The following is a 142475-nucleotide window of genomic DNA, read 5'->3' as shown; positions in this document are numbered from 1 at the left end:
CCACAAGTTTGCTTCAATAAAAAACCCTAACCCTTACCAAATCAAATTTTGTATTACCACCAATCATATCTAACATTAATCAGTAACAAAACTACATGCGAAAAAACACATAAAAACCACATTACATATAGTTCTATCACAACAGTCACCCCTAATCCCTCAACAATCATATATATCACACAATTTTCACTAGTGCAGCTATGAAACGATGATTTAAGCGTCATATTAACACATAAAAATCTGAATCAACGATTAAGCGTCATGTTATCATATAAAAACTGCAAAACAAAGAGTATAAACTTACAAATTTACGAAATGGTGTAGCGACGCTGAATAATCTGTCAATTGGACGTTTGTTCTTCAGATTCTTCCTAATTGTGACGGAGTCTTCGATGATTATGCTCTTATTGCCCTAATTTTGAGCAGATGACGAATATATGATCGATTATTATGTTCTTAATGCCCTAATTTCGATTACACGATGAATGGTAAGATTGAGATGGCGAATTTTGGAGATTCTGGTGTGTTGGATATGAACTGGGATGATGAAGTTTGTAGATTTTTGGAGTATCGGACGTGAACTGAATAAAAAAGAGGATTTAATTGCTGTTTGAAGTCCAGTAAGATGAGAAGTGATAGCTGATTTAATTTTTGTTATGTATTTAAAAAATTGCCCCCTGTTCACATTGGTTCTCGCGGTTCTCGCAATAAGGGTGGTTCTCGCATGAACCCTACCCTATATATATATATATATATATATATAGGGGATCGCTAAAATGAAAACCACCTCTAGTTGTAAGAACCATAGGAACCACTTTCTAGCCTTTAGATCAACAAGATGAATGGATGAGATTAAAAGTAAGAAAAATTAATATTAAATACATTTTCTCTTATTATGTCTTTAATTTTTTAATCCAAAAGAGTAGTTTAGTAAAATAACACTTTTTGTCTTTTTCTCTTTATTATTTTTTAATTACTTTTTTGTTTTTATTAAATTACTTTTTTGTTTTATTATATTACTTTTTATTTTTTTAAAAGATTTTTTTATTAAAAACAATTTTAAATTCAGATTTTTTGACAAACACAAATTAATTTTGCGCGACGGTTTTCTACACGCCGTTTTTACGTCCGGCTTTTTTACGCGTCGTTTTTCTGACGCGCCGTTTTTAACGCCGTTTTTTACCGCGCCGTTTTTAACGCCGTTTATTACCGCGCCGTTTTTTACGCGCCGTTTTTTTAACGCACCGTTTTTTTGCCCGACTTTTCCACGCGCCGTTTTTACGCCCGGCTTTTTCACGCGTCGTTTTTTCAACGCGCCGTTTTTAGGTTAACTTTTTTTACGTTTTACGTGCCGGTTTTTTACGTTAACGTTTTTTTACGTTTTACGCGCCGGTTTTTTACGTTAACGTTTTTTACGTTTTACGCGCCGGTTTTTTACGTTAACGTTTTTTTTACGTTTTACGCGCCGGTTTTTTACGTTAACATTTTTTACGTTTTTACGTTTTACGCGCCGGTTTTTTACGTTTTACGTAAAACTTTTTACGTTTTACCTAAAGCTTTTTACGTTAACGTTTTTTTACGTTGTACGCGCCGGTTTTTTACGTTAACGTTTTTTACGTTTTACGCGCCGGTTTTTTACGTTAACATTTTTTACGTTTTTACGTTTTACGCGCCGGTTTTTTACGTTTTACGAAAAACTTTTTATGTTTTACGAAAAACTTTTTACGTTTTACGATTTACATTAAACTTTTTACGTGTTACGTAAAACTTTTTACGTTTTACGTTTAATATTTTTTTTACAAAAACTTTTTGACGCAACACGAACGCACTCAGAAAACGCAAACTCGGTAGGTGTCTCAGACAGATTGTTATCGTCATCGACTAGGGAAAAAAATATAAAAAACCAACAACATTAAAACAAAGTGTATCTCGAAAAAAACGCGGTTTGGCTCAGATTTTCCGGTTATCCGAAAAGGCTGCGAAGTGGGGTTGCAGGTTCAAAAACCTACCCTCCGTCGTCCTTGCCGCGCCATCGTCATCAAAATCTACGTTTTTTTTTTCATCATCGCCACCGTATCAAAAAACCATCAGATTCAAACACATCAAACCCACATAGTTGTACTGTTCAAAATCACCATAGAATCAAGAACACAGATCAAATCCCCACCATTTTTCATAGAGAGAGAAACACATATCAACTGCCAAAAAATCAAAACCCTATCATCAAAAATTCAAAAAAGCACCAGCAAGCCATTTTTTAACAGGTCAAACCCTAACAACTGCCATAAAATTTCAAAATCAGCCCAAAAAACACACAAACCCACGGAATCAAGCAAACAAACCCACCACTCACCACTCCATTTCGCCATCAACACCCCCCCCCCCATCAACACCGCCGTCGGCAACCAAAAACACCACCGTCACCATCAACACCCCTCCCCCCAACTGTCAACCACCACCTCCTGCAACCACAAGTCTAATCGGATAATTAACTCATTCAAACGGATCTGAAAAAGACGAAGGTGAAGAAAAGAAACAATATAAAATGGACTCACCCGAGTTGGATGATGTTGAAACCACCGGAGCCGCACCTCCGGAGCTCGTCTCTGGAAAATAAGTTACCGGAAATACAGGGAACATCATCGCTGAATAATCAGTTACCGGAAAAGAGGGATGAGGTGGTTGTAGGGTGAGGTTGTCGGTAAAACGGGGAGAAGGAAGATGGTGGTGTGTGACGGAGAAGTCGCCGGTGAACGGAAAGGAGGGAGCTCGGTGGGTTTTTGTGGGGGTTTGTCGGAGATGCTGGGCGCCGGAGTACCGGCTGACATATTGCCGGTGAGATCAACTTATGAGAAAGGAGATGGTGGTGAAGCTTCTTTTACACAGGAGAGAGGATGGGTTTTTATAAAGGAGAGATAATAATGGTTTGAAGAGAGAAAATATGGAGAGATTTTAAATCTCTGACATCATTAATGGAAGAGAGAGATGAGGATTTGATGTTTTGGGTAAATGACCAATATACCCTTTCTGTTGGCATATTCTGATTGGTTGAAAGTGGTTCTCGCGGTTCTTACAACTGGGATTAGTTCTTATTTTAGCGGCTCCCTATATATATATATATATATATATGTTTTGTTTCTGTTATACAAACTCGGGGTCTATAATCTAGTTATATATCTATGTGTACATTTAGGGTTCAACAAAAACAAAATATAACATACTAAGGAGTACAATCCTTCTGTATTTATATTTTTATCTAGAGTAAATTACATTTTTAACCCCTGTGGTTATATCATTTTTACTATATTAGTCTAAAATAAGAATTTTTAACATATATGCCTCCATGGTCTCTATAACTAACCATTTTGGCCCCCATGATCTCTAGACTTAGGAGCCAAAATGGTTAGTTATAGAAACCATGGGGGCAGATATGTTAAAAATTCTTATTTTGGACTAATATAGTAAAAGTGATATAACCACAGGGGCCAAAAACGTAATTTACTCTTTTATCTAATAACAAAGTAAAATATATCTTAATCTTTATATAGTATAGATTATACTAGGTTATAACCCCGTGTATTACACGGGTTGAATAAATAAATTTTATATACTAAATAATAAAACAATATATCTTTAAAAACCTTCTTTATTGCACAAGTTGAATAAATATAATTTGTATATTAAATAATAAAAAGTTATATCTATAAGAACAATATTGTATAGGTTGAATAAATGTAATTTTATATACAAAATAAAAAAGTTATATATTTAAAACCATGTGTATTACACGAGTTGAATAAATGTAATATTGTTTACCAAATAATAAAATAATGCATCTTTAAAAAACCCCATTTATTACACGGGTTGAATAAATGTAATTTTATATACCTAATAATAAAAAAATACATCTTTAAAAATATGCGTATTACACGGTTTGAATAAATGTAATTTTCTGTACTAAATAATAAAAAATATATATCCTTAAAAAATCTCGTGTATTGTACGAATTGAATAAATCTAATTTCATACATCAAATAATAAAATTACGATTTTCGCCCATTGATTATATCACTTTTACCCTTTTAGCCCAAAAAAGAATTTTTTTAACATCTAAGACCCTAACATCTTTTTTTCTAACCTTTTTGGCCCCTAACGTCTTTTTTAACCCTTTTGGCCCCTAACATTTAATGGATGAGGTTAGTGTTAGGCCAAAAGGGTTAGAAAAGAAGACGTTAGGGGCTCAGATGTTAAAAAATTGTTTTTTGGGCTAAAAGGGTAAAAGTGATATAACTACATGGGCCAAAATCGTAATTTTCTCTAAAGAATTTTTTTAACCTCTAAGCCCTCAACGTCTTTTTTTCTAACATTTTTGGCCCCTAACGTCTTTCTTTTAACCCTTTTGGCCCCTAACATTTAATGAATGAGGTTATTGTTAGGGGCCAAAAGGGTTAGAAAAGAAGATGTTGGAGGCTCAGATGTTAAAAAAATTATTGGGCTAAAAGGGTAAAAGTGATATATAACTTTAAAATAATAATTATCTATAAGAGATAATTTGTATAAGTAAATATTAAATGATTACTAATAATTAAATAAATATTATGTTTTCTAATACCATGAAAACATAATATTTATTATTTATATCCGCATATAATTTGTGTAGATCATGGTATTAGAGCCGCAAAGATTTAATAGAAATAAATATTAGGTTACAAATTATAGTAAATAAATATTGCTTTTTCTAATAATTTTAATTATAAAAGATTAAAATAAAATAATAATTATCTATAAAAGATGCCCTAATATGATGACAAGTGTCCCAAAAGTGGTTTCTTTTATTATATAGTATAGATATAGATAGTATAGATGTAGAGTCATCAATTTTTTTTACTGTTTCTTTTATATTGGCAAATAAACATTCAACTAATAATTAACTATTTCTTTAGGATTTAAGCAGCAACAATTATGTTATACCATCTTTAATAATTATTTCCAAATTTAACGGAACATATATTATAATTATGTTTTAGGTCTTCAATGTGGTCACATAGAGATTATTATAACCTTAATAAGGATAATATATATTGCGTCATTATGTAAATACTCCAACAATAACCAGAAGCCAAATACATATACAATAGAAAGTTTACTTGTCTAAGAAGTGATTTTCACCATCCATTAAGTTAATCAAGGGCTAAGATTAAATCAGGGAAATTGAAAGAAAGAAAAGAGGTGCGTGAGTTTGTTCAAGGGCATTCTAGTCAATCCAAGCCAATAGTTTCTCTCTCCTCTAATTCCCCCCCATTTTTTAAACGTTAATAACTCTTTCACACGACATTATTTTTTTATAAAAATTGCACCAAAAAAACGAGCGTTTTTTTATCTTTAAAACGAGTATACTATTGCTATATTTAAAAAAAAAATTTTAACCCAGTTGTGTAAAACGCAATAAAAAAACCACCAGTTACGTAAAACGCAATGAAAAAAACCCTAAAAATGACATTTTTCTAAAACGCAATGCACCAAAAACACAAAAAAATGACTTATTTGTAAAACGCAATGGCTAGAAAACACAAAGAAATGTCTTATTTCTAAAACGCAATGGACTGAAAACATATAAAAAAGCGTTTTACCTAAAACGCAATGCACAAAAAACACAAAGAAATGTCTTATTTGTAAAACGCAATGTCCAGAAAACACAAAGAAATGTTTTATTTGTAAAACGCAATGGCCAGAAAACACTTAAAAATGTCTCATTTCTAAAACGCAATGACCTAAAAAAACAAAAGAAAGTGTTCTCTGTAAAACGTAATGGACTGAAAACACCTAAAAATGTGTTTTACCTAAAACGCAATGACTAAAAACACTTCAAAAATGTGTTTTACCTAAAACGCAATGACTAAAGATACTTAAAAATGTGTTTTTTTCTAAAACGCAATAGCCAGAAAACACATAAAACTCTCTTATTTCTAAAACGCACTAGACACATAAAACTGTTTGTGAACTGTTTTTGAATTGTCTGTGAACTGTCTGAATTGTCTACGAATTACTGTCTTCGAAATGAGCCAATTTCTGGAAAATTAGTTTTTCTGATGTGTTTTTACTACAGCAATTTAATCGAAAAAAAAATTTCCACCCCAGCCAGGGGCTCTGCCCCTTGGACCCCGCCAGGGGCTGCCGCCCCCGGACCCCGCCAAGATCGTAAAACGCAATGACTAAATAAAAACCCAGATCGTGAAAATGAAATTAAAGAATTTCTTACATGGATCGAAGCCGGTTTCTTCATCAATTGACGAAATTTGAATGATAGAACACCTATCAGCGATTAAATCGAACAAATCAAGTAATTATCTTCAAAATCACCAGAAAAAACGAGATTTTGAATGAAATTAAACTGGGTTTTCTTCGAAAAAAACTGAAGAACACGTTGATCGGGTGGTTGAATCATTGATTGATGACGAAAATCACACTATAATGTAGTGATTATTGAGATAGTAAGTGAAGAAAAGGTTGGAGATGATGGGTTTTGAAAATGGTGGGTTTTGAAGTAACTGGGGAGAAGAAGGAAGAAGAAATGATAAGATTGATTAAAATATCATTTCTCTTTATTTTAAAATTTGTCACATGTCATAATCCTATGACTTCTTATCCTTCCTAGCTAAAATTAACTTTCTATTTGATCTTTTCCCGTAAAACATATTTAACTTATGTTAGGCGCAACAATAAATATAATCGGTTTTTTTTATTTACATACTGTCACATATTAGCTTGCGTGTAACTAACACGTGAATCCAATTAAAAAAACAACTAATGATATGCACGTTACAATAAGTGTACTAATAGAATATAAAGAAAACATGAAGTAGAACATACAATATTAAAAAAAGACAATAAATAAATAAAGTAAATATATACCTAATAGATTTGGCCTTTTGTTTTTTTTTTTTTTTTTCATAACTTAAATTGTTCTATCATATCGTCGTCTTTTACTTTATAAGAAAAATCTTTTTTGACCGCACAAATATGGCATTGTTCAAAAATTCCGGGCCCATTCGATTGCGTAAATCCGTCTTGATAATCTTCAATTTTGAAAAACATCTTTCAACGATTGCGGTTGAAACCGGTAAAACCAAGGCTAACTTCGCTACCTGATAAACCAAAGGACAAGAACTATGTGTTCCCATTTCAACCATAAGATGCGCAAGATCACTTATTTATATTATATGGGCTTTATTAGTTATTACAATTTGGGCTTAATTATCATAAAACTAATTATTTGTCTTTGTTACTAAACAGGTTTTGGGCTTAATGAATAATATCAAGTCTCATAATTTTCTCTTAGAGGTATCCTCGTATATGTTTTTGGGTATGCTATGTATAAAACCGGAAAAAAAATTACAGTACGAATACGAATACGAGGTTGAGCCGTAGCCCGTGCCACGGCTCATTCTACATTGCTTCTGCCCCTGACATGAACCAACAACAAAATATAACATAGAAGTAAGTGTACTAGTGCCTAGTGGATTACAAATACATCATGACCCTTTTCTTTGAACAACAAAGTGTAACATAGAAGTGAGACATTATTCGATTAAAGTATTGTATGTAATCCTAAAACTTTTCCAACAAATTGGTTTAAATGATCACAAGCTCAAGTTCTTTAGGAAAGGTTGCTCACATGCTCAAGGCATGTGTATTGGAAGTGGTGAAAAGAATTTCTATAAATACGTAATTTATATGTAAATTTGTTTTACGAGTCACTCAAACCATGTATAGATGGTGATGAAACAATGGTTAACCGGGCATGGTTAATTCACTGGTCTCGTCAAGAAGGGTTAATCCCTTCCTCTCGAGGGTCGTTGGCTGAATCACCGATGGGTTGATCTCCTGCACAAGGAAACAAACCGTGACTCGCAACAAGGAGGATGGGGTGGGGGTGCTCCTTGTTACCACTCTCCGGCGTGAGAATCAGTAGTCTGCTTGGGAAGCAAAGTATGATAGTAGTAGTAGTGAGAGAGTTGTGAAGAGATACCTCAAACCTGGTTTGGGGTTGGTATTTATAGCCGAGGAGTGAAGGAGGAGGTGGATGGACAGACTGACGGCATGCTGCACCTTTGCAGGTGTGTCAGACATGTCGGCCGGGGAGGTAACGCCACGTCAGTCTGTTGCTTATGTAGTCCTGACAGGCGGCTGCCATTGGTGCTACTTGCTCTGTGGTGTCAGTCCCACTTGATGAGTAGACAGGGTGCGGTGCAAGCCGCATCGCTGTTTGCGGTAACTGTAGGTGTTCCTGCGTCTCACTCTTTGATCAAGAAATACGCGAGATGCGGTGCCAGGCCGCATCGTCGTCTGTGGTGACTGTTGCTGTTATCCAGCTTCTCTGTATTGATAGAAGTGTTCACTGGATGTGGTGCCAGGCCGAATCGCTGTGAATACTTCCGTTTTCATACACCAGATGCGGTACCAGCCGCATCGCTATACCGTTCTCATATTCCAGGTAAGTCCTCCTCCATCATTATACAGATTGGATTCAACCACTGTGTCGATGCGTTCCCGCACGGACACAAGTAGGTTGTTAGCTAGTGGGGGTTTTGATAAGGGTAATGGTCACTCGCGGTCGATGCTGACGCGAGATCTGGGACCATACCCCTTCAAGTCCCTCCAGTCTAGTGTTGCTGCCATATGCAAGTTGCATGTGGGAGGAGTACTGGACTATGGTGTTTCGAAGGTAGTTTGGAGTTTGGAGAAGATCCTAGGCCATGTAGATGGTCTTTGCTCTTTGTAAATCAAGTTGGAGATCTGGAAGGGTCATTTGATGCCTCTTCCGTACCGGTGAGAATATTTCGTTTGATGCGAAATTCTCAGCCTCGGGTTGGGTGCCACATGTTGGTGTGTCGAACCAACCTTGAGACCTTGCTGGGGGTGTGCACAAACTTCGAACCAATCTCTGAGATGGTGGTTGAAGATGTGCACAAACTTCGAACCAACCTTTGAGGTGGTGAATGAAGAAGAGAGTGTTCTTCTGCAATAATTGGACATCTAATGATGATCCCTTTTGTGGGGTGTTCATGTTCTTCCAATTAGCTCTCTGGTAACCGGACGTCCTTTGCGGTTACCTCGTTGCTTGACATTGTTGGCCATGGTTGGGTGAACAATGTTGGATACTTGCGTCATTGTTGGCCATGTTTGGTCGAACAATCTGAATCTGGATAATGGTCAAATAAACATGGTCATAGGCATGGTAATGCCCACCATTGTTTATTCTATCCGTCTTACAAGTAGGGTAACAAAGTCATAAGCAGACTTGTTACCGCTGTTCGGCCGCTTGTTGTTCGACAAGATCTCGTATGAACATTGGGGATCTCGTCCGCATCTCTTCCTTAGCCACCTTCCTTCACGCTCCAATACCGAGGAGTTTTCCTTGAAGTAGCTTCGCTCATCTATGTGATGACTTAGTTGTGGCTCTTCCGTAGCAACCATTTGCGGAGTTATGCGTGTGTCCGCAGTGACTCATGAGTGTCTGCGGTCTTGTCACCCCATACTCGCTTGGAACGGGTGTGTTGCGCGGATGTGGCTCTTGAAGGATCAGGAGTCAGGGTTGTTGATGTGCGTGCGCGTACATTCCCTTCCTTCTTCTTGTTGAAGAAGTTGTTTATGCACCCTTTGTGGTTGTGAAACGGACAGGAAAGATTTGAAGCTTGAAGAGAATGAAGGCAATGCGGTTTACCTGTTTCTGAGATGCGGTTCAGTCCAAAGAACAACGCTGGTTCTGAGTATCTGACACACCTGTACGGGCTCGTGTGTGTTATCTCCGCATATTCCACGTGTGCTCGTGGGTATGTGCGGACTTGTTTATACCCCCTTAACCATGGAAAGATATAATTTTTTGCCCACACGCGCGTGGTAACTGTCAGCGGAAACGTCGCTTGACACGTGGTGCCGCATAATTCGCTCTTTTTGGACGTGATGATTCAGTTTTCATGCTGCATTTATTGCGATGAGTATATAAGGGGAAACCGTTCGTGGTTTCCCCTCACTTGTTCAAAATTTCAAAAATTCCGGTGAGAGAAAAAGTTTCCTCTGTCTTCTCCGATAAGATTTTCTGAAATTCCGGTGAGGTAGTTTGAGTTTTAAGTACTCATTTTCTTCTATATTTCTGATGGCTGAACCATCAAATCCACACAATGTGGAGGGTGAAAACCCTAAACAGCCGTTAGTGGCGGCTGATGAAGACGAAGACGATGACGGTGGTGTCCCTGGTGGTGGGTTACCGGTGCTGAAGTGGACGAAGGGTGGTTTTAAGACCTTGATGACCACCGTACATATAGCGTCGGATTGGGATGCCACCTACCCACAAGAGGGTGATACTGGTGCCGATGCTCCGGCCGGCTATATCACCATGTGGGCTGATTTTTTCACCGAGGGCAACCTTCGATTGCCGGTGACGGTGTTCGTTGCTGAGGTGTTAGAATACTATCATCTTCATATTTCCCAACTAAGTCCATTTGGGATGTTCCGGATTAGGAACTTTGAGTACACCTTTCGTGCCCATGGTTTGGACATTACCGTTGAGAATTTTCGGCGGTTTTACCAGTTGACGGTGAACACCGAATTTTTTTTCTTTTAATCAACGACATGGGAGTTTGAAGTTGATGACACTTCCCAAGGGTGTCTCGAAGTGGAAGACGAAGTTTTTTTACGTCAAAGCCTGTGCGGTCTACGCCCATATGACTTTCCGGAACGTAAATGTGGGTGTTACCAATGAGGATATTCCTGTTGCCACTGCGAAGACTGTGGAATGGTTCTCTAGGCTGCGGCCTATTGAACTCAAGAAGTTAGACAACAACCAGTTGTGGGTGTTGCGGATGATGCTTTCCAGGCCGGATAGGAAGGCAAGGCCCGTTCTGCGTGAAAAGAGTGGTGGTAAGCTTGTTACTCTTTATCGTTTTCCTTGCTTCATTATCCTTTTAGTAATGTGTATGTGTTGTATCAGAGGGTGCGGTCGGTCTGTAGAGGATGTTTGAGCCCGATTTTGAGGGCAAAGTTGAGCTGATTCCGTGTGATGTACGGGAAGGTTTTAATTTGGAGATTGTTGGCAACTTCCGCGTTCCCACACGTGATGTGATGAATGCACCCGTGCAAGAAGGCGAAGGTATTTTCTAAGTTGCTCTTGTTTTCAAAGTTCTCCTTTGTAATTTGTTTGCTTAATTGTTTCAATGCAGGTATCCTTGGGGATCTGGGGAAGTTTGAAAAGCCTATCCCTAAGAAACATGTGGAGAAGAAGCAAGTGAAGAAAACCGCGCGGGGTCGCGGTAAGGAGAAAACTGAGGGTTCAGCCGCCCCTCCTTTGGTGTCACAGGCCGCAGGTACCTATCGTTCTTGTTACCGCAGATATACCGCATAACTTTGCAAGTGTTTTGTATGCACAACTTGTTTATTGATAGTTATTGCTTTCTTTGTATTGCAGAACCACAAGATGCAGGATTCTCTTTCTTTGATGCTCCCTTGTCTCCCTCGTATACACAGCTGCGGATGCGGGGGTACCAAAGGAACCTGCGGCACCTTTTGTTAATGTGGTTCCTGATCCAACCGTGCAGGCGGAGAGGACCGTGGAGAAGGTCGTGACCCAGATTTTTTATACCGTTGATTCCTCCAATAATCTGATCTCCCCAAATGATGGTGATAATTTGGATCTACGTTTTTCTGATGCTGGGAAGCAGAAATCGGATGCTGAGCCGCAGAAATCTCCTGCTGGTGAGAAGGTTACTGGTTCTTCTTCCGGTGGCGCGGGTTATGATGGGTCTCCTATTCAGCCTGTGGAGTCTGAATTGGAGTATTATTACCGCACTTACACCCCAGATCGGAGCACGAGTTATCATCGACCCCCTTGGACTATTATGCAGGGGGATGATATTTCTAATGATCCTTCTGCATGCAAGGAGATTCTGGGTGGTCTGGGCACCCCATTTGAAACTGATCGTGCCCGTTCCGCACCCTGTGAACTGCGCATCAACCAACTTTTCACCATGTTAGTGGGAAGTTCCATAGTGGCGAATGCCATTCTGGAAGATTACAAGGTGCTAGGCCGCAAGGAGGAGGAAGCTGCTCGCTTGCGGGCCGAAGCGGAAGAGTTGGTGAAGGCTGCTCGTGCGGGTGCGGAGTAGCTTGAAAGGGATAAGGCTGCTTTTGAGAAGCAGAAACAGACCGCAGAGTGGGCTGCAACTGCTGAGCTGAAACAGGTTCGTACTCTTGCTAAGTTACTTTCTGATGAACGCAAGACCTGGAAAGAATCTTGGGCTAAACAGAATGAAAATCTGTTTCGTGCTCGCCAGGAGTTGGCCAATCTTAGGGCGGCAAACGCTGCTTTGGCCAAAGAGAAGGCTGTGGTCGAGGCGGCTGCAGGCAGGGCTAAGGAGGATGAGGCCCGGACCGCTAAGGCTCTTGAAGAGGGCAAGAAAGCAGGGGCTCGTTTTGCTAATGCCCTTGATGAAGCGAATGCTGACCGTGCTCGCTTAAACCAGACTGTTGTGAACCTTCAAGTATGATTTGTCTTTCTTATATTATCTTTCCTTCTGCATTTTGAGAATGTTTACTAATTTCGTGCAAACTATTTCTTGCTTTTGAAAGGCTGAGGTTCAGACTCGCGAGGTCAAGGTTGCAGACCTCACGGCCCGCGTGACTGTTGCTGAAAAGTGGGCTAATGAGGTTGTCGAAGCCAAAGATGCTCTGACCTCTTCGTTTAACTACCTTGAGGCTGACCGCGAGTGGATGCGGAGTCGCGGTATTGCACATGTAAGTATTCCGTGCCTTTGTATCAAATGTTTAGCACGTGATGACCTTATTATTCTTGTGTTGCAGATTGTTGAGTCTATCATGGATGCTCCTGAAACCGCAACTGGTTTAGACTTGGTCAAGCAGCGTGCCCGCGATGCTGGTTTTAAAGTTGGTTATAGCCGCTATATCGGTCATATAAACGTCATGTCTAAAGGCGGTTATACTGAAGAACGGTCCGGGTTTCGTGACGTGGACATCGAAGCTTTTCTTGAGGCGGCCGTTGCATCCTTTTATGACACGTCTCTCTTTTGTGTGGAGAAGCTTGATGAATGCTTGGAGGCCGCGGATTATGTAGACCGGTTGCGGATGTTATATGCCGACGCGGAAGAGGAAAATACCGCTGGTGGCGGCCAAGATGGCGCGGGTACCAGTGGTACAAAATAGGACTTAGGTTGGCCTGTGTGCCCCTTTTTTGTTATCCTCTTGTACATGTTGGAACTTTATGTAAATCCATTGTGCACCGCGTGGTTGCCTGAATTTTTTGAATATAAAGTTTGTTGCTCAATTTGTACAAGCGTTTTTACTTCTTGCATGTTTTAACGTGTGTATGCGGGACTCTACCCATTGTGAATGGGGTTGAGTATACTCCATACTGTTGTCGTATGAGTATGCATCAATTCCATTGTTTGCCTTATTAGGGTTCAGGAATTGTGTAAGTTTTGTAAAAACTTGTCTATCTGGCCGGATAGACGCTTAATATTCTGCCTTTTGCTGGCCTACTACAATATTTGTGTGTGGTTAACACTTTGTGTGGGTATCGCGAATGAAGATTTTGCCAATATGTTTTTGTGGATATCGCAAAGTGGAACACGCATTTGTAATAGTAGTAACAAACAATATTGCATTGAATTGCTCGTTTATTTATTTGCAAATGGCCTGTGGCCCGATAGGTTACATGAAAATGTAAAAAACATGGCTTACATGTAGCAGCGTCTAAGCTGTTGTGCATTCCATGTACGTGCGATAGGTTCGCCTTCTAACGTTTGTAACTTATACGATCGTTTGCCCAAGACCTCATTGATGAGGTAGGGTCCTTCCCACTTGGGGGCAAGTTTTCCTGGGCGTTCAGTGTTAGATGATTCGTTGTCGCGGAGGACGTAGTCTCCCGGGTTGAAAGTACAAACGCGGACGCGTGAGTTGTATGACTTTTCAAGTTTGGATTTGTACTTGGCCTCGTTGATGGCAGCGTTTTCACGCCTTTCTTCCAAGAGGTCTAAGTCAATCCTGCGTTCCATACTGTTGTCTATTTTTTCAATAGCCAACATTCTGGGTGAAGGGAGGCCTACTTCCGCGGGGATCACCGCTTCTGAGTCATAAACTAGGCTGAAAGGTGTCTCCCCATTGCTCGTTTTTGGGCTTGTGCGGTGAGCCCATAAGATGCTTGGGAGTTCATCGACCCAGCCACGTCTGGCTGTTCCCAACCTTGCTTTGATGCCTTCGACTAGACTTTTGCTGATACTCTCAACCTGGCCATTTCCTTGCGGATGTGCCACAGATGAGAATATGTGTTCAATGTGTAGTTCTTTTAGCCATTTTTGAAATTCGTCGGTAGCAAAGTTGGTGCCGTTATCGGTAACGATGCACATTGGTAGACCGAAACGGCAGATGATGTGTTCCCAAATGAATTTCCTTGTTATCATAGCAGTGGTTGAGGCGAGCGGTTTCGCCTCTACCCATTATGTGAAGTAATCAACCGCTACTATGATAAATTTGACCGCACCTGGTGCGTCTGGGAAGGGTCCGACCACGTCGATTGCCCATTTCTGAAAGGGCCATGCGGTGGTGACCGGGACCAAGTTGTTCTTGGGGCGCAAAGTTTTTGGAGCATGTCGTTGACATTTAATACATTTGCGCAACTCTTTGACGGCGTCTAGGTGCATGCCGGGCCAGTAATACCCAGCATTCATGATTTTGGCCACTACCATGCGTGGTCCTGCGTGTATGCCACACATTCCCTCGTGTATCTCTCTGATGAGGTATGTGGCATCCTGGGGGTTGATGTCACACCCCCAAAATCCACCTGCCGTGTACCACCGCTTGGAGGCGTGACTTGACCAGGATCAAGCCACCAATCATATTGAACATGTAAATTTATCAAGTAAAGTAAATGCAAACCAACCATTCAACACGATAGGTGTTCAAAAACATAATCATAGTATCAATTGTAGCGGAAGCATAAGTATGAAAACCCAAAATATATCATAGTTCAAATGTTTAAATGTTTTAACATGACATCCACGATCCATGCTCCACAACAACCTGCTCCTCCCTGTGCAAGCTCCATATATCTAACGACCTGCAAGGCATGCAGCAGAGAGTCAACAACTAGTTGAGCGAGTTCACAGAAAGTAAGTTCGTAACAGTAATACGTATGTTCACTTGGTGGGGGCTTCCCACGTATATATGTTCTATTAATGGGGGTTTCCCATGATTATATTTATTACTGATGGGGGCTTCCCATGTTTATACTTACTAGACTATTGGCGACCATGTGTTCTTCTTAATCCGAGAACAGGAATACGTACAAGGACACGTAGGATTTACGTGAGTGCCCTTCCCCGTGGACAGTGGTACGTGTGGGGTTTATGTAGGATTTACGTAAGTGTCCTTCCGACCCGGAAGACAGTAGTAGATATTAGTTTACGTAGGTTTTACGTAAGTGTCCTCCCGACCCGGGAGACAAATGTAGATACTAGTTTACGTAGGATTTACGTAAGTGTCCTGACTAACCTGAGGACGATGGTCTATAGTCTAGCAATAGTGTAAGTACGAGTAATTATCAAATTCAATTCTTCCAACCCAATTCCCACCCGGGAATCCCATGCCTTGGCTGTGTGAACTCACCTTGGTTTGCTCGGTATGCTAGGTTATGCACTCACAAGAAATCACTCAAGTCCTATTGTATGCACGTGTAATAAATCAGTTCATGTTCGTATTAATACGCAGGTAATCTATATCATAAAGCGTTTGACAGTTAACATCATGTATCACATACGATAGAATTCTTGGTTAATACGAACAAGGTTATTCCGTAACACAATTAACAGGGTCGTCGAGTTTAACAAGATCAACGTGCTTAACAAGATAACATGTTTTCGCAGAACTAAAACACCAATCATGGTTACCACTTAGCACCGTTAGCATATGTAAACTCAACAATACTAGTTAATTAACCGAGTTAACAAACAGTTAGAGTTAACAACTTAGCAACTTATCAATGATTTACCTGTTTAACAAAGTTACATACTTAACCGGATTACATGCATGAGATAACAGAGTTAACAATTTATAGAACTGTCATATAACTGTGTTTGCTAAATGAACAAGGTTAGACATGTATACATTAAACATCGGACAAGATATGGCCAAGCATCAAAATTCGGACCATGGGGACATGGGGTCAAAAGTCGGACCAATTGAGACAAGGGGGGGTTAAACATCAGACAGGATGTGGGGGGTCACAAGGTCGGACAAGAGGTCCCCCCTAAAACTCGGACCCTTGACTTGATCTTTGCTAAAACTCGGATAACACATGTGCATAATACAAGTCGGACAACAACAACACCCAAAACAAAAGTCAGACATTGAACCATTACATTAAAACTCGGATACATAGCCATCATAAAGATCGGACCCTTTATTTACCATTCAAAAGTCGGACATCTTTGTTTTTTCCAATAAAACTCGGACTTGATCCCTTTACTTTCAAAAATTCGGACAACATGTACATTACAGTCGGACTATAACATGTGTAAATAAAAGTCGGACTCTCTTTATGTTCTTCATAAAGTTCGGACCTGATTTCTTATGTAAAGGTCGGACAGGACAGGAAAAACATGCTTAAAACTCAGACTACATCATTCATTCACAAAGCTCAGACACTTACATTAGGGTTACGAAACTCTGACAATAAACAATACGTGAATTCCAATCATTGCACATAATCAAAAGAATCAAATCAGTTACGTTTCATACATTCAACAGTTTCTTGGTTTCTACGATCCAAAACCCTAAATCATACTTCTCAATGCAGAATCAATTAAATCTTCAGTTTGACAAAACAATCATCTAAATCAAGGACCTTAATCATCTAGTAATGATTACACAATCATTAACATTCTTTCCCAGTAAATCAGAATCAATTAACAAAGAATAGCATATGATGAACTAGGGTTTTCATGAAACACACAATCAAGAATAAAAACAACAATCAATCATTAACAATTTACCTTGGATGATTCTAGAGAGAATGTGGAAACAAAAGTGTTATGTCTTGCCAATGATTTGGTGATGATTGCCAGAGAATGTGAACTACGTGCTTGGATTTTTGTGTGTGGTTTAGTGAAGGATTAGGGTTAAGTATAATTAAATTTTCACTAATTACTCTATGCACCCTGAATTATTATATTTTACACAAGCACACCATCTCACAACAATTTCACAATTTCACCACCAAGTTCACATATTTGTTAAATCTTTCAATATTTAACAAACAACCCTGCACAATCACACAATACAGTTCATTGCATCCAAGCGTATACAATTCCATAGCAACTAATTGTGCAAATAAACAACTAAAACAACTAAACAATAAATGAACGTGCAATAAATGCGAAATAGAACTCTTGGAAATTCGAGTTGTCACATTATCCCCAACTTAAAAGAAATTTCGTCCCGAAATTTGGTACGCACTCACTGAGGAAGCTAGGTAAGCTGTATTGTTCACTGGTTTTCCTGGGGTGTCACAGTTGACGCATCGTAGGAGTGGCCCTAGGTATGATTTACGGTATAAGATACCGTCTCCCATTTGATAATGGCACGCTTTGTATTGTAACTTGCGTGCCTCTGACTTGCTTTCGGGAGTCACACCTGATTGCAAATATGCAATAATTGGTGTCATCCAAGATGTTGTGCCGTATTGGATGACATTGACCTGGCGCAGGGGTACCGAAGGATTCTGCAGAATTTCGATGCGTATCTCCTTTGCCAGGTGTTGGAAGCTGGTGGATGCAAGTTTTGATATTGCATCTGCGGATTTGTTTTCACTTCTGTTGATATGTCGGATATTGAATGAAGTGAACTTTGATGTTAGTTGCAGCGCTTGCTCGAGGTAGAGGATCATGATATCCCCCTTTGCGGCATAGTCGCCGCGTATCTGCCCTGCAACTAACAAAGAGTCGACGTGTGCTTCCAAATGTTGCACGCCGAGTTTGACTGCTAAACGTAGTCCTGCCAGTAAAGCCTCATATTCTGCCTCGTTATTTGTGCTTTTGAAATCGAGGCGGATTGCATATGTAAATTCTTTGCCATCAGGGTTGACGAGTCACAGACCTGCGCCTGCACCTTCCTCGTTGGAGGCACCATCAGTAAAAAGTGCCCAAGTTTCCGAGGAAGATGGTGTTGGTGTAGGATTTTGTGCTTCTTCGCATTCTTGGACGCGATTGGTCGGTACCTCGGCGACGAAATCAGCTAAGACTTAGCCTTTAATCGCGGGGCACGGTTTATAGTTTAGCGTGTGTGCGCCCAGCTCGATTGCCCATTTCGCTAATCTCCCAGAAATGTTAGGTTTGGATAGGATCGGGCCGATCCTGTAATTGGTTAGCACCGTGATGACATGGTTTGCGAAGTAGCGTCGCAACCGTCTTGAAGCGTGTACTAGTGCTAATACCAATTTCTCTATTATTGAATATCTTGTCTCTGGGTCGTTGAGCATCTTGCTGATGTAATAAATGGGACAAGGCGTGGCCCAACGTAACCTTTTGTTCTGGGTATCTCGCGTTGAGAACCCATTTTTCTGGTTGGTTGTTGGGGGTAGGCCTTGCTATCTTGGTCGGACGTATTTCGTCCGACGTCATGACGTCTCTGCGTGCGTAGATTATCGAGACTCCCGTTTCGGTTGGGAAACCGACAGCAAAGTGGGGTACGGACGTAATTATATTGAAATCACCTTGGAATTCTCTCCCAAGGAGCACGTCATATCTGGAGGTATGAGGTAAAACCATAAAGTTTACCTCTTCTGTTCTTGTGTGCCTTCCGCTGGTGAGACGCACAGGAATAGTGATCTGCCTAGGGGAAAGACAGTTTCCCCTGCGAACCCGGCCAACGGGTAATCCACTGCTTGCAACCGATCCTTGTCCTCCTGATCGAACTGGGTGAAGCATTGCTCATAGATTATATCAGAAGTATTGCCCGGGTCGATGAATAGACGCTCGGTGGCGTAATGAGCCAGTTGGCCTGTAATAACGACGACGCGCCTGTCGCGCAGTCTGCCTCGGACTTTTGGAAAGACGACTTGCTCTTCTTTCCAGTCATTGTCCGGTCGTCTCGCCGCTTTGTGCGGCCTTCCTTTGCCTCCGTTAATCATGTGGGTTGAGGCCACATACATGGTCCTCTTCCCTGAGGAGGTGCCTTCGCCATGAGGGGTGATGCGCTTGGTGGGTTTCTGCCCACCTAGCAAAAGATGTTGCAGTTTGCCCTCTTTTAAGGTTCGCTCAATCTCCAGCCGGAGACTGATGCAGTTGTTTGTTGTGTGGCTCGAGTCCTTGTGGTACTCACAATAGAGAGTGAGATCTTGATTTTTCTTAGACTTCATTGGTTGGGCCGTTCGCAAGAGCTGTGCGTCCGTAAGAAGGACTTCGCTTGGCGACGCAGTGATCTCGGTCCAGTTGCGGTCTCGAGAATCTTTCTTTGGCGCCCGGTTGTCCCGTTGGGCGTTATGGTTCCTTGGGTCAAACGGGTTGGTCCGCGGGAAGTATGGTTTGGAAATGCTGTCGCGATTTTCAACGTCTCGGTTGCGTTTATTGTTACGCTTGGACCTTGGTGGGAGGTTTCGGCTTGGGGCTGTGCCTTTGCCATATGCGGTTCAAGAGACGGCTGCGTCTGGGCGTATGTCTTGACTGCGGCCATGAAATCTTCCCATTTTTTAGGCAAGCCCTCCTTGCCAGAGATGGTCATAACCATCTGCTTGTCCCTGACGGCCTTGATGAAGTGGTTCCGTGCCATTTGGTCTGCCACGTCACCTATCTCTAGGCACTCTTTATTGTATCGGACGACGAATGCTTCGAGAGATTCGTCGTCCTTGCGCCAGATATTCATGACGTCTATCGAATCACGTTCGTGACGTCGTTGCTGGCTGAAATGAGCGAGGAACTTTGCATGTAAGTCCTCGAATGAGGCCAGTGATCCCACTGGCAAAGAATCGAACCAAGCCCTGGCCAGACCCGTGAGGGTCTGGGGGAAAAAATTACACCAAGTGGGTTCATCCCACTGGCCGTTGCACCCTGTGTAACACCTCGAAATTTTGCGTCCAATAATGTATTGACACGTGTCGTAGGTTTACACGTGGTGTTAAATACTAAATAAGGACTAAAGTTGACAAACATTGAAAGTATGCAAATTCGAGGGTTAAAAAATGTCAACAAGCGATAAATATACTGTATGGTAACCCTAAATGATGCTCGTACCTCCAAACGAATGAATCATGGATCGTACGGAACGAATCGTGGAAGAAAGTGAGGAATTACAAACTTCAGGGGCCAAATGTGTCAACATGTTTAAGTTCCGTTTTGTAACGGTAATTTATACTCACTATAATGCGCGATTTAAATTTCGCGAAGTTCCGTTTTAAAACGAGAAAGTTATGATCGAATTCGTTAAAAAGGGTTAAAAGCGTCGAACTTTGAAAGTTAGGACTTTTCGGGTAATAATGAATTAACCAAGGATTAATAAGTTGGGTAAAAGTTCTGAGGCCCTTAATCGTAAATAAACGAGGCCCAAAACGCAAAGTTACCCCTTCGAAACCGAAAGGCCAGGGCAATAATTACAAAAGATTTGAAAATCTTGAAAATAAGGCTTCAGGCGGGCCGCGTTAAGGTATTGAGGGATCTTACGCGGGTCGCGAGCCATGTATAGATCCGGGCTCTGACAATAGGATTCAGGCGACTCGCGTAAAGGTAGGCTGACCTCTTACGCGGGCCGCGTCAGCCCTCCAGGTACAGAAAACGTGGACAGGAGCACTGTTGAGTGTTTTAACCGACCTTAGAGGCAATAATGAGAGCATGGGCGCCCCCTAAACGACCCCTAGCACTCAGGGACACTTGGTGATCATCCAAGAACACTTGTAGCACTTGTTGTCATGATCTAATTCATCCAAGATTGCTATAAAAGGCCATTCATGTTGTAACAATTGTTCACACCTCATTTCTTCACTCCTGGAGCTTTCTGAAGCACAAGAGCCCTCTCTAAGCATCCCTGGTCATTCACTAAAACTTCAGTAAGTGTGCTTGATCTTTCTTAATTAAGTTTTGCTTAGTTATAGCCCAAAAGTCAATCCGTCGTAATTAACGATTGACTTTACGATAAATCACAAATGGTCCAGTGGTTTGTCGAATCAAAGGTAGTTATATGTTGGTAATTATGTGGGTATTAAACCCCTAAAAGGGCACCCTCTGATTCCCATTCTAACTAGTCCGAATGTCGAGTCAAACTTGCTTAGAAAAAGTCAACAGAATGCTAAATTGCGATTTTATGCATAATCAGTAATGTAGATGGCGTGTAACCTGTTTTAACACTCATATAACATGATAATATTAACTAGTCTAAGCTTGTTTGATCCGACCATTTACTGTTTTGACCCGGTTCGGAACTGAAAGTCGCAAAACTTTGACTTTTGCTTTGACCTCAGTTCTGACCCGTTATGGTATGATTTAGATATGCCTTAGGACTCTCTTAGGACCAGGTTACATGATGGTATAACCCTCTGTGACCGGTTCATTGTTTGTCCGAGTCTTTAGCACATTTCCGTTAAACGCCTAAAAGTTGACCATAACGAGAATTTTGGACATGTGAAGGGACAATAACCTTAGTTACTGATTTCTAAGCATGTCCCTAAAATTTCACATCAATCCGAGGTCTAGAATAGGAGTTATACTAAATAGCGCAATTACGGAAACTTTAGTAATTAAACGGCACAATTAGCATAAAGCCTATCTAAACCCAAACTTCGACACCAAACCTTTTACACACTGATGTAAAATAATATTTTGAGATTTTTAAAGATTTTTAATCATTTTTAACCTGCTCATAACCTGCGGTTATGGCATCGGTTCGGTAAATACCGAATATACCCTTTTTGGACATAACTTGAGTTCTACAAGGTATTTTGACCCGATTCCAGTTGCTGCTGATTTTAAATAATAAATAGAGTATTTTGGACTTTATAAACTGTTTGGAAAACTCAGATTTCCTGTAGAACTCAGAAACCTCATTTAAAATGACCAAAATACCCCTATGGGGCGTATATTGGAATTAAACTCATTACGGGCATTATGGAAGGTATCCTACTGATACCACAACCTCTTTAGAGCATGTTAACTTAGGAAACCTGTGTAGGACTCTTACGGTTACCCGTTACGCCTTTTGCGCGCACGGTTCGGTTTATGTAACTAGTTTACATAAACTAGCCGAAACGGGTCAAACCTTATCGTTTATACTTCAAACTCCAAAGTGTGGTTATTATGCCCATATAAAACAAGTCTTCAAACTCGTTGGGTCCAACCCACATTCCATTCCCGGTTTTCGCCTTTCACGCGATTAAACCGTAATTATCCTTTTGAAACTGACCGGTCTAACCTAAGGCTAAATTAAAGACCCGTTAGGATCCTAATAGGTTGTTATAAACCTTCGTTCCAGAATAGGAGACCAGTAAAAGATACTTGCATTTGTTTGATTGAGGTTATTACTTGCTCAGGTAAATACTTTTAACTTATTTTCCGTTATACGGGCTTGGGTTACGGTATTTAAAATACTGCTTGGTCGGGCAATTGACCCCAACTCATTAGTAGCTGGGTATTATCAATGTGACCCGTTTAAAAATTGGTTTTGTTGGCTTTACGCCTTTGGGAGCTTAATGACCATGTCCCGGATATCCTTGGCATCATTTTACGAAATGGCCACGACCTCGACACGCGTGTGTAGGCGTACACCCGGCAATGTGTCTATATTAATTAAAAGTATGACCGTTGGTTTTCCCGCCACGGCTTTATGCTTTGTGGCGTGTCTATTAACCTTAAACCCGGCACGACCCGGGCGACCGAACGCATAGTGAACATGTAATTCTTTTACAAGATTTAATTGATAAATTATCCCAAGTTATAAAGAGTTTGTGCCTTGTGCATTCAAATCAGTTTTATTAAACATTTTACAAAAGTGTCGGTTGAATGTATTTACCAGTGTAAACTGACGTATTTTCCTCAAAAAGATTAAATGCAGGTTCTGTACGAAATAGGCTGGCCACTCCTTAAGCATCATTAGTGTCTCGCAAGCTTGGGATGCCATATCTGTTGAACAATATTTATATTTTCATTTTGATCCCATGTGGATTAATTTCAACTACTTGTGATACTTGGATATTACATTTGATGGTTGAAATATAATCTATCTTTATGCTTCCGCTGTGCATTTAAATATTGTGGTTTGACTATATTGTTGCCAACTACGTCACGGTAATCCCCCACCGGGCCCACCGGTGAAACACGTGGAAATCGGGGTGTGACACCCTGCACCCATGAAAATGTTCATGTGGTCGTCTGGGTCGGACGAACCATTGTGTTTTCCAACATTGAATGGGAATTTTTTTGTGGTGACATGGGCGTGAGCAATTCGCGGGGCGAATTTTGAGTTTTCGGCCGCAGCTTTCGGCCTGTAGGGCTGGTTCTCAGGGCGCTTTGCAGCCCTAAGGTATGTGCAGCCCTAAGCTTTCGGCCTGTAGGGCTGGTTCTCAGGGCGCTTGTGCGGACATCACAGTAAGATGATCCGCGGTCTTCACGTCTGCTTCTCGAGGCTGGACGTGAGGGTACCCTGCCTTCGTATTGTAAAATACGACCCGCAGGGTGTGCGGCGCCGGGGTAGGCCCAGCTTGTACTTGCGCTTCCGCACAAGCGCGGTTATATGTTGCGGCCAGGAGGGCTGCCTGCTGGTCATACCAGGCATGAGGGTCCATGTCTGGTGGGATCACAGATGCGTACTGTGAAAGGTCATGTCCGAACATAAGGGATGGACCCCTTTGCGTCGACGTGCCAATGTGTCCAAGGTGTGAGGTTGAGGGATTAACCCCTACCGGCCCTGGATTTGCGGGGTTTTGGTTATCCCCAGCATTGTTTTGGTGATCAGTCATGATTTTTTGAGAGGGAGAAGGATGGCTGAAAAAGTGCTAAGAGTAGCGGTGGGCGCCAATGATGAAACAATGGTTAACCGGGCAGGGTTAACTCTCTGGTCTCGTCAAGAAGGTTAATCCCTTCCTCTCGAGAATTGCTGGCTGGATCACCGGTGGGTTGATCTCCTACACAAGGAAACAAACCGTGACTCGCAACAAGGAGGATGGGGTGGGGGGTGCTCCTTGTTACCACTCTCCGGCGTGAGAATCAGTAGTCTGCTTGGGAAGCAAAGTATGATAGTAGTAGTAGTGAGAGAGTTGTGAAGAGATACCTCAAACCTGGTTTGGGGTTGGTATTTATAGCCGAGGAGTGAAGGAGGAGGTGGATGGATAGACTGACGGCATGCTGCACCTTTGCAGGTGTGTCAGACATGTCAGCCGGGGAGGTGACGCCACGTCAGTCTGTTGCTTACGTAGTCCTGACAGGCGGCTGCTATTGGTGCTACTTGCTCTGTGGTGTCAGTCCCACTTGATGAGTAGACAGGGTGCGGTGCAAGCCGCATCGCTGTTTGCGGTAACTGTAGGTGTTCCCGCGTCTCACTCTTTGATCAAGAAATACGCGAGATGCGGTGCCAGGCCGCATCGTCGTCTGTGGTGACTGTTGCTGTTATCCAGCTTCTCTGTATTGATAGAAGTGTTCACTGGATGCGGTGCCAGGCCGCATCGTTGTGAATACTTCCGTTTTCATACACCAGATGCGATGCCAGCCGCATCGCTATACCGTTCTCATATTCCAGGTAAGTCCTCCTCCATCATTGGACAGATTGGATTCAACCACTGTGTCGATGCGTTCCCGCACGGACACAAGTAGGTTGTTAGCTAGTGAGGGTTTTGATAAGGGTAATGGTCACTCGCGGTCGATGCTGACGCGAGATCTGGGACCATACCCCTTCAGATGATAAAGTTTGAACTCCCTATGAATGAGCGGGACCCATTATTTGGACCCGTGAAAATGGGAGCAGTTAAAAAGGAATCAATCATCTAACTTCATCAAACAACTTTCTGTCTTTAGTAATAGGATAACATGATTACTAAGAACGAATTGTCATATTGACAATCCTGAAATAAGTGAAAAAAAAAAAAGAAATTACATGTAGATCAACAAGTGATGTGAGGGTATTTGACTCGGTTTTTAACATGTTTAATTATGTAATTTTAGAGGTTTATTCATATAAAACCAGTTTTCTTTGAGGATAGATTGAATTACAGGCACCTAAAACTTAAAGGACGTCTTTCAGGATGTATACAAGAGTTAGGAAGCACATGGAAAATACAAGAATCAAATATATGAGGGAACGAAAGAAAGCAGGGACGTAAATTACGCCCATGACTAATAAATGGGGCGTAAATTATGAGCATGTGACATCAATGTTAAATACATGTATACACATGTACACATGCTCATATTATTAGGCTGGAGGGTATGGAGGCGCCACCCTCGCCACGGCACACTCTATAGCACCCCTCAGCGCTATACACCCACACCCATCATTTTAAGAAGGGGCGTCATTGATGGGGCTCCATCATGGTAACGAGCTCGAAGGGCTTTATCAGGTGAGGCCCATGTAAATTCACCCAATGAAATCTTTTTATTTTTTTTTATTTTTATTAATAGGGGGTTCCATTCACACCATGCAAGTTAAAGAGGGGTGTGATAAAGCCCCAAGGGTGACATGACGCTGACGTGAAGCTGAGGTGGACTGATAAAGCCCCTTGGGGGCTCCAACCACACCCTATAGCCTTATATCTACTTATTAACAACAAATATTATAGTTATAAAAAAAAAGTAAAGAATGCTAAAAGATGAACAAAATGAGGATGACTAATATAGGTCACCTTGCATACAACAGACATACTTATTCAAAACTTAAGATACATCCAATTTATGATCAAGAGATTTTATTTAAACTGAGTTTTAATCACTTTAAAATTAACACATTTTCATAAAGCCTGTAAACAAATTTTCTTTAAGCTATATTAAATTTCTACCAAAGATTTAAGGTTTACAAAAGATCTGCCAAGATTACGAATAACCATCTTTACCTTACTAGTGGCGGACTCATAAAATATTTTCTGAGGATGCGAACGAAGGGTTCAGCCAAACTTTCAAGCGGTGCGATCAAGATTTTTATCTATAAAATACACTAAATTTTTTTAAAGGGGGTGCCCACTCACCCTCTCCCCTATTAGGTCCGCCCCTGCTTACTAGATATTAGTTATGGATAGGTGCCAAAAATAACTAGGGTGAAGCTTCTTTTAACCGGCAGAAAGTTTATTTCTCACTAACTAGCAAGTAACTAGTTAGGAGGACAAAGAAAATTATAGAAAAAGAATTAGATTTTGTAACCAATTCTCTCATACAATGCTAACTCTTTTTTCTTTCTATTAGTGAACCACAAATACAAAAGAAGAATAATGGAATCAATAATGTTCTCCCTTGTTTTGTTGATGTTTCCAAACATTGTCCGATTCTTCCAAAAAGGAGATAATAACTACCAAAGTTTAGTAAGATTAGTAGAGCTTATCATTATATTGTTGATGCGAAGTTGTTAGCATCACCATAGAAATAGTAATTTTTTTTAACCAACCTCCGATGCAAGATTAAAACAGAAATATTGCTGAAAAGTAAGCATGTAACATAAAGAGAGTAATAGTTGTGAAAAAGTGAAATGACTTGATTTGGGTGATGTCACATGTATATAATATATATATAGTAGATACTAGGTTATAACCCGTGGTACCCACGGGTCGCTCTATTTTTAAGGATACTAATATTTTATTAATTTTATTAAAACGGTTTTTTTATAAAATTTGTGAGGATATATATTCAATAATTCAATGTTAATCGTACATAAAAATATATTAAATTAATTATATAGTTTATCTTAAGAAAAGCTCTACTAACTAAGAAATAACATTGATCAACTCATTTAAGGCTGAATGTGATGTTTTGGATAGAAATGCCCTTTCAAATTTCAATTAAAAGGATTTCTGACTTAAGTTGTTGAACGCCTATTAATAGACCATGGCCATGAGCAGCCAGCAGTCGTCATCACTTCTTCATGCAAGTCATGAAAAAAAAATTCTGCAACAAACCTTCAAAAATTGTTAGACATGCAACAATATTCAATAAAACACTAACCAAAATGCAATTTCAATTTCCAAATGCACAATATCATAAATACGGTACCTTATCAAAAGTAAGAATGCTAGTTTTGGCAGGAAAACGCAACTCTAGAGGTCCTCATGGAGTGACAAAGGGTCTCAAAATCATTACCTAATATTGTTACCATGTTATGGAAAGTAAATTATATTTCTTAATTTATTTTTTGGTAATGGTTTATAAAAAATAACTATAATTACAAAAAGTACCGAAATTTCTACACTTAATATGAAAATTATAGTTCAATAGCGTGTATTTTTAAAAAGGGAAATTGAAAACTAATCAAAATTGCTATCATTATTATTTTCTTATTTAAGTAGATTGAAACATTTTACAAAACAATTGAATATGTATGTATTTATTGATTAAATGATTGAAACTCATTAATTATATTGACCGTAAAAGTCTTGAATCTTTTAAAAGTTATAGAAACAACCTTCAAATTTGCAAATTTAAAAAAATAAGTTGAATTAAAATTTTAGTTTTTAGAATGACATTCAAACTTCCGAAGTTAAAACATATTATACAAATTAATCAACAATTAATGCGGCTATAATTCTTTAGTACCTTATAGCCTTGAAAATCCTCGTCCTATACATAATAGAATCTCATGTAAATATGACTTCTAGAATGTATAAACATGATTTTAATATTTTAAATACGTAAGTTGAGATCCTGAAAACCAAACTATAATGATTCAAATTACATAGTAGATTGAAATGAGGCAACTTAAAACTCTGTTTTCGCTAAGTTAATGAATAAGAATCAAATACAACAACATATTACGAATAAGAATACAATATGAAAGTACCAAAAGAATATCTTACCCATGTAATGTGATATTGGAACACTAAGAGCTAGCAAATAACAATTTTAGCAATCAATATATTTTACCATCTTATCTATTCATCATTTATTTATAAAACAATAAAAACTAACGCATATTCTCGACAGGTCACCCAACTCGACCCATTTGTATCCGTACTAAAAGTTACCCATTTAATCTATTACGCAACCAACCATACCCATTCAATTACCTACTTTACGCTTTACTACCCACTTTCTAGATAACACATTATACGAATCGACCCATTTTGAGTAAAATTCTACCTACCGGAGGCAGAGGAGCACCAATTGATGCAAAACCAACCAAATATAAACAAATGAGAACTTCATAAGAAGTGAATTAGTCCGTAAGTAGCTAATGATTAGCTATAAATAAGTAGATCTATGTACCTAATTGAGTGATACTACTTATGTGCCCACATAATCCAACACGAGCTGATGGAATTGCACCAAATACAACAGGAGCACACTAACATTTATCATTTCCTAACTTAAATAACCAATTAGGATACAAAAAATATCTTATATTACTTAACTGATAAACCACATAACATTAAAAATGTCATTGAAGAATTTAAAGAAGAGATCTAAGAATACGAACCTCATAGCTCTTTTTTTTATCGGTGCGGCTAACGCTCGATTTGTCTTCAACAGAGACAAAGGTTTATTTTTTCTGGTGCGTCTAACACTCGATTTGTTTTCAACCGAGACAAAGGTGTGCTTGAGGTGCTAACGAAGTACTTTAGGGAATAAAGATTCGTATATAAGTGGGTACATACTACATCCATCAATATAATATGGCATCACGAATGCCCAGTTCTTGAATTTCTTGGAAAATAATTGTCAACTTAGAAACATATTAATTAGCGGGTTTACCACGTCATACAATGAGCGAGAAAGTGAAAATTAAGTGGTCTCATTGATTGACATGTGGCATAAAAAACTTTATAAATGCCATTAAGTTCAGGAAATGCAATTTTTAACCACTTAACTTTTTATAAACTTTGTAAATGCCACTTTGACCCTCTCAAGAGTTTTTGCCTTGACGATATTAATTCGAGTTAGTCGGGTCGCGTATAATACGTTATGATTGTACGATATAAATTCGATTTATGTTACGTTTTGATCCAAACGCAATGCAACTATAGGATATATTGAGTTCAATCGGATACGTCAAAACGTGCGTTTTCATATGGTTAACACATCACATAACGCTTGGACTAATCCTTTCGATATAAATTAATATAATTTAAATGATTTATTTATTTTATTAAACTAAAGTAGTTAAGGATAAAACCTATTTCAAAAATGTTTATAAGGGGTAAACAAAAATATTAGTCAATGTTTATTGGTTCTATACTTTTATTTTCGTGTTCAATTCTCAACTCAAATACGGTAATCACTATATTTACATGACATTTACAAGAACCATCACCGCAATCACCTCATCCATCGTATATTGAGTATATCCGTTAAATTTTTTTAAAGATATTACTACACAAAATTACATTTATGCAACTCGTGTAATACACGTGGTTTTTAAAAAATATAACTTTTTTATTATGTAGTATATAAATTAGATTTATTCAATCCATATAATACATAGGGTTTGTAAAGATATAACTTTTTATTGTTTGGTGTATAAAATTACATGTGGTCAACCCGTATAACACGAGGTTTTAAAAATGTAACTTTTTTCATTATTTAATATATAAAATTAAATTTACTCAACCCGTACAATACAGGGGGTTCTCAAAGATATAACTTTTTTATTATTTAATATATAAAATTACATTTATTCAACTCGTGTAATACACGGGGTTCTAACCATATATTCGAATACATTATCAAATTCCATACCATAAGATTTGTAAGTATAATAAAAAGAAAGTACAAAACCCAGTCATATTAACAGTAGCTATAGAGTATATATTAGTTCATAATTAGAAACTTTTAAATCATTTATCCAATTGTATCAAAAATTGGTTTTAAAACGGGCTCAATGAACTGCTAGTGCCCATAGCCTATATTGTAATTCCAACTTTTCAAACTTCTATATCTTACATATTCCTTCTTTTCAACTTTCAACCAACAATTTTTTCAAGCTATAAATTTTTAATGAGCACGTAAAGAGTAAAATGGCTTTATCTTTAAAAAAGAAACTTACATCTAGGGTAGAATTGCACACCAACAGTAAACCTTCCTATCTTGCTCACCAGGAGATATATATATTATATATAGGTTATTCCCCGTGAATATTCACGGGTTAAAACATCTAAATTACGTATACAACAAATGTAAAATAAAAAGACTACATGTTCCATATTTATGTTGGAGCATATAATGTTCCATTATTTATTTAATGTTCTATATTTGGAGCTAATGTGTATAGAAAATCATGAGCTTGAAAGAATGATGGTTGACTAAAATAATTTTTTTTATTAGCCTTGCACTGGGATATAACTGCTTTTATGGCGTCGGATTTGTACTATCTGACACTAATAATCTTGCTACTGGGCTAGATCTCAACAAAACGACAAACAAACCATAATCAAATGGCCTAATAAAACAAAATCGAATCAAATACAACCTTAATAACCAAGTACAAATGTTCAATTCCGATATAAACATAATACAATAATCTAGTAAACCTAACCGGAACTTTGAAGATTGAAAAATGTCTAGTCGCATACCTTTTTGAATAAAACTTGATCTGCTCTTCTTGGAGTCTAAACTGGATGAACAATTTAGGGCTGAATGTTCTATATAGATATGTTCTAGGTAGGTCAGTGGTGAAAGGATATCTATACTGACTTTGTAAAAATAAAGGTAACAATAATTAAGGCATCAGTTGTAAAAAACTGTCAGCTACAAAAGGCGCAAAAGCAATAAGTCGGCAAGTCAAAGAGCTTGGAATACACTCACATGATCGAAACTGTAGCACTATAGCATGAGTATAATCTTTGCTGTTAGGATAGAAATTTAACCCTGAAAGTTAAAATAACTAAAAAATAATTTGAACCTCTGGAACATCCAAAGTTGGCATAAGATACTTAATACAAGTGGGATAAAGACCGAAAGTCCATTGCTCTATACGCGCCTTTAGATCTGTGGGGTCCGGAAAATGTTCACTTTCCACATTTCTATACCATTCACATAATGAGTGATAACCTGGGAACAAAATGTACAGAAACGAATTATTTTTATTTATTTTTTATTTTTTGACACAGAAACATGACAGAAACCCAACATGTAATTTGCAGGTTTGAGTTTGGTCTGAACGGGTTCATGCCAATTTTAGGCTGAACCCGAGAACACGTTTAGCTAATTAAATAGGTAGTAATTGGTAGACCTGCCAGTTCGTAGGTTGACCAGTTAAAGTGAAACAGAATGTGTTTTATGTACGCTATATTGTGTAAGAATTTAGAAGATAAGAGACAGATGAGCATCTCATTTTGTAGTTTAAATGTAATTATTGTATATATGTTTATAATTTTTGTTGTAAAATTGTAATTTTAAAGTATTAACAATTAAAACAAAGAACAAATCTTGCCTGATGTTGCCAAAAGATTATGCCTAATGCAGGTTTCAACAGCAAGTTCCATCAACAACATGAGAACTAAAGCTGAAACCAAGTGGACTGAAACATGTAGAACTATAACTTTTTTTTTCTTGAAAACTTTGGAGGGTACAAATAATACTGCAGCCACCAACAGTATCAAAGCACCCACAAAAGATGCATATGATTCACCAACCATGTACATAAAAGTTTCCCAAATCGCGCTAAAAAAGTTTTTTATGTGACCAGAAAATGTATCATCTTGTAGGATATGATCTAGTTTGCACTGTTTAAAAATAAAGAAAATAATAATAATAATAATAATAATAATAATAATAATAATAATAATAATAATAATAATAATATTAATAATAATTAGAACTATTTTCTGAAAGAAAAAGAGGGAAATTCAAAAGGTACGTACCAGTGGGAACATTGAAAAGGTTAAGATGAAGTATATGAAACCACCAATAATATCGAACTGCCAGTTTTTCTTTCGGAACTTCAATATATTACCCAGAGCAATCTGCATACCACAAATTTACTTATGAATGGGTCAGTTCGGATTGTGATTATCTGTAACGGGTCAATGGGTCAAGTAAAAGGTTAACTAAAAAGAAATGAGTCGAAAGACCTACAAACTTACCTCAATCATCTTTCATAATTTAGATTATTACTGACTTTGTGTAGTTTTATTAACACATAATTGATTCACTGAGTGTGTATAAATAAATTTAAATAAATTATGGATTACCCAGTCTAACCCGACCCGTTTTGACATACACAAAAATTCACCCATTTTGCCAATTTACTTAGCATTGAAATTCCTCGAAGCATTTAGTACTGGACTAAAAAATATCATGAAGCTGAAATACCAACTAACTGTTTGAACCATCTGAAGTACCTGAAAGTTGGAGGGGTTCAATTGTTATCTGATTACATTTAGTACTCGACTAAAAATCGCATTTAAATGTTTGAATCTGATTACAAAACACCATAAAAATTAACTATGAAGAACAAAGAATAACAAACACTTTTTAATAGACTAAAATCAATGGAAACCAAAAATCAACATATACTATTTAAAAAAAAGGAAAAGAAATGCATACCTGTCAACTGAGCTGGCTCCAGATCAACTGGTCGCAACCCTAGCCGTAATTACTGGATGCGACGGCTGGGGCATTCCGTCCCAGTTTCCACCTGTAACGAAAAACCATACCAAGAACGATAGTAAGAATCAGATACTAATCAAAATTGTTCAAAATCCCCGTAACCAAGCAACCAAGATCAATCAAACATAAAAAACGGAAACATAAATAAAAAACAAAAGGAGTCTAACCAATTAACAAAAATATTAAAATACAATAGATAAACACCGAAAGATGAGAAAAATTGTATCTTGATGTAAAATAGGTACATTGATGTCTGCAAGTAGAGAAGAATTATAACAAAACATTAGTTTGAGATTAAACACAAACCAAAGTAGACTCATTCACAATAAAGAGGATTACTTTTATCTTTCAGCCTTATACACCCCAATCTATCCTCTTCTTTTGACTTGTTCTGCTTTTCTTTCATTAAATTTTATTTTGTTTCTTTTATTATTATTATCATTATTATCAATTGCTCAAAATCACATATATGGGTGCACAAAACTGACAGATCCTTTGCCGGAAAATTGAAGTTCACGTTTACCTTAAATCTCAAATATATTTATTATTAGTAAAACAAATTTTGATGAAACTTTATCCCTAAAGTAACTTCGATCTCCATAAACATTTGAATTAATAATGAAGATGAATATCGCAAAATCAAACAATCAAAAAATGGGAATACAAAACATATATTGTAAAAAGTTAGAAACTTTTAGACAAAAGGTTCCATGTCAACCCAAATATAATCTGTTTGACTTGTATCAAAATTACCCATTTTAAGGCTAATGCAAAATTGCACATCACCCTTATTTGTTGATGAAGCCATCCAAACACATCTAACTGCAATAGTTGCTTTTAAATATTCCATATTTCTCGTGGCGACCAACTCTTCAGTGGTACCTGAGCAAGTCAACATCATATCATCATCATTTTCCACAGTATTTTATCCAGACATATAAAACTATGCAGTTTTCACTTTAAACCCTTAAAACATATACTAAATTGGCCAAATGGTTACCTCATAAAATCCCACTTAATCATAAATTCCTAATTGTGACAATTTTTGTTTCACCTGTTTTAGATAAGTTGTATTGTATCGTTTTTAACCATTTTCCCCAAATCGTTTTATGTCAAAAACCCTAGAAATCGATTTATGCCAGAAACCCTAGAAATCGATCAATTGATTTATGCCAGAAACCCTAGAAATCGATCAGTAACAAAAAAAAAAAAACTGTGAGATAAACAAAAGACCTCGACATACCTGGCTGTGCTTGGAATTGGGCTGAAAAACAACAATCTTGATTGATAGGTAACAGAGATCTGGATAACAGGGAAGCAGTGAGAACAGAGGCCAAGTGAAATCAAATTAGGGTTAAGAGGAAGAAGGAAATCTGATAAATAGAAAGACTTAGATCGAGTTCTAGTACCTTAGATCGAGTGTATGATTGTCGATAGGTGAGATTTTGTGGAACTGAGGAGGGATCTTGGCGGTGGCGATAGGAGGCAGAGAGAGCTGCAACTATGTTTCTTTAGGGTTGTGAAAGAAGAATGAGAAAAAATGAAATATAAAGGATCCATTATCTGTCATGCTTGACCCATATTCCGACCTGAATTATTCCGGATCCCGCGTCCAAAAAAAAGTGGACGGGATTTTCCCGCCAAAAAGCAAAATTTAAAGGCCTCCTAGCTTGACACATCAGCAAAAATTAACACATTTATTATATATAATAGATAATAGATTGTTACTTGTTACTATTACAATTGTAATAGTAGTGTAGTGTATTGATGTTGACATCTTTAATCTAATTAATGGCTACATAGACATGCACTTCACAGAACTTGTCATACAGATGAAACATTGTGGGTTAAATCTGACCCGAATGACTGAATTTGATACCATATCTTTTCGGTATTAATTTTTTTGTTCAAATAAACTTAAACAAATGACTAAAAAAACTTTGTTCATAATTTATTTACAACCCTAATAAAATTAAAATCAAACTAACAAGAAAATCAGGAAAAAAAACTATCCATATCCATGCAATGTTCATATTTTTTTAAAAGAAATGGCACCGACTATCCTTATCCACACGTAAACAAGAAGAAACTATTCACTAAGGTGTTGTTTGTTTTTTCTGAGGTAAACGTCTGCAGTCTGCAGTCTGCAGACCGCATCTGCAGACATCTACTGCTGAAGAGGTGGAGCAAATCTCTGCAGTCTGCAAGAAGAAGACTGTTTGTTTTTTAACTTCTGCAAGCTTAATTTCAAACAAACAACACCTAATTTCAAACAAACAACACCTTAATTTCAAACAAAGAGCACCTAATTTCAAACAAAGAGCACCTAATTTCAAACAAACAGTACCTCAATTTCAAACAAACAACACCATAATTTCAAACAAACAGCACCTATACAAAAATTAACTATACAAATCAACAAGAACACGGACCTTAAGCTGGAGAAGATGGAGGTGTCGGCTATGGAGAATCGACGGAAGGTGGGGTCGCCGGAGGAAGAGAATCGACGGAAGGTGGGGTCGCCGGAGGAAGAGAATCGACGGAAGAGGGAGATCGCCAGAGGAAGAGAATCGACGGAAGGTCGGGTCGACGGAGATGTGGGGTGGCGGAGGAGGTGGAGGTGTCGGCTGGCTAGAGAAGATGGAGGTGTCGCTGTGGAAAAGAATGATACTAGGGTTTTTGAGATGTGTTTTGAAAGAGCAGAGGCTTAGAAGAGATTTGAAGATGTAATGTCAGGTGTGCGAGGAAGAGGTTTAGAAGAGGTTTTTTATGAAATCACTTCCAAAAAATAAACACGTTGCAGACTCAAACGTATGCGTGTGGTCTGCGTGGGGCACACATAAGAGGTTTGAAAGTGCTTTTCACAAAAAACAAACACCCCCTAAATATCCAAGTGATATCTAACATGCACACGTAAACAAAGAGAAACAGGACACTAAATTTCCTAAGTGAGATCTAGAATTTGGTCAAAATAATTGCAAAAAAAATAAAAAATGAGATAAATACCTTCAATATCAATATCTAATCTTCTAACATAAAAAATAAAAGACTCCAAATTGCAAAAATAAAAGACTCCAAATAATGACACATGTCATTTTCTCCTTCAACTTATTAAATATTAATAATATTATTAGTATATTTAATAAGGAAAAAAGGTATTGAACTAATTTAAAATCTTATCGTCTTACTATATTTAATAAGTTAATATTAAATTAGAATTAATTTAAGTATTAATAATATTGAAAACTAAACTATATATTCTATATATTAACACGTTAACAATAAAAATAACATTATTAGCATATATCTAATATCTAATAAATTATTAATATCTCTTGAATTAATATGAATATCTTATATCTGATTGTTTTTACTTTCAACGTTGGTCCCCCGTACTTTTCATCTTTCGCAAGTTTTCTTTTACATTTCATTCTAAATTTTGTGAGTTTACACGTCGCAACATGCCATTGAGATTAAACACAAAAGGCTAGTGTTTAATTCACTCAATGTTGGCTCTGATACCAACCTGTCACACCCCGATATTTCCACGTATTACCGGTGGGCCCGGTGAGGAGTACCGTGACGTAATTGATATCATCATAGTCAAATAACACAATTTAATGCACAGCGGAAGCAAAAGATAAATTTATTACAATCCGATAAAGAGTAATATCAAGTATTACAAAAACGGTTGTAAAAGATCCACCGGCGGATCGAAATTAAAATGAAACACTGTTCAACAGACTTTAGACATCTAGAACTTGCAAGATTCCCTATTAACGCCCTAAGCTCCCAGCCAATTACGTACAGTACCTGTCACTTAACCTTTTTGAAAAATGCGTCAGTTTACACTGGTAAATACAATTAACTAACTCTTTTGAAAATGATTAAGAAAATTGATTTGGAATGCACAAGGCACAAAAATTCTTTTATAACTTGGGACAATTATATTAATAACAATCTTGTATCAGATTTACATGTTTGTCCAACATTTAGGGCCGGTGATTAAACAAACCGATCAAGATTAATCGACACACCACAAATATACTCTCACAAGAAGACACCCTTACGAGTGAGTATATCTTTTACATATGCAACAGGAGGTGTTATGCCTATATCTTGTGCTTAAGTTGTGGTCATTCACTTTTTAAATGAGCCAAGGATATCCAGGACACGGTCATTAACCCCTAATGATATTTGTTATCAAGCAATACTGATTAAAACGGGATTATGCAATTTAATCATCTCCGATTAAAAGGTTTCTACACCCGACCAAGCGGTATTTTTATAATACCATATCCCAATCCCGTATAAGGGAAAATAAGTTAAAAGTATTTACCTGAGCTTAAAATGCAATTTATACTCAGCCGTATATTCTAATCAGCAAGCACAAGTACTTCTACTGGGGCTCTCAATCTGGAACGAAGGTTTTATTAACCTATTAGATTCCTAACGGGTCTTATTTAAGTTGAAACTTAGACCGGTTAGTTTTAAGGAAAGGTTTACGGTTCAAAACGCAAGATTAAGCTCAGACCGGATTAGAATGTGATTTAGACCTGACAAGTTTGGAGACTTGTATAATATGGGTAAAACAAATACATGCTGGATTTTGAAGTGAAAATGATAAGGTTTGACCCGTTTCAGTTAATTTATGCAAACTAGTTACATAAACCCTACTGAACACGAAAAATGCATAACGGGTAACCAAAAGAGTCATATACAGGTTTCACAAGTTAATATGCCTTAAATATGTTGTGATATCAGTAGGATATCTTCCATTATGCCCAAAACGAATTTAAATTCAAATTATGCCCCGTAGAGGTATTTTGGTCATTTTAAAACTTATAAAAGAGATTAAATATTAATCTGGGATCCAGGTCTGATATAATCAGTAAAAATACTTAATTTAATAAGTTATATCAGTAGGGTATTGCTTATATGTGAAATTTATTAATTATAACCAAACTATGCACCGAAGGGGCATTTTGGTAATTTCACATAAGCTTTAAAGGTCAAAATTGGAATTCTGAGTTTAAAACTTTTGCTTACTGTTTAATTATGAAAATTTACTTTAAACATCAGTAGGTATCAAACCTTATATGTTAAAAATAGTTTTAACTTATACTATGCGTTAAAAACGCGTAAAAAGGCGATTTTAGGCGATTTCCGGGTTTTATAAGAAAAGCTGATATTTTTAACATTCCAGAAAGCTTAAAATGTTTTATTTATCATATAAAATCAGTAGCAAAAAGTTTGGTATCAAAATGTTATGCAAAACTCATTTTATAGGCCAAAAGGGCAAAATCGACAATTACCGAATCAAAGCTATAACCCTATGTTATGCTCAGCCTAAAAATAAATAAAAATCTTCAAAAATCCCAAAATATTATTTTACATCAGTAGGTAAAAAGTTTGGTATCAAAAATTGGGTTTAGATAGGCTTTATGCTAATTACGCCGTTTAATTGATAAAAAGCTTTCTAATTACGCTATTGAGCATAACTCCTAATCTAGACCTCAAACTGATGTGAAAATTTAAGGACATGTTTATAATTCAGTAACCAAGGTTATTTTCTTTTCATATTTTCAAAATTCTTGTTTTAAGGTCAAAAGGGCATAACGGTCAACATTTAGGCATATAACGAAAACATGCAATGAACTAGGATTTCTAAGGATCCAAGTTGTATAACCTCAGAGGGTTATACTAACCTATAACATGGTCCTAAAGGAATCCTAAGGCATGTCTAAACTAAGCTAAATCGGGTCAGAACTGAAAGTCAAAGCAAAAGTCTATTTTTGCGACTTTCGGTTCCGAACCGAGCCTATACTCAAAATCGTCGGGTTGAACATGCTTAAACATGTTCTTATATTAATTACCAAGTTATTTCAGTGTTAAAACATGTTCCATAACTTCAGTATTATTAGTTATGAATTTATTTGAAAAAAAAACGGACTCGTTTGACTTTTTATTAAGAAGTTTGACCCGACAATTGACTGAGTAAACGTGGTAATTAGGAGGTGCCCTTTTGAGGATTTAACACCTACCTAATTACGGTCATGTAGCCATGTTCGTTGCGAACAATCGCTCAACCGTTTAAAAGTGAAAGCGTTTATCGAAAACGCTTGACTTTTCGGCTATAAACGCTAAACAATTAAACTAAGCACGAAAGGACACTTACAAGAGGTCCAATGGACAGAAGGAGGTTCTCAAGAAGCTCAAGATCCTCCAAGAATTCAGAGAGTAAGCAGAAATGATATGAGGTGCAAAGGAAAGCCAAGATCAAATGGGTTTTGTTGGATCTGAGTTTCCTTTTGATTGTATTTTTGTTTGTAAAATAAGATGGAGATGAATGAGTGTGCAGCGGAAATTAAGATGAACACAAACTTTGTATACAATCAAATGAGAGTAATACTTTTAATCAAACATCTTTACACAAAGAACCGAATGATTGAATTTATTTCAATTACGATTACAATGATGATGAATTAATGCAAACCCCCCCTCAGCCCGAGCTCAGTAGTTTGTTCGTGCAAAGAAGACGAATGATGTGAAGAGCTAATAGAACGGTACAAAGTACTGTACTATTTATAAGCACTTGCAAACTACTGAGGATCTTTAGCTGACATCACCATGAAAGTGACATCTAACCTCCTAACAAACTCTAACCTCTGATCTATACAGACACTGCTTCTATTGAACTACTGCTAATACATTTTATTACAAACAGACTTTAGAACTACTGCTGCAACCTTCTACTGCTGTGAACCCAGCAGCACTTATCCGGATCAGCAGTGCTTGACTCAAGGCAGTAGATTGAATCAGCAGGACTTGAGTCTTCATCAGATCTTTAATTGAGCAGCAGTTATTGGTCAGCAGTTAGTAAGATCAGCAGATAGGAGGTCATCAGTTGTTGTAATCACTTTCAAGGGGAGAGATATGTATATCAGCATCTGCTTATTCTGAATCCACTGAGCTGATCCAGTTTTGGCTTTACATTGTCTGTTCCTCTGATAGGGTTCAATCCCAACAGGTTTATATAGGTTTTTGAGAACCGTTAGGATCGTTTCTTGATAAACGAGCCTTGATCTGGACCGTACACATCATACCCCCTGATTTTTAATACTATGGGTGCCCAAAAATGGCTCATAGAATGAAGAAACCCATGTGCGAAAACCAGAAACCAGGCTGCTGATTGATAAAAGTTGTTTTGCAGCTCTGATGGACTTACATGGCCCGCGTAAGAATCAAAGAGAGCTTACGCGGCCCGCCTACTACTCAGATCAGCAACAGAAGTTTTTAAAATGGCAGAATTGGTCCCTGTGTGCACATAAGGTCATTTTTGGCATGTTTGAGGCCCGTTAAGCCATTTTCAAGGCTCTACAATGATGCCTATACATAGGGAACATAAAACATGCTTGAAACATGCCGGATGTCGGTTCGTTTGGTCGTACGGTCACGTTGTTCGACTAATTACGACGAAACACGAACGGACGCTAAAAACGATCCAAATTACGCGACGAAAGGAATTTTATCATGCCAAACGCTAAAATAAAATATTTTAATGCTTACATAAATTTTTGGATGTCCGGATATATTCAGAACGTAAGATATGCGCGAAAATGCAAACTTATGCACTTTTTGACACTTTTAGTCCCTGCTGATCAAATAAGTTTATTTTTGCGCACCAAACACCTCTAAGCCTATTTCTAAGCTATATAAAGGATATTTAGGGCATGTTTAACTTATGATCATATACCGGAAGGTTCGATACCATACGAATCGGTATACTTTTGCAGTTTGACGCAAATAGTCCTTTTAATGCGCAAACTTGCGCATATCATCGTTTAATAGAATCGAAGCCTTATCTAATCCATATTAGGCATTCTTGGGATTATTATTAACCATCACGATGCTTCGGGTTCACAAAAAGGTCATTCAGAGGTATAATTAAACATATTGACACTTTTAACCCCTTAAACTTGTAAAGTTGCGCGTAACGTCACTTAAAGGCATAAAAACCTTAGATGACCAATATTAGGCATTCCCGAGAGTATAATCATATATCATGAAGCTCACAGTTTGTTAAAAGGTCACTCAGAGGTAAGAATTAACATGTTGACGCTTTTAACCCTTTATTACGCAAACTTTCAATTAATTACACAAACGGCTACACTCGATCAACAAGTGGCTCATTTGTGAATATAAATACCGTACGAGGTTATTCAAAAACTTATTTTAGGTATGTTAACACTTCCAGTCCTTTCATAATCAAAGTTTTTCGATTTTTCGAAAAATTAGTTCCTTAAATTCAATATTTGACTTCATTAGGGTTTATTACACGTGTCAATACATCATTGGACGTGATTTTACGAGGTGTTACAATTTTTTAAGACAGGTTGTGTAAATTTTATAAGTAATGTAATTTACTATTAAGAAAAAAGTAAACTTAAATGTTGTAAAAATGGTAATATATATTTGAGTAAACTTCAATTTTCATCCCTATAGTTTGTTGATTTTTACACTACTAGTCCAATGGTTTAAAATTTGCATTTATCATCCAATAGTTTGTATATTCTAACACTTCTAATCCATCACTTAATTAAATGATAACCCTGGCTTCTAGTCCTCCACCCTATTTGATGGCTGTTAGAGTGGTCGAGTAGAAATGTTAGAATATGCAAAATATTGGATGATAAATGTAATTTTTAAATTATTGGACTAATAGTTTTAAAATTAGCAAACTGCAGGGACAAAATCGAAGTTTACTCTATATATTTTTAAATGTTCTTTTTATTAATTAACTAGTATTAAGCCCCTGCGTTGCAGCGGTTGTCGTAAAACGGTGTCAGGTAGTATCAATGCTATACCATTATTAGCGATCACCAACACCGAAAAACTCGTAAAAACAAAATAAATAAAATTGGGAAAAAAACAAAGCCGAGCGAAAAGCAGACGTAAAATCTTTGAATTACACATGCTCGTTGCAGAGAAATTTAATCGAAACGTAAAACATAGAAAAAATAACTAAGTTAATCCAGGACCCGTGCGTTGCGACGAACGTGTCAAACGGAGAAAAATAGATGTGTTTTGACGGGCCAAACGGGAAAAATATACGAAAAATGTTGACCCCACACGCACGTTGTGGTGCGTTAACTCACAAAATTTTGAACGAAACGAAAAGCTTGGGAATGATGAAAAGTATGGTGGAACAAAATTGAAAATTAAAAAGAGTTGGGGTTAAATTGAAGAAGATGAAAAGCTTTAGATTAATAAGTAAAAAAAACAAAGGGTCTAAATTGCAAAAATATAAAAGTTTTGGGTAATATTATTAATAAGTAAAAAACAAAGGGTCTAAAACAAAGGATATTAATAATTTATTAGATATTAGATTTAGATATTTATAATATTATTAATTGGATTTATTAATATTAAAATAAAGATAAGGATAAAGATAAAGATAAGTGATATTTATATATATTGGTTATTAGTATTAAAAGAAATATATTAATTAAATAAATGTAAATAAAATTTATGTGGTTGAAGGAGAGAATGCCATGTGGCATTATTTGTAGTCTTTTATTAATATTTAGATTAGATAAAAGTTTTTAAACACCCATTTTCTGAATAGCATAAAAACCTTAAAATTTAATAATAAAAAAATGAATAGCAAGTAAAAAAACTTAAAATTTAATAAGAAAAAAATAAAAAAAAAATATTACAAAATAAGAATCGAAGATTCGAGGTGTGTTTTTGCCGTTTTGGTATATCCAGAAAGATCTTGTTGACCAGATTTTCACACCCGCTTCCGTATTACCCGCCCTCTACAAGATCTTTGCTTCCCTCATCAAACTTTTTTCTCCCACAATCCATTCTAATCATTTTTCTAATTGGGTTTTCTTTCTTTAGCATTAAATCATCCATTTGGGGAAAAATTCGAACTTGAATGTCTGTGAATTAAGGTAACTGTTTTTTCAATTCAAGTTTGTTACTTTACATCAAAATCTGTACATATTGAATTTCAAATAGATATCAACATCTTTGCAAATTGTAGTAATGTTATTATGTTTGGAACAAGTTTAAAATCGTTATGACTTTTGGAGTTGCACACCACCTGTTTGATATTTTGTTTCATAGAAAGCGTAGAATGTGGATTAAGAGTAGATGATGCTAATCAAGTTGTGTTTTTTATGGTATAAGTTTTTGAAGGTGGGAGAAAAAGATGAAGAGGGGGTTTGATGAGAAGAATATTGACCAAATGTTTCCAAGAATTCATGTAAATGATACCGAAAAAGGCGGCCCACGCGCGCCTCCGAGGAACAAGATGGCTTTATATGAACAACTTAGTATACCTTCACAGAGGTTTAGTAGTGAGGTATGACTCCTTGATCGCAATTCGATTTCCTACTACGCCCATACCGATTACAATCGTCTTCGGGCTGATTGGCAACTTCTGAATGGATAAGTGTTGAACCAGTAGGAGGTCTCAATCATTAAGTGCTGAACCAGTAAGAGGTCTAGACCATTAAGAGCCAGTATAATGCTTAACCATTCAGAGGCAAATGTCTAACCAATTCAGATAAAAGGTCTTAACCATTTAGGGGTTGTTTGGCAACATCTGAATGGTTAAGTGCTGAACCAGTAAGAGGAGGTCTGAACCATTAAGTGCTGAACCAGTAAGAGGTCTGAACGACTGAACCATTAAGAGCCTGTATAATGCTTAACCGTTCAGAGGCAAATGTCTGACCAATTCAGATTAGAGGTCTTAACCATTTAGACTCTGTATAAATCTTAACCATTCAGAGGCAAGTGTCTGAACCATTCAGACATCTGCTCGTGAAACAAACAGTCTAAACCGTTAAGTGCTGAACCAGTAAGAGGTCTGAACCATTAAGAGCCTCATTAAGAGGTAAACAAACAGCCCCTTAGACTCGGTATATTGCTTAACCATTCAGAGGCAAATGTCTGAACCATTTAGGTATCTGCTCGCTAAACAAACAGTCTGAACCATTTAAGTGCTGAACTAGTAAGAGGTTTGAGCTATTAACAGCTCATTAAGAGCTTAAACAAACAACCGTTAATAGTTAAAACTAACCACATAGCGTGTAAATTGTGTTTTAAATGGCTAAATGTAGGTGATTTAGATGAGTTGTTATCATATAAGTTTTGCAATGATCTTATTCTTATGGATATAGGGGGGTGTGAGTGAAAGGGGTTCATTTTTTCCACATCAGCAAACACCTACAATGCACGCCGCCGATGAAACTAACAATCGGCATTCTGAATTAAACACACAACTCGTGAACCAAGTGCAGAAACAGAAACAAGAACACGAAGACCTTAGGGTCCCGATCTCTGTTCAACAATCTGGAATAAATCTTGATCATAGTGGGAATCATCAACGCAAAGATAACGAAACACTCTCTCCCTACAATTTACCTTTTTCAGATTGTTTAACAAATGCTAAAAAAACTAGCGAAAGAAATAAGATACAATTGAATGAAGCTAATGGTGCTTCAAGTTTTGATCATGGAAATGTTTCAAATACTAATGGAAATTTACGGGATCGTGTAGTTGACTCTGTTGATCATATTAGGGCTGTCGGGAGAAGTTATAATGATCATACGAATGGTGACGATGCTTCTGAGAATTCAATGGTAGATTCGATATCCGGTGTTTCTCCTGATGATGTTGTGGGAATTATTGGTCAGAAGCTTTTTTGGAAGACAAGAAGAGATATTATCAAGTAAGTGATTATCGTTCTAACTGTACATTTAATATACACATATATGTATAGGGTAAGGCTCCTAAGAGAAACACATGCTTATTGAGAACCGTGAGAACCATTCTTAGACCACACATTTCCTCTAAAGACCATGTGTAGTGGTTAAGAAAAATAATGCCCCCACCATGGGGCATTATCCGACACGTGGCAGTCCAGTCAGCATGGGGCGTTATTGCAAAAGTGGCGTAGTGGGAATAATGCCCAAATAATGCCCCTTCCAATCATTAAACAAAAAAAAAAAAAAAAAAAAAACCAAACTAAATTCTCATTGGCCAGTCAAAACCAAGTCAACCCATCACAAACCAAAAGTGGCGTTTTTATAAACACGCCTAACCCATTTTTTTTGAAAAATAATGCCCCATAATGCCCCATGTAATGGGGTGGGGGGCGTTTTTTTTGGATTTTTTTCAAAAATAATGCCCCACTACGGATGGTCTAAGCCCAAAATTTAAAAAAAAAATTACTTCTAATCGCACGTTTTTAAGAGTTTTTTTTTTTGGTATATTTACATATGTGTATATTGTCAATTTTTAATTATACACATGTGTATATTGTCAATTTTTAATTATACATATATGTATATTGTCAATTTTAAACTATGCATATGTGTATAGTGTATTATGAAACATATATGTACGATACTTATTCTTCAACTTTAAACATGTATTTATACATATGTACACTAGAAAAAAATGTTTGGAACCATAATCTTCCTTTATATACATATATGTACATTATCAAACATAGATGTGCAATACTTATGTTTCACTTTTAAATATGTATATACATATATGTATAGTTAAAGTTTGACAATATACACGTGTGTATATATCCAAAAAAATCTGACAGAAAAAAAAAACTGTGATTTTTCCAAAAAAAAAATTGCATATTTTTTTTTGCATTTTTGCTTAGGAAAAACGTGTGGTCCGTAATTGTTCTCAAGGTTCTGAATTACCCTAGTAATTCTCACATGATCCTAACCCTATATGTATATATCCATATATACACGTATGTATGTAATCACGCTTGCTACAAAGAGTAAGGGGCTGTTTGTTTACCTCCTAATGAGGCTCTTAATAGTTCAGACCTCTTACTGGTTCAGCACTTTATGGTTCAGACTGTTTATTTCGTGAGCAGATGTCTGAATGGTTCAGACATTTGTCTCTGAATGGTTAAGTATTAAATAGAGTCTGAATGGTTAAGACCTCTAATCTGAATTGGTCAGACATTTGCCTCTGAAGGTTAAGCATTATACTGACTCTTAATGGTTCAGACCTCTTACTGGTTCAGCACTTAATGATTCAGACCTCTTACTGGTTATTGGTTAACCATTCAGAAGTTGCCAAACAGCCCCTAACTGTTGTTATTCTCATGTGTTTTGTATTGTTTGCAGTCAACAAAGAGTGTTTGCTGTTCAAGTGTTTGAGCTGCATAGATTAATAAAGGTAAACTATTTTTATACTATATTGGAAGGAGAATCTGTTTATCCAAACACTAATTACTTAAAATTAGTGACTTGACCCGCTCACTTTATGGTTCACCAGGTTCAAAGGCTAATAGCGGGATCACCCGACGTAATGATCGAAACCGATGCGTTTATCGGAAACCCGTCTAAAGTTTCTCAAATTAATAAGGTTCCTCTGGATTATGCACGGAAATCGTCTACAAATGTACCTAAAGTCAAAGATTACCATGAGAAGTCAAACCATGATAATCGGGAATTCTCGGCTGAGAATGCTGTTGAGAAGGCCGCTCTTTCTTCGGTCCAAAAGAGCAACGGGTCCACTTTAAAAAGGTACCCGTTACCACCACCCGACCCGACAATGGGTCAATTGAGTCAGCAGCCCGGTCAACAATGGCTTATCCCGGTGATGTCACCGTCTGAAGGACTTATCTACAAGCCGTACCCTGCACCTGGATACATGACCCCAGGTCCAGGACCTCCTCCTGGTAAGGCCTTTCTGATAACGGGTTGGGCTAGGCCAGGTTGGGTTGGCCCACAAACGCTTTTTCGTCTGCTTTTTTTATAAAGTAGAGTAAAATGCCATTTTCGTCCCTGAGATTTGGTCACTTTTGCGACTTTCGTCGAAAGGTTGGTTTTTTCGCAGCTGGATCCAAAAGGTTTGAAATCTTGCCATTTTCATGCGACTCGTTAACTCCATTCATTTTTTAACGTCAAGTCAGGGGTATTTATGTCATTTAATCTTACCATTTTTGATATAAATAAACAAAACAAATAGCTAAAATGATGAAAATACCCCTAACTTAACGTGGAGTTAACAAGTCTGATGAAAATGACAAAATTTCAAAACTTTTGGATCCAGATTCGGAAAAACAAACTTCTGGACGAAAATCGCGAAAGTGGCCAAACCTCAGGGACGAAAATGGCATTTTACTCTATAAATTATTAATGTGTTATTTACGAGTACAAAAGCATATTACTATAATATATCCAAATTCCTTCTTATTGATAACAGGTCATAACTTTGTAAACCATGGGGTTCCACCGCCAGCACAGCCTCATTACCAATGGCCCACCGGGTTCCCACCGCTGGTATATCCGCCCTCGCACGGCTACTTCCCTCCTTACGGCACGACAACGATGAACCCATCCAGTGGCGAAGAAGTGAACCCAAACCCATTCAACATGCGGTATCAGAGCTCATGTAATGTTCCAACTGTGGTCAACTTTCAAGAGTCAAACAATGAGGTACAAATCAGTACTGCAAGTTGTCCGAGTGAGAGGACAAACACTCGTGACGCTCTTTCTCTTTTCCCTACATACCATCCAGCCGAAGGGCCCGCAGAACCTACTCGTGCTATAAGAGCTGTACCTCGTAAGGCCAGGTTGGCAACGGAGTCTGCAGCCTGGATTTTTCGGTGTATACAAGAAGAGAGAAAGCAGCAGGATTCGGTTTAGATTGTGTGTGCATGTGGTGGTACATGTGTTGTGTTTTTGTGGGTAAGTTATGCATACATATACATGTGAAAGATTAATCTTCACATAAGGCCATTATAGCTGCTGTGTTAAATGAGTGAATGGATGTTATGTGTTGTTTTATCAATGTTTCAGATTTATTAAAGAAGTTATTATGATTAAGAAATTACCGAGAAATGATTATCTCATGTATTTTATGTACCAAAAATAGTAAACAAAATACTTTTAGTTGGCATAAAAAAAAACTATATATTCCATACACATTCTTAAATGAAACTTCCTCTATTTCTAATATCTTCTAATAAGAATTTTCCAATTAACAAAATAGTTGGCTCATTTAACTTTTCTTGTTACATTATAAATGTCATTACTACTTTACATAAATATTAATTTGGCAAAAGGCTATTCACGCCTGCGATTGCGTGATTGCAGACAACGATTGTGATCGGCTCGTCAACAATTCCAGAAGAAAACCCACCGCTCGAATGCCACTATGATAAAACCCTTGGCTCGCTCATTATATTTTGTCACGAACGAAACTTCAACCAGCGAAAATTATTCTTTATATGTTAGCAAGGAATACATAAATTAGGAACATAAAGAGACCTAAACATACATTACATTTTGTGTCAAAAAATAATATCCTTTCTATATAAAACAAACACATGAGCCCATCACATGACACAAGAAGAATATTAGCTACATCATCAGCAGAAGATACAACAGGCATATGTTTAAATACATGAGTTCAATTCAATACCTACAACATGAAGAATAAACCAAAACAAAAACAGTTAACTCAAATTCATCATATAATAATAATAATAATAATAATAATAATAATAATAATAATAATAATAATAATTACCAAGTCAAACCAAATATCAATTTCTTTACAAAAGTCATCATCCATCCATCACCCCTCTCAACTCAACTCAACTGCACTTCCCCCTCTTCTTTATCCGCCGAAAAAAACCAACATACCAGAACCATCATCAAAAACGACTCTTATTCGCTCATGAAACACAACACATATCACACGTTTGTAGCAGCATCGAAACTACCACCACCCATCGTGTTCGTCCTCTTTCTGTCTCTCCAATTCTCCCCCCAAACTTTCGCTTCCGCCACAGCCCGTTCCCGATCAAGGTCCCGGTTCCTAGCCCGACTCGTATTCGCCGGACTATTCTTTTGAGAATCCGCGTCATCCACCAACCCCCACTTCCGACCCGACCCGCCACCTGCATTACTACTTTCACCGTCGACATCAGAACGAGTGTTTATTCTTTGGTAATCGGGGGAGTTTTTGTAAGTGGAAGGGGACCCGTGTGGGCGTGGCTCGCGCATGGAGTCTTCGAGGCTGTCGAGACCACCGTCGCTAGGGTTTCTGCGGTCTGCTCGGTTCCTGGGCGTGCCTGACCCGCTGCCTCGGCTGGCTCGCTCGGCTCGGGCTGCTTCCGGGTCGTAGGGTTGTGAGGCTAAGTAGGTTAAAGCGGTCACGACGTCACCTATTAGAGGCCGTGTGGCGGCTTGTTCTTGTAAACACATTGCTGCTACCGCAAGTGCTTGGTAAAGCCCTCGTACTGGATAACGACCTTGCAATAATGGATCGGCCATTTTCGGGAATTTTCGCCTGTCTTTGAAAAGTGGCCGGGCCTACAAATTGCATAAAATCGTGAAATACAGACTCAAAAGAATACCAAATACCGAGTTGTAGCTAGGGGTGTGAATTTCTGACATGACCCGAAAACCCGACACGAACCTAACAAGAAATTCACAGGTTTGAGATTAGTCTAAACGGGTTCGGGTCAGTTTCAGGTTAAACATGTGAACCCGTTTAGCTAAACGGGTCAGGTTTGGTCAAGCCGGTGCGGGTCAACCTGGTGGGTTAGCGGGATGACTTGTTTAACCCATTTCAATTATATTATATTTTTTACAATATATTTTGTCATAAATTAAATTGGGTGTGTATTTTATGCCATAATTATAACTAAAAAGAGAAATTAACATAAGATTTTATAATTTAAATGTAATTGTATCATACACATTTATGTTTTTTAGTAAATTTTGATTTTAATATATTAATAATTTGTGGAAAAAAATAAAAAAAAAATCAGGTTAACGGGTCGTGTTCGGGTCAACCTGTGAATATTCGGGTTGTATTCGGGTTTATAGGGATGACAAAATTTTCGGATTTGGGTCGTGTTCGGGTAGAACATGCCAACCCGTGAACACGACCCGTTTAACACCCCTAGTTTTAGCCAATATCAAATGCATTAGTAACTTACCCAAGCAACAAGATTATGTTCTCCAGGAGCACGGGTATTATCAATGGCTTTGCGTCCCGTAATAAGTTCAAGAAAAACGACACCAAAACTGTAGACATCGGACTTCAAAGTGAGTTGACCGGTCATGGCGTATTCAGGAGCACAGTAGCCGTATGTACCCATAACTCTGGTGGAAACGTGTGTTTTATCACCTACGGGTCCCAGTTTTGCAAGCCCGAAATCAGAGAGTTTAGGGTGGTATCCTTCGCCGAGAAGAATGTTGGATGATTTTAAGTCTCGGTATATGACCGGAGGGTTTGCTTTGTCGTGTAAATATTCCAAACCCTTGGCTGCACCTGCGGCTATTTTCATCCTTGTGTTCCAGTCCAACGGTTCTTTATCTGGTGCAAGATCTGGAAAGAAAAAAAGAAGCACCCTTATTGTACGTTCTAAGTAGACTGTAGATGTGGTAGTTTTAGCCCGTTTTCATATAAATGGGTCGATCCAGGTTATGCTTTAAGTGAACGGGTCAGATCAAGAAACTTAGATAAAAGGAAACAGGTTGAACGTCTGCTAAAATTACAAGTTTTGTCCTTTATCTTTATACCACTTTTCAGGCGGTGTCCTTTTTAACGAATGTTGACAGGCGGTGTCCTTTACTAGGTATTTTGTTGCAAGTTTAGTCCTTTACACCCAACCCAGTTAAAAAACCCTATTAATTGTTGACAGGCGGTGTCCTTTACTAGGTATTTTGTTGCAAGTTTAGTCCTTTACCTAGGTATTTTGTTGCAAGTTTAGTCCTTTACACCCAACAATTAACAGGGTTATTTAACTGGGTTGGGTGTAAAGGACTAAACTTGCAACAAAATATCTAGTAAAGGACACCGCCTGTCAACATTCGTTAAAAAGGACACCGCCTGAAAAGTGGTACAAAGATAAAGGACAAAACTTGTAATTTTTCCTATAACTAAAAGGTGAAAGAGAAAACTATCCTCCTAACATGGAGCCAGGTCACATATATCTAACACAAATAATGATGTGGACAGATTTAAATAGATGAGGAAATAAATCTGACCGTGTAAATGGTCCTCGAGTGATCCCAAAGGCATAAACTCGTAAACAAGAAGGCGTTGGTCTCCATCTGCACAGTATCCTATTAAATTGACTAGATTCGGGTGATGTAAGAGGCTTAGCATCAAAACCTCCACCAAAAACTCTCTATTCCCTTGAAGACCGTTTCTATCAAGTTGCTTAACTGCAACTACCTGCAAAGATCTTAGGTTTAGAATGCCAACTAAGGCTGATACTAGATATATAGGGGTGTTTGGATAAGAGTTTTCAAATTAACTTTCAAAAGGCACATGAGTAGGGCTGCAAACGAACTGAACGAACACGAACATGAACTGGACCTTGTTCGTGTTCGTTTGTTAAGAAATATACGTGTTCACATTCATGAACACTTACCGAATAAAATTTTATGTTCGTGTTCGTTTGTTAAGGAAATGAACGTGTTCGTGTTTGTTTGTGTTTGTTTGCTAATTTTAGGCAACGAACAAAAACGAACGTTGATGAACACAAACTAATGTTCATGAACACAAATGGAAACAAACGAACACAAACAAGCGCTCATGAATAGAATATATAATACACTGGCACTTATTAACACGTATTTTCGGAATTTTGAAGTATTTCAATAAAATATAAAAACTAAAAGCACTAATGAACCATCGAACATAAACGAACACATAACCGAACGTTCATGAACATAAATGAACAAACGCAGACTCTGTTCATGTTCGTTCATTTAACTAAACGAACGAAATTTCTTGTTCGTGTTCGTTTGTTTAATAAACAAACGAACACAAACGAACTTCCCGCCGAACGGTTCACGAACAGTTCGCTGAACGTTTTGTTCATTTGCAGCTCTAGGCACATCCAAACACCCACGCTAAGTAGGAATTTAGCACAATAGTGTATTATTATCAAGCTGACAAATTATCTAGCATTATCAATGTCAACATTAAAGAATGTGACAATACCTGTCCCGTGCTTTCCAAACGACCTTTGTAGACGCGCCCAAAACCACCTTCTCCTAGCAAAGATTCAGGCCTAAAATTATTGGTTGCAGCAGCAAGCTCACGAAACGTAAACGTCTGCGCTGCAATGTTTGCAGGCTGTCCATCTTTTGCAACCGTCTGGTCTTTCTTAGGATCCAAACTAACACGAGATTTCGATTTTCCTACACGAATAACAAAATCCGAAACAAACATAAACTTATCTTAAGTCTTAACTATCAAAAATTTTTAAACCAGATCTTCAAAAACCATTCTTGAACCACCACATTATCTCAAACCAATCATGTGAATCAAGAATCTTGAAAACTCAATAGATCAGACTAGAACTTGAGCCCACTAACAAACCCAACAAAAAAGATCAAAACTTGATGATGTTAAACAGTTAAAAGGGTCAAATTACCTGAACTAACCCTACTAACATGATGAGATTGATGAGCAGCTGAACCCTCTTTCACACTATCATTCTTCACCACTTCTTTCACACCATTTCCATCTTTCTTTGATGACCCAAAGCATGGGAAACACCCACCCATACCAAACCCACAAATTATCAGATGGGTTTTTACACAATTTTATATATATATATATATAATTATATATAATTACACCCCTTTTACTATCTTTTAATATACATACAAAATTGTACAACAAAGATACACAATCTTGACCTAAAGGGGCCAAAATCGGAGACCCACACTCTGTTTTCTTCCAATTAATGAAAGAATGGAAGCCATTAGCAAACAACAGTAAGAAGAAAGCAGATCAACATCAACAAATGAAATAAAGAAATATAATAGTAATAAGAATCTTGAGAGTTGAAATTACATGGTTGAAGTGAAAAAAGATTGGATTTTTATGAAGGGGTTAATAGATAATTAGGTGAAGTAGAGTATTGGGTGTAATCTTGTGGGTATTTTGCATCTCTTTTTGTCACTAGCAGATTACGGGTCGGGTCAACAGTAGCGGCTCCGGTGGGTTTTGTGTTGGGTGGTCTGGTGGGTGGGTCCCTTGTTATGGTATGTGGTTTCACACCATACTTTCTATCTTTTTTGGTTTCACATAGGGACTATGAGCATTTGATACCGGAGGTATTGATACCAAACCAATATCGTACCGGTATTGAATTGTATTGGGTATATTTGGTAGTGATACTGGTACCTGTTTTTCTTGTTTTTCTGTACCGGTACGGTACCAGTATTTACGGGTAATATACTGTTATAGATACCCATTTTTTCCGTTTTTCGATACCGGTATTTTTGGTACTGAACGGGTACCGTGCTCATACCTATTCACATATCTGAGTTTAATCTTTTTAATGATTTTGGGATTTAGGTTTTATTATATTTTTGTGTGGAAGTTTAGTCAAGTGTGAGATAATCCACTAGACAAGTTGTGCAAGAGGTTAAAATGAGTTTACTTCTTGATGTTCTTTTTATTAGTTTTATAAGTGATTAATGTGTTATGTGGGATTATAATACTATCATGATTGTCTTGGTTTATATGAGGTTGTTGATAATGTAAAAAAGAATTGTAAATAAGAGGACTTAAATCCTTGATAAGTTGGAAACATTTTCTGTCACTTTCGACACTTTCAACATATATAATTTGTGTCACTTGGTTTGATTTTAAGCTAGAATTGTTTTTTAATTAGGTGAGAAATAGATTGAGCCAAGCTCGAGCTCATCTAAGCTCAAATTTGGCTCGTTTAATTTATGAGAATTCGACTCATTTTGAGCTCTATTTCTAAAGCTCGGCTCGTGGTAGTTTTTAAAGTTTGGCTTGTTTATTATTTATTAATGAACTAATGTATATTTATATATATAATTTTATATATAACAATATAGAGTATTTTGTTACTTTTATCATAATTTTATACATACTAAAAATTATTATATAGATACATATATTTAATAAAAACAATTCTGACATTAATATCGTTTGGTCTACTGGTGTTCAATAAGTTAATCTCATTAATAAACGTGCTTATGTTTAGGCTTGAGCCCGACCCCATTTAAATTCAGCTAGATTTAGTGTTTAGCGAGTCGATCTCGAGTAAGTTCAGTGGCAAACCCATGATTTTCTTTCATGAGGGGAGGAAATTTTTATGAGATCGTTTATCTCTCACTTTAAAATTTTTTTTTTTTGGTCCGGGATGTGGCAAATTGATTCGAGTCCGACTCGAATCAGTTTAACTACGTATTAAGTTATGTCCTATTAACAAATCACATCTTAAGTGATATAAGGTTATCATGACCCGCAAAAAATAGACATATGTTTTTTTTCTAGCATGCAATACAATTTTTGCCGTGTCTATTTTGCTATAGCTTATGATAATCCAACAACACAAAAAGGTTAAAAAGTTAGAAATCTATTATAAGCAGGGTCATCTTATTTTTACACATTTATATCTTATTTTTATACTTTTTTTTACTCATATCTTTTTATATATATATAGGTAGGGAAAAGATCAAATAAAAAGTTAATTTTCACTAGAAAAGATAGGAAGCCATAGGATTATGACATGTGGCAAATTTTAAAATAAAGAGAAAGGGTATTTTAGTCAATCCAACTCCTTCTTCTTTCTTTTTCAAAACCCAGTAAATTCAAAAACCCACCATTTTCAAAACCCACTATCTTCAACTATTTCTTCACTTTCTATCTCAATAATCACTACAATATAGTGCGATTTTCATCACCAGTCAATGATTCAGAACCCGATCAACGTGTTCTTTAGCTTTTTTTGAAGAAAACCCAGTTTAATTTCATAAAAAAATCTCGTTTTTTCCGGTGATTTTGGAGATAATCACTCGATTCGTTTGATTCGAGCGTCGATAAGTGTTTCTATCATTCAAAATTTGTCAATTGATGAAGAAATCGGCTTCGATCCATGTAAGAAATTCTTTAATTTCATTTTCATGATCTGGGTTTTTGAGTTAGTCATTGTGTTTTACGATCTTTGCGAGGGTTCGGGGGCGGCAGCCCCCGGTAGCGGGGTCCCAAGGGCGGCAGCCCCTGGCGGGGTCCAAGGGGCAGAGCCCCTGGCTTTTTTTTCGATTAAATTGTTGTACTAAAAACGCATCAGAAAAATTAATTTTCCATAAATTGGCTCATTTAGGTAAAACACATTTTTTAGGTGTTTTCAGTCCATTGCGTTTTAGAATGAGTCATTTTTAAGTGTTTTCTGGCCATTGCGTTTTACATATAAGACATTTCTTTGTGTTTTTGGTGCATTGTGTTTTAGGTAAAACACTTTTTTATGTGTTTTCAGTCCATTGCGTTTTAGAAAACAGACATTTTAAGTGTATTCTGGCCATTGCGTTTTACAAATAAGTCATTTCTTTGTGTTTTTGGTGCATTGCGTTTTAGGTAAAACACATTTTTATGTGTTTTTGGCCATTGCGTTTTACAAATAAGACATTTCTGTGTGTTTTCTGGCTATTGCGTTTTACAAATAAGTCATTTCTTTGTGTTTTTGGTGCATTGCGTTTTAGAAAAATGTCATTTTTAGGTTTTTTTTTCATCGCGTTTTACGTAACTGGTGGTTTTTCTATTGCGTTTTACGCAACTGGGTTTTAAATTTTTTTTTTAAAATATAGCAATAGTATACTCGTTTTAAAGATAAAAAAACGCTCGTTTTTTTGGTGCAATTTTTATAAAAAAATAATGTCGTATGAAAGAGTTATTAACGTTTAAAAAATGGGGGGAAATTGGAGGAGAGAGAAACTATTGGCTTGGATTGACTAGAATGCCCTTGAAAAAACTCACGCGCCTCTTTTCTTCCTTTCAATTTCCCTGATTTAATCTTAGCCCTTGATTAACTTAATGGATGGTCAAGATCACTTCCTATTCTTCCTAGCCAAATAAACTTCCTATTGTATCTCCACCCTATTTAGGTACAGAGAGATATAGGAGAGGGGTGTGAGAATATTAACACCCATTAGGTATGAGTTTTCATTTTGAGTAGTATGTTATTTTGATTATATGATCCTTGGGATTTTATTTAGTTAAGGTACCATGTGGCATGTAACCGTTAGTTTATTCTCCATTGGGTTTTTTAAGGCCCATTCTATACACACCCCCCTTCTTCCTGATTACACTCCCCTTGTGAGAGGAAAACTGTCGGTCCCACGCAGGCCCCACCTGTAAATATGTGAGAGGAGGGGGGTGAAAAAGTAAATAGGGGGGTGTAGAAAGTAGCACCCTTTTTTAATTATGATGTAACAAATGATGATACGGATGACTAGATTATTATTTTAATAACTTTGTTTGCCTAACTCTACCATCTTTCCTGCCTCTCAGGGGCGGAACCAGAGGGGGTCAAGAGGGTCCGTTGACCCTCCGATCATCGGAACTTTTTGAATTTTTATTTATAAATTTTGAGTTTTTAAAGAACAAACTTAGAGATGGACCCCCTAATTTGAACTGGTATAGAATATAAGCTTATGATGACCCCCTAACTAAATCGTTCTGGTTTCGCCACTGCTGCCTCTCTATTTTTCGATTAAACGGACACACACTTTGATTTACACACTAGTTGCAATCCATGCACATAAACACGCTTAGCACACGCATTTCACTTTTTCTAATGATTTGAACATTTAAACAGCACAAACCATTTTTATTAGGATATTTAAAGTTGTATAAGGTGTACAAGTCTTATTTACACACATCATAATCAACACGTATAAATACGTACATTGCAAACATACAAGCATATTTTCAAATAAATCAAACGTATATATCACATCAATGAACATTTTTTTTTCAAACAACTTAATTTTAATAACTCGACTAACAAAAAAAACTGATTGAAGAAAGAGAAAAAACGACACCGCTATAACTTGGTCATAAATCCAATACGAAATTGAAAGAACATCAATACCTTTACTTACGATGTTTGTTCCGGTTAGAAGACGATCTAACAATACTCACCGTGACAATATATTAAACACATAAATTTATATACACAACTCAATTTACAAATACATTACATACCCGATTCAATTTATAAATATATGCATCTTAACCTGCGTGCACACTTTCACACACAAAATCTATTTATATTAAAGTTTAGGATAAATCTTTTAGCTATATTTTTAGTGGAGGATGCATTGAGGCAACCACACATACTATGATTCTTGCCCTATCAATCCACCACTAACATGCACGAAAATGAAACGCAATATGAGAGAGCCACTTATATGCCAATGTGCATACAACCATAAAAGATGTTTAAAAGGACATTTAATTCCAAAATGTACATACAACCATAAAAGATGTTTAAAAAGACATTTAATACCGAAATGTCGTATAACTTAATTGACTACTATCATTATACAACGAACATTTACATAGTAAACGCCTAACTAGGCCGTTTTAGTGTACAAATTTGGTGGCCTGAATTTATAGAAACGTGCACATACTTTTTATTCCTGGAAGGGTGAGGGGAATTCAAACACACACCATTTGTAATGTGAACAATGTAGAGTAAGGTTGTCACGTCAATTTTGCCATCATCTAGAAGTTAAGACTAATGGTGACAAGAGTATGCTCCCATGAAAATTTAATACCGAGAAAGACATTATAGTTAATACAAATGATTAAATACCGAGAAAGACATTGTAGTTAGGGTGAAGGGTATGGTTCAATCACTTTAGGGTGTTTGAGTTATTCCCTACCCAATAATAGCATGTCATGTCAAGTCCCCATTCACTCCCCATTTTTACACTCAATCAGAGGGTATGGTTCAGTCACTTTAGGGTGTTTGAGTTATAATGGGTAACGATCAAAAATTATATCACTGTTTCATCAATCATCATCGGTGGCTATATATACACCGAAATATGCTATCACCATACCCCGAATCATCATCACCGAATCAACGGCAATCATTCACCGATCGGCGAATGGCATACCCCGATCATTTCACCAAACCATACCGGGTGCCCTTAATACTAATGATAGGAGTCCTTGAAGGGTCATCTTGATAGTTAAGGAAAGTGCTTAGAAATCGAAAAATAAGGGTTTAAATTATTAGTTTAGGGTGCATTAATCCTAGAAGATTTAGAAATTATTGTTAAAAAAAGAAATACAAATGACAGAAAATGTGAGAAAGGTGGAAGTATTCAAAGAGTGACATACGTTCGGTGGAACCATGGGAAAAGGGCAAATGTGTTAAAAGGAAAAAAAAAGTGCAAATGTGTTAAAAGGAAAAAAAAAAGTTGCACATGCTTCTCACATGCCAAAAATACAGCACATGTAAGTTCCCTCATTATTTTCAAACGTTCGTAACTTTTTGTACATCATTTAAAAAAATATATGTTATAAAATGGAACGTTTTTTTATATTTAATACGAGTATATTATTGTTATACTTTTGAAAAAAGTTTTGGAAAACCAGTTGCGTAAAACACAATAGACAACACACTAAAAACACAATGAAGAACAGAATAAAAATATCATGGACAACATAACCAAAACACAATGAACAATAGATTAAAATACAATGGACAACAAATTAAAAACACCATAAACAATAGACTAAAAACAATGAACAACATACTAAAAACACCATGGACATTTATATTAAAAACACAATGAATAACAGACTAAAAACATTAGGACAACAGACAAAACTAGGGATGGGCATGGTACCGAACAGGTACCGGTACCAAAAAAGGGAAAAATTGGTACCGATACCGAATATACCCGGTACGGTACCGGGATATATACCGGTAAATCAAGGAAAATACCAGCACTGATACCGAAAAATGCGTCTCATTTGAAATAAGAGAAAAATACATAAAGGAAAGAAGAGGAAACATCTGAAGACCCATATGTTCGGGAACTACAAAGATGTGTACTTTCTACTCGATTTCACCACCTTCGCATTCTTATCCGTTCTACAAGTTCTAACACTACAATTTTATCCGTTGTAACCTCGGGTGCCCGGTCTTCTCTGGCAGTGCAGATTGTTTCGACTGTTGCACTATGGGAGACAAACGTGTTAGTTAAGTAGTGACACAAAATCTGTTTTAAGAAACCTATGTTGAATACAAATCTTCAGCCCAACCGTTAATATCAATTTATTCATTCTTGTAGCCAAAAAGACTACTAGAAGACCTTATTAAAAAACAAAGTTAGAAGGCACCCTCTATTGAAGATCGTGGTTTGAATCATTTCCCCTATATGTAATGTTTATTTCAGAGTTTTCGTATTTATATTCATTTTGTATTACCGTATTTGCCACTACTTATTTTCCATGTTAATTACAAAAGTATCGTTATTATCACATGATCTATTTTTGAGTAAACTGCAATTTTACCCCCTGGGGTTTAGGGTGATTGGCACCCTTACCCCCCTAACCTAACGAAATAATTGCAATTTTACCCCCCACCGTTTGCTGTTATGCCGCAACCTTACCCCCCGGCTTCAAATTTGTTGACTGATATGTTGACTATAACTTGAAATGACTATAATGCCCTTTCATATTACCCCTTGTGTTTTTATGCACTCTGTGATATTACCCCCTGCCACCGCCATTCACCACCACAACCACCACTGCCACCAACATAATTCATAATTGCATGATTAAACAGTGTAATTATGTCACCAATCTTCATACATATGTTAAATTTTAGAAATTAGTATAAGAATATAACCTTCAGTGTTGCTTGCTGCTGCATTTTCGGTGCTGCTTTCTCATTAAATTTCTCTTCAAGCTTCTGAAATTGATGAAATGTGAAATAAGATTCAAGAAATTGAATGAATAGCAGTTTTTGAATGAATAGCAGTTTCATTAAGAAAGACATGAATATAAATTGTTGTCTGTTTTCTTCGTGCGGCTCTTTCCTCTGTTCGCAAGGTTTTCTTCTGAAACCGCCAAATTTTTTACTCATATACCTTTTTTTAACTGAAGGGGTTACCACAGGTTGCTTGTTCTCCCCATTTTTAACCCGTGCCACCATATTCACATGAGTTTTACAATGGAGTCAACATAAGTACTGTATATTTGAATACCTTTAAAGGTGTTATTGTAGGCGTTGCACAACGTTTGGGTGTGGAATGAGCAATGAGAGCGGGTTTCGTACTATCAATCGAGTTTACTTTGCATGATTCTTTAACATATATAACACCACCACTACTTCCGTCACCGGAAACCTGCAACTCCGGTCATCTTCTCCAACGACTGCCACCACTGCCACCTCTGCCACCTTCAGCCACCACCACAACCACCACTGCCACCTCCAGCCAAACCGAAGCTGCTTCATATCACTTTTCTTTTAATAAAATAACAGGACAGAAGCAATTTGCTCTAATTTCTTATAATCAATCAAGAAACATAAAGATTCAATCTTTATACAATAAAACGATCAAGAAGGCTCACATGGGCTTACTGGGTACAAGATTGGATTCACAGATCAAATCTTTACAATATATCTCCAAATGGGTGCCTCAAAAATCTCATCAGAAGTTACATTTGAATCACTAAAGCTGTTATTTAAGAGTAAAAAACTGAAGGTGACAAGAAAGACACCTGAATATTTGAATCACTGCTTCATATCACTTTTCTTTTATCATTCGCTCATTCATTCTCTTCCAATTCCACGGTTGCCATAAAAAATAACAAATAGTAATAATAACCGTATTATTAATACCTGACGACATTCTCGAAGACGCAACCTGTGATAACAGAAACTGCGGCAATAGGTCAATCTCATCAGAAGAACAGAGTGCATTATCCAGAATATGGCTATCCAGTGGTGAAATTAGAAATCAGAACAAGCTGAAGATGAAATCGGAAATTTAGAATACTGTTATTCAGTGAAAAAGATAAAGATGAGATTAGAAATTAGAGCAAATTGAATCAGAAATCACCAACACCCGTTTGCAGGTTTCCGGTTTGGTTAAAAGAAATTAGAGCAAATTGCTTCTGTCCTGTTATTTTATTAAAAGAAAAGTGGTATGAAGCAGCTTCGGTTTGGCTGGAGGTGGCAGTGGTGGTTGTGGTGGTGGCTAGAGGTGGCAGTGGTGGCAGTCGTTGGAGAAGATGACCGGAGTTGCAGGTTTCTAGTGACGGAAGTAGTGGTGGTGTTATATATGAAAGGGATATTAAGTTGTGGTGGTGGCTGGAGGTGGCAGTGGTGGTTGTGGTGGTGAATGGCGGTTGCAGTGGTGACAGGGGGTAATATCACAGAGTGCACAAAAACACAGGGGAGTAATATGAAAGGGCATTATAGTCATTTCAAGTTATAGTCAACAGATTAGTCAACAAATTTGAGGCCGGGGGGTAAGGTTGCAACATAACAGCAAACAGTGGAGGGTAAAATTGCAATTATTTTCTTAGAGGGGGGGAGGGGGGTAAGAGTGTCAATCACCCCTAACCACATGGTGTAAAATTACAGTTTACTCTCTATTTTTATATAAAAAGTAATCCATATCCTGCAACAACTGATTCTATTAAGAGAGCACCGGTGGATAAGGTGTGTAAATTTTAAGATCAGTAGCAATTCATAAAGTTCATATTAATAAGTTAAAACAATTGCTTTCTTAAGACGTATTTACTTTTTAGCACTACAATTTGAATTAGAAGTAAAACACTAATAAGATAAAAAAAAAATAATTGCTTTCTTAAAACGTATTTACTTTTAGCACTACAACTTGAAAAGTTTGTAGATAAACTAATTTATTGAAATGTGGTGATTCAAACTAGTGTTTTATTAGAAGTAAAACACTATTAAGATTAAATGGTTGCTTTATTAAAACGTATTTATTTTTTAATATAAGATAATATTATTTGACATGCATTCGGTGTATGGTTCTAATTATCTGTACTTGTTACGACTAAATAACATGTTAGGTCTGGTAGGTATGGTTCGGAAACTATACCAAATTCATTTACTTATTATTATTTTATGAGTTAAATGCTTGGTTGGTCCCTGTGGTTTTCAAAAATTGCAGACTTGGTCCTAGTGGTTTACTAATTACACGCGTGGTCCCAAAACTTGTCAAAAATGAACTCGGTTGGTCCCCAGCCCTAACATCAGTTAAATTTCTCAGTTAACTATGTGTGAAATGACTATATTACACTTGAACAATTAAAAACCTAAAACTAATAATTAAAAAATTAAAAAAAAACAGTATATATATAAAACCTGGACATCATCTTCATCACCATCATCATCTTCATCACGCTCTTCGTCTAGAAGATCCTGGCAAAACCCATCCAGTTAGCCGACCAAGTCATCAAATCCGCCGACAAAGCCTGCACCAACAAACAAGACTGCTCCGAACTCAAATCCAAAACCGAAAAGTTGCGAACGAGCCGATTTTGTGCTTAATTTGGGAACAGATTGCAATTTTGTATACAGGGACGGTAGATGATCGACCAGATGCTGCTGCGTCACTCGTGTCGCTCGCACGTATTCATAGAACAGGGGGATTTAGAAGGGGATACAGGGTTAACAACCTGAGTCTTACCTTGGTTAATGGCCAGAAGTGCATCATCGAACGAGACCGAGTCACCAACCACCGTCTGAACATCCGCAGACATCGATCCGACATCCATAGGCGTCGTAGCACTCGGTGGTTCTTGTGAGACCTCTGAGCCACCAGCAATTGGCTTCTCCACAGGGTTAGACTTCGCCACATCTGGAATTACTGTGTTGACGCTCAAATTAGAGAGGGGGCTTCTACCTTTAACAGCTTTCGACTGCTTGTGGGAACTCTTACTACTGGGAATCGTAGCTTCAGAGGGGTAATTCGCAGCCAGAGAGCTTGGGCAGTTGGGTTATTCTTCCAGATGGTGATGAAGATGATGTCCAGGTTTTATATATATACTGTTTTTTTAATTTTTTAATTATTAGTTTTAGGTTTTTAATTGTTCAAGGGTAATATAGTCATTTCACACATAGTTAACTGAGAAATTTAACTGATGTTAGAGCTGGGGACCAACCGAGTTCATTTTTGACAAGTTTTGGGACCACGCGTATAATTAGTAAACCATTAGGACCAAGTCTGCAATTTTTGAAAAACACAGGGACCAACCAAGCATTTAACTCTTATTTTATTCTTTTGAAACTTATATCATAACTTTAAAATTGGACAAATAGTTAATAATAATAATAATAATAATAATAATAATAATAATAATGTTATGAATATATTTATTATTAATGTGGTTATCAACACCAAAAATAGATTAACTTTCTCTCCAAGTTTTGTACACCTATATATACCACTATTGTAATCATATCTATCAATGAAAATATCAGTCTCTTTCTCCCTACATCTCTTTCTCTTATGGTTTGCTATTAGGTTAGTAGGTCGTTGGTTCACAACACGTTATCAGCACGAAAGTGCTCGTTTCAAAAACCCCTTCTACATTTATTCAATCATTCGATTCCCTTTTTCCTTTTTATATGAGTTATGTTCAGATTAGATGTAATCAGAAAATAACCATATGTGTTATGTGAGCAACTCGAATGGAGATGATTAGAAGCATGTGGATCTTAGATCTGAGTTTCGTCTGTTCAGGTAATAAATCGAACTTTGCTTGATTTGATTTATACATAATACACACATCATTCCATAGTTGTTTATTTGAATATGTATCTGGTGAGCTTTAGATTTGGTTTCTCCACCCACTAAGGTTAGTTTAATCAAAATTGAAACAACAATAAAGAATAAGAAACAATGGATGATTTCCCTATAGTTCTTTTCTCCTACATCCATACTTGGAGAAGAATGCAACAATTTAACCCATAGAAATATATATGATGCTATATTTTATTATTTTAATGATCATTACAAAAGACGTTTTTGGTGGATTATTAATTAAAGAAAATAATAACACTTTCTAAAGTAAACAAAAATGTTATTTAGTAACTAAATAAAGCAATTCTTTTGGTGATACGAACTAAATAATAAACATTAGTATTTTCATATTTCAATGCTTTTAATATCTACCCGAAGATGATAAACTATTTTCTATGTTTATTTGTGACAAATTCTTATTTAGAAAAAAAAATGAGTGATTTATAAACGAAGTTGCATATTAATATTCATTTATTAAGTTTTCACTTATAATTTTAGTTATCAATATTAGGATTCATACCTTTATTTAATTCTATCTTTCTCAGTAAAGCAGAATAGCCTAAAAGGTATTGCCTCGTTGACATTAGCCCAACTGCTTTATATAGACTTTATTAGTTTAACCTACATATTTATATGATTATTTTTGTTTTATTTGTAGTTTAAATATAATCATTCTCATGTATCAGTCAGTGAACTTATGTTATTATGGATTTGAATATTATTCATTCATAACAATTTACTCTTAAAGAAATACTCATTAGACGTTTAACTATAATATGTTCTATCTATAACTATGAGTATGTGTTATTAATAGACCATCGCTATCAACAACTTTTGATATATTTGGAATGCGTGGAGAATTATATTTTACTTTGTTAGATTAAGTACGTATAGCCTTTAATTTTTAATAGGTTGCCTGTTCATAAATTTATCAAAACTTATAATAGATATACATGTATAAACGAGTAGAAAACTGTATGTTATTTGCAACTAGTTTATATTTTGTACTCACAGTTTATATTGTATTTTCTACTCTAAGGTTAATATAACCATATGAACTTTATCATAAGATTCGTTTGTTTGTTTTACTTGTTTAAACGTGCACACATGTTAGAACATGCCTTGATACACATCCCTTGATATTGAATACGAACAAGTATGAATAACTATTGAAAATCAAAATGATTTTGACATGTAACTTTCTTTAAATTCTAAATTTTTAAGCATTTTGTTTAACTGAGAAATAAGGTTTGCTTTTGTCTGATGAGAAGTTAGAACTTTAGGTCAATTATTGATATGAGATTTGATTGCATGTGTATCAATATGTTGTGTGAAAAAAATGAGTTAAGATTCACGTATAAATTCTGTATATGCATACATGCATATATATTACTATGATATATGATTTCATTGTCTTTCGTTATATATTAGTTTTGTCCTTGATGGAACAACAATGTTTTGAAAGTCACATACTTGATTCCGGTAAAATAGAGATTGTGCGTAAATTATATATATTTGGTTATTAATGAATAGAATATCTTATCTCATAAAGTCTTAATATAACTTGTTTAATACAATGACGTCTTATAATGTCGTGAATCATTTTACTTTGTGTACACCTTCTATTCTATATGTTATGTTTATTATATAGATAGTATTTAATGAAACAATTAAACCAAAGTTGTGGTTTACTATCAATCTCATGTAAGAGCATAGATATGCTTCAACATGACACACGAAGTGTCTTACTCCTTGATGCCCATTCAAGTTATAAAGGTTGTAAGATATTAGACCAATAAATCTTACATGACGTGGACGTTGAAATACTTCTAAGTGATGTTATGTGAAAAGAAGTTTATTTACAAAAAGAACTTGATAAGATTTTTTTTCATTTGTCATGCCTGAGATACGCTCCTAAAGTAGCAATATCGTTAAAACCATGAAAGGCTTGATATGATTTTATATCTATATGGCTGGCTGAGAAAATAATGAAAAACCATTAAACTTGTTTGGTTTTACTCCGATCCATGATAGGAATATATATTGACCATTGTGATCGTTGACATAATTGAGAAAATTGTAATGATGGTCATACTAAAATAAGATCGACCATAAGAAATGCAAATTATGTAAATAATGAGATTGAACACCACAAGTGGCAAATAAAGAGTGTGATTATAACATTAGGGTTTGAAATTTAAAGACATAATATATTCTCTCATATCTTACGTGCAAGTAATACATATACGATCATAGACCAAACATTTATGGGTTATGGTTATTTAGTTAATTGGCATGACCGGTCAGACCACACCGTGTCAATGATGTGAATTTTATTGAAGAACTGGAAGATTTTTCAAGTTAATAATTAGCATGCAATGTTTGCTCTTAAGGGAAGTTAATTATTTGTCAACTAAAATAGGGTAGGAATCCCTAAATAAAATTTGGAAATGATAAAAGGATATGAATATCCTATCATTTTACCATTTAGTATTTTAAATCGATGCATCGTCTAAATGGTTATCATGTACACAACTTGAAGTTTGCATTATTTGTATTAGCTACGAAGATAGCAAGCATGTTATTCCGCATTGGCATATTTGTTTTGGTGAATTTAATTCCCAAGTGATAAATGATTATTGGAATAAATGTTGAACTTTCTATATATTTATACACGAATTGCTTTTGTTGAAGACGGTAACCAAACGTTTACGATTGATTGCAAAGCCAATAATCATGAGAGCAAAAGTTATGTTTAAATTTGAGTTGATTATACATATGCGATAACATTAATTCACATCAAGCCAACATGTTGTAATAGTTTCTCCCCATTATAGTTGGTTTTGGTCAGAAACCAAAAATGTCCCTTCTAAGATTTTGGTTGTGCGGTATATATTGAAATTGATCCACCACTAGGCACAAAGATGGGACCTTAAAATGTGGTTGGGAATATATGATAACGAATAGAGTCTTTCACAAGATATTTATTTATGACTCATTTAATTGATATCCATCTCAATGGATTAACATTTCCAACATCAAGGGGAGATAAAAAGCAGTTGGAAAATAGATGAGTTGGTATGAATTATCACTGATCCTCAAACCTAAAAGTGAGAACCATAAGTTCAAAGAATAACTCACATATAAAGATTAGCGAATCTATTACCAGACGCATTCACTGACCTTGAAAAGGTGACTATGTCACATATACCAACTGCTAATGCTCCAATTAAGATGAGTGTCCTAGAAGGACAACCACATGTCTGTAATGAGGCTATTGCACGTCTGAAGCGTGGTAGACTAGTCGATTCCAATAATAAAATTCCTCGAAAATTGGAGCAACTAATTAAGATGGTCAAGTCGAGGTTATATTAAAAAGGTCTCTTGAAGAGACAGTAGACATGGTGGTTCAAGAAGAACCTCAGGTACCTGAAACTAAAGAGATCTCGATAAGTTGTATCATGTCTAAGATATACATGGAATCGAAATAAAATCGACGTCGTTATACTTTTGTATATAATTTAGCGCTTGTAATGATGTAATGATGAGGATCAAGATTTAAGATCTGCCTATGAACGAATATCAAGAAATAATTGGCCAAAACGAAAAGACGCAAATGAGGCAGAGTTGAATTCTCTATTGAAATGGAAAGTTTTTGGACCAGTAGTCCATATAACAAATGTTGTAAAACATATTAGAAACAAACAGTTCTTTTATGCGAATCAATAAACGAAAAGTAAATGGTATTAGGCAAAATTGGTGGCACAAGGATTTCGCAAAGACCTAATATTGATTATGAGGAATCGTATTCTCCAGTGGCAGATACAATAGCTTTCCAATATTTAATTAGTCTAGTAATAATATTAAAGAGAGAATTGACATGCGTCTTATGAATAATATTTATCATTTGATACTGAAAGTTTACATGAAAGTCTTTGGAGGATTTAAATTATCAAAATCATGTAAATAAAGTTCTCGAGAACAATATGATCGTTGTATACATATTCATATTTGAATACGATTGAACTCCTGATGAGTTACCTAAAAGTGAATTGAAACATCTTAACGATGCAATTCTTGTGCACCAATAATGATACATAGAAAACTTGTAAATGGTGATTATGATATCTCAATAAATAGTGTACACGCATTGTACAATATGGATTTTGGAGATAAAAGCAACTAAGCAAGTGTTCATGACATTTTTGCATATAATATAGATATCTATGTGTTAAATTGACAAATTTATGTAGCAAAACTTCTGAAGAGTGAAAGCACATGCATATTTGGATAAGGTGGAATGAATTCCCTCATGGATTGATAATGCCAGAAGCATTGATGTCAAAACCTCAAGAACATACTAGATGAAGTTGACAAAATATGTATGGACTAAAATAGTCGGGTCGAGTGTTGTACAACTCGAGATATTCGCCTAAAGAGGGATATAAGTTTGATTAAATTAGCCATGTTTTATCAACATTCTACTTTTAAAAGTTCACTCTAATTGCAGTTTACAGTGATGACGTTTAGGCATCATCGAGAGAAACTGTCGAGCTTTTAAAGGGATAATTTTTGAAAGACATTGGCACGGTCTAATTATTACTCGAACTGCAGTTCGATTATATATGTAATTATATTTTATCAATCCCTCAAGTACATCTAGAAGATGATGTTGAGATATTTTAGTATGGACATAGTTGAACCTTAAAGTATGTTATAGGTTCTTAAGTCACTTGTTATAAGAAATGCCTATTATCATCTCCTACCAAAGTAGAGGTTCTCATTCTAGAAGTACCATCGTTAAATGCATATGTGCATTAATATGTTTTGCTAGCTATGTATGGTTATAATATCTTTCACTTGAACTTATTGTCATGATATAGTCTTTGTCAAGCGAAGAGACATTGGAACGAGTTCAAAGAAATATTTCAGATGCAGGAATGTAACAAAAGACAATCGTGGACATATGATATTTCTTGAAAGGAGACACCTAAAGTTTTGTTAGAAGATTATACAACATTGCTCAACATAAATGACTGCACATTAAGGGATCGAGCGACAAATCATTGACTACAAAAGATTTGATCAACTTTCAAGGAAGATGGACACACGTCACTTAAAAGGAGACATGTTAAAATGAGGGGGAGACTTATTCAAGTTGCACTCTTTTTCCCTTGACTAAGTTTTGTCCCATTGGGTTTTCTTAGTAAGGTTTTTAATGAGGAAACATACCTGATCTAGAAGAATCAGAGGGAACTAATGCGCATTACACGCTGCACTCTTTTTACCTTAGCTATGGTTTTGTCCCATCGGGTTTTCCTAGCAAGGTTTTTAACGAGGTAGCATCAAGCGTATTATGTTGATAACCAAGGGGGAGTGTTATGAATATATTTATTATTAATGTGGTTATCAACACCAAAAATAGATTAACTTTCTCTCCAAGTATTGTACACCTATATATACCACTATTGTAATCATATCTATCAATGAAAATATCAGTCTCTTTCTCCCTACATCTCTTTCTCTTATGGTTTGCTATTAGGTTAGTAGGTCGTTGGTTCACAACAAATAATAATAATAATAATAATAATAATAATAATAATAATAATAATAATAATTTGTTTCTGATTTCATAGAGAAAACACGCTTGATAAGCAGGCGAGATCATGGTGTTACACCCTAGCTGATAGCGGAAGCATCAGACATGATGAAAAAGATTGTTCGAGACATTACAACTTGCTAAATATGACAATATTTAAATAAAATTCCATTTTCATTGATAAACTAAGTGGTACATTGTTTGGAATGGAAATACAACAAGGAAATTCAAATGCGACAAAATAAAAAGTACATAAACTTAAAACGTGTTTCTAAAATCCATCATGCTAGATTCTTGAAATGTTATAGCATCAATCTTCTGCAATATATATTAAAGTAACGGTCAACTCATAAAGCATTGGTGAGCATACAAGTTTTGGCTAGTAGCATAAATACAAAAGTTGTCATTAATCCTACATGGCGTAAAAGTATACTAAGGTATGAAACATAACATAGCTAGTATGCATCAATTATATGTCAAACCAGTTGTGTCCACAAAATTGCGTATCTTGTCGCCGAAGCGAACAAGACAATGATTGAATAACTTAACATAGACCCTTCGTAAGGACGGTTTGCTACTCTTATAGCGCTATATATGTTAAGGTTGGCTCATGACGTTAATGACAAATATTGTGCAATAAAGGCTTCTAGCATGTATGTATGCTAAGCATATCGATTAAGTATGTATGATGAATTAATTGACTTGAATAATGTGATTTATATTGTGATTGTGATTTTTTGATAAAGTTGTACATATTGCACCAAAAAATGTATAAAATGGAAAATGGGATCATGAAAACTCATGGTTTACATAAATGTTCCATGTAAGTGAGTTGATGTGTTGAGGGTTTGGGAACGTCGGGTTATCCTATAAGGATAGACAAGGCGTGTAAGTATGATGGATTGGATTAGGAGTTTGCTTGCGGAGTTGTAACTTGGTAGGAAAGTACATAAAAGTTATCTTGTTAAAACACCCAATTTGGACACCATGTTTACGTGTTTTTCATGGGCACTATTTCGCTCATTGGAAGTCCAAGCATGGGGATTCTTATCCTAGATAATATTCACCATCATACCTTGGGTTCGGTTGGTGTTAAGATTTGGTGTGTGTGTGTGTGTGTTATAGTTATATAGTATGTATTATTGTCCTAAGGGGTTGTTTGGCAACTTCTGAATGGTTAAGTGTTGAACCAGTAAGAGGTTTGAACCATTAAGAGCCAATATAATGTTTAACCGTTCAGAGGCAAATGCGTGACCAATTCAGATTAGATGTCTTAACTATTTAGAGTTAGTACAATGTTTAATCATTTAGAGGCAAATGTCTGAACCATTCAGGCATCTGCTAGCGAAACAAACATCTGAACCAGTAAGAGGTCTGAAGCATTAATAATCTCATTAAGAGCTAAACAAAGAGCCCCTAAGTATTATAATGTACCATGTAATGGTCATGCAAGGAGGTAGGATGAATTCCATCCATTTAACCTCATTATATGGATTCACCAAAGCACAAAATCATCAACTTAGTTGATGATTTCGGTTGGTCATGAATAAGATTGAGAATGTAAAAATAACTTAAATTTGCTAAGTGCTCAAATGAGAGCAACCAAGACGTGTACATACCCAACATGACAAATGTTGGAGATGAGGTGTGGTTGGTTCTTTTTGGTTTCTTGGAAACCACTTAGATAACTAATCATCTAAATCACTTAAACAACCAAATGACTTGTTGGGATTGAACCCTACCAGAGGAACAGATAATGTAAAGCCAAAACCGGATCACATCAGTGGACTATCAATAAGCAGCAGTTTACACTTTGCTTTCCCCTTGACAGTGGTATTCTAACAGCTGATAAATCTTAAGTGTTGCTCACTACAACAACTGATGAAACTAAACACTGATGATACTCTTAAAGACTGCTGAAGACAAACACTGGGCTCTATCTACTGCTGTCTCATAAGTACTGCTGAAGATCCAAGCACTGCTCATTCAAAGACTGATCACCTTTTGAAGAAAGCACTGATGTTCAAGTAATCAGTGCTTAGGCTACAACAGTGGAACGTGAACAGTGATTAGACTTGTTTTGTATAGTATTATCAATCGGTTGTTAGACATCAGTAGTTTTGTATAGATCAGTGTTTATAGTTTGTTAGGTCGTTAGATGTCACTATCATGGTGACGTCAGCTGAGGTAAATCAGTAGTTTGGTTTGCCTATAAATATGACAGTACTCTGTACTGTTATATTTGATCGTTTTGAGTGAGTTCTTCTCCTCAATTCATCCTTTCATCTTGTGCAACCAACCCTGGAGTATCTGGCTGAGGGGGAGTTTAGTTCTGTAAACATGCTATAATCATTTGCTTTGTATTTTAATCATTTGACTTAATGTGAAGCAATTGTTTATCATACTATTCTCTTCTTTTAATTGTGTTTACAAAGTTTGTATCCATTTCCGCTGCACTTACATCATTACATATGTTCTGAAGTTCATTTTATGCAAATAAACACAATCATGAGAGCCTAAGATCTTAACAATTGGTATCAGAGCTTGGACAGTCAAATTCGATCTAACAATCAATTTGACATAACAGTTCAGCTCACAATTCATTGATACTAAGGATGGTTGTATTCAGTTGAAAAACAGAGTAACGGATGAATCATGATCAAAATGGTTATTCAGAAACTCTGTAAATCAACCAAGATGTCATATGACACACAAATTTTAAGCAACAAGTGATTTCATGCACAAGAAACTCATAGTTCTCAGATCTGTAAAATATCTAATAAATTATGGGATCGTTCGATATTTTCAAAATTGATTTCAATTGTTGTTTTGATATTTGTGATGTTTTCACTAAAATACTAAAGTATGAACCTCAGATCAGCAAAACCTATGTTCATTTAAACACTAGTATTCTGCTGACATAGAAAGAGGGAAATAAAGCTTTAGTCAAAACTTCTTATGTGCCCAAAGGCAGGTTGAGAATCCTCAAAAGGACCAAATCAACTTTGTCAAAACACATTAAGAAAATAAGGTGTAAAAACAGTCATAATCATGTGTAATGTAAGATCTGTAATAAAACATGCACAAATATGGTCAGATCTCTCAAAACATTACTTCAAAGTGATTCTGGACAAAGTGTGTTCAAAATAAAATCTCCTAGTGAGTATTTCTGAACATATGAATAAAAAGGGTAAAAGGGAAAAGGAAAATGAACAAATCTCAAAGTGTGGTTATCTCAAAACTTTTGAAATCAAAAGAAAAGAGTATAATCATAAAACACTCTTGAGGTTAAAGTTGGGTTAAACAATGGATTCATACAATTGTGTGCATTCATCAATACAGGAATTGTTCAGGTAACAATAGCACTCCCAGTGATTGACCTTAAAAGAAGAATTTACAATCAACTAACAAGAAAATGACCCCAAACAAGGGTCAAAATAACTTGAGAATGATATGATCATGAACTTATTTGCACAGATGTCAGATCCTTTTGATGATTTCCGAAACTTCCTTTAAATTTTTTTTATAAGGTGTTTCTCTCTAAATAAAACCAGATATATATATAATTTTTATAAAATATATTTTGTACTTTTACTCATTTTTGATAGTAAAAGCTCATCTCTGGTCAGGATGCAATTTCCCTATTTTTGTGTGAAATTACTATCCTTAAATCTGATCAAAAGGAAATGGCACTCATATCAAGGTCATGTTAAGCTCAAGTTTGATTATAACAGATCAAAAATAGATTCTAAATTGATTTTGAACTACTGAAATACTCATGTTCTATTTCAAAATAATTAGACACAAAATGAGTAGCTGTAGTAGAAATGTCTTCATCATCTGGGATGCTAAACCACTGTCTGGAATAATGGACATTTGGCAAAAACTTGAACAAAATTTCTGTAGATAACTGCTGACAATTAAATCTTGATAATCTACATCAAAAATGTATTTTGTTAAGAATAGCATCTCTGGTGCTCAACAGATGTTCGATAAGATATTGTGCTTTCACAAGACAAAATCAACTCCTAACATCTGAACAAGCAGATGCTAAAATTATTTGTCAAATGTCAAATCACTGCTGCACAAACAGTTGTTAAACAAAGAATCCTCATTATTGTTTTCATCCACTGCTGTTCCTTAAATGCTGTTGTACATCAACTTCTGTTCTCTAAAGTCTGTCCACTGCTGATAGTCAACCTCTGTTCTTACCAAAACACTGATGTTCAAAATCATTGTTATATCCACTGATATGCCATCCACTGATGTAGTAAAAGCATCTACTGATGGTAAAAATCACCCACTGCTTCATTTCATCACCGTTGTAACTACTGATGATTGTTCCATCAGTGGTTGTCAAAACAACTGTCCTCCATTATTTACCATTTCATCAGGGGTTGGCACGTGGTCAGTTTTTAGCCGTCAGATCATTATAACCGCCACATTAGCATTCACCTTTTTCCTAAAATAAAACCCTGATTAAACCCAAACAGAGGCTTACACTGTCGAATTGAATTCCAAACATTCTCTTCACAAAGCAGTTTCCCTCTCATAACTCCAAAAACTTCTTCGATCTTCTTCATCAAAAATGACGAAACCAAAATCGAAAACAAAATAAAAACCATCATCTTCCTCCACAACAGCAGATGCCACTCAAATGGCCGCTGAAACCACGGAGATCCGCTACAAAGCTCCACACAACTATGTGGGTATACTCACAAAACCTACCGATAACCACACTTTCGACTCCATCATTGACATCTTATCTGCGTCAAAGTACAAAACTTTGATAACAGCAGACGCTCCCATTTACCTTGATACCCAGAGAGAGTTCTGGAAAAATGCCACCCTTGAAAAACAAGGAGACATCATCACCGCCATCAACTCCTCGATACAGGGTAAGAAAGTTCAAATCTCTCCAAAATCCATTTCTGAAATCTTTAAACTCGATGATTTGAAATGAAAAACCTCATTTACTTAAGACGAGTTGAAAAAGGATTTCATGAACAGGGGCTATGCAGAACAACCGAATAGGGATACCCTACAAAAGGGTTATTTCCCTTCTGCACCCAGATTTTTATTTCACACACTACTAATGTGTGTTTCTAATAAAACAACGTCTTTTAATGAAATACCAACTAAAATTCAATGCATGGGATATGCAATTTTAAACAATGAAAACTTTAATTACTCCCAGGAAATTTTTGATGATTTGGTAAAGAACGTTGATAATAAGGCATTTCTGCTCTTTCCAAGATTTCTAAGCTACTATTTTGAACAAAAATTTGTAGAGCAAAATGCAGATTTGCCCAAACAAGGTGTCTCTTTCAAAATAAATTGTTTAACAATTGAAACATTTTCAAGAATAATGGCACCAATAAAATTAAAAGCAAAGGTGCCTGAGCAGGTTTTAGAAACTGCCACTGATCCTCAGGCAACCTCTGCTGAGCCTACTGCTCCAGGTGATCAAAGCAGCACACCCACTGTTTTGAAACCCACACCTGCCACCACTAAAAAGACCAAAAAGAAAATATCCAGAAAACCCACCAAACCCACACCAAAGGCAACTCTGGAAAATGAGATCCCAGAGTCAATGCCAGTGACAGCACAAAAGTCACCAATAACCACTGCTGCTATGTAACACCCTTAAATTTTTCACTTGATTTTAATAATAAAATACACTAATATATCAAAATATTGTTTTAGTGACATAACATCCGTTAACGGAGTTCTTAAGTACGTCAACCTTAGTCGACTAGTGTATAAGTTAAAACATACCAAAAGTAGTTTAACAAGTAATTACAATTCATACATAAGACTACTAAAGATTTAAAACATTGCGGAAGCTTTCAAAATGTAGTGTTCGGTTCTTCATTATTCGCTCGACCGCCATCCGTAAGATCCATTACGTCACCTATGGTCAAAACCATTAAAAACATTAGTTTTGACATTAATAAATAATATATAAACACGAGAACTAACTTCTGATTACGAATAATAAATTACAAGTTTGCAGGTTCCACCGTAACTTACGGTGTCACCGTAAGTTACGGTAGGTCCTATAAATTTCTGGTCTGCCGTAAGACAGGGGCAAACCACCGTAAGCAACTGACCTCTACCGTAAATTACGGTACCACCGTAATTTACGGTAGTCCCTGGGCATCCATATCTTGTTTAAATTGTTCTTTATGCACAACCCCAAATTCCGGGTTTCGCTTTTCTAGCATACTTATATTCTAAATTCTGGTATTTCTAATATGTTATCAATCAACCAACATCAAAGATCAATCCATTATATTCCGAGACATTAACCATGCCTTATTTTGATTATTCGACCCGTTTGGCTCGTCTAAGGAATCCTCCCTTTTTTTAACGACTACCAACGAGTTCTAACTAACTTTGACCTATTACTCAATGTAGCGTCATCTTCGCTTTAATTCAAACAACTCTTATTCTAAAAATTCTATTACGCATTATATGATTATCAAGTCTACTTAATGTAACGGGTCAAGTTACATACCTTCAAAGTAGCCCTTTTTGACGTGGCTCGCCACCCGCTTGTCCGCTTGACGCTCCTGCGCCCGTTCCTATTGAGTTCAATTATCATATGTTTAGAACTCTCTTTTCAAATCATAATTCGCATAATACACTAAACATCGTGATTATGCGTTTAAACTTGAAATTTCAGTTTTAAGCCTTCATAGAGGCATTTCAACAAACACTTCTTGAGCAGATTTTTACATAATTATACATCACATCTTTAGTTTATCATTTAGCCATAATTTCACATAAATTCGCCATTTCACATGATTGTAAGCTCCTAATTGCTGAAATCATCTCAAAATTACCAAATTACACTAGATTAACAATCTATTTCCTAGTGTTCATTCCAATTCACATAACCCATTAATCACCTATAATGGTGATCATAGTTTCCATCAAAATTCTACATGATTTCAGCCTCTATTTGTCTAGGGTTTGTCTCTAAACACCATAGTTATGCCTAAATCATCATAAGACGAACATGCAACTAGAATCTCAGATTTTTCCCCAATTCATGAGAATTCCAAGCTAAGAGTTTTCATTAAATTTCACATACCTTATAATCCTCTTGCGATGAGGATCACGATTCTAAGCTTGGATTTTCGTTTGGACCAGATTTGCTCCTTCAATTGAGAGTTTAAGCAGAATTTAGGGTTTGAGAAGTGGGGATCGCCCCCTTTTCTTGCTCCTGGTCGACCAACACCTCCAAATGGGGTGTTTGGTTTTTGTTTTACTAATTTAGTAACCAAAGTTTTAAACTTTGGCAACTTAAGTCCCTCTATTTTGAACAACATTTAATTTAGTGGCTTTTAATTTCTACTATAGGTTATTTCTAAACTATTAACCAACTAGGTTAAAATTTCTAGTTGGTGAATTCTCATTTATTTATACTTTATATAATTCTAATATAAAGTTTTATATTTTCGGGGTGTTACAAGTCCACCCCCCTTAAAAGGGTTTCGTCCCAGAAACCGAAGTACGTACCAAATAATGTTGGGTGGAGACGTCGCATCTCCTCTTCGGGCTCCCACGTGATGTCCGAACCTTTCCTGTGCTCCCATTTGACCCTGACTTGGTTAATCACCTTGTTCCTCAAACTTTTCTCTTTACGAAAAAATCGCAATTGGTTTTACTGCATAGTTGAGGCTGTTATCCACCTCGATATCATCATAGTGGATATGAGCAGTTTCGTCGGCTAAACATTTTCGGAGGTGCGACACGTGGAACGTGTTATGAATCCCACTCAACTCCTCGGGTAATTCGAGACGATAAGCTACTTTACCAACCCGTTCAGTGATCCTGAATGGCCCGATAAATCTCGGGCTTAGTTTCCCCCTTTTTCGGAATCTAATTATGCCTTTCCATGGGGAAACTTTCAGCATAACCATGTCTCCAACCTGAAATTCAATTGGCCTATTCCTTTTATCCGCATACGCCTTTTGCCTGTCTTGAGCCGCTTTCAAGTGTGCCCGAACTATGTCAATTTTCTTATTTGTAGTTCGGATTATATCAGTAGGTGCTATCCCTCGTGGACCACTTCTCCCCAACATACCGGGGTTCGACATTTTCGGCCATATAACAGTTCATACGCGGCCATTTTAATGCTCGTGTGATAGCTATTGTTATATGCAAATTCGACCAAGGGTAGATGGACATCCTAACTACCTCCGAAGTCAATAATGCACGCCCGCAGCATATCTCCCAACGTTTGTATTGTTCTTTCACTCTGCCCATCCGTTTGTGGATGATAAGCAGTGCTAATGAACAATTTAGTCCCCATTTGTTCTTGGAATTCCTGCCAAAATTTCAAAGTAAACCGGGTATCCCTATCAGACACAATGGATACCGGCACCCCATGACGTGCTATTATTTCATTCGTGTAAACCTCTGACATCTTTTCTGACGTATAAGTCTCACGGATCGGAATGAAGTGAGCACTCTTTGTCAATCTATCTACCACTACCCATATGGCATCGAAACCACGGCTCGTTTTAGGCAACTTGGTTAATAGGTCCATTGTAATATGTTCCCATTTCCAAACCGGAATTTCTAACGGTTGGAGTTTGTCGTATGGTTTCTGATGTTCCGCCTTGACTTGTAAACATGTCAAGCATTTTTCTACATGTCTCACTATATCCCTTTTCATTCCGGGCCACCAATAGTTTTGTTTCAAATCATTGTACATCTTGGTCGCTCCCGGATGAATTGAATAACGGGATTTATGAGCTTCGCTAAGTAGAAGCGCCTTCACTCCACAGGTATGTGGGACCCATATCCTCCGGATCGAGTCTTCAACCCGTCATTTCCATCCGACAAATCCTTTAACTGACCTATAATTCTTTCTTTCTTCCAATTCTCTTCTTTCATTGCTTCTAATTGCGCCTCTCGAATACGTTCAAGTATACCCGAGGTCACCACGAGTTGCATCGATCTAACTCGTATTGGGTCGTAGTCCGTTTTTCTGCTCAGAGCGTCCGCCACCACATTAGCCTTTCCAGGGTGATAATGTATTTCACAATCGTAGTCTTTCACCATTTCCAGCCATCGCCTTTGTCGCATATTTAACTCTTTCTGATCGAAAAAGTATTTTAAACTCTTGTGATCGGTGTATATGGTGCACTTTACCCCGTATAGGTAGTGCCTCCATATTTTTAAGGCAAATACCACCGCAGCCAATTCAAGGTCGTGTGTAGGATATTTCTTCTCATGTATTTTCAATTGTCTCGAGGCATAAGCTATAACTTTGCCCCGTTGCATCAAAACGCATCCGAGCCCCGACAGTGAAGCATCCGAATAAACTACCATATCTTCGACCCCGTCCGGCAATGTCAGTACCGGAGCTTGTGTTAACTTCTCTTTTAGCGTCTGAAACGCTCTTTCTTGATCGACACCCCAAATAAACTTCTCTTTCTTTTGGGTTAGCTTTGTTAGCGGTAACGCAATCTTGGAGAAATCTTGAATGAATCTCCTATAGTATCCCGCAAGCCCCAAAAAGCTTCTAATTTCCGAAGGGTTCTTCGGAGGATTCCATTTTGACACAGCCTCAATCTTGGACGGATCCACCAATACTCCGTCGGCACTTATGACGTGGCCAAGAAATTGTACCTCTCGTAACCAAAAGGCACACTTAGAGAACTTCGCATATAGCCTTTCTCGTCTAAGTGTCTCTAACACTTCTCGTAAGTGGTTTGCGTGTTCAGCTTCACTTTTTGAATACACCAAGATATCATCGATAAACACGATGGGCGACTTGTCCAACATTGGCTTGCAAACCCGGTTCATGAGGTCCATGAAAGCCGCGGGTGCATTTGTTAGCCCAAATGACATTACGAGGAATTCATAATGTCCGTATCTTGTGCGGAAAGCCGTTTTCGGTACGTCTTCTTCTTTGACCCTTAGTTGGTGATACCCAGATCTAAGGTCAATCTTTGAAAACCAGTTCGCACCTTGCAATTGGTCGAACAAATCATCTATCCTCGGAAGCGGGTATCGATTCTTTACCGTGAGTTTGTTTAACTCCCGGTAATCGATACACATACGCATGCTTCCGTCTTTCTTTCTGACGAACAACACCGGTGCGCCCCAAGGAGACGCACTCGGCCTAATGAACCCCTTATCAAGCAAGTCTTGGATTTGGGACATCAACTCTTGTAACTCCGACGGTGCGAGTCGGTATGGAGCTTTGGCTACGGGTTTTGAGCCCGGAATCAATTCGATTCCGAACTCCACTTCCCGTTCAGGCGGTATTCCCGGTAAATCCTCCGGAAATACATCTTGAAAGTCTCTTACTACCGGTACATCTTCAATCTTCCGTGATTCTTTCTCGGGCTCATTTGCGTATATCATGAACGCCTTGCATCCTCGCTTCATAAGCTTGTGAGCTTTCATCATTGAGCACACTATGGGGTTACCTCCTTTTTCGCCATAAATGGTAACGTGTTTCCCGCTCGGAGATGTTAATTTTATCTCTTTGCGGAAACACACGACTTTTGCATGGTGCTGGGCTAGCCAATCCATCCCGACGACTACTTGAAATTCCCCCATTGACATCGGGATTAAGTCTATCAAGTATTCCTCATCGTCGATGCTTAATTTGCAGCCTCGACAGACATCACAAACTATAAAACTTTTATTTTCCCCTATTTCAACCTCTAAGGGCACAGGCAATTTCGTCAATACAAATGAAGGATGTCGAATAAACCCATTCGAAATGAAGGATTTATTCGCACCCGTATCAAACAATACACGTGCTGGAATTGAGTTAATCGTGAATATACCTGAAACCACATCGGGTTCTGTTTTCGCTTCAGCTGCGGTAAGTTGGAAGGACCTAGCCTTTGCTTTGGGGGCTTCTGGTGGAGACTCCTTCGCATCTTTCTTTCCAACTAAGTCCGGGCATTCGGACTTTTTATGGCGGGGTTGATAGCAATTATAGCAAACTGATACTTTTCCCGGGCATAGCGAGGCCGTGTGCCCCGTCTTATTACATATGGGGCATGGCTTGTCTTTGAATCGACATTCCCCCTTGTGTCCTTTCCCGCAGACTTTACAATTTGGCGACCCACTCTTAGCATCCACCTTCTTTCCCGATTCTCCCGTTCGGGCTTTCTTTGTAGGGCTTGGATTTACATCGTGTGCCCTTCGCTCACCTCTTTCCACTTGTTTCTTTAACTCGATTTCACGTTCCCGGGCGGTGTTGATAATCTCCGTGAGGGTCTCGTATTTTGACGGAGTCATAAATTCCCGGTATTCAGCACTCAGCATGTTGTAATAGTAATATATCTTTTGTTCTTCAGTGGTGACTAACTCATCACAAAATCTGAGCTTATCCATGAAGATGCCCGTGATCTTATCAATTGTTTCACCCTTTTGTCTCAGCTGGATGAATTCTTCTTTGATTCTGTTAATAACCGCTTTGGGACAGTGGTGTTTAAGGAATGGTACCTTAAACTCGTCCCAAGTCATAACCCTCGCCGCTTCGGCTCCCATTTCCTTCTTCTTGTTATCCCACCAATCCTTGGCTTGATTTCTCAATTGACCCGTTCCGTAAGCAACAAAGTCACCTACGTCACAATGGGTTCGTTCAAACACTCCTTCAACATCGCTTATCCATCTTTGGCAAATTATCGGGTCAACCTCCCCGTTATAGATTGGCGGTTTACACGCCATGAATTCTTTGTATGAGCACCCTTTACGTTCTCCAGTTTTGTCTTTCATAAGGTTGACAGTATCCTCCAACCTTTTAACTCGTTCTTCTACGAGTGACAACACCGTACCTTGAATCTTGTCTATAAACCCAGATAGACTGCCTTCAATTGCCTTTCCTACTTCCTCGGCAATTATTTCTTTCATTTGTTCGGTGCTTGTCGGCACCGGATCATTATTGCTCCCTTTCGACATCTTGAAACTGAAATGTTTACATCAAGCGTTAAACATTTCATTTATGACATTGCTTTGTTTGTTTCGGTTTAGCCAAGTTCCTAACTTGCTTTAACCGTTCACATTTAATGCACTTTCCGGGTTTGAGTGTGTTAACACACTCTTCCCATGCATATCAATTCGTTCCTCATTCCTTACATAAGACCTAATCTACTAACATAATAAGTTAATTCTTACCGGACGATCGATCAAGCTTGAACCGAACACTTTGTTGACAACCTTAAGCTCTGATTACGAACTTGTAACACCCTTAAATTTTTCACTTGATTTTAATAATAAAATACACTAATATATCAAAATATTGTTTTAGTGACATAACATCCGTTAACGGAGTTCTTAAGTACGTCAACCTTAGTCGACTAGTGTATAAGTTAAAACATACCAAAAGTAGTTTAACAAGTAATTACAATTCATACATAAGACTACTAAAGATTTAAAACATTGCGGAAGCTTTCAAAATGTAGTGTTCGGTTCTTCATTATTCGCTCGACCGCCATCCGTAAGATCCATTACGTCACCTATGGTCAAAACCATTAAAAACATTAGTTTTGACATTAATAAATAATATATAAACACGAGAACTAACTTCTGATTACGAATAATAAATTACAAGTTTGCAGGTTCCACCGTAACTTACGGTGTCACCGTAAGTTACGGTAGGTCCTATAAATTTCTGGTCTGCCGTAAGACAGGGGCAAACCACCGTAAGCAACTGACCTCTACCGTAAATTACGGTACCACCGTAATTTACGGTAGTCCCTGGGCATCCATATCTTGTTTAAATTGTTCTTTATGCACAACCCCAAATTCCGGGTTTCGCTTTTCTAGCATACTTATATTCTAAATTCTGGTATTTCTAATATGTTATCAATCAACCAACATCAAAGATCAATCCATTATATTCCGAGACATTAACCATGCCTTATTTTGATTATTCGACCCGTTTGGCTCGTCTAAGGAATCCTCCCTTTTTTTAACGACTACCAACGAGTTCTAACTAACTTTGACCTATTACTCAATGTAGCGTCATCTTCGCTTTAATTCAAACAACTCTTATTCTAAAAATTCTATTACGCATTATATGATTATCAAGTCTACTTAATGTAACGGGTCAAGTTACATACCTTCAAAGTAGCCCTTTTTGACGTGGCTCGCCACCCGCTTGTCCGCTTGACGCTCCTGCGCCCGTTCCTATTGAGTTCAATTATCATATGTTTAGAACTCTCTTTTCAAATCATAATTCGCATAATACACTAAACATCGTGATTATGCGTTTAAACTTGAAATTTCAGTTTTAAGCCTTCATAGAGGCATTTCAACAAACACTTCTTGAGCAGATTTTTACATAATTATACATCACATCTTTAGTTTATCATTTAGCCATAATTTCACATAAATTCGCCATTTCACATGATTGTAAGCTCCTAATTGCTGATATCATCTCAAAATTACCAAATTACACTAGATTAACAATCTATTTCCTAGTGTTCATTCCAATTCACATAACCCATTAATCACCTATAATGGTGATCATAGTTTCCATCAAAATTCTACATGATTTCAGCCTCTATTTGTCTAGGGTTTGTCTCTAAACACCATAGTTATGCCTAAATTATCATAAGACGAACATGCAACTAGAATCTCAGATTTTTCCCCAATTCATGAGAATTCCAAGCTAAGAGTTTTCATTAAATTTCACATACCTTATAATCCTCTTGCGATGAGGATCACGATTCTAAGCTTGGATTTTCGTTTGGACCAGATTTGCTCCTTCAATTGAGAGTTTAAGCAGAATTTAGGGTTTGAGAAGTGGGGATCGCCCCCTTTTCTTGCTCCTGGTCGACCAACACCTCCAAATGGGGTGTTTGGTTTTTGTTTTACTAATTTAGTAACCAAAGTTTTAAACTTTGGCAACTTAAGTCCCTCTATTTTGAACAACATTTAATTTAGTGGCTTTTAATTTCTACTATAGGTTATTTCTAAACTATTAACCAACTAGGTTAAAATTTCTAGTTGGTGAATTCTCATTTATTTATACTTTACATAATTCTAATATAAAGTTTTATATTTTCGGGGTGTTTACTTCCTCACAGCAGTTGGAAGAAAGATCTCAACCTCAGCCTCAAACTCCTCTTGCATCCTCACAAAAGGATCAAGTTGTAAGCACAGGGACCCCACAATATGAAGCTCTGGACCCACTCGGATCCATCTTCCACAGTCCTGATCTCAAGGACATGTCTCTTTCAATACCCATACACTCACCAATCATATTGCCACAATCAATAATACCCCTGTTGCATGCAGTTGTTATGGCACAGACACAAACCAGTTCCTCTCTATCACCCATTACTGAGAGTATACCTCTACAAGTGACTGGGTCTGATGCTCATACCTCTGCTATCCCAGCAACAACTGAGGAGGCGACACCCCCTGAGTTACAAGTAACTCTCGGTGGTAGTTCAAGTGGAGCAGCAACTACAACTGATGGATCAACAGATCTTCAGTTGGACAGTTGTTACATTAATAAGACTCCCTTGAAGGCAATTTCTTCCATGGCAACATCGGTAACCACCAGTGAGTTAATTTTAGCCACCGGTTCCATCAAAGGTGTATCGAGTGCTGAAGAAAGAAGTCCCCAGTACCAAGAACAAGGGGCATCAATGGATGATTTCTGGAACTCTGTTCCTAAGTCACACATTGGTAAAACCACTGCTGGTGGGGATTCAGATGATCCTGTTAATTCAGGTGATGATTCAAAATATGAAGAATTGACGGCCAGAGTTGAAAACCTGGAATCTTCAGTTGCCGAAATAAAAGATATGGTGCAGCAGCTGTTAAAAGCTCAGAAAGCCCAATCAACTGTTCCTCCTGCTCAAGCATCTGCTCCACAAGCATTTACTGCAAATGAGCTTTGGAATATTTTTCAACCCATGCTTGAAAAACAGCAACATATGGCTGCTCAAAAGCATGCTATTCAAGTACAAATGCTGACCAACATGGTGGAATCAAGGTTCAAAGACACTCAAGCAGATATCAAGGCTATAAAGGCTAGCATACAAAAGACTGCCCATAGTGAAAAAGTTCCATCTACCATCCTCTTCATGGATACACCCCTGGCAGATAATGCCAAAAAGGGGGAGAAAATCAAGTTGAGAAAGAAAGGAATAGAAGATGGGATGTATATTGAACCTGAAGAAGAAAAATCCAAAACTTCAAATCAAACAGCTAATACATCAGTAGTTACAAAAACTGCTGTCAGTAGCCAAACAGCTGCCATGTCATCAACACAAACACCTCCAACACACACCACCTCAACACACACCACCACAACTACTGTTCCACCACCATCTGTGTCTACAGCACAAAAACCACCATCACCATCAAAAACAAAAACTGCCAAACCATCATCACCCCCTGCCAAAAAGCAGAAGACAACAGATGCTACAACATCTGTTGTAATGACAACAGTGGTTGAAACACCAGTTGTTTCAACTACTGTTAGTCAACTACTGATCACCACTCAAACAACCACCATAATAACCCCTGCTCAAAAGCAGAAGACATCTGCTGATACATCAGTAGTTGTAATGACAACAGCAGTTGAGACACCAGTTGTTTCAACAGTTGTTAGTCAAACATCCACCACTGCTCTATCCTTTCTTGTATCACAACCAAAGCTCTTCAGCAGAAAAAGAAAGCCAATCACTGTCAATGAAGGGATACATGATCCAAATGCTGCAAAGTATGCACTGGAACTTGAAGCCATCAAAAATGAGATGAGGCAATTCTATACAGAAGAAGATCCTTCAAAAAGAAGATTCTCCTCACTCATAGGCTACATGGCACCAGAAGATATGAATGATTATCTCAAGCTAAAGGCAAGGCAAGCTAAAGTAAAAGCCAAGGTTGACAGTGAAAATGAAAGTCTAAGCGAAGAAGATTGCTAAAAGACTGGAGTTCTACCTTACAAAAGTAAAGCAGATAGAAGAATTTGCACAAGAGTTAAACAAAGAAAAGGCTGATCAAAAGAAGAAGCTAAGAGAACAACTTCTAGCCTACATCATGAAAGAGAAATTCTATCCTGCTAAAGAACAAGAGTTTAAAGAATGGCCTTTAGTCGCTTTAAAGCATGAGGCAGAAAGGATTCAAAAAATTAAGAATGATCCTGCAAAGAAGAAAAATTCTCCAAACTGGAGCAAATACAAAAAGCTCATTGCTGATCTCACTGCTGAATACAAAGGAAAGAAAAAGGAGCTGGTGGATGCTAAGATGGACACTGCTGAAGCCATATCAAAATGGTCTAGGCAGCAGACTGATGAAGCCTATGAAAGGCTAAAGAAAAGAAAGATAACTGTTTCAAGTGCTTCAAAGAAACGAGAACAAATGATGAAGCTTGAACAGCAAATTGAAAACCTCAGAACAATGTTCAAATCAGACCAAAAGGAAGGAAATCAGCTGACTGAGGAAGAGGTCAAAGAAAAAGAAGCAGAGTACTTCAAAGACATCATCATGAAAATGGGTCTGAAAGAAGATAACTCAACAAAGCTTCAGAGCCTTTTTGAAAAGGCGTTAAACAAACCTGCATCACCAAACACTGCAACAGACATATCATAGATTGAAAGGCAAGAGCTTATTGAACAAGAAACTGCAGAAGACATAGCTGCAGCAAACAAAGTCATTGAAGAAGCCTTCAAAAGAATGTCTGAAAGTTTGCAAGTGTTTACAAGGCCATCATCTCCCAACTCATCAAAGAATAAATCTCTCCCAAGAAACCCATTAGGATTTAAAATAATAAAGTGGATGTCTGATCAAAAGACCCACGTATTGACTTTGGTCAGATCCAATGGTGAAATGAAGTATATATCAAGGAAAGAAGCACTTGGCCTCAGTGTTGAAGATCTGCAGGATCTCCTTGAACTTTCATTGTGTAGGGATGAAGATGACCAGAGTGCCAAGGAATTTGAAGCTGAATTTAAGGATCAAGCTAAGGTACTCTTGATGGGTAATAAAGGTCCTGAATAAGGAAGGGTTTTGGCATTGTCTGTTCCAAGGGGAGATTGTTGGGATTGAACCCTACCAGAGGAACAGATAATGTAAAGCCAAAACCGGATCACATCAGTGGACTATCAATAAGCAGCAGTTTACACTTTGCTTTCCCCTTGACAGTGGTATTCTAACAGCTGATAAATCTTAAGTGCTGCTCACTACAACAACTGATGAAACTAAACACTGATGATACTCTTAAAGACTGCTGAAGACAAACACCGGGCTCTATCTACTGCTGTCTCATAAGTACTGCTGAAGATCCAAGCACTGCTCATTCAAAGACTGATCACCTTTTGAAGAAAGCACTGATGTTCAAGTAATCAGTGCTTAGGCTACAACAGTGGAACGTGAACAGTGATTAGACTTGTTTTGTATAGTATTATCAATCAGTTGTTAGACATCAGTAGTTTTGTATAGATCAGTGTTTATAGTTTGTTAGGTCGTTAGATGTCACTATCATGGTGACGTCAGCTGAGGTAAATCAGTAGTTTGGTTTGCCTATAAATATGACAGTACTCTGTACTGTTATATTTGATCGTTTTGAGTGAGTTCTTCTCCTCAATTCATCCTTTCATCTTGTGCAACCAACCCTGGAGTATCTGGCTGAGGGGGAGTTTAGTTCTATAAACATGCTGTAATCATTTGCTTTGTATTTTAATCATTTGACTTAATGTGAAGCAATTGTTTATCATACTATTCTCTTCTTTTGATTGTGTTTACAAAGTTTGTATCCATTTCCGCTGCACTTACATCATTACATATGTTCTGAATGTTCATTTTATGCAAATAAACACAATCATGAGAGCTTAAGATCATAACAATACGAAAAGTATTTGGAGACTTGGTGTAGTCTTGTTCACTTTGTGACTGGGAAGTTGTTTAGTGCATTTCAAACTTTCTCAGTTGATACCTCAACTCAAGCCCCTTAACATGCAAATTAGTTGGGAACAAGGTTTGGTTCAAGTTCATCCAAGAAAGATATTTAAAAGTTGTAATAAGTTTGGAAGCTTGTCAAAACAAAAATTTAACCTCACTTTGGACCTCAAAAATGGTGATGTATCAACTTAGTTTACCATGGTAAAGTTGTGATAACATTCCTAGAGGTGTTCCGAGAAAGAGGGAGAAGAAATACATGAAGAAAAAGTGAAGAAACAAGCTCAAAACTCTCTGTTTTGAACTTGGATGAATATGGCTAAAGTTGAGAAATGTACAAATTTGAGAGTGTTAGGGAGAGTGTTTGGAGCGTGGAAAATGTTTAGGAAGTGGTAAGGGGATGTATTTAGTTGGGATTAGGATTTGGGTGTTAAATGAGGTGGTTGGGTTTCCTGTAGTATGGTTTCCTGCAGAAACGCCCAAGCTAAACTCTCAAGCCAGCGTGGACCCAGTTAAAACAACACAGTCCGGCCGGAGTGGAGCAACGAGGCTCTCCAATTTGAAGAGTGCGGTGGCCTAACACAAGAAATTTATCGTTGCAAAAAAAAGTAATTCACACAGAAGTAATTGCACACCATCAACCTCGCCAAACGTCACTCTCCATATAAAAGTTTCTTTTCAGAAAACATCTAAATTACTTATTTGTATAAGTAGTTTGAGTCCTTACGTTAATTTCCATTGGTTTGATATACCGAAAATACTACGATTAGCCGATATATACTCATGTGATTTTGATCAAAAGAATAAAAAGATAGGCTTCGTATGGATTTTGTATGTGTTGACGTATGATTTTGCAGTATTTGCATTTTTTAAATAACCAAAAAAAAAAAAAAAATACAATTACCGTTCAAAGCGGCCCAAATAGCAGTCATAATCATAAACAAACATCCAGCACACGCCATCGATTCTCTTCATAATCACTCATAAAACCTCCATAATTTCCTAAATTCCTCTTCACCCTCAATTAAAGAAACCCAGAAAATCCTCAAAAACCTCAACTTTTCAACCCACAAATACAAATTGGATCCAAAAAACCCAAATTTGTCATCGTAATTCATCCTACGTTTGCCACAGCGATTTGGTAATTAGGTTTAGGTTCCGTGTGCATCTTGGAGTAGACTTTTATGTTCTTATCTTGTTATATTTCAATAATCCTTATGCTTTTCTTTTATTTGTTCGTTTGTTTCTGTCATTATTGATTTATGTTTTCGATTTTGACTCATAATAATTATTAATAAGTCGTCGGCTGTTGAACTTTTTACAGTTTATATGGAGCGAAGATGGTGGATATCTTTGCTGATCGCAATCTGTTTGTGTGTTGGTTCATCTGGTAGAGGTAATGGCTTTATGTTGTTCTGATTGTTGATGCACACAAGGTGTTTGTGTTTATGCTTCTGTAATACTGTAATTCTGTTTATTGTTTTATTTAAATTTTATGCTATATTAGATTGGGTAGGGAGAGTCTTGTTGAGAGGTTGTTGTAGATGATTGACCGCTGCTGCGGTTTATGACCTAGATAGGTTTAGATATTAATTTAAATGGATATTAGGACGCGAGGAATCGAAACAATCATAGGTAGCTTGTAATGTATGATACCTGATACCTCGAACAATGGGTAGATGCTATAAGGCATAATGCGGGACTGTGGATAAAAGACTGAGTAAATTACAAAAATCGTCCTTTATGTATGTCACTTATTGCAAACTGTGTCCTTTGTCTTCAATAATTACAGAAAACGTACTTGATGTTTGCAAACCCTTGCAAGTTATGTCCTTTAGCCATAACTCAGGTAATTTTTGTGGTTAAATTTGAACAAATGGACCCCACGTGAGGGTATTTTTGTGGTTAAATCTGACCAAATGGACCCCACATGAGAGTAAAATGACCAAAATACCCTTATGTGGGGTCCATTTGGTCAGATATAACCACAAAAAATTAACTGAGTTAGGGCTAAAGGACATAACTTGCAAGGGTTTGCAAACATCGACTACGTTTTCTGTAATTATTGAAGACAAAGGACACAGTTTGCAATAAGTGACATACATAAAGGACGATTTTTGTAATTTACTCTAAAAGATTAGGCTGTGTAATACTCTCACGCCCACTGCCACATCAGCCCAAAAGGGCGTGAAGGGCTCTGGCGTGGGGTGAGGGCAAAACGAAAACGCCTTTTTTAGCCAATCAGGTGCTACCATATCAAGCTTTTTTTTTTTCTTTCTATATTTAGTTTGTTAGTGAAACCATTACACACATTTAGCGAGTGTGAAAAGTGGAACCACTCTGCATACATGGCGATGTGGCACCACTTTTGGTGAAACCGTTACACATAGTCGTATGAGTGACCTAAAAAATTCAATTCCATGATTTATAGATGTCCAAGTTTCTGCCATGAAGGTCATTTTTCTATGGAATTTTAAGGAGTTTACTAAATTTATTAGTTTTTTTTTTTTTTTTTTTTTTTTTTTTTTTTTTTTTTTTTTTTTTTTTTATGGACACAGGACTTGAAACCAAGCAAAAGGTTCATTCACCACTTTACAATCACACACTTGCCACAATTCTGGTGGAATATGCTTCTGCGGTAAGCTCAGTCTGATTTGTTGTGCACTATAAAAGCGAATCTGTGCATTAGTTGGTGATAACCAAAAGCTGCATTTGTTTGTGCAGGTTTACATTTCAGATTTAACAGATCTTTTTACATGGACTTGTTCAAGATGTAATGGCCTGACCAAGGTATATCTTCGTGTCCATGTAACTTATCGCATTAGTTTTACAAAGTTTTGAGTCAGAAAATATAATGAAACCTAATACAGTGTTTAAATCAATGCTCACGTTTGGTGTTATCTTGAATTAGGGTTTTGAAGTTATAGAGCTTGTTGTTGATGTTCAAAACTGCCTGCAGGTACATCTTTATTACGATGTTTTAGTAGCGTTGACATAACGTCATATTCTTTTATGGGTTCCACAGATGGATATAGTGACTGAATAATAATTGCAGGCCTTTGTTGGGGTTGCAGATGATCTTGATGCCATTGTTATAGCATTTAGAGGCACTCAAGAAACCAGGTATCACACTTCACTTATTTATTAAAAAAAAACTCTTTTATCTCTTGATTTTGTGTAATATGGTATTTAATACAAAATACGATTGGTTTTAAAAGAGTTATATACCATTTTCGTCCCTGAGGTTTGACTACCTTTGCGACTTTCATCCAAAGGGTTATTATTCCTCATCTGAGGTTTGGCTACCTTTGCGACTTTCATCCAAAGGGTTAAGTCGCAAAGGTAGCCAAACCGAGTAAAATGGCTACCTTGCCATTTTCATCCAACTAGTTAACTCTATCCATTTTTTAACGTTAAGTGAGGGTATTTTCGTCTTTTTAGACATTTTATTTTGTGATGATTAAAGGGTTTGGGTGGGGAGAAAGTCACAACAGAGGTGGAGCGTTATTTCTTATATGTTTTTTATTATTTTGATAAAAATGTCTAAAAAGACGGGAATGCCCCTCATTTAACGGAGAAAAAAATGGATGGAGTTAACGAGTCTAATGAAAATGACAAGATTTCAAACCTTTTGGATCCAAATGCGGAAAAACAAACCTTTGGACGGAAGTCGCAGAGTGGTCACACCTCAGGGATGAAAATGACATTTTACTCGGTTTAAAACCTTAGTTTGAATAATATTTTTGTGACTACAGTATACAGAATTGGATCGAGGACCTATTCTGGAAACAGCTCGACTTCGATTATCCCGGGTGCACAGATGGCAAGGTACACCTGGCAATAATATCGCTTACTGTGTTTTAGTGATCGTTATTTCATCTTTGTCAGCCATTGTTTCAGGTGCATCATGGGTTTTTTAACGCTTATAACAATACCATTGTACGTTCGGGAATTCTCGATGGTGTTAGTAGAGCAAAAGAGATATACGGAGATCTTAAAATTATGGTGACGGGGCATTCAATGGGCGGAGCGATGGCCGCCTTTTGTGGATTGGATCTTGCGGTAACATATATTTAGTCAATTAGTTATTTACTATCTGCAACTACTTCAACCGTTTTATATTCTTTTGATTTTTTAACTGATTATTTACCTTTTTAACAGCTTATTTACGGGTCCAAGAACGTTCAAGTTATGACGTTTGGACAACCTAGAATTGGCAATGCTGCTTTTGCGACGTATTACAGCGAAGTTGTACCGAATACGTTTAGAGTGACGCATGAACACGACATGGTCCCACATCTGCCTCCGTATTATCAGTTTTTCCCGCAGAAGACGTATCATCACTTCCCAAGAGAGGTAATCTTGTTTGACTTTTTAGACTTTAGCATTTGTAATGTGTTTTCAATTGTATTATTATTATTTTTTTTCCAATTTGCAGGTGTGGCTCTATAACATTGGATTAGGGTTTCTTATCTATGAAGTCGAGAAGATCTGTGATGATTCTGGTGAAGACCCTGATTGTAGCCGGTAGGTTAAACAATTTATTTAAGCAAAAACAAACTATAAATCATTTTGTTGAACAAATCATTTCTCAACTAATTTTGCTAAATATTTCAGATCGGTATCTGGAAACAGTATTACGGACCATTTGACTTATTTTGGTGTTGAGATGGGGTGCGACACGTCAAGCAAATGCAGGATCGTGATGGCTCCTAGTCTTGCTTCGTATGGTAAAGTAGATGATTATGGTAATTTTGCGTTGTCGAGAGTTCCTTCTAAGTTTATTTTGAAAAAGAATGAAGGACCAGAAATTAGCGACCAGTGATTATATTATGTTTGTTGGTTACGTGTGTTTTAGTTGGGTCGATGTAAATATGGTAAGAAGTGTACAGTGACTATGTATTGACGATAAACATGTGTTGCAACTTACAATACTTGTCTGGATGCTATGAACTATCATTGTTAGAGCATTCACATCAATTCCACTATATTTTCACCCTAAATTACATTAAAAAACACTACATTTTCTCTCTTCCTTTCAATTAAATAATGTTTTTTATACCTTTATCATTACGTTTTCTCTCTCCTCCACTCACAACCACTTTCAAAATATATTAAAAAATTATAGGGGGTGAACAGTGTCCCCCTAAATATACAGATGAACAGTAACATTTTCTCTCTCCTCCACTTACAACCACTTTTTATACTTTTTATATTTTAAAAACACCCCACACAGAATTTGGTTCTTTGGATGTGAATGCTCTTACTACCCCAAAGCCGTGTATTGACCACAGTTGAATTAAAAACACACACATTACCATAATTACTTCTGCAAAGCATATGTTGCAAGAATAAAGTTTTATAATTAACCAAACACTTATGTGTACTCGACCTGAGTGCACCAACTAACGTCTAAAACATTTTTGGAACTCAATACATTAATATAAATGCACAAAAGAATGCAAACATGCCTGTTAACTAGCTTTTTCTAGCAGCGTGAAATAAGAAAATCCGCGTCAACGAATGATGGCTTTCTTAATCTGATATATATTTTAATACCGGCTCTCATCTCTTTAAGAATCCCATTGCTTGGTATACATTACTAAGAGTAACATCTGCTATATCGGCAGCTTTGCTTGCACCCTCTGCTAAAACTTGGTCCAAATAACCTGTATCCGACATAATTTCCTCGTATCGTTTCTGCAAAAAAAAGTAAAATTCATATAATTTTTTTGAAAATCATTTTTGATTTGCAAAGGAAGCTTATAGTATTAAAAGGTTTAATCTTTGAAGCGTGTAGTAAATATAAACCTGAATCGGATGGAGATGATCGATTAAAGCATCGGTAAGAATAGGTTTAAAAGTGCCCCAGTTCATATCCCGACATTCTAGGGCAACTTCCTGCAATAAAGTCCCAAATTTTATCGATGATATAATGCTCTTAAAATAAAGTTGACCACATAAGGAATATAAGTATATAACCCATTTGACCCGTTTTCATTTTAGGTTTTCTTTTCCCGCTTAAGTTTACCCATCTCACTTGTGATTCCAAATCAACCCATTTGCTATAAACGGGTCAAGATCGCCACCTCTAGGATAAAATCAAGAAAATGAAATAAAATACACATCACATAACACTGTTTAAGTATATGAAAATTAAAGCAGTTACCTCCTTTGTCTTATTTGTAATGATTTGATATACTGATAGAAGGTTATTGCATTCGGGCCTATCAGCATTGTCGAATTCCAACCTAAATAGTGTAGAAAATTAAAAAAAATGACAAATATAGCAACTTATATTTACAGAAAATTAAGACGTACACACGCACACAAAAAAATTATAATAGTAAATAATAAACAGAAGAAGAAAAACGTCTAATGGAAGAGTGAGAACTCACCCAGGAAAAGAATCCGTCTTGCAACGCTTAATCTTGTTTGCAATTGCCTAAAACAGGGAAACAAACTTAGAACATAACAAAAAATTATAATAGAAGCTTTCGAATTATATAAAACCACAAGATATAAAATGAAGTATTTAATCGATCAAGTTCTCTTGTTCACAGAAAAAAAAATGAAGGATGGAAAACTGTAGAAATGAAGTCGGGCCCACTCACATCTTTTGAGTCGAGCAAATTAATACGAGACTGATCTGAAGGAGCAGACTTGGACATCTACAAAAAAAAAAAAACCGTAACAAAGCTTACAATATCAAATATCGACAGTCTGTACATGTTGTATATGTGCATCTCTATATGAAATACCTTAGAAAGACCATCGGTAAGTGACATCACTCGTGCTCCAGCAGGAGGAATTAACGGCTCTGGAACCTATAAAAGTAAAAATAAAAATTAAAGGTTTGTATATGTTCCAACTAGATATAAAAAGTTAAAGAGATTAAAAATAGTAAGATCAAACATAGGATTCACCTTAAAGATTGAACCACCTCGGCTGCAAACATAAAAACGGTAGTCAACAAGCAATTTCGATAAGGGTGGTGATTCATACACAACAAACTCGTGCTTTGTAGACTTGTACCATGTGTTGTTTATTGTTTGTACATGTTGTGTAGTGACTATTGACAGATTTTATTGTATACAAATCAACTCCCTTTCCATAATATTTTATGGCAAGAGTCAAGTACACGAATAGTCCCTGTGGTTTACCAAAATTTTGGATTTGGTCCATAGCTTTCCAAAAGTACATGGATGGTTTGCACTTGTAACGCATTTAGTCCCCAACCAACAAATCTAAAGGTTTTAGCAGGTCCAAGTCAGGGACTAAATGCGTTACAAAGTGCAAACCACTGGGACCATCCGTGTACTTTTGGAAAGCTAGGGACCAGATCCAGAATTTTGATAAACCGCAGGGACCATGCGTTTACTTTACTCTTACAACAAACCTATGCAGTTAATGCGGTAAAATATCGGATATCGGTCAAGGACCGATATTTGAGATATAGGTTATCTCGGTGAGATATCGGTGGGATATCGGTAATTTTAATATAATGCAAAATTTACATATGTAGCAATTTAACAATAATAATTCAGTGATATATCGGTTAGATCAGTCAAATATCGGTGAGATACCGGTTATATCGGCTAAATATCGGTCAATATCGCCGATAATATCGGTACCGATATTCTGACCGATATTTGACACCGATATTTTACTTGGGGACCGATATGACCGATATAACCGATATCTCACCGATATTAACTGCATAGCAACAAACAACAACCATACCCAGTAAATCCCACAAATAGCAAAACCACTCGTAGGGTCTGGGGAGGGTGGGATGTAGGCAAACCTTACCTCCATCCATGGGGATAGAGAGGCTGCTTCTAGAGAGACCCTTGGCTCCAAACAAAAAGAAGACAAGACAAACAAAACTAAATATATAGAAACTGTAAGCTACCAATAACAAAGGTGGTGGTGAAATAGCAACATAGCACAAATTCTTACAACAATTACCTAAATTATTAATTTTCTTACCCTCCTAACTTCTTCCATTTTCTACCACCATATAGATGATTAACGCGTTCAGCCAGCTCTCGTGTCAATTCTAAATGCTGCTTTTGGTCTTCACCAACAGGGACTAAATCAGACTGCAAACGAAAAAAAAAAAACATGGCCTCTAAGAACAAAATGAGGGTAGAATGGTCCTTTTCAATAAATGGACTTTCAAAGTTAGTGATTGCTCATTGTGTATGGGATGTTAAGGATATAAAATTAGTGAACGATAATCAATTAACCACGATATGTGCTTCTTAATGGACTGTGAAGGGACAACAAACGGTACCTGGTACAAAAGAATATCTGACGCCATTAACACCGGATAGGTCAAAAGTGCAACCCCGACATTGTCATCACCCTTTGAAAATCGAAAAAAACAACCATGATTAATTACAAAATTTTGTAAAATGTCATCACACTAAATATTTATAAAAATATATAATTTTGGAGAACAAGTATGTTGACCAAACCCAACCAAAAAAAGGAATCATATTGACCCATCACCAAACCCCCGACACCCTGTCGCCTGTATTATAGGGGTGTCAATCGTGTCAGGTTAGTGGGTTGGTGAGTTGCGGGTTAGTGGGTTGGTGGGTTGAAATGTGCAACCCGAACCCGACCCTTATTATTATTTGTGTCAAAGAGTTCAACCCTAACCCACACACATAAATTCGGGTCAACCCGAACACGACCCGTATAACCAATTTTTTTAAATCAGTCATACATGTTGACGATTTATAAGCGGGTTGTTGGGTTTTAAGTGGGTTATTATTAACGTGTTTAACGGTGAGTATAAGTGGGACAAGTAGATAATATGTTGTGACAAAACTAACATTATTATAACTAAATATGTAAAATGAAAAACGGAAAAAAAACGCAGACAAATATATTTCTTTTTTTTTCATACTTAAACGGGTTAACGAGTCAACCCGAACCCGGCCTGTTTTTAATACGGGTCAACCCTAACCGGACCCGTTTTTTATACGGGTCGTGTTAGTCGACCCAAGACCTATATTTTTTTCATGTCGGGTGGTTTCGGGTCGTGTCAAGAAGTGTCGCCCCTATTGTACTAAGATCAAGTGGAAAATGACTAAAAAATGAATTGTAGAGAATGAGCTGCATACAATAAAGACGCACCGCCTTTCGTGATTTCTCTTTGAACTGAATCATTCTGTTTAGCCAGCCGATTGGTGTAGCAGAACTCAACAGCCACATTAATTCTACATGGGCACGAACATGAGATTGCACAAATACAGAAGCCTGTCTAACGAATTGGAATTCAATTTACATATATACAATAAAAAGATGATGGTAAAACAACACTTTATATTAGAATATCAGTAAAAGAGGCACAAAAAGACCTTTGAGGTGTCCACACCACATGCCAAATAAAGAGCTGCAGTATCTCTAGTTGCTTTAGACAGTTGTTGGACGTCATACGGTAGAGTTATCTGCAAAATTAACAGAACTTTTGATTTAAATGAAACAAAAAAAAAATTATAACAGTGAATAAACTATAAAAAATCGTATGCCTATTTTAGTGCACATACCGCATGGAGATCCACTATAAAGAATAACGTTTCATATTTATCCTGAAACAGAAAAAAAAATAGAAATAAATAACTCTTCAACCCAAAAAAAACATAAACAAATAATTAACATGTTTACCTGCAGTGATACCCAATTTTTTATCGCTCCAAGATAATTCCCGAGGTGTATAGATCCTGTTGGTTGGACACCCGACACAATTCTCTTCCTGCTAAATACATTTTAGGTTAAAGAAAGAAGTAATTCATGACCAGAATTTTATGTATTTAAACTACAGAAAAAAATAAATTTATAACTTACTGAGATTACAAAATAATTACTTTATAGATGAGGAGGAACCCTCTGAAACAGTAGGTTCGGGGGCTGATACACTGCAATAGCATTTGTGGCTGCTAACACCTCCAGCAACTGGAAGGTAATTACGATGAATTACTGGAAATGCCCGTTGTGATTTAGTTGAAATGCTACATGAACTGTTTCAAAATCACCAGCATTGAGACGTACAGCTACAAATGGTTTTTCTCAAGAATATAAAATATTCGAAGTTAAATTAATTTTTATAAAAGAAATGGCGGAAAGGGAAAAATCGTGTTGGCCTAAACACCGGGTATTTACTTATTAGCAAACAGCAAAGAAATTCAGAAAAGTATAGTCAATTATTAGTCATAAAGGTAAATGAGCTCCTCTTGTCAGATTAACCCTTAATCAATTCTATAAAAATCTTGACTTTTCATAGAATCATGAGTTAATTGCCCGGATGGTCCCTGTGGTTTCACGTTTTTTCACGTTTAGTCCCCACCTTTTGAAAATAGCATGTATGCTCCCTATGGTTTGTCATTTTGTTACTCGGATAGTCCCCAAACATTTAATCTGGGGACTATCCGAGTAACAAAATGACAAACCATAGGGAACATACATGCAATTTCCAAACTAACTCAGGGACTATCCGAGTAACAAAATGACAAACCATGGGGAGCATACATGCTATTTTCAAAAGATGGGGACTAAACGTGAAAAAACATGAAACCACAGGGACCATCCGGGCAATTAACTCTAGAATCATTGTTAGACTGTCTATAGACATCTTCATCTCTATGAGACATTATAGCAAACACCTTGTAAGCATAACACTCTAGTCCTCTGATCACTATCATTACTGCTAAAAAAAATCAACTACAAACAAGACACCTTTAGGTCAAGATTACGAAAAATATGGTAAATTTGTTTATGGACAGAGAGTATGATTCAAAATCACCAGAAATTAACAACTACCCTAAATTTATCTCCTCTAATTGAGCATTGTGTAGACATTGGCATACTGTATAATCAAGAACAACGATTCACACTTCATATATCAAACAATAATTGAGCAAAATCGAGAATGCTACAACTAAAAGGTGTATGTTTACAGGGTTAAATATAGCATAAAGAGAGAGTGGAATACGTGAAGCGTGGACAGGCGTTTGAAAGATTGAGGAACTGAGAGAGAAGCGAGCGCCCCATCTTCTTGTTGGTACTTCAGTTTCTTTCAAGATATGATGAAGAGGAGGGTATATGCTCAATGCTCCTGGTGGTGGATTGAAGCCCTTGGTATATTTACAATTTAGGGGGTGTTTGGCCTAGCTTTTTTAAGCTTATAGCTTTTTTAGCTTTTTTTTTTTTTTTTAAATAAGTTTAATTTGGTGTTTGGTTTAGCTTTTTAAGCTTATGCTTATTAGCTTATATAAGCTAATTTTAAGAAGCTTACTTGAAGATGGTTTTTTAGCTTATTCTGAAAAAGCTTCTTTGTGTAAGGGTAAATGATATAAAAAAAGCTATAAGCTAATCCAAACACTTAAACAAGGCTTATCAAATGATAGAAAATAAGCTATAAGCTACTTAAAAATATAAGCATAAGCCAAAAAATAAAAGCTAGGCCAAACACCCCCTTAGTACCTTCTTAATTTCTCATGTATAGCTTCTTTAGACCGTGGGGTATGGTGGGGCTTGGGTTGGGGGTATGAGTTGACACGTGGAGTTCGAGCCCTCCCACCGTCTAGTGACGTGTCCGTGGGGTATGGCGGGGCGTGGGTGCACCGCGTGGGTTGGCAGGTTATTAATAAAATATATATATATATATAGGGCAAGGATAAATTGAAAACCCACTTGAGTTGAATAAACCCTGAAAACCCAATAATAACCATTGATTAGAGTGGATGAATGGCTAGGATGATTGTTTGCATATCTGATTATTTTTATCTCTTTCTCTCATTATTAAAATATATAATGTGTACCTAAAGGGTAAAATGGGAAGAATTTTACACTTATTTGACACAAACAAACAAAAACTCTGTATGTGTCAGATTTTTGTTTCTTTTTTATGTAATTCTCTTTTTTTTCATTTTTTATATACATCAGATCTGTTATTTCTTTTTTATATACATTTGTATTTGTATTGCATAAAATGTAACATACATTTTTTAATTGTCAATTTATGCCACATTTGTAATAACACGCTTTATTTCTGTAACATAAAAATATTACATAGAAACGTAACATATAATTTTTACATGATCAAATGTTACATAGAAAGGTAACATAATTTTTACATGATCAATTTTACGTCGCATATGTAACACTTTTTTTGTAACACAAAAAAATGTAACATTCTGTTTCTGTAATAGATACTTTATTTTTTACAATAATCAAGAAAAAAAATTGACAGCACACTTTATTTTTACAAATAATCTAGGAAAGTGTAACAATGCACTTTATTTTCTGTAACGTACATTATTTCTGTAACACAAAAAAATGTAACAAACATTTTTGCTTTGACTGATTGTTGCATTTCTAACACAAAAAAATGTAACAACACACTTTGTTTCTGTAACAGTCACTTTATTTTTACAATAATCTGGAAAAAATGTAACAACACACTTTGTTTTTACAACAATCTAAAAAAGTGAAACAATGCACTTTATTTTCAGTAAACATGCATTATTTATGTAACACAAAAAAATGTAACATGCATTTTTTCTTTGATTGTTTCATTTCGTAACTAAGACACAAAAGAATTGTTATGAGAATTGTTACATCAAAAATAAACTTCATTAACGATAATCCAACATAAGTAACGTAACTAGAAATGTTACAAAATTTATATAAAAAATATCGCTTCATTAACAAAAATCCAACAACAATAGATTTTTTAGATTCAATCATAAAATCAGTAATAACATTCATCTCATCTAAACAAAAAAATAATTAAAAAAAAGATGTAGATCTACGAAACACAAAAAAATGAAGATCTACAAAACACAAAGAATTGCAAATCTGAAAAGTGCAAATCTGGAGGACCTTTTAGATCTGGAACATAAAAAATTACAAAAAAATGTTGGAGATCTACAAAACACAAAAAAAAATAAAGATCTACAAAAACACAAACATACTTATGGATCTGGATGATCTTTTAGATTCTGAACCTCATGTTCAACATCAAACATCTTTTGGATCATCTTCAACATCTGAAACAACATCTTCAACATCGGATTTGTTGACCACCGCCGGATCTGGGAACCACCATCGGATCTTGAACCACTCAAAGCACTAAATCCGCCATGAAAACCAGTGGTTTTGGTGATGATTTGTGGTGGATCGATGGATAAGAAGAAGAATTATGAACTACACCATCACCAAGTTGTTACACTTGTAGATCTAGAGTTTTGGTGGTTGATTTTGAATGATTTTGATAAGAAGAAGAATCTTGATGGTTGATTATGAATGATCTTAGATCTGGAAATGATTATCCAAAGAGTGAGAAAGAGAGAGAGAGAGAGTGAGTGAGAGAGTTGTGTGTGTGTCGAAAGAGAGAGAGAGAAGTGTGTGTCAAATGTCAATGTCTAGTTCAAATGTCAATTGGTGCATTTAATGCATTGTCTAGTGCAAATTTCCCAATATGCCCCTCAGTCAATCTTTATGCATATGTGATGTGGCTGAATTGTAGCCACACATGTGGGTTTTCAGGGTTTAGTCAACTGGAGTGGGTTTTCTCCTTATAATTAGCCTATATATATATATATATATATAGGGTTGGGCTATATAGAAAACCCTATCTATATAAAAAACCCTAGAAAACCCAACCTCCCGACATTTTTTTTTTTTGGAAAAAAATAACACATGTAATATACATGTTTTTAAGACTTTTGGGCCAAAAAAATCAAAAAAGCGCCGAAGGGATAATTTAAAAAAAAATCAGCAATTTCTGACTTTTTTGCCTAACACATGTTAGGCACTGAAATTTGTTTATTTTTTTTTTAAAAATCCCTTCGGCGCTTTTTTGTTTTTTTTTGGCCCAAAACACTCTAAAACATGTATATTACATGTGTTATTTTTTTCAAAAAAAAAAATGTCAGGAGGTTGGGTAAAAATGGGTGGAGATTTGGGTTTCCAGAGTTTTCTACCTAAATATATTTAGGGGCTGATACACTGCAATAGCATTGTCCTATATATATATATATATATATATATATATATATATATATAAAGAAAGAATCTCAGCCATTAGATCTAAATTAATTGAAAAGGGTAAACAAGTAATTTTATCATTAATTTAATTAATTAAAAACTTCTCATAACCACCACCTTAATTATAGGAAGTATATAATACCATTCAACAAGTATATAACATCATTCAGTAAGTATGTAACACCATTCAGCAAGTATATAACACCATTCAGTAAGTATATAACACCATTCAGTAAGTATATAACACCATTCAGCAAGTATATAACACCATTCATTGACTAAACATCTGATCGAAACATATTTTTTTCTCTATATAAGTATGGCAATATGGTACTCATATTAAAGATAAAAAAACGTTTGTTATTATGGTGTAATTTTTTTTTTAAAAAAAGTTACATATAAAAAGTTATTGACGTTTAAAAAAGACGGAGGGAAGTTACATGTGCATTACCTAATTTCTAGTGGGTTTAAAAGACTATATTGCCCATAGATATTTCAAATCAGTCCAAATAACATATTTTACAATTTGGTCCCTATTGATCTCAACCATTAGATCAAAAGATCTAATGGCTGAGATTCTTTCTTACCCTTTTTACACTTTAGTCATTTTTTACAGGATCCTCTACCTATATATATATATATATATATATATATATATATATATATATATAGAGAGAGAGAGAGAGAGAGAGAGAAAGTATAATGTACAAAATGCCTTAACCTACATTAACGTACGCGACCAGATATATAACGTGCGTTATTATTTTTTTTGACCATCTCAACGTGCGTGATTATACTTCCATGCGTGATTATCACTTCTCATACGTGATTATCACCAAAAATCTGATCCCATGCGTTATTTTGTGTCCCATGCGTGATTATCGCCTGATCTGACGGTTTACAGCGTCGCGTACGTGAAGTACGATAACGCGTAATGTATGTTAGCCGCACTCTATATATATATATATAAATACAAAATTTAAAACCCAAGGCGAATAGGAGGCCGCCACATCAAACCCAAGCCCGCCCCACGCCCGGCTTCAAACCCAAGCCCCAAGGGGGGGGTGGCTTGGGCGTTTTCCCCCAACCCACGCCCCAACCCAAGCCCCACATCCCACAGTCTTAAAAGGTTCCGCTATTCCCACATACCTATAATCTTATTTACACATTCATACATGTATACGGCCCGTATAACATCATACGGGCCGTATAGAATGTTATTGCACACAATTTTTGTTTTGTTTTAGAGAGAAAGATACAAAGTGTTTATTGAGTTTGGGGTGTGTAATGATGATGATGAGTATTAAAGATGATGATGGGTATTAAGTTATTTGTTTTTTTTTGTTTGAAGAGAGGGGTAAATTAGTAATTTCAGATGGACTTAACTGAGAAAACTAACCCTCATCCACTCCAGGGACCAGTTGAGTAACAAACTGTCAAACCACATGGAGCACCGATGTAATTTCCAAAAGTTGAGGACTATAGGTGTTATTTTCAGTGTTGTAAAAGTCGATAGGCGGTCCCTAGTCGGCCGACTGGGGAGTTGGGAGTAATCGGAGTCGCGGACATGGTAACTATAAAGAAAATTGATTGTTATATATATATATATATATATATATATATATATATATATATATATATATATATATATATATATATATATATATATATATATATATATATATATATATATATGTTAAAATAAGCATAATTCATGTCAACTGAGTATAATTTAAAATGAAACATGTTTAAAGTTCAAATATTCTGAATACAAGTTCGACTAGTCTGAGTACAAGGTCGAGTAGTCCGAGTACAAGGCCGAGTAGGCCGATGTTGACCGATTTTGACTAATTAAAAGTCAACAAACCACGTTGACCGCCTAGGCCGACTCTTTCCGACTAGGCGCCGAGTTTGACCGAGGCCGATTAATTGAGTCCGCCTAGGAGGAAGTCGCCTCGGAGGGGTTCCGAGGACCGAGTACTCGGCCTTGGAATCCGACTTTTACAACACTGGTTATTTTACAAAACCACATGGATTATCCGTGCATTTTACTCTTTTTATTGTGAGTGTGTAAGAAAGAGAAAAAATAATAAAATAATTGTTTGCGAGTAAGAAATAGATAAAGATAGAGAGTTGGATGGAGATGAGTGAATGTTCTTACTTCACTAAAAACACAATTTTCTCTAAAAATTGGTTTATAACCATATAAACTAGAGGCTTCCATGTAGTGATGAGCACGGTACCCGTTTGGTATTGAACCGGTACCTGTTCGTTACCGAATTGGTACTGAAAGTATTGGCATCGAAAAACGGAAAAAGTAGGTATCGGTATCGGTACCAAATATGCTGGTTCGGTACTAGTATTTAGCGGTAATTTACCCGTAAATACCGATACCGATGCCGATAAAAAAAACTAGAAAAGTTGGCCAAATCCTCATCCCTTCTCCCATGAGCTTCAAACCTTGTTCCAGAAATTGATTTCATTGGTAACAACCATTTTCTAATGATTCCCTATTTGCTATTTCAATCTGTACATGCTCGTTAACTTATAATTTCGTCAGTATCAATGGCAAGAACACCGTCCTCATTCACTCAATTACTCCGTCGACCATCCTCCAAAATCATCCAAAACCCTAAACAACCAATTCGCAACATCGCCCATGATAACAACGAGGATAAACCCCTACATTCAACTGACCTCGTTAACCAAATCTGCGCAACAATTAGGTCAAAACCCAGATGGGAAAACACCCTCTTATCAGATTTCCCCAATGTCAGTTTCTTAGATTCCACCTTGTTAAATCAAGTGTTTACACACCAAAAAAATGTTCTTTTTTCAATTCGGCTTTTGCATTGGCTCCGTTCTCAATTTGGGTATTCACCCGATCAATCAACTTGTTGTTTGATATTCAATTCACTTGTAGAACATAAGGCTGCAAATGCTGCAAAGGGTTTTCTTGAATTTACGAAATTCGTTCCGGATCGGGCTGGTATTGAATCATACGTAAGGTGTTTGTGTGAAAGTGGAATGGTTGAAGATGCACTCCAGGTGTTTGATGAAATGTCAAAGAGAGGAGTTTGCCCTTTGTTGGAGACATGGAACTGTGTTTTACAAGGTTGTGTTAAAGACGGGTGTACCGACGTTGTATGGAGGTTATACGGTGAAATGATGGAGCTTGGTGTTGATGTAGATGTTCATACTGTTGATTGCTTGATACAAGCGTTTTGTTTGGAGAAGAATGTTTCAAAAGGGTATGAACTTTTTCGACAAATGTTGGATGACGGGTTTGTTCCGAACAAGGTTTGTTTCGACAAGTTGGTATTTGAGTTTATATTGGATAGAAAGTATTCTAGAGTGTCTGCACTTCTTCATATTATGATAGCAAAAGGTGTTAATCCTGATATCTATACTTATCAACAAGTTATACACGCGTTGTGCCTTAGAAGAATGCAACGTGAAGGGTTACGTATATTTAATGACCTTAAAGATCGAGGGTATGCACCGGATAGAATCATGTACACGACAATGATTCATGGTCTTTGTAAAATCAAATGGTTAGGGGAAGCAAGAAAGTTATGGTTTGAGATGATTCAAAAGGGAATCAAACCTAATATATACACATACAACACACTCTTATACGGGTATTTTAAAATCGGTGATGTAGAAAACGCTTTAAATCTATACAAGGAAATGCAAGATAAAGGTTATAGCGAAACTCTAGTCGCGTACAACACTATGATAAGCGGTCTGTGTTCACACGGAAGAACAACTTTAGCTTATCAATTATTCAACCAAATGTCGCGGAATAATGTCTCTAAAGATGTGGTAACGTACAATTCTATGATCAGGGGTTTCTGTAACGATGGTAAGTTAACTGAGGGTTTGAACCTTTTGCGTGAACTTGTGGACCATGGGCTGCAACCGTCATCTGCATCATATGGACCACTGATAGAAAAGCTTTATGAAACGAAACGGATAGATGAAGTTAAAACTCTTTGGAACGAGATGCAGGAAAAGGGTGTGGAACCGGCTTCTGTATGTATTAATGATGACGTCGTAATTGGATTAAGCAACGAAGGATATGTTACAGCGGGAATCTACTGGTTGGCGTACACGGTGAAGAATCGGTTCATACCCCGTCAAGAAACTTTTGAAAATTTGATCGGTGTTCTATCTCAGAAAGATATGTTAGATGTCGGTCAGATTGCTCTGGGTCATATGTTTAAGATAGGTTACATACCAAGTTTCCGTTTGGATGCAGTATCCTTGACATGAGCCAAAACTTCTGAAAGGGGCATAAAACGTTTCAAGATTGATATTTTTACTTGTGAAACCGAAGGGTAGTTTTTTTCTTTCTGGCGTCTATGCTGCTTCTTTCGTAAGTTGGTATAGTTCAAATCTTGTACCATTTTAATTTGTTGTTTGTATCTTCTTTGAAATTTTGGAAGAGTAATAGACGCTGACGGTTTCATGAAGTTTGAATCTTGCTTTCGTTATGTCTGATAGATGTTTTAGTGAATCAAAGATGTAATGAACTTAAAGTGACGTTTAATTCATGTTTTTTATTCAGCCTTTTACTGCCAATTTATCATTTGAAGGTGAGGTTGTAATTTTGATTCAAGGTTTTTTTTTTTTTTTTTTTTTTTTTTTTTTTTTTTGTGTATTCCTTTTCATATATGAATCAATTTCGCCCCTGGTTTGATGTTTCAGGCATAAGAAGCTTCTTCTTAATCGGGTTAGTTATCTTTTTTACCCTCTGATTTTTTCAACATTTTGTTACTTTTGTGTTGATTTCAAACATTTTGTTACTTTTGTGTTGATCTTAAACATTTTGTTACTAGTCAGCCTGATACTCCGACAAAGATGGCATGGAGTCAATTCAAGCAGTGGCGGAGCTGAACGAAATCAGTGGGGGCCGGCCTCTTAAAGATCCAATATTTTACACTACAATTTTTTTTGGAAAAAAAATAACACTATGAGCGAAAAATCGGCGGGGGCCGGGGCACCCCCGGGCCTCCAAAAAGCTCCGCCCATGAATTCAAGGACGTGTTTAAAGATGAGTTTTATCCGATACCTATTGAGCTGGACTAGTGGAATGGTTCAAGACACTCAAACAAGAAAGAAATGTAAGTGTGCAAGAGTTTATGACTCACTTTGAAAAATTGTTTTGGTTTTTTTTTTTTTTTTTTTTTTTTTTTTTTTTTTTTTTTTTTTTTTTTTTGCCACCATCTTACTTTTGAAAGAGAATGATCTACATGTTTGTATGTGCATTGAGGGCTGACATAAATGACTATATGCCTATATCTCAACAAGTGATATGACTATGTTTGAGAGCACGCTTGAGGCTGCTAGAGTAATTGAAAAGGAAAACAAGAGACAATTAGATTAGACGGGAGTAGTGATCGCAAGAGAAAACGTTAAAGAAGAATTGTCGGAAAAAGGCATGAGGGTGAATGTCGTTATGGTTCAAAGGAATGTTATCGGGGTGGAGTGGAACACTAGGTCACTTGGCTCAAGAATGTGGTTATGTTAAAAGAAAATAGTACAACTGATGGGGGTGTGCAATGTTGCATTCCAAAGGCAAAGACTTTTGGACTTTTGTTTATGAAGTAGCATGTAAGAAATCATGTATGTATCTAGTCTTTTCGTGTATATTTTGTCGTATGAAAAGTTTACTAAAAATGGTTTATTTGACAGCTTGTGTTGACAAGGATCTGTATATTGTGCTTGTGTTACACATTGGTTTTAAGATCAAATTTGTGTGGGGGGTCGCGAGGGGCAGTGGCTCCATCGTCTTTTCTATCTGGCTATGATAAGCTCCAAGTAGCAGGCTCTATGCAATGGCGAACAATGGTGATTACCACAATTGTTTCTATTATTGCTTCTCCAGTTTGTTCCATTTTTTTTGTTACATACCTTGCAGAATCAAGAGCAAAAATAGAGAAGGCGTGCGACAGGGGAGATATAGGAGCGGCTGGGGTATTTCGTTTTTTTATTTATTTATTTTTTTTAGTAATTTAAATAGGGCGATTTCATATATACCCCTACAAACTTGCAAAATATCATATATACCCCTGCAAAATTATAGATATCACATATACCCTTACAAAGTAGTTGACATATCATATATACCCAATTGATTAAAAACAATTTAATAAAAGACATTTTTACCCTTATTTTTCTATAACTTTGAAATCTTATATACGACCTTCAACTTCAAATATTATACTTGCTCTTTTCTAGCTTAATTTATTTAGCTTAAATATTATATATACAGAGAATACTATTGTTTATGGAAAAAATATAAACAAAAATGGGTAAAAATAAATTTAAGCTTAAAATCTGCTATATAAAAATATGAAATTAAAAGATGAGCGTATATGAAAACTTAAGAGTTAAAAAAATAAGTGTAAAATGATTATTTATTAGATTGTTTTTAATAATTTGGGTATATTTGATATTTTAACTATTTATTAAGGGTATATATATGATATTTTTAGTTTTTTAGGTGAATTATATAAAAAAATCCCATTCTAGTTAAAGAAACTTAAGAAACCTATTTGTGTGGACACAAAAATGCCACGTGTTACACTTTTTAACAATCAATTTTTTCTGAATCTGTGTACATTTTTTGTCAGAAGAAAGAGGAGAGAGAATGTTTGAATGTGTTAGAGCATCCACAATAGCTCATTTATAAGGGTTGTTTTTGCTCATTTTTACAACTCACTCATTCTTTCTTATTGTGTGAATCATTTTTGTAATTTGTTTTTAGCTTTCATATTTGTGGAAGAACGGGTAATGTTGTCAGGTGGTGGGGGGTTGGGTAATAAGTTAAAAATAATGGTAAAAGGTGATGATGATGTGGCAATGTTTTTTGGTTTTCTTATTGGGTGGATTTTTTGTGTTTTTGAGTATTAGTGTTTTTTGTGATGTGGAAGCTGACTAGACATGTTTTTTTGGTATTTTTGTAGTTCCTTATTGTGGATGGCCTTACATTTTTTTTAGGATTACATTTTTTTGAACTTCATATGTTACACATTTTATGGGTTAATATAACAGTTTTTTTTTCAAAATTTTTGAATTTTAAGTGTTACAATTTTCAGAACTTACAAAGGTTTTTAGTTATGTAGTGCATGTAACAATATGTTACATTTTCTTAGTAAGTTTTTTTGTGTAACACTTACAGACAGATACACTTTTGTGTCCGACTGTAACAATTCTGAAAAACACTTTTTGCAGGCTTTACCTTTTTTTTTTTTCTGAAAAAGCAACATTTTTGTACTTGATTTAATCTACACCATAGATTAAATGGATGAATGACGGAGATGAGGTTTCTTTTGTTTTCTTAACAAGGTTTTCATTTTATCCTTCTCCAGTTTTTGTAAGGGCATAATGATATTTTTTTGTTTTTGTTGGGTACATATGAAATTTTTCAAGCTGATAAGAGTATATATGAAATTAATCCATTTACATAAGTATTCAATATGGTTTGTAAAACGGTAATAGCCAGTTTGCACAAATTTAACGGATCTTTTATCGAAAGTCGGTGTTTGGACTCAACCATGTTATAAACTGAAAACCGTATATATCAAACATGTATTTTTTTAAGATTAGACTTGGCCTTAAAGGTGATAGTTTTGTCAAACCATATATATCACTTCATCCGAATAATATTAATACTATACTATAATGTTGATTGTGTTTTTTAGGTTTAATCACATTTAAACATATACTTGGTATAATTGCCATCCAAATAATAATACTATAATGATGATTTTGTTGTTTACGTTTAATCACATTTAAACATATACTTAGTATAATTGAGTCAGTATTTCACGTAACCCTATACGATCATGCGATATGTCACTAATAATGTTGCTTATAAGTTGCATATTTAGCACGTATATCCAACACAATGATCATGTAAAACGTTAGTTTATATTTTTTTTTTACACGAACACCTCTTTCTTTCGATAAAACACGTCAAACTACCCTGTTGTGCAATCGATTGTTAATTCGATAAAACACCTCAAACTACCCCGTTGTGCAATCGATTGTTAAAACTAGTCATCATGTTAGTGGACGTGAAATATCGCTAAACCATAAATAAGCCCATTGAGAAGGAAAAAGAGGAACGGTGTATCAAAAGGGTGAGAATGAGGTTTCTTATTATATTTGTTAGGGACTTAAGGTAATAAATAAATAAAAATTAATAAATATAAGAAGTTTAGATAAAATAAATAAATATACGAACGAGACCTTCATTCGTGTTCGTTAAATGAACATTCCACCGAATAATTCACGAATGTTCACTAAACGTTCGATTCGTTTACAGTCTAGAGTCACTTCAATTAAAATTTGGGCCTGAGCCTAATGCACATTGAGGCCTGTTTTAACGGAATAAATAAATTGACGTTTCGTCCTCGTCATTGTTGCCACTTGCCTGCTTCAGGCTAACACAGAAGCCGAGAGAGAAGAAACGGAGACTAAGGTTTGTCAAGAAATCTCTCAAATTATGAAAATGTTTCATGTCGATTTTCATTGTAGACTATCAATTTCTTGCTGCATGTCACTTATTTACTAGTTCTGTAACCGATTGATGTTTCGCGTTAAATATACAAATAGTTTAACTTCCTGTGCAACCTCAGAATCGGTATAGTATAGGCGTTGTTTAGTTGCATATTTGACTTAAATTAGTATTTGGTAATAGAATCATTAATTAATTTGCAAAAAAAAAAAAAGGTTATAAAAAGTGTAAACCAAGGGTTTGGTAGCGTAATTTTTAATTATTTAAATTTATATATAATGCATTCATTATATATAGCGTTCTTTTCAGAATCAATTTTATGTTGAGAACTGAAATTCTTATGGTGTCGGTTTTTTAGGTGCTCGGAATTATAACCCGGTGACAAAACTTTCAGGCCGTCGGGTCAATAACAAAATAAAAGTACGCTGTCGTTGGAAAAACACACAATAAAAATACAAAATCATAAAAAAAAAAAAAACATTTTTATTGATGTTTTCTACGGGTTTTCATGTTTTGAAAATGATTCACAACGAAGATAAAGCTGGTTTAGGGGCTGTTTGTTTTAATGAAGCTCTTAATGGTTCAACACGATTCAGACTGTTTGTTTCGCGAGCAGATGCCTGAATGGTTCAGACATTTGCCTCTGAATGGTTAAGCATTATACCGAGTCTGCATGGTTAAGACCTCTAATCTGAATTGGTCAGACATTTGTATCTGAACGGTTAAGTATTATACTAACTCTTAATGGTTCAGACCTCTTACTGGTTCAGCACTTAATCATTCAGAAGTTGCCAAGTAGCCCCTTAATTACTAAATGATAACTTTTTAATCTGGTAAGATGTTTATATATGTATTTTTGTTTAGTAAATAATATATAATCTTTTCATAAAATCAATGGAAACTGGAGACAAATTTCATTTTTCATTATATCAACTCTTTTTCATTATATCAACGGTGTCAATCATAAAAAAAAGATTGGGGTCGTTTGGAATTTGGCTCTTATACATTCTTCCATATGAAATGCGAAAAAGAATTTTGTCCGTTGTCACCGATACCATGTATGTAGCTCTGCCAGTTAATAAAAATAGGCACGTCACGATTTGGGCCAGATGTGTGTTTAATGAAACTTTATCAAAAACTGTTCTATGGCATGTTTATTTGTCCATGCTGTGTATATGTGTTTTTTTTTTTTTTGGTGTAAGTATTGGGTGTATATTTTGCTACCAGGAACAAAAAGATGTGGTGGAAATATGCACAGTAGATTGTTTTGCAAAGCTGGCTAGTCATAAGATCATACTATGAACATATTCCATGAAAATAGTGAGATCATAAGAAACATGTTGGTAACTTTTTTTAATATGTGATGAAATCTTTTTATAGTATGTTATTATTGTGTATGTGTTAGTCCAAACCATGAACCGTTTAGTTCTTAGGGTGAGAGGGGCACTCCCCTCTTAGGGGAGTCCCCTCTCTTACGTACACCCAATCAGGTTATACCACGTCAACTCCCCTCTTAAACTCCCCTCGCACCCCAATTTGATGGCGGCACTCCCCTCTTAGGGGAATTGTTTTTTTATTCAAAAAAAATAAAATAAAATAAAAGGAAAAATGTTGATTGGTTGAAAATGAGGGTGGCCCACCATCTCCTCTCTCCTTCATTGCGGTGAACCCTCCCCGATCCCCCTCCCCGATTTCCCTCCCCGCTTTGATGGCGGCACCCTTACCGCTCGGCAAACACACCCCGATTTCCCTCCCCGCATGGTGCTGCCGACACCCTTAGGTCGACTCACATGATTTTGCATATATAAAGTAAAGATATAGTTAGGTAGCTTGAAAAAAGTCAGAGATAAGGCTTAAAGAGTGTGAGCGAAATCAGACATTCTGAGCATGCTCTTGAAATATTGAAGTGAATTAGTCAATAGATCATACAAGCAAGTAATAATTTAGAAACCGGTTAATGCTTCGTGTCTGTTTATGTACTTTGTTTTTTATATTGCTAAGGCGTATAATTTACTTATATTTCATTGCCAACAGCCAACAGAATGAAAACAAGAAATGATGGACATGTTTCAGAAGAAGCCGATGAATCTAGTGACGATGAGGCAGCCTTTTCACATGGTTTCGCTAAGTTTAGTGAAGTAGGGGACCCCATAGCAGCGATGATGTGGATTTCTCAGATGGAGGACGTCTTTGAACTTATGAAGTGTGCTGACGAGGACAAGGTAAAGTATGGCGTCTCTGTGTTGAGATCAGAAGCTCGTGTTTGGTGGGACAGGGTCAAGGATACGAGTGGGGCCGCGACTCCAACAATGACGTGGAGTCGATTCAAGGAAGTGTTCAGAGATGAGTTTTATCCTCTACGCGTAGAGCTGGAATTAGTGCAACAGTACACGACAGTCAAACAAGAAAGCAATGAAAGTGTGCGAGAGTATGCTAATAAGTTTACGAAACTGTGGTGGTTCTTTTGGGACTATCTTACTGCTGAAAAGAGATTGATATACCTTTTTGTACGTGGATTGACGGCTGAGATAAAAGCTGTTATCTCAGAAAATGATGTTACTACATTGGATAAAGCTGTGCAGGCTGCCAGAGAAATAAACGACAGGCTAATAGAAGAGAGGAAAGAACGCAAACGTAGAAAGTGTACCAATTGTGGGAAAAAGCATGGGGGAGTGTGTCGTTATGGTTCGAATGAATGTTATCGGTGTGGAAAACCAGGTCACTTGGCTCGAGAATGTTCTGCTTAAAGGAAATGGTACAATTGGACTCGGTAAAGACTTTTGGGCTTGGGTTTATGAAGTATTATGTATGAAATCAGGTTTATATCATGTTTTTTTTTTTTTTTTTTGTGTGTGTTTGTTAAAAACTGAAAATTTTACTCGAAAAATGGTTTATGTGACATTTACTCGAAAAATGGATTTATTTTCTATGTTTGGAAAAGTCAAGCTAGGGTTCTAATTATCAAATCTTTTGTGAGAGAAAATACTACAAATGCAAAGGCAAATTGGGTAGTCATGTTTATAAGTGTAGACAATGGTTTAGTGAATATGTTTGCAAGCTAGTTATTAGCTCAACCTTTTAACTCTTGATAGTTAAATTGTAGTACCGCCATAGTTTTATGTTGTTTATAAAGAACAAAAACATTTGATCTGCAAGCAAAGAATCAAGTAGCCCATACTAGATAAGTTAGGCGCTATAATTCTGGGCCAAATTTTCCAATTACAGAGTTTGTTACAAAGTCTAAAATTCTTAAAAAGTGTAAAAAATCATAAAACATCATAATGTCAACCATAAAACACACCCAAAACGCACAAATAACATAATAAAGATTACTAAAACATCATATATGTGGGTATTGTTTTGTGTTTTGAATGACAAGGCTCTGATTATCCAATGACTAACGTTATGTGTTTTATGTTGATTATCATGTTGTGTTATATTCATAGTTCGACGATGGTGTGTTGAGAGTTTTTTATTGACTGCTAGGTAGTGTTTGGTATGCATGAATGAGATGTGGAATGGAATGAACTATTGCAAGTGAATAAAAAAATGTGTTTGGTTGGTCAACGTAATGGAATCACCAATTACATAAGTCATTCCATTTCCTCAAATTCATTCCATCCACTCCCCATATTTTTTCCATTCCATTCCCTCTCTTAGCCTACGTCGCAAACACCGCCTATCACCTCCACCATTTGCCAGCACTACCACCTTCCGTCGTCACCACCCGCCACCAACCTCCGCCGACCACCACCACCATCGTCCTCCACCTCCACCGCCATCGACTACCATCGCTGCCACCCGCCATCGTAAAACCACCGCCACCCCGACCACTACCGCCACCCTCCGCCAAGCACCACCACCATCCTTCGCTGCCACCACCCGCTACCGTCGACCACCACCACCCACCGTCGTCGTCGCCACCACCATCGTCGCCACCCGCCACCACCGACCACCGCCACCCCGACCACTACCGCCATCCTACGCGGCCACCTCCCGCTACCGTCGACCACCACCACTCACCGTCGTCGTCGCCACCACCATCGACCACCATCGCCGCCACCCGCCACCACCGACCACCGCCACCCCGACCACTACCGCCACCCTCTGCGGCCACCACCCGCTATCGTCGACCACCACCACCCACCATCGCCGCCACCTGCCACCGCAGACCACCGCCAACCCCGACCATCGCCACCACCACCGCTAACAACCGTCACCCACCGACCACCGCCACCCACCACCGCTACCACTGCCACCCATCGATGCCACCGCCACTAGCCGCCACCACCTATCGCCGATTTAATTCATTCCTCTTTTCTTACCTACCAAACAACACAAGGTAATGATTTATTCCTTTTCTGCATGGTAACCAAACAAGACTATGGAATGTAATTATCCATTTCATTCTTTTGTCCATTCCATTACCTCGTCCATTCCATTCCCTCATCTATTCCATTACGCCATACCAAACAGACCCCTAGGGTTTGAATTTAGGTAGTGTTTGTTATACAAGAATGGGAGATGGAATGTAATGAACTATTGCGAGGGAATGAAAAAAAGTGTGTTTGGTTGGTCAACGTAATGGAATGACCCATTACATAAGTCATTCCATTCCCTCAAATTCATTCCATCCACTCCCTCTATTTTTTTTTCCATTCCATTCCCTCTCTCAGCCTACGTCACAAACACCGCCCATCACCTCCACCATTTACCACCACCACCTGCCGTCGTCACCACCCGCCACCAACCTGCGCCGACCACCACCACCACCGTCCTCCACCGGCCGCCGCCACCGCCGCCCACCACCATCGCCGCCCGCTGCCACCCGCCATCGTAAACCACCCACCCCAACCACTACCGCCACCCTCCGAACCACCACCACACCATCCTCCGCTGCCACCACCTGCTACCGTCGACCACCACCACCCACCGTCGTCGTCGCCACCACCACCCGTCGCCACCACCATCGACCACCATCGCCGCCACCCGCCACCACCGACCACCGCCACCCCGACCACTACCGCGGACCGCCACCCTCCGCCGACCACCACCACCATCCTCTGTGGCCGCCAACCGCTACCGTCGACCACCACCACCCACCGTCGTCACCACCCCCATCGACCACCATCGCCGCCACCTGCCACCGCAGACCACCGCCAACCCTGACCATCGCCGCCACCACCGCAAACAACCGTCACCCACCAACCATCACCACCCACCACCGCTACCACCGACCACCGCCACCCATCACTGCCACCGCCACTGGCCGCCGCCGATCACCGCCACCACCGTTCGTCGATTAATTAATTCCTCTTTTCTTACCTACCAAACAACACAAGGTAATCATTTATTCATTTCCTGCATGGTAACCAAACAAGACTATGGAATGCAATGTAATGATCCATTTCATTCCTTTGTCTATTCCATTACATCGTCCATTCCATTCCCTCATCTATTCTATTATGCCATACTAAGCAGACCCTTATTGTTTTAGTAATATTCACTCTGTTATTTTTGGGTTTTGAATGTGTTTTAGAGCTGAAATTTCACTATTTTATGACTTTGTACATTTTTTTAGGAAACTTAGATTTTATAGCCGAACTCCACCCTCCAATTACTATTACAACTATTGTATAATTTCCTACCTATCAATTTGCAAAATTTGGTTCTTTCTACAATTCACTATTCAATTTTCTCTCTTTCTATTAGTCCACTTTGCTCTTGATTTTTCTTTTATTATCCTTTTCTAATTATTAATAAAATAAATATACGTATGTTTTATTGATAGTCCTTTTATATATATTTCTAAACAATTTACGGTATCCTAAAAAGATAACAAACAACAATTTATATATAGAATCGATGTAATAATACACATATATCATACGACTGTTTTAGATACGTAGGTTTCTTACGTTTTTATGTGCAGAATTGAGCGGCCAAAACGAGTCAAATGCATGTTGATGTAGTTTTGGTTTTATTACGACTGTATTCTATGGGTTTTCTCTTTCGGTTACTATATCGTATGTCGATAAAGTAGTGGTACTTGACGAACCAAGCTGTGGCAGAAATATAGCGGGAACCACCGAAAACGACCGAGTTCCCGCTACGTTTCTGCCGCAATACATGTGTTGAATTTTCTACGATAATGTTTTACATGTTGCTCAAAATTTGGTGAGTTAACTCATTTTTACCCAGGTTCGACTCTCACTCTCCTCATTATTTTCTGCGGCATCCAGGCGAAGGGCGAATACGGGTGGCGCCGATTCGTCTTGAATGGGAGGCGATGTTTTGCCGATTATTCCACTGTCGTGCCTTCAGGTATGTGTAAGTTGGGTTTTCGCGCATCTGAGAGAGCCAAGGGGTTGGCGGCGATCGAGTAGTCAACCTTGGCCACAACGCCCGGTGTCATGGTGGTTGGCACGTCGTTCCTTGTTGTTCAAAAAAAAGAAGAAACCTGGATTAATCAATATTAACTAGTTAAATTTTCGTCCGCACGTTGCGGCGGGACCTAATGACTGCAAAACGCGTGTTAGTAAGGGCAAGCAGATACCGAATATCAAAACATAAATAAAAATGCCAAGAAAAGGATAGTCAATCCGTCCAAAAAAAAAAACGATTTTAAATACCTAATATATAATAATAATAGGACCCACACGTCCTATACGTTGTAAATTCGGTTGTTTTCAGTTCAGTTATTATGGAGCTAACACGTTAAAATATGGATGAGCTCGGTACCGGTAACGGCACCGAAAGTACCGATCCAAAAAATCATCGAAATAAGGTACCGGCACCGAAAATGCTCGGTACAATACGGTATGGTATTTGAAGGTAAAAATCAATAAATATACGTATGGTGCTAGACCGGTGTCGAACCGAAAGTAACGATTCTGAAAACGCCAAAAGGTGGGTACCAAATTGATACCGAAAATGATTTGGTATAGTAAATTTGATACCGATACGATACCGGTTTGATTACAGGATTTGATACGATTTGCTCATCAATAATCTAAATATCCAAGTTTATTTTACATGCTACAATTCATTCATTACGTAAAAAGACAAAAAATAAAGCAAAATAAGTTGTTGTGTATATAAAACCTCATTCAAACGAAACACATTTTACTTACTGTGTGTATGAAAAGTAATCTAAACTGTGCAATTATTTGCATTGCTACGTTGCTACAGGATTTGATGAGCTCGGTATCAACCGCTACCGAAATCCCAAAAAGTGGGTACCGGTACCGAATATACCTGGTACAGTTCGGCTTGATACGGTCGGTACTGGTACGGCACCGGTATTTGATGGTAAAACCCGATGAATACCGGTGCCGAACGGATACCGAAAATACACTCATTGGTAAAATTGATACCGGTACCGGTACCCGATACTATTCATTTATTTCTATTTTTTTATTGTTAATTCATTTCTATTTTTAATATAAGGATAATTATTACTGTTCATTTCAGTAGGTTTTTAATATAAGGATAATTGCAAATTGATAGCTCTTTTAACTGCCGTATTTGGTGGAAGTTTTTAACAACTGAAAAAACATTTGATTAATTAATATTAATTGCAAATTAATAGCTCTTTATTAATATTAATTGCAAAATAATAGCTCTTTAATTCCCTTATTTGGTGGAACTTTTTAACAACGGAACAAAAAAACCTGGATGAATTAACATTGATAGCAATATATAGTTTTATTTATATACTTCACTAGGTTATAACCCCGTGTATTACATGGGTTAAGTAAATAAATTTATATACTAAATAATAAAACATTATATCTTTAAAAACTTTCTTTATTGCACGGGTTGAATAAATATAACAATAAAAAATTATATATATAAGAACCATAGGGTGGGGTTCGGCTACAAAGTCCATTTTTCCTACAAAGTGTACAAAGCCATAAAACACCACAATTTCAGACATAAAACACACTCAAAAGCCACAAATAAGAGAGTCAAGACCACTAAAACACAATATCCAAACCCTAACAGTCCATAAAAATTTCAAACACACCATCGTAAAACTATGAATATAAAACACAACATGATAATCAACATAAAACACACTAATGTTAGTCATTTGATAATCAAAGCCTTATCATCCAAAACACAACACAAAACCCACGAATATGGCATTTTAGTGATCTTGAATCTCTTATTTGTGGGTTTTGAGTGTGTTTTATAGTTAAAATTGTGGTGTTTTAAGACTTTGTACACTTTGTAGGAAAAATAGACTTTGTAGCCAACTCCCACCCAAGAACCATATTGTACGGGTTAAATTAATGTAATTTTATATAACAAATAAAAAAAATTATATCTTTAAAACCACATGTATTACACGGGTTGAATAAATGTAATATTGTTTACCAAATAATAAGATAATACATCTTTAAAAAACCTCATTTATTACACGAGTTAAATAGATGTAATTTTATATACCAAATAATAAAAAAGTTAGTAAATGTAATTTTGTATAGTGAAAATAAAAACATTTAATATATTAATACAAAATTTGGTTTTCGTGATAAATAATTTGTTTTATTTAAAATGTTTTAAATTAACAATTTACAATTTCGAATAATATTTTATTAGAAAAATAGAAGAATGGTATTCGAAATTTATAATAGGATAAAATTTAATATTAGCTCATTATTCATTTATTTATTTATTTACTTAATATAAGATAAGTTTGTAAGTGAGGCGAGAAAATCATAAAATAAATACCTACAATGAACGACATGTGTTACACATTAATGTTTTATTATATAGTATATTATAGATAAAAATTTAGATTTATATAAATAGATTATTTTGTTGTAGCAAAATTTGTTAACGAAGGCTCAATAAATTTAACCCATTATTTAAAACTCTGTAAATGTATAAATGATAAATAATATTACTTAGAGTAAATTATGATTTTGGCCCCTGTGGTTATATCACTTTTACCCTTTTAGCCCAAAAAAAGAATTTTTTAACATCTGAGCCCCCAACGTCTTTTTTTCTAACCATTTTGCCCCCTAACACTAACGCCATCCATTAAAGTTTAGGGGCCAAAAAGGTTAAAAAAAGACGTTAGGGGCCAAAAAGATTAGAAAAAAAAAACGTTGGGGGTTCAGATGTTAAAAATTCTTTTTAGGCTAAAAGAGTAAAAGTGATATAACCACAGGGGCCAAAATCGTAATTTACTCTATTAGTTAAATAAATAATATTATAAATGAGGAGGAGATTAAATTAAATAATAATTATCCATAAGAAATTAAACTAAATAATATTTAGTAGGATGATTATCTGTAATTAATTAGAAAATATTAAACTAAATAATACTTATCTATAAACATGGCCTAATATGATGACACGTGTCCCAAACTTAGTTTCTTTTATTATAGTAGATAACACAAAAAAAAAAAAAAAAAAAAAAAAACACTACATATTCCAAAAAATTATTTCAAGCATACATGTCAGATTTCGAGTATATCTGTCCCAAATATTTCAAACATACCCATCAAGCTCAGGTTCTTCTTTCATCCCTGGTCACACCCAATATGTGATATGTCACCAATAAAGTTGCTTATAAATTGCATATTTAGCACACATATCCAACACAAAAATCTCCTGAAGTGTTAGTTAGGGTCGTTTTACTACCAACACCTCTTATCTTTCGATAAAACATGACATGCCCTATAATTGCTAAAACTAATCCTAAGTTATGAGTTATGACTAAGTGCTAAACCAGTAAAGGTCTGAACTATTAAGTGCTAAACCAGTAAGAGATAGTATAATGATTAACCATTCAGAGGCAAATGCGTGACCAATTTAGATAAGAGCTCTTAACCATTTAGACTCAGTATAATAATGATTAATCATTTAGGAGCAAATGTTTAAACCATTAACCATTCAGACATCTGCTCACAAAACAAGCAGTCTGAACATATTAAACCAGTAGAATATCTAAACCATTATAGGTCCATTAAAAACTTATAAAGAAAACAACCTCTAAGACGTGAAATGTTATTAGACCATAATTAAGTCCAGTAACTTTAAAACAAACTTCGGGCCAAATGCTAATGCATATTGAGGCCTGTTTTAACGGAATAAATAAATTGACGTTTCGTCCTCGTCATTGTTGCCACTTGCCTGCTTCAGTGTAACACAAAAGCCGAGAGAGAAGAAACGGAGACCAAGGTTTGTCAAGAAATCTCTCAAATTATGAAAATGTTTCATGTCGATTTTCGTTGTAGACTATCGATTTCTTGCTGCATGTTACTTATTTAGTAGTTCTGTAACCGATTGATGTTTCACGTTAAATATACAAATAGTTTAACTTCCTGTGCAACCTCAGAATCGGTATAGCATAGGCGTTGTTTAGTTGCATATTATATTTGACTTAAATTAGTATTTGGTAAAAGAATCATCAGTTAATTCGATTTACCCATTCAAATAGTGTACTATCAGTTAATTTGCAAAAAAAAAAAAAAAAAAAAGGTCATAAAAATGATTCACAACAAAGATAAAGCTGGTTTAGGGGCTGTTTGTTTAGCTCTTAATGAAGCTCTTAATGGTTCAATTTCTTACTGGTTCAACGCTTAATGATTCAAACTTTGTTTCACGAGCAGATGTCTGAATGGTTCAGACATTTGCCTCTGAATGATTAAGCATTATACCGAGTGTGCATGGTTAAGACCTCTAATCTGAATTGGTCAGACATAACATTTGTATCTGAACGGTTAAGTATTATACTGGCTCTTAATGGTTCAGACCTCTTACTGGTTCAGCACTTAATGGTTCAGACCTCTTACTTTTTACTGGTTCATGGTTCAGTAAATAATATATAATCTTTTCATAAAATCAATGGAAACTGGAGACAAATTTCTTTTTTCATTATATCAACGGCGTCAATCATAAAAATAAAGACTGGGGTCGTTCGGAATTTGGCTCTTATACATTCCATATGAAATGCGAAAAAGAATGGTGTCTGTTATCACCGATACCATGTATGTAGCTCTGCTAGTTAATAAAAATAGGCACGTCACGATTTGGGCCAGATGTGTGTTTAATGAAACTTTATCAAAAACTGTTCTATGGCATGTTTATTTGTCCATGCTGTGTATATGTGTTTTTTTGGCTACCATGAACAAAAAGATGTGGTGGAAATATGCACAGTAGATTGTTTTGCAAAGCTGGCTAGTCATAAGATCATACTATGAACATATTCCATGAAAATAGTGAGATCATAAGAAACATGTTTTTATTTTATTTTTATTTTTTTTAAGCAAATCAAAGTATTTTTTTTTTTTTAAACAAACGATTGATATAACCAGAAAACTTGTTAAGTTGCATCAAAACAGAAGGTAGACGGGCAACAAGCTGCGCCGCCAACCCTTTCTGAATTGCAAACCCCAACCTCCCGAACACAAACCCCTACCCCCTTGGGGTCGAACAATTGCTGTGGATAACCCGTTGAACCCTCGTCAAGAAGTTGATGGCTTTTGGCGCTAGGGAGCCAAAAGTATCAAAGGCAAAAGGGATAAAGACATGTTGGTTCTCTGCGCAAGCTTTAGCGTGCTTATCCACTTTCTTTGATTCTGCCTTTCTTGCTGCTAGAAACATGTTGGTAACTTTTTTTAATATGTGATGAAATCTTTTTATAGTATGTTATTATTGTGTATGTGTTGGTCCAAACCATGAACCCTTTAGTTCTTAGTTTGACACATGATTTTGCATATATAAAGTAAAGATATAGTTAGGTAGCTTGAAACTATGCAGTTAATCTCGGCGATATCTCACGCGGTACCCCGGGTTTCGGAGCTGCATTCGTGTCCGCAGGATGCGCGGGCACGCACAAGTCCAACCAAATTTCTAGCTCAGAATTTGCACCCCCCCTGCGCGCACGGGTAGGACTTGTGGTAAAACATGTCATAAAGTTATAATGGAGTAGTAAATGCTTTACCTTATAAACACCCACTCACTTTGTTCCCACACCAATGTGGGACAAAGTATTTAGCACCTTTTGAGACTTTCATTCCCACACCTAGACTTTCTACCACCTCTTGTATATATATAAATATATATATTTATGCATGATATTAGACTTCTAGTATATATATAGGCTCTAGATATGAATATAAATATAAATATATATATTTATGCATGATATTAGAAATTACCGATATCTCACCGCGATAAACGATATCTCATATATCGGTCCTTGACCGATAACCGATATTTTTCCGCATTAACTGCATAGGCTTGAAAAAAGTCAGAGATAAGGCTTAAAGAGTGTGAGCGAAATCAGACATTCTGAGCATGCTCTTGAAATATTGAAGTGAATTAGTCAATAGATCATATCATACAAGCAAGTAATAATATAGAAACCGGTTAATGCTTCGTGTCTGTTTATGTACTTTGTTTTTTATATTGCTAAGGCGTATAATTTTACTGATATTCCATTGCCAACAGCCAACAGAATGAAAACAAGAAATGATGGACATGTTTCAGAAGAAGCCGATGAATCTAGTGACGACGATGAGGTAGCCTTTTCACACGGTTTCGCTAAGTTTAGTGAAGTAGGGGACCCCATAGCGGCGATGATGTGGATTTCTCTGATGGAGGACGTCTTTGAACTTATGAAGTGTGCTGACGAGGACAAGGTAAAGTATGGGGTCTCTGTGTTGAGATCAGAAGCTCGTGTTTGGTGGGACAGGGTCAAGGATACGAGTGGGGCCGCGACTCAAACAATGACGTGGAGTCGATTCAAGGAAGTGTTCAAAGATGAGTTTTATCCTCTACGCGTAGAGCTGGAAATAGTGCAACAGTACGCGACAGTCAAACAAGAAAGCAATGAAAGTGTGCGAGAGTATACTGATAAGTTTACGAAACTGTGGTGGTTCTTTTGGGACTATCTTACTGCTGAAAAGAGATCGATATACCTTTATGTACGTGGATTGACGGATGAGATAAAAGCTGTTATCTCAGAAAATGATATTAGTACATTGGATAAAGCTATGCAGGCTGCCAGAGAAATAAACGACAGGCTAATAGTGTTGGAAATTTAGTGAAAATTAGTTTTTCACTAAATATTTTGGACATCAATAATATTTATATATGTGTTGTATAAATAATTATTTATCGGTTTGTGTTCAAACTATGTCCAAATAGAGCTAAGATGAATGAGATATCGAAGCTTGAAGTTGTATGTTTGGAACAAACAAAGATGAGAAAAATGGATTGAGATTTGTCACCTTGTCCCACATAGGTGGAATGACAAAACTTAAAGTGGTATATAAGGAGGAGCACTCCTTGAAGGCAAACACTAGTGGGGACCAAAGGGTGCACCGCACCTGCACATATGCGCGCGTGATGTGGGCTATAAGCCCAATATGGTGCGTTTTGAACTTCGCACGCCGCCTTTGTATTTTTGCCCATGAGCGCGTGGTCAGATACATGGCGGGTCCGCTTATAGCGCACCCTTGGGTGGCGTAGGTGGATGCCTTGGCATGGCGCGTGGTGCACGTCATTGGCTATGGCGAAGACTGCAAGTGGCGCACGAATATGGATGGCACATAACTAGGTGGCGTCCTGGTATGCGTAGTGGCATCCAATTAGCGCGTGGTGCAAAAAGGTGTGTCTCCGCAGAAGCGTAGTGTAGGCTCAGCTAAGGCGCGCCTGCATGCACACTAGACCGTTCAAACCAGTCTACTTACTAGAGAGTTAATGTTAGACGGTTTCCACTGGTGCCATAAGTTGAATGGCAGTTTTGTTTTTACTACCACTTAATATCCATTAATTTAGAGTTTAAACTCTTGTTATTACAAGATTAATTATCTTGTTAATTACAAGATTAATGACCTTGTTTATGACAAACATTAAGGGGTTGAATGAGTCTTGATGTATCTCTTTATAAAATGAATATTGTTTATTCATTTGAGGAAAAAGGAAAAAAAATACTCAAGAGCAATCTCTACATCTTATGAGATTTTAGAGAAGAGCATTCTCTAAATTATTCACAACTTCATATTTCCATCAACAATTCTAAACACCCTGATACCTGGTGTGATCTCGGGCGTGAGTGCCATCTCCGGCAGTACACATACTGTTCCGGTTGTTGTACCCTGGGAGACAGACCGTCTGAGAGGAGGCGCGGAATCTGTTTTAAGGGAAGCGTGTCGAACACGTGCCTCAACCAAAAGCGTCAACCATATTTTGCTTGTCTTGCAGCGGAGTTTCGTACAAGAAGGTGCGGTTCAGTTCTTCTAAAGACATCGACTTGGATCAAGATTGGTACAATTAAGTTGTATGTTTCTTTTATTTACTTAGTTTATGTAACTGGTATTGTACTAGAATAGTTTCCCACAAATAACGATAGTCTCGTTATTATATATTTTGTAATATATTTTAATAAAAAGTGAACCTAGTTCCTACAATCTTAAAACAGACTTTCGTGAAGATTGTTGCTACAATCTTAAATCCCTTCTCTACGAGAATTTAGGTTCACGAAAGTTAAAATTTTAATTGAGATTTTGCTAAAATCTTATAAATATTTTGGGAAATATTTATTTAGTACAATCAGTCGGATTAATTTTGATGATTGGAGTACAATCTTTAATCCGAATACCGTGTTATAAAACCGTACAATTCGATTCAAGAAGATAATGGGTTTTGTTCATGTTTAGATAACACGAACTTTATACAAAAATTAATATGTATTTCGAATGGTTGGAATACTAATTTTTCTAATGAGCGAATTAGAAATTGGTAATTTTTGTAAGCCCATAAAATGTGTATGAACCATGGAAATTCTCTAAGGAGAATGTTAGATGTAATTTGGTAAAATAATAGTGGTTTCAAATGTCTTGAAACACATATATTTTCTAATGAGCGTATTAGAAAATAATTATTTAAAAAAAATTTACAAGTTTTAAAACATTTATGTATTCTTACACTTTGTTTTAAAATGGTTAGAAACTTTAATTGGTATATTAGTTTTGGTTTCAATTGTCTTGAAATATATTGATTTTCTAATTAGCATATTAGAAAGTAATTATTTTATAAAATAACAAGTTTTAATATTTTCTAACGAGCGTGTTAGAAATAAATGTTGATGTTGAAAGAATAACAAGATTAAAACTTTTTATCTCTAACGAGCGTGTTAGAATTTTATAGAATAATAAGTTTTAATATCATCTTTTATATTTAATGAGCGTGTTAGATACGATGATTGTGTAAACTAACTTGTTAAAAGACGATTAGATTTTCTAACGAGCGTGCTAGAAAATATACGTTTAGATTTTCTAACGAGCGTGTTAGAAAATATTATTATTTCAAATAATTACCGACGGGCGTGTTGGAGATAGTTATTTTGGATAATAAACCTTGTAACGGTTTTGTCTAAACTATTTAATTTCTAATGAGCGAGTTAGAAACGGATTTTTTCCACATACATTTAAACGATTTTTATTTGTTTATTTCTAATGAGCGTGTTAGAAATAGTTTATATTTTTTATGAACTTCGAAACAAATTTTGTAATCGATTACTTTTAACGATCGTGTTAGAAACGATTTAAAGAGTTTGATAGTTGTTTATTTTCTAACGAGCGTGTTAGAAACGATTTAACGACTTTGTCAATTATTTATTTCTAACAAGCGGGTTAGAAAACGTTTATTTTATATAAACCAAAACGGCTTATGACAATAAATAATCGTTTAATTTTCTAATGAGCGTATTAGAATTAGTTTATCTTATAACCAACTATTTTAACGATTTGCAATCGTTAATTTCTAACGAGCGGGTTAGAACCGGGTTAACTATGATAAACTATTTAACATGATTTGTAATCGTTTTATATATTTTCTAACGAGCGTGTTAGAAAAGATTTGTGTTCATCTCTAACGAGCGTGTTAGAAAACGTCCATTTAAACCAAAAGTGAATAATTGTATTCATTTTATTTCTAACGAGCGCGTTAGAACCGGTTTACTTTATAAAAACCGAATATTTTGAATGTTTGTTAACATTTAAATTCTAATTAGCATATTAGAATTGGTTATCATACAAACCACTCATTTTAACGATTGGTAATCGTTATTATCTAACATCGGTTAGAAATGGTTTGAATATGATAAACCATTTATTAAAACGATGTGTATTCGTTTTATTTTCAAACGAGCGAGTTTGAAATTGTTTTATTTATTAAACTATTATAAGGTTTATTGTCTTGATTTGTAATCAAAACGTAAATATATAGTTTAATATTAAAACACTTGCAAAAATGAGAAATGTTTTGAACGAATAAAACATGTCTTTGCAAAGTATAAGTGATTCGATACTTCCACGAGAAGTATAACGTCTTCAACCATATAATAGTCTCGGATAGACTATTTGGGAAAAACAACTCGATGTTGTTATAAATATAATAAGTTGCTCAATTACTTGCGAGTAGTTAATTGTAAACAACTTTATATTTTTTGGACAACTTGTGATTATTCAAGTTTAGAGTTTCAAGACGAAACAAGTTATACGTGTTCCATTGAGGGAGTACCTTAAAACATGACAGAACGATGTAATTGCGTTTATTTCGTTCTAAAGTGTGTTGAAAATTTGATGTTTAGATATCATTGGTGTATCCGTTATTTTGACTACTAACAAGTTGTCAAAAGGATACACATTTTGGTACAAAGTGTAAAAATTAATTTACACGGACACAACGAGCGGGTTGTGATCATGACTTATGTAATAAGTCACAAATCAAACATCAAACATCAAACGTATAACGAGTTCGTGAGAAACGTGGTGCATAGTTTGAGATGAAATGCACGAAAACAAGATATGTCATCTAAGTTGAGAGCATCAACATGGAAATGCACATGTAAGTTTTCAAAGAATATAACATATGAAAGAAATATATGTTATCATTGTAAATGATTTTAATAAATTTAGCAAATTTATTAACGGAAATTTACAATAGTGATGGACTTGTAGATGCTTCTACCACCATCAATGTTGTTTAAACTATGTGGAGGCTTGGTCCTCAATTTGGGAGAGTATCCCAATACATGGTATTAATGAAACAACAATGTAAATGTATATATCACTATAGGCATACGTGAATGCTTTGTTGTTGAGAGTCAATCTAATTGGCAATATCTCAAGACTCAAGTGATTTTATACAAAGATTTTTCATCAAAGTGACTTGGATTAAGACTTATGTTTAAGTCTTCAGGAAGTCAATGGTGAAGCCTTGGAGATAAAAAGGCAAACGAGTTATGATCCCAATGGATGGAGTTAACTATGGTTTTGAGGCCTTCCTAAAAACCGATGGTTTTGGAATGGTGAAATAAATTTCATTATTGTGTCTAAACTAAGAAACGAATGTTTGAAAGAGATAGTGCGTTATCTCTTAAGGCTGTGAAGATTCAGAATGATGCATCTTCTGTTCACATGCTAGAGTATTGTGGTCTAAAGCATGCTAGACTAATACTTGTTAATTTATATGCTCGACGGAGATTAAATTAACTTTAAACATTCAAAATATGTGATGACATAAGAACGAATTTTGTGATAAACAAAACTATAAATATAACTTCATTAAAATGCAAGAAATGTGGGGGGAGGAACCATTTAAGAAACAAACCCTTTAGGGTATGAAGAAATGGTAGTTGAGAAGTTTTCTCAAACTCGAAATGAAAGGGAGAACCTTTCATCACCCCATTTGGATGTTATCCAATTACACTTAAATGTGGGGGTGACTTGCATTTGAATGTGGAAATAGTAGTTGAGAAGTTTTCTCAAACTCGAAATGAAAGGGAGAACCTTTCATCACCACATTTGGATGCTATCCAGTTACACTTAAATGTGGGGGTGACTTGCATATATTGCAAATGCATGACCAAGTGGAGTACACAATGGTTATATGAAGTCAATCGAGTAGATTGGACTCGAATGCCAATTGGTTTGATTCGAAATCTAGTAAGATGTCAGTCATGACACACCAAAGGCATGGTGAAAATGTGTCCAGCCATGAATTAAGTTTCATGTCATTCTAAGACAAGGTACATAACTGGATCTAGGTTGAGATCACGAGTTATAAGTCTTATGAATTGACTAAAAGGCAAAAGTGACTAGTGAGTCAAGAACACGTTAGAACAACTGATCGCAATTTAAATTATCGTTGGTGACTTAGCGAAGTCAAAGATAATTTTGGATCCAACAACCAGTGGGTTGATAAGAGATCAGGTTGTGGAATGGGACTAAAGCCATGGAAAAAGGGACATGAGGGAAACCTAACCTAGTTGACTGGAGATCCCAAGATCTAGGTTCAATAGGCCAACTTAATCATGAACCGAAGGGTAGTCACTGTGGGGGCGTAGCTAATATATATGTTTATATATGAGCTAGTTTATATGTTTCATATATCTCCCTAAAACTATAAAAGGGTGTTTAAATACGTCCTAGTCCATTCCTATAATATTCAGTGACATTGTTGAGAGGTTAAGCATAATATGTGGTTTTATGATTTGTGTAAATCATATAGTAAACCATAATGCTTTTAATGATTTAAAGGGAAATCGCCTATGTTGGAGAGAAGTGTGGTCGCTTCGAATGGAATTAGGGCATAATTCCTAGAGCTCCCGCAGAACCAGGAAAGTGTTCCATGACCATTATAGGACACGATAGTGAGGGGAGGGCCCGGCTAGGGAAAGTATTGTGTGAATGTATATTGTCGTTTACACAAATGGGGGGTTGTTCAAGGACATCACGTCTACAAAACCCTAGTAGACTAAGTATGCTTCGCAAAGGAAGGTTCAAAGGCAAAACCTACCTATCCTGCAATACTTGACTGTCGAGGTTTTATCGGGGAATTTTGGGTGTTTTCATCGATCTCCATTCATGTGGGGGATTGTTGGAAATTTAGTGAAAATTAGTTTTTCACTAAATATTTTGGACATCAATAATATTTATATATGTGTTGTATAAATAATTATTTATCGGTTTGTGTTCAAACTATGTCCAAATAGAGCTAAGATGAATGAGATATCGAAGCTTGAAGTTGTATGTTTGGAACAAACAAAGATGAGAAAAATGGATTGAGATTTGTCACCTTGTCCCACATAGGTGGAATGACAAAACTTAAAGTGGTATATAAGGAGGAGCACTCCTTGAAGGCAAACACTAGTGGGGACCAAAGGGTGCACCGCACCTGCACATATGCGCGCGTGATGTGGGCTATAAGCCCAATATGGTGCGTTTTGAACTTCGCACGCCGCCTTTGTATTTTTGCCCATGAGCGCGTGGTCAGATACATGGCGGGTCCGCTTATAGCGCACCCTTGGGTGGCGTAGGTGGATGCCTTGGCATGGCGCGTGGTGCACGTCATTGGCTATGGCGAAGACTGCAAGTGGCGCACGAATATGGATGGCACATAACTAGGTGGCGTCCTGGTATGCGTAGTGGCATCCAATTAGCGCGTGGTGCAAAAAGGTGTGTCTCCGCAGAAGCGTAGTGTAGGCTCAGCTAAGGCGCGCCTGCATGCACACTAGACCGTTCAAACCAGTCTACTTACTAGAGAGTTAATGTTAGACGGTTTCCACTGGTGCCATAAGTTGAATGGCAGTTTTGTTTTTACTACCACTTAATATCCATTAATTTAGAGTTTAAACTCTTGTTATTACAAGATTAATTATCTTGTTAATTACAAGATTAATGACCTTGTTTATGACAAACATTAAGGGGTTGAATGAGTCTTGATGTATCTCTTTATAAAATGAATATTGTTTATTCATTTGAGGAAAAAGGAAAAAAAATACTCAAGAGCAATCTCTACATCTTATGAGATTTTAGAGAAGAGCATTCTCTAAATTATTCACAACTTCATATTTCCATCAACAATTCTAAACACCCTGATACCTGGTGTGATCTCGGGCGTGAGTGCCATCTCCGGCAGTACACATACTGTTCCGGTTGTTGTACCCTGGGAGACAGACCGTCTGAGAGGAGGCGCGGAATCTGTTTTAAGGGAAGCGTGTCGAACACGTGCCTCAACCAAAAGCGTCAACCATATTTTGCTTGTCTTGCAGCGGAGTTTCGTACAAGAAGGTGCGGTTCAGTTCTTCTAAAGACATCGACTTGGATCAAGATTGGTACAATTAAGTTGTATGTTTCTTTTATTTACTTAGTTTATGTAACTGGTATTGTACTAGAATAGTTTCCCACAAATAACGATAGTCTCGTTATTATATATTTTGTAATATATTTTAATAAAAAGTGAACCTAGTTCCTACAAATAGAAGAGAGGAGAGAACGCAAACGTAGAAAGTGTACCAATTGTGGGAAAAAGCATGGGGGTGTGTGTCGTTATGGTTCGAATGAATGTTATCGGTGTGGAAAACTAGGTCACTTGGCTCGAGAATGTTGTTCTGCTTAAAGGAAATGGTACAATTGGACTCGGTAAAGACTTTTGGACTTGGGTTTATGATATTATGTATGAAATCAGGTTTATATCATTTTTTTTTTTTTTTTGTGTGTGTGTGTGTGTTTGTTAAAAACTGAAAATTTTACTCGAAAAATGGTTTATGTGACATGTTGTTTCGACCATATTCATCATGGGGAAATATTTTCTATGTTTGGAAAAGTCAAGCTAGGGTGGGTTCTAATTATCAAATCTTTTGTGAGAGGAGAAAATACTACAAATGCAAAGGCAAATTAGGTAGTCATGTTTATAGGTGTAAACAATGGTTTAGTGAATATGTTTGCAAGCTAGTTATTAGTTCAACCTTTTAACTCTAACTAGGGTTATGTCCCGCCCGCGTTGCGGGGCGTTAAACCGAATATTTCTTAGTTTAATAACATGTACGTCTTTATTTCGATTAGTTATACATGCTACTTATAAAACACGATCTAAAAAAAAGATACATCGAGTGAACCAATTAAACAAAAACACTACCACATTTATGATAAAAAAAATAACTAAAACGATGGGAAACGTGTAATTTAGTGCTGGGGCAAAACAATAATTTGTCAGACCAATTAGCGAGTGTTAGGCAGCTGTTTGGCACGAATAAAAACTAAATTGAGCCAACCAAGTAAAATAAAACATTACCATAGTTTTGCCAAAAAAAAAACGATGGCAATATTGCAATTTTTAGCTGGGGTAAATTCGTAATTTTAAAATGGAGGTAAAATCATATTTTGAATTGAGGGCAAAACCATTTTTTTATTTTGAATTGGGGGCAAAATCGCAATTTTTCGCTGGGGCAAAAACCAAAATTTTATTTCTAAGTGGGGGCGAAATCGTAATTTTTAACTGGGAACGAAATCGTAATTTGGCAGGACTCTAGCTGGGGGCAAAATCATATTTTTTTAACTGGTAGCAAAATCGTAATTTTAAGCAGGGGCTAAACCAAAATTTTATTTGGAACCGGGGGCAAAATCATAATTTTTAACTTGAAATAAAATGGTAATTTGACATGACCTATAAATAACTATTATATTAAAAAAAGAAAGAAAGAAAGAAAGAAGGGGTGGCCGCCATTTTGACCAATTACATGACAGCACTATTACTGCCGACAACTTTATTTTGTAGGTATTGAAAATATGTTTGCAAGCAAAGAATCAAGTAGCCCATACTGGATAAGTTGGGCGCTATAATTCTGGGCCAAAGGCATAATGATGGGCCAAACTAGTTTTGGAAGAGGGGGGGGGGGAATGGGTTCGGTTTGAAACCGGTTTTTCTTAAGGGAAATAAATTGGCTCGGTTTAGTTTGAACCGGATCCAATCCGATTTCAACGTCTATAATCTCAAACCGGTATAAACTGGCAGAATGGAATCGGTATCGCTCGGTTTGGTTCAGTTTTCAATTAAAGGTTCCGAATCCCAAAACGGTTTTTTCATCTCCAGTATTAGGCGATGTGTCAAAAGAGCTGTTTTTTTGCTATCAATATCATACTAGGTGCCATGATGCTATTAAGGTTCAAGACATTATCATGTATCATTTGTAAAAGAGTTAATTGCTATTTTAGTCCTTAAGGTTTGTCCAAATTTGTCATTTTAGTTTAAATAGTTTTTTCACCGATTGGGCTGGCCAAACGGAGTTTTTTCACCTATTTACAAACCTATTTAAATAGTTTAAATAGTTTTTTCACCTATTTACAAATGACAAATTTATAGGCTTCCCAAAGAGGAAAGAGCTGGCCGATCGGACAGGAATCACCCAAGCCCTTTCCTCTTTGGGAAGCCGATCGGCCAGCCCTTTTCTCTTTAGGAAGCCTATAAATAGGCCTGTCATTGTCATTCTTTCCACTTTTGGAAACCCTCTGACCGACCAGCTCGTGCTCCCATTCCTTTCTCAGATTTCTTCCGATTTCTGTAAGTTTTCATCCTAAATCTTGTACTTTCTTGATCAATACATGCTCCTACACCTTTCTATCTTTCAAATCTTGATTTCTAACCGTGAAATCATCAAGATCTAAGCATTCTAGGATGATGTCATCATGGTGTTTTTCGAGAACTTCATGTTTTGGCCTCAATCCACCAAGAATCACTTGGATCTAGCCGATTTCCACATAAACAAACTAAGATCTGTCATAGATCTAAACATTTACATGGTGTGAAGGATTGAAAGAAGGATTTCCAACTTTCTTTCAACTCTTTTACACTCAATGCCTTCAAACTGGTAGAAACGGAGCTTGAGCCAACTCACCAATCATTCTAATGGTCAAGTGGTTCAAGATCCGGATTCTATCTACGAGGTTCACCGATTTCGGGTTAAACTATAAACTCCGTTCCGAACCGTTCACCGGCCGGACTTGGGTGATTCCTATCCGAGCAGGGGAACAAGTAAGAACGAAGGTGCCATGGTTCAACTCGTTGTCAAAATGTCTCGATATAACGTCAAACAAGCAGAACAGCCAAGTGTTAGGCGAACAGGCGAACCAGGTCAGGATGCTGACCGATCGGACAGGTTGTTTGAGCGAACAGCCCAACCAATCGGACATGTCAGCCGATCGACCAGGCCAGCCGATCGGCTAGCATATGGCCACACACTTTGACAATTTCATGATGTGTAGTATTGAACGAAGTGATGTTCGATCGAACAAGCTGTTCGATAACATTACTCATCGGATCATGAGATACTATTTTTCAACTCTTAACCGATTTTCAACTCGTTCGACGTATTGGAGTGCCACCCGATCGAACATGCTGTCCGATCAGGTGACATCCTGCTGAGGACTACTATTGAAGTGTCTAACCGATCAGTTAAGCCGGCCGATCGAACGGGCCGTTCGATCGATTGACCTGAAAGGTAAGAACACTTCAATGTTCTCAAATACTACAACGAAAACTTCAAAAGGACAAGCCATCATACACAAACACATCCTACACAAAGGAAGAAACAATCCACTCGAACAGTCCAACCGATCGAGCCTACCGGCCGATCGAACAGGCTGTTCGGACGGACTGTCTAACCGAATGAACAACCCGTTCGATCGAACCTGCTGTTCGATCGACCAGGCTGTTCTACCCATCATCACTTGTCTCCTTTTTACGCGTTACTCATCATTATGCTATCGAACTATTCAGGCTAACCCTACTCTCAAGCGCTCCCTTCAATCCATCAATCAATCGCTGTGAGTATACTCGAACCCTTTTTGCTTTAGCACTTTTGGGTGTTACATACGTTACTTATTTAAATCACAATCGATCACACTACTCAATTATTTGAACGCTAACCGATTCGCATGTATTACGTGACTAAATGAATGCTTGTTGTTATGTTTACACGTGGAATGTTGTCTACCTGCCTTAACGACGTAGTACTATAGTTTGGACTCAGCACCCGTTCACACGGGGGTTGTTAAGGACAATTACTTGCATGGATTACGGTGGTAATCATGTATTGCGAACTGTCTCGGACAGTCAACCCGCAGTTATTGGTATCGATAGATCCATGTCGATAATTAACATGCTTCGTTTTCCTCTGTGTACGTGCTGGTTATGCGTAAACTATTTCGAACTCTATATGCTATTATCAAACTTGTATGCTCACCTTTACATTTTATGTATTGACTTTATTTTAACGTATGTGACAGCCAATTAGGATGCTTATCTGCTAGGAAGGTGAGCTAGGAATAAGCGTCTAGAGCATAGTTGTCTGTAGATCTTGCAGATCGAGTCTCTAGAAGCATTTGAGCAATATTTATATTTCTATTTAAATCTGAGTTGTCGGAACAGTATATTTGACTAGATGCTTATCTGTAATAACTTGTTTTATTATTTGGGATACGGTATGGGACGTATTATTTAAACTAAATAGTAACGATAGTTGTTGTGGAAACTTCTGGACAATCTGTTTCGCTCAGTGCCATGCCCCGATGATTCCGCCATCGGTTGGGGTGTGACAGATTGGTATCAGAGCCATAACTATAGGGAATTAGGCTAGACACGACCTAGTCCGGGTCGCTGTCTTAGAGACCTAGACTATAGTAGGAACCAACAAGACCAAGCTTATGTGCTATATTCTAATATTCTACGCTATCACTGCACTCGAATTTTCAAATAGAGTCAAGCAATTTAGTCGAGATTAGGTGTGAAAGCCGCAAACTCTCAACTGAATTGTTTGGTCAATGCTGATTTTATCAATTTATCAATGATTTTCTCATTATTTTCGATAACGAACGAGGAGAATTATACCAAAACAGGAGTGAAATCCATATTTTGATGAATAATCTCCTCAATTTGGCTAAAACAAGGAAGAAGTTGCTAAGCTACGGGTGAAACCCTAACCTTGACAACCTGTTCTGATTTTTATTTTTCCCACCAAAGCCTCGACGGACTCCAACGACCTGAACTCACAAGTATGACCTAGGGAATGCGTGTTGAATGCCCAAGAATCGAGGCAGAAACGCGATCCCGAAAGTCGAAAAAGTGACGACAAGTCTACTGCGAATAGTCGAATCGCTTTGGGTAGTCGATGTCTAATAGCCGCAGACACTCCATTTCTCGATTTTATGTGTTTCGATTCTGAGCCCGCAACTGCCGACTCTGATGATTCGTCGATTTTATGTGCTTTATGTGTAACTATCTGTTTAATTTTGGTATTTATTCGATTTTTGCCATCACTTCGATCAACACACACGACTCGCATTGCTATTCTATCTCAAGATGCTAACAAGTCGCTGCAATCTTAGGCAATATTATGCTACGATTATACTATGCTACTCGACACGCTATACGACTATACGATACTACTCGATATACTATACGAACGAGACGCGAACTTGGAAGGAAAGGTTTCTGTATTCTGACAGTATCTGTGATTAAATGCGTAGGTGTTTATGTGCTTCTATGTTTATGTGTTTCTGGGCTCTACGTGCTTATGTGCTTCTGTGACTACGTGAATCTGTGACTATGTGCTTATGTGTTAATGTGATACATGTTTCGACGTGTTCCTAAGCTTTAGTAAGTAGTAGACGTGTGAGGTGAGATTCGATTTGTTGTGTCTGAGACCTACAACGATGTCTGTTGCAGACCATGTCGTCATCTGGACACCGAACCCCACTTACCCGCCAAGAGAAGAGAGACAAGCGTCTCGCTGCTATCATCGCCAAGCAAGTGGCAAAAGCTGTGAGCAAGGTGTATGAAAACGTCAGCAAATCGTCTGAGGAGTCGCGAACCGATGCTCCTAATGAAACGTCCATATTTTGCGTCTAGAAGAATTGACATCCAAAAGACGCTAGAAACATAAACTTTTAAAATGTACAAATCTTTCACAACTTAAAAGGTAAAAACGCTAGTAACATTAACACATGATTTTAACAAAATTTGGACATGACCCGTCCGTAAAACGGATATACCCCTGTTTTAAACATAAGAAAGACAAATACCATTCTACAAATTGTTCGACAAGGCACTACTAAAAACCTAGGCATCAAGCGTTAAAATATATGTCTACTAACAAGTTGTACAAAATAGAAATTTTGACCCAAAACATTAGTGCAGCTAGCGGAAGCGTTTGGTATGACATATCATGAACATGTGCTCGCTCCAATTCTCCAAGTCGCCTAAATTGAGGAATTACCTACATTCAACAACAAGCTTCAAAAGTTAGTCATTATACATGTTACACTTACAATACCATCAATTTAGTTCCGTTCGTTTAGGTACTTTCATTACTCTTACGCATTCGATTACCCAATTAAATGGGTATAACATATACTCTCATAACGAGATTTAAGCATACACTTACGACCCGGTAACATCGGGTTAATTGCTTTCAACATAATTCTTTCTTTCCATCCGTATAACAGATTAAACTTCAAGCTTTCGTCATAGCATTCATGACCACCCATTCAAAACGGATGGTAGCTTATTCTAACTCGACTTGTTCAACTAGAACCGGTCGACTTGCATAGCTTATCATAACTTTCATTATCATAACCAAATCTGCAAGGGATTTGCTAGCTACTTACTAATCACCATAAACATTTCAACAATGGTTGTTTACATGAATACTAACAAAAATTAAGTAAGTTTTGTATGCCAATGATCATACCTTGGTCTTGTGATCCTTCCGATTTCCTAGCGTTCGAACCTTCTTCTTTCACTCCTATATCAACACATTCATCCATTTATTTAGTACAACTAAATTTCATTCCATCATCTTCCAAATTACACATATTTATTCTCTTAAGCATTTCATCGAACACTTGGTGGGCATTGTATTTACAAGCATTATGCACAAGTATACAAAGCATGAATCCTACTAGTTCATCTTTATAACTCATCAACAATCAATCCATGTTCATATCTTTCTTTTATCCCACACAAATTTTCTAAGATTCAAGCATTACAACATCATCATATTTCAAGATTTCACATGATTATAACTACTTTGATCATCCTATTCATAACACAATTTTTCATGAAGTGGGTTTTTACAAGAATCGTTCAAATAACCTAAAATCAAACATAATTCTTGTTCTAGAAGGTAATCCTAACTCAGATTTCTCATATTTGATACAAGAATTCGAAATTGGGTTGAACTCTTCATCCTACAACTCATGATTCCAGAAAATTAAACTTACCACTTCGGAAATTGAGGTTAGCTACTCGAGTTTAGGGAATCATGCATCGAATTTTTCCTTTGATTCAAGCTAAATTGCTTGATTTCTTGATGCTAGGGTTTCAACCCTTGTCTTCTGTTCGATCGTCCAGAACCCACGCACAGAGTGTGTGTGGGTTTTTAACTCTTTTTTTTAATTTAATTAACTTTAATTTTGACATGTTACAACTTTAGTCCCTCAAGTTCCTTTACTTATTTAGTTTTAAACTTCACCCCTTTATCATTTATATTATGCAAATTAAATCCCACTAACTAAGTCAAGTTTTTAAATAAACTTTAACTTATCAAGTAAACATTTTTGGGGTGTTACAAATCTACCCCCCTTAAAGGAGGTTTCGTCCCCGAAACCTTTCTCATTCCAACTAGACCACTTCTACTCTTACTTTTTCATCTATTCATTCACGATGCTTAATACAATATAAATGCATTTGGAATCTTGGCAAAAGTTTCATTCATGCATAAACATATTTGTGTGCATTGTCCCTACGTTCTTAAATTAAATTAAATAAATTACTTAATCACATATAAATGAGAATCTGATCCAGAGCTCTTATTAGGTGTCGTTTGTTTTTTCTGCGGGAAAATGTCTGCAGTCTGCGGACCACATCTGCAGGCATCTGCAGGAGAAGAGGTGGACCAAATGTCTGCAGTCTGCAAGGAGAAGAGGGTTTCTTTTTTTATATAAAAAGATCTTCACACACCCTACACACACAAACACACACACAGATCTGCTCTCTCTCTCTGCCTTCCTCACCACCACCAAGCACCACCGCCTTACACAACCACTGTCGTCACCACTACACCACCGCCCTTCACCGTCTCTCTCTCTCCTCCCTCGATCTCTCTCTGTCTTCACCACCACCGCAAACCCTAGCCTTGAACTCTCTCTCTCTCTCTACAAACTCTCTCTCTCTCTACAATCTGTCACCACCACCGCCATCTCCTTCTCTGGCCAGCCTTTTCCCGCAGATGATGACGATGATGGTGTTTTGACAACAGATCGATTTGGGGGTTTTGATAACAGATCGATTTGGGGATTTGGGGGTTTTGTTTGCCATCAGTGGAGGTGGTGGCGGAGTGGAGGTGGTGGCAGAGCAGGGGTGTCGGAGGTGGAGGTGGTGGCGGTGGTGGCAGGGATGTGGTGGTGGAGGTGGTGGCAAGGAAGAAGAGGTCTGCGTGGTGAAGAGGTTCCAAGAAGACATGGGTCATTGTCTGCGTGGTGAAGAGGTCTCGCAGACCTTTTTTTAATGAAAGGTCTGCGAGAAAACAAACAAGCTGCAACATCCAAACGTCTGCCCGCCTCTGCCCGGCGCAGACATAAGTGGCCAGAAGTGCTTCTGGCCAAAAAACAAACACCACCTTAGTGTCGTTTTCATTTTATAATGCTAGTTCCTAGCATACATCATCACCAGCACTATGTTCATTGAAATTTATTCCAATGTACACCATTGGTCGTACAAGCTTATGTTTACGGCTTGTTTCTATCTTCCTAATTAAGCGTAACATATTCCTACATTTACTAATACAAATAAATCGATTTATTTCATTCCACTCACGAATCATGCACGATATAATTCATTATTGTAATCATGAGCAAACCCCATTATCCCATTACTAACGTTATTCTAATTACTTTCTTATTCATATGAGGGCTTAGCATATCATTATACGTATACTATAAACATTTTATGACTTAGTGGTACTAATACAAAGCTACCCACTTCCTAATTACTTTTTCATACTTAATACGAGTATAAAGCATCATTCTACGGTTACTACCGTCACTTGAACTAATTACAAGTTTGAGTTTAGCCTCAAATTTAATCCTTCACACCCTTTATTATTAGCTCCTTGCATGAACTACTTATGATAACAACTAAGTATGTTGTGTATGAGCACCATACGAGCGTTTAACCAATTCAGCTCAAACTTTCATTTAAGGCCTTTAGATCTCCCTCTTAATGGCATTCATACCTTCTCACGCTGACCATTATAGGTCGATCATTGTATACCATACCATAATTATTCTACCATTCATTTTGTTTATACTTACAATTTAATCTACGGATTCTTAATCATTAATCAAGAATTAAACATTCTACTAACCTCGCCTTCAATGCATAAGTCAGTTATCCGTGTGCCGGATCGATCCGCTTCTTTATATGTACCTCCCGTACCAGAATTGATCTCATTCATTCCTAAAATATGCTCCCACTCGTGAGCATCCTTCCACTGGCTTCATTACTATCATCTCACTAAGAATTCCATTATATTTATCTATAAATAAATAGTTAGCACATAACCTTTCATAATTGCGTCCTACATGGTAATTGTTCGCCTATTGTCTCTTTCACAATTTTCTTACGTATATGCTAAAACATATCATACATTCCATTTCTTACATACTATCCTTTCATTTTATTGGTTATTTCGTCAACTTTCGCAGTTTGACCTTTCAAGACCAGACTAACACCCCCTTACCTACTGTGGTTGCATCGAGGTACACGTTTGTATCTTATACTTGCATAATTGCAAGGACTTCATTTATTTCGTTTGACTTTTCAGAAGTCTAATTGTAAATACATTCTTACATATGGGTATCAGTTATCCTATTCTGACACATCATTCTCTAGTCGAGCCCTAAGTTCTTATTAAAAATATAATATTTTTATACGTACCTGGCGCAGGTCAAAACCCTTGACTCGTTATTTATACTTTGCGACGGTTAATGCTTTCCAAATTGTGACAATGCATGCCCATACATTATGCTCACCTATAAGTAATAAACTTGACAAACCGAACATTAAATACCGGGTTCAAACGACGATCGCCATTTGACCCGTATAACTTATTTGAGTTTGGTACTTACTTTTTATTCTCACTTGTTCAATCCGTCTTCACTTACGGATTCGAACTTTTAATTTATTCCTTTCATTCTTACCAGTTTGAATTCATTTCTCAGATTCTAGCATTTTCATCTGTACCTTTCGTTCTTCTGTCGTATCATTTACCATGTCATTTCTTACGTAATACTTCTAGCAATTGTAAGTAATTATTATTTACTGTCTTCTACAATTTGACCTTTTAAAATTAATCACACTTAGTACTTATTGTATATAAGTATTGTTGTACACGTTGTACTTACTTTCAATTCGAACATATTTACAAATTGTCTTTAGCTAACATCCCAACTAATATTCTTTCCATACCTTTCATCAACATTGCCAAGTTTTCATTCCCGCCTTAGAACTTCTCAACTAATATTTATGACCGATTTACCCTTATAATGAGGTCTTATCGATTTAACATTATGTCAACAATTTCAACAAAACGTACCATAACATTTCTAATTTATGTATACATTTCACTTTGATTTCGAATATGCAAAGATGTATACACCTTCATGTAGATAAATTTGAAGTGATTGCAAAATCACTTACCTTTAGTGTTCACGTTCATGCTTGCCTCATTGCTTCCTCTTACCCCGTTTGCCATCCGTACTTGAATCAACTGACGAGATTTCCATCCTTACATATTATTACATTCGTAACATTATTAGCTTATGTGAGCATACATACAACTATTCATTTTCTTTCTATTCATACGTTAATCGACTTTCGTTAGTAGAATTTCATATAAATGAGACATTCATTAGTAGTTATCTCATTTCAATTCCATAGAACTAAACTATCATCAAGCATAACACGTAATTCATCTAGTACATAACACATTAAGTCTTACTTTAACAATTGTGTCGAATGGCCATCCCATGATATCCCTATATTGTTGACTTTTAGAAAGTCAACTGTCTCATTTACACACTTTAAACTTTTAAACATGTATTCATCTGAATATGATAGGTCATAATAATAATATCCTACCTATTTCATACTCGTATTGCATGACCTGTACAATTTAAGTGATCCTCTAAACAATACACATATACATTCACATACACGTACTCTCACATGCTAATGCTCCATAATTCTACAAATAGCAAATTGCATTCGAAGCAACTATATAACATAATTTCAACATATCCTTTACTAATAAGCTCGTATGATTAACATTTAGCACATATTCGCCTCTTAATCATACTAAAGCAAATCATGTCATACACATAAGTAACACACCATTCCAAACACAGGGTACTAGCCTCTAATACATAATTCTGATCAAAGCATACATTTATCTGAATTCTCATACGAATTCCATTTAACTCACATTCTTCAAATTATTTTCACCACTAATCTCATCGTTTTTTTATTCATTTATTAACCATTCAGATTCCTTCACATATTCAAGTACTTTAGTCTACATTTACTTCCTTCATTATTCATTATCATACGTTTCCAACTCCACTTTATACATGCGTCATTCATTTCATGCCATTCCATACGTTACATTCGACTTTTATAAATTTTACCTTATCGCCAATGATCAACGTAACTTTACATAACTTATTATATCTTCTCTTAACTTGACAAAAACATAAAACGAGCATTTCTGAGAATTACGGGAACTAAAATTGTAATTCACAAGCTTTCAATATAACACATACTTCAAACTTTGATTACAACGTTTGTAATCATGCCATTGCAAGTTTTTAATTCTCTACGTTTCATCATTTATTTCGTGTCGTTCTTTTAACACCATTACATGCCTTTCATTATATCATAGTTCATTAGTCTGCATTTACTTAATTCATATTCTTACATTTCAATCTTTACCCACCTTTTAAATTTTCATCATTTGTTCACGTCACTCGACATATTATTTTCGGCTTTTACGATTTCATTCAATCGTAATCACTACCCGTGATTACGTCTACCTTGTTAGGCCTTATATAGGCCTCATTCAATTATAAAATAGGCTTTCAAATGACTCGGGGACTCGAAATGCGAAAAATGACATAAATAAAAAAGTTCTGGCGGATCGGACTTCCGCTAGCCGTCGGCGACGGTCTAGCCTCCCGTCGGCGACGGGTTCAGGAATGTGGCGTTGGCCACTTTTACCCGTAGACAGGAAATCAAGGTGTCGGCAACATGGGGGGCGTCGGCGACGGCCAGAGGCCCGTCGGCGACGACCTCTCCTCTGCTTAAACGGTGCTGGACCTTATTTTGGCTGTTCCGATCATTCTCCGTGTCCATTTTCAGCTACACGGACCCAAGGACTTCTCATTTTACCCGCATTATCACTTTTTAGCATACTTAATCTTAAAACTTACACCGTAACATGCTATGCATACTCATATTAAACGAATATTTAGAATTTTACCTCATTGGCGATCTCGGAGCGAGCACACTTTTGCACGAGCCATCGGTTTGAGTTCAAGCACTATTACTCTTGCTCGAATCCCTCAAACCTAGGCTCTGATACCAACTTGAAACGTCCATATTTGCGTCTAGAAGAATTGACATCCAAAAGACGCTAGAAACATAAACTTTTAAAATGTACAAATCTTTCACAACTTAAAAGGTAAAAACGCTAGTAACATTAACACATGATTTTAACAAAATTTGGGCATGACCCGTCCGTAAAACGGATATACCCCTGTTTTAAACATAAGAAAGACAAATACCATTCTACAAATTGTTCGACAAGGCACTACTAAAAACCTAGGCATCAAGCGTTAAAATATATGTCTACTAACAAGTTGTACAAAATAGAAATTTTGACCCAAAACATTAGTGCAACTAGCGGAAGCGTTTGGTATGACATATCATGAACATGTGCTCGCTCCAATTCTCCAAGTCGCCTAAATTGAGGAATTACCTACATTCAACAACAAGCTTCAAAAGTTAGTCATTATACATGT

The 142475-nt window shown here is 36.7% G+C and overlaps 6 protein-coding genes, 5 long non-coding RNA genes and 1 other non-coding gene across 22 annotated transcripts in view; 5 read left to right on the top strand and 7 right to left on the bottom strand.

The window, feature by feature from the left end:
• Positions 1 to 30588: 30588 nt before the first annotated feature.
• Positions 30589 to 34324, bottom strand: LOC110922303. 5 transcript variants are annotated; one of them, XR_002583048.2, is made up of 7 exons: positions 34193 to 34324; positions 34027 to 34085; positions 33537 to 33665; positions 32721 to 32811; positions 32516 to 32591; positions 32036 to 32137; positions 30589 to 31223 (listed from the first exon to the last, which is right to left on the bottom strand). It is a non-coding gene; the product is annotated as an uncharacterized LOC110922303 (long non-coding RNA). The 5 variants fall into 5 exon arrangements; XR_002583047.2 differs by having other exon boundaries at positions 32036 to 32591; XR_004886225.1 differs by lacking the exon at positions 32516 to 32591 and having other exon boundaries at positions 32036 to 32515.
• Positions 34325 to 42534: 8210 nt separating this feature from the next.
• Positions 42535 to 47669, top strand: LOC110921032 (ELF3-like protein 2). Of its 2 annotated transcripts, none has more exons than XM_022165296.2 (6): positions 42535 to 42742; positions 42981 to 43155; positions 43976 to 44526; positions 45959 to 46010; positions 46110 to 46515; positions 47043 to 47669. In XM_022165296.2, the coding sequence occupies exons 2-6, from the start codon at positions 43003 to 43005 to the stop codon at positions 47483 to 47485; spliced, it is 1605 nt and encodes a 534-aa protein (XP_022020988.1). In that variant the 5' UTR covers positions 42535 to 42742; positions 42981 to 43002; the 3' UTR covers positions 47486 to 47669. The 2 variants fall into 2 exon arrangements, with proteins under 2 accessions (XP_022020988.1, XP_035842604.1); XM_035986711.1 differs by having other exon boundaries at positions 42536 to 42742; positions 42975 to 43155.
• A 374-nt stretch (positions 47670 to 48043) lies between these two features.
• LOC110926160 (serine/threonine-protein kinase PBL27) lies at positions 48044 to 52801 on the bottom strand. Of its 2 annotated transcripts, XR_004886224.1 has the most exons (6): positions 52246 to 52801; positions 51810 to 52009; positions 50846 to 51035; positions 49792 to 50183; positions 48372 to 49159; positions 48044 to 48263 (listed from the first exon to the last, which is right to left on the bottom strand). XR_004886224.1 is itself a non-coding variant. In XM_035986710.1 (5 exons), the coding sequence occupies exons 1-5, from the start codon at positions 52376 to 52378 to the stop codon at positions 48539 to 48541; spliced, it is 1536 nt and encodes a 511-aa protein (XP_035842603.1). In that variant the 5' UTR covers positions 52379 to 52801; the 3' UTR covers positions 48319 to 48538. The 2 variants fall into 2 exon arrangements, 1 of the variants encoding a protein (XP_035842603.1); XM_035986710.1 differs by lacking the exon at positions 48044 to 48263 and having other exon boundaries at positions 48319 to 49159.
• A 21924-nt stretch (positions 52802 to 74725) lies between these two features.
• On the bottom strand, positions 74726 to 76257 carry LOC110926310. Its single transcript, XR_002585120.2, has 3 exons — positions 76138 to 76257; positions 75559 to 75625; positions 74726 to 74952 (listed from the first exon to the last, which is right to left on the bottom strand). It is a non-coding gene; the product is annotated as an uncharacterized LOC110926310 (long non-coding RNA).
• A 5054-nt stretch (positions 76258 to 81311) lies between these two features.
• Positions 81312 to 82843, bottom strand: LOC110926297. Its single transcript, XR_002585117.2, has 3 exons — positions 82724 to 82843; positions 82145 to 82211; positions 81312 to 81538 (listed from the first exon to the last, which is right to left on the bottom strand). It is a non-coding gene; the product is annotated as an uncharacterized LOC110926297 (long non-coding RNA).
• A 5024-nt stretch (positions 82844 to 87867) lies between these two features.
• On the top strand, positions 87868 to 91942 carry LOC110921144 (probable feruloyl esterase A). 3 transcript variants are annotated; one of them, XM_022165413.2, is made up of 11 exons: positions 87868 to 88088; positions 88264 to 88335; positions 89498 to 89577; positions 89664 to 89729; positions 89851 to 89898; positions 89995 to 90062; positions 90695 to 90767; positions 90840 to 91001; positions 91101 to 91295; positions 91378 to 91466; positions 91557 to 91942. In XM_022165413.2, exons 2-11 carry the CDS (start codon positions 88269 to 88271, stop codon positions 91762 to 91764), a joined length of 1056 nt encoding a protein of 351 aa, XP_022021105.1. In that variant the 5' UTR covers positions 87868 to 88088; positions 88264 to 88268; the 3' UTR covers positions 91765 to 91942. The 3 variants fall into 3 exon arrangements, with proteins under 3 accessions (XP_022021105.1, XP_022021107.1, XP_022021104.1); XM_022165415.2 differs by having other exon boundaries at positions 87868 to 88094; XM_022165412.2 differs by having other exon boundaries at positions 87869 to 88080.
• Positions 91943 to 92280: 338 nt separating this feature from the next.
• LOC110921564 (tryptophan--tRNA ligase, chloroplastic/mitochondrial) lies at positions 92281 to 98092 on the bottom strand. Of its 3 annotated transcripts, none has more exons than XM_022165910.2 (15): positions 97945 to 98092; positions 96821 to 96973; positions 96621 to 96711; positions 96503 to 96544; positions 96314 to 96403; positions 96090 to 96212; positions 95239 to 95310; positions 94932 to 95044; positions 93866 to 93887; positions 93701 to 93766; positions 93554 to 93610; positions 93338 to 93384; positions 93109 to 93190; positions 92751 to 92840; positions 92281 to 92639 (listed from the first exon to the last, which is right to left on the bottom strand). In XM_022165910.2, the coding sequence occupies exons 1-15, from the start codon at positions 98001 to 98003 to the stop codon at positions 92505 to 92507; spliced, it is 1242 nt and encodes a 413-aa protein (XP_022021602.1). In that variant the 5' UTR covers positions 98004 to 98092; the 3' UTR covers positions 92281 to 92504. The 3 variants fall into 3 exon arrangements, with proteins under 3 accessions (XP_022021602.1, XP_022021603.1, XP_022021604.1); XM_022165911.2 differs by having other exon boundaries at positions 96621 to 96708; XM_022165912.2 differs by lacking the exons at positions 92281 to 92639; positions 92751 to 92840 and adding an exon at positions 92847 to 93030.
• A 5349-nt stretch (positions 98093 to 103441) lies between these two features.
• LOC110923734 (pentatricopeptide repeat-containing protein At5g18950) lies at positions 103442 to 105572 on the top strand. The gene has a single exon (XM_022167799.2). The coding sequence runs from the start codon at positions 103569 to 103571 to the stop codon at positions 105276 to 105278; it is 1710 nt and encodes a 569-aa protein (XP_022023491.1). The 5' UTR covers positions 103442 to 103568; the 3' UTR covers positions 105279 to 105572.
• Positions 105573 to 106180: 608 nt separating this feature from the next.
• Positions 106181 to 112429, top strand: LOC110923373. The gene is made up of 3 exons (XR_004886223.1): positions 106181 to 106631; positions 106701 to 109494; positions 111565 to 112429. It is a non-coding gene; the product is annotated as an uncharacterized LOC110923373 (transcript).
• Positions 112430 to 122009: 9580 nt separating this feature from the next.
• LOC110923733 lies at positions 122010 to 122597 on the top strand. Its single transcript, XM_022167798.1, has one exon. The coding sequence runs from the start codon at positions 122010 to 122012 to the stop codon at positions 122595 to 122597; it is 588 nt and encodes a 195-aa protein (XP_022023490.1).
• Positions 122598 to 135489: 12892 nt separating this feature from the next.
• LOC110926003 lies at positions 135490 to 136750 on the bottom strand. The gene is made up of 3 exons (XR_002584912.2): positions 136620 to 136750; positions 136088 to 136141; positions 135490 to 135613 (listed from the first exon to the last, which is right to left on the bottom strand). It is a non-coding gene; the product is annotated as an uncharacterized LOC110926003 (long non-coding RNA).
• A 5399-nt stretch (positions 136751 to 142149) lies between these two features.
• LOC110925701 overlaps positions 142150 to 142475 on the bottom strand; it is a 9698-nt gene continuing 9372 nt past the window's right edge. The window contains exon 3 of the long non-coding RNA XR_002584676.2: positions 142150 to 142432. This is a non-coding gene — a long non-coding RNA (uncharacterized LOC110925701). The remainder of the gene's footprint in view (positions 142433 to 142475) is intronic.

Source organism: Helianthus annuus, chromosome 17 (assembly GCF_002127325.2).
Source record: "Helianthus annuus cultivar XRQ/B chromosome 17, HanXRQr2.0-SUNRISE, whole genome shotgun sequence".
Lineage (NCBI taxonomy): Eukaryota > Viridiplantae > Streptophyta > Magnoliopsida > Asterales > Asteraceae > Helianthus > Helianthus annuus.
The sequence above is the reverse complement of the archived record's forward strand: the minus strand, read 5'-3'. Positions and strand labels throughout refer to the sequence as shown.

Coding starts and splice junctions, on each gene's coding strand:
- LOC110921032 (XM_022165296.2), top strand. CDS start 43,003: ATGAAGAGGGGGTTTGATGAGAAGAATATTGACCAAATGTTTCCAAGA. Junction 43,156..43,975: donor CACAGAGGTTTAGTAGTGAG/GTATGACTCCTT, acceptor TTATGGATATAG/GGGGGTGTGAGTGAAAGGGG. Junction 46,516..47,042: donor AGGTCCAGGACCTCCTCCTG/GTAAGGCCTTTC, acceptor TATTGATAACAG/GTCATAACTTTGTAAACCAT.
- LOC110926160 (XM_035986710.1), bottom strand. CDS start 52,378: ATGGGTGGGTGTTTCCCATGCTTTGGGTCATCAAAGAAAGATGGAAAT. Junction 51,036..51,809: donor GTTTGGAAAGCACGGGACAG/GTATTGTCACAT, acceptor AGATCTTTGCAG/GTAGTTGCAGTTAAGCAACT. Junction 50,184..50,845: donor ACTCGAGGACCATTTACACG/GTCAGATTTATT, acceptor TTTTCTTTCCAG/ATCTTGCACCAGATAAAGAA.
- LOC110921144 (XM_022165413.2), top strand. CDS start 88,269: ATGGAGCGAAGATGGTGGATATCTTTGCTGATCGCAATCTGTTTGTGT. Junction 89,578..89,663: donor TGGTGGAATATGCTTCTGCG/GTAAGCTCAGTC, acceptor TTGTTTGTGCAG/GTTTACATTTCAGATTTAAC. Junction 91,296..91,377: donor ATCATCACTTCCCAAGAGAG/GTAATCTTGTTT, acceptor TCCAATTTGCAG/GTGTGGCTCTATAACATTGG.
- LOC110921564 (XM_022165910.2), bottom strand. CDS start 98,003: ATGGGGCGCTCGCTTCTCTCTCAGTTCCTCAATCTTTCAAACGCCTGT. Junction 96,404..96,502: donor TTATAGTGGATCTCCATGCG/GTATGTGCACTA, acceptor TTAATTTTGCAG/ATAACTCTACCGTATGACGT. Junction 93,767..93,865: donor GAGGTGGTTCAATCTTTAAG/GTGAATCCTATG, acceptor TTACTTTTATAG/GTTCCAGAGCCGTTAATTCC.
- LOC110923734 (XM_022167799.2), top strand. CDS start 103,569: ATGGCAAGAACACCGTCCTCATTCACTCAATTACTCCGTCGACCATCC.
- LOC110923733 (XM_022167798.1), top strand. CDS start 122,010: ATGAAAACAAGAAATGATGGACATGTTTCAGAAGAAGCCGATGAATCT.